The following is a 144,179-nucleotide window of genomic DNA, read 5'->3' as shown; positions in this document are numbered from 1 at the left end:
TTAGTGAATTTGAGATTTGCTGTTCCGAGACATAAACTCTGAATATTTGTGTCAGTAGAGTAAGGGGCCAAACTCATGGTTCTTCCTGTTCAAGTACTGCTCTCAATAAACCCATATTGGGCGGCCCCAGTATTGAATGTTTTTTTCCCATGCATCCATCAGAGAGGGTGTTGGGCAGCCTCATCTGCGTTGGTGCGGCAGCAAGGCCTCAGTGCTTGTCATCAAATTCCGAACGGGCAGGGATGGCCTAACTTCTGTTGTCTGTGTTCTGGTAACCTCTAGGCTAAATTATTGCAACACATTATACATGAGGCTGTTGGAATACACCGGGGGGGTCCATGCAGCTCCCCAGATGAGACAAACCTCTCCAGGCGTCTTCCTGAAGTTGTGTAGCTCCTGGACATCCATAAATCTGCTGCACACATAGCAGAGTTTAGCAGAAACCAAGTGATTGGTGTGCTCATTCTAAGCTTTTATTAAGCAGTATATACAGGACAAGGGACGCGGGTGGCGCTGCGGGTAAAACCTCAGCGCCTAGGGCTTGCCGATCAAAAGGTTGGCGGTTCGAATCCCCGCGGTGGGGTGCACTCCCATTGCTCGGTTCCAGCGCCTGCCAACCTAGCAGTTCGAAAGCACCCCCGGGTGCAAGTAGATAAATAGGGACCGCTTACTAGCGGGAAGGTAAACGGCGTTTCCATGTGCGGCTCTGGCTCGCCAGAGTAGCTTCGTCACGCTGGCCACGTGACCTGGAAGTGTCTGCGGACAGCGCTGGCTCCCGGCCTATAGAGTGAGATGAGCGCACAACCCTAGAGTCTGTCAAGACTGGCCCGTACGGGCAGGGGTACCTTTACCTTTATATACAGGACAAAGTGATCATGGCGTTCTCTCACTTCAGCTCCGAGAGAGAATAGAAACTAAAAAGTACAAAAACACAACACAGCGGAAGAGATAAGGCTAACTTCCATTCTCAGGCTTCCGAAGCCTAGAAAGTAAACACAGACATGGGATGTAACAATCACACATCCTGCAACGGAGGAGTGAAATGCTAACAGAGGCTGCTTCTGAAGATGGTTCAGAAACGTCAGATGGTGCAAAATTCAGCAGCCAGCTCACTCACTGTGGCAAGATTGTTCAAGCAAATAATGCCAATCCAGGCCGGACTGCACTGGCTACCAATTCGTTTCAGAGCCCAGTTCAGAGTGTTGGTTTTGACCTATAAAACCTTAAATGACTCAGGACCACAATACCTCAAGGTCTGCCTCTCCCTGTATGAACAGACCCAGACCCTGCAATAACCATCTGAAGCCCTTCTTTCGGTGCCTCCTCCACGAGAGGTCCAGAGGGTGGCAACACAAGGACAGGCCTTTTATGCAGTTGCTCCTCGCTTGTGGATGCTATCTCCAGAGAGGCTCACCTGGCGCCTTCATTACATATCTGTAGGCACCAGGCAAAAACATTCCTATTTTCTCAGCCCTTTATCTAATTAAACTATCTCTGGCCTTTTAAACTGGGGGGTTGTTGTTTTTGTTTCTTTGTATTTTTGTGTTTTCATTTTGTAAAAAGCCCTGTGATCCTCAGGTGAAGGGTGGTATAGAAATTTAATAAATGATTATGATGATTCTAAAATGGATATCTGTGTGTGGAAAGGGTCTTCCTTGGGGATGGGAAGAAATTTTTTTATTAGGTTCAGATTTTGATGGAAGCCTATCTAATTCACATTTCCCAAAACACTATGTGAACTGAAACACTCCTACCCTTTGAAATTCACATTTCTCTTTATGTTGTGATGCAGTACTTTGACCAAATAATGTGTATATAAGTGGAAAGTGTGAAAATAACATGTACGTGCATTATATATGAATTAATGCATTTTAATATTTTGTTGGAAGCCACCTAGAGTGGCTGGGGAAACCCAGTCAGATGGGCGGGGTATAAATAAATAAATTGTTGTTGTTGTCGTTGTTATTTTAGGGAAATTGTTTGCAACAATGTGTATATCAGTCACAATTGCATAGAAAAACATGTAATTTGGAAAGATTTGCACCAAGTTGTTGATGAATTTTCATGAGGAGATATAGATAGATAGATGATAGATAGATGATTGATTGATTGATTGATTGATTGATAGATGATAGATAGATAGATGATAGATAGATGATAGATAGATAGAGTAGATAGAGTATCAACTGATGTGGAAATGTAGGGAACTGAATTTGGATTGGAAAAATGAAACTGAAAGAAACAGAAATTGACAGATTCTTCCATCTCTAAGTGTGACAGGTTATTTTTTTGAAAGGAAAAGCTTATGGCCAGACAAGGAGTCATGGCCTGTGATCCATGATAACTCATTTCTGTACTTGGCATTTTCTGTAGCTGTTCATGTTCTGTTTTTACACACAAACATACATATCTCCTTGCTTTTCTGGTCCTTTTTCTTACTTCCAGGGCATTTCTGATCATGGCCCTCTGAGATTTACTTCAAGACAAACAACTTCAGTGATCACAGATCACATAAAATAAAAAAATTAAAAAGTAATGAAGCATCTGAGCTGCCTCTAAAGCAAAGCCCACCAGAAAATGAAAGATACTTGAAAGTATTCTAAGGGAAAAAGAAACAGCACATTTTGTTCAGTTGATTTCAAAAACTGCCACAACAAAAGTTTAATTTTTAAAGCTGTTCAATTCTAGTGGGAAAATCATTTGTGCATCTGCTACATTTCAGGTACTCCAGCTGTCATTGGGTGGGGAGGGGAGAAAGTATTTCAAGCCTCCTGCTGAAAATCCAGACAGAACAGATAGTTTTGACTTTTAATGCTTATGAAATAGGTGTTTAGCTTTGTTTTCAAAAAGGAAAGGGAATTAATTCAATGGAAAGTAACATTTTGCAGGAATTAATTGAGCTGAAAGGCAGGGTGCCTTTTTGCCGGCATCTTTGCCAGCATGAAAAGCCTTCAAACACGCATAAACCTGGGCAATTTCCCAAGGTTTTCATCGAAAGGGGGCAGAATTTTTCACACAAGCCAAGGAATAGCAATCAGTAATTTGATTGACTGGGGTCATTCATATGACTAATGCAGAAAGCATTGTCCTCCCTCTCAATTGGCTCTATTTAGACTAAGTGATGTAATTCTGTAGCCAAATCTGATTGGCTGCATAGCATTATGGCATCATCATGATCACTACAGTGTCCTTGTTTTGTTGGAATCACTCAGGGACGTGGGGGAGAGCAAAATACCAGGAAAGAGAAAAGTAACAAGAATGAACACAGCTGGGAAAAGATTACTATAAACGGTTCTGGTTCTATCTTGCTCCATGTAAAAATTGAAATGGGTAGAAATTCAGAAGTATTTTTTGATATATATAAATTTCAAGCCTCCAGCTTTCAAGTTAAAAAGCTATTTCCTCTGGTGATTTGCCTCCAATATATATATAGTGTTATATCCAAAAGATTTTAAGTAGGCATAGATTACTCATTGAGTGCCACAAATCTCCTGCTTGCTTTCAGGATGCTTGTTTTGATGATTTGGGTAAACCCCAAGCCTTCAGCACAATGAACATACCCTATCGTTTATGGCCTCTCTCCGAAACCTGTTATATATCATAGACTACTGGCAGGCAACTGTCCTCCTGGGCTCTTAATCCAGATCTTAGCATAGCCCCAAATTCTTGGGATCCACCCCCATTATGCACCTTAGTTGTGTGAGTTCCTGAATTATGTCCATATTGGAAGGAGATCTGCAGGGTGACTGCAGGTTGGAGTTCACACATCTACATCCATGCTACTTCTTCACTTTTTCCTTTTCACACCAGAGTGGGACTGGCTGACTTCTGTGCTCTATCAGGAGCAGAGCCATTGTTGGGGTGGAGGGGGGAACTCCATGAGTCACAAGATGACTATCCCAGCTCTGCTGCAGTGTGGAGTAGCAGTGCTGTTGCTCATAAACTGCTCATAAATCCTCATGAATCACACCCTGCAAGGGATAGGGCATAGGGAGAGAGCCACAACAGCAAGGAGGGGGATTAGCTGCTGCCTTCTCTCTCCCTTTGTTCCTGTGATGGCCTGGGAATCCGATTCAGAGGCTGAACCGGAGGAACCCCAGCCTGCACAAGAGTCCCCGCCTCCAGGGCCGGCTGAGCTGGGGCGGGGCCTTGGATCTGAAGCGCCTGCACCTGTTCCGGATCCTCAGGAGCAGGCACCAGGTGACTCCACTCTAGCTCCGGAGGTGATTAAGGACACAGTGCCTACAGGTGCGCCTCTCCCGGCCCTGCCAGAGGAAGGTGAGTCCAGTAACTCCCCAGCCTCTCCTGAACTGCAGAGGCTTAGGGCAGAGAGGCGGAGGGAACTGGTTTCTCCCAGGAGGAGTGCTCGCCTTAAGGCCAGGAGAGGCGGGTCTCCTGGGGGCTGGGACCGCCCCTGGCCTCAGAGAAGATAAAGGCCACTCAGCCCGGTCCCAGGTTGTGGGAGCAACATTGTTGAGTACCTGCTCCTGCCCGGACCCAGACCTGCCCTTCCAGTGTTCCTGTCCCTGCCCGGCTTCCTGCTTTGGACCTCGCCTCGCTCCTTGTGAACGGTTTCCAGACTAGTGACCCAGGACCGGACTTTGACTACGCCAACGGTAACCTTCCCCCCGGAACCAGCACAGTTCCTCTTCCTCATTCTTATCACCTGACAGGTCCAGCATTGTTGATATACTTTCAGAGATTCAGATCAGCAGTGGCCACTTGCAATGGTAGCCTCCTATACTGATGTTGGATCTATTCATGAACCAAGGCAAGCAAAAGGATTTTTTAACTCCATCTCCAAAGAGCGTTTTCAGCAACAGAGGATTTGGCAGGGTTTTCAACTTAGGTGCCTCAGCTATTGACTTCTAGATGGAAGCAAGAGACAGTGAGTTGTGTCCAGAGTTTATCTTCCATGGATGGAAGAGCTCCTTCTGTTCGCGAAAGGGACTGAGATCCTGTGGAGGCTCCTGCTGGAAGGAGTGGGGAAGGCCAGCTTTCAATTAATCCCCCTTCATTCCCCTGTGCTATCTTCAACTCTCTTCCTGAGGGTCTCCCAACCTTCTGGAGCAACTTTACAAGAAGAACCGAAGGCTGCAAGATGGGAAGAAGGTGTTGGTGGAAACCACTCCCTTCCTCCAATTGGAGTATGCCATGAACAGAGTTAGGAACTTGGGAAGCTACCTTATACAGAGTGAGACTAATGGCTCATCTAGTTCAAGATTGTCTAACTGACTGGCACTAGCTCCTCACAGGGTTTCAGAAAGGAAATTTTCCCAACCCTATTTGATGGCACCTAATGGCAGGTGTTGAACTTGATATCTTCCATATGCAAATCAGATACTCTACCGCTGAGCTGTAACCCTTCAGTGCACAGGAACTGCTGATCAAATCAAATTAACAGGAATACATAGTTGAGGAGCTGAGAAAGATGGTGACTATGTGGCCCAGCTGGGGCAGTTGTCAGTAGGTGAACTGTTGTCCATTTAGCACAGGAGGGGGGAACCTTTTCAGCCCAAAAGCCACATTCCCATTAGGCAACCTTCTGGAGGCCATGTGCCATGCAGAGGGGGAAGCAGAGGAATAAGCAAAAGTGGGCAGTACAACAGATGTTCATCTTACCCTTGTACAGTAGTCTAGTTTCTACACACACACGCATCTAGCCTCCATGTGGGCAAGCAAGAAGCATTATCATAGTTCATGGACACATTCTAGCCAGGCTAAAACACTCAAGGAAGGTGCAAAGCAAGGCTGATGAGGGGTGTGACCTGGGGAGAAGGGGTGTGGCTGGGAAGTGGGCGTGGTCTTGAGAGAGTCATGAGAACCAGAGAGAGAGAGACCTGGAGGGTCACATGTGGCCCCAGGCCTGAGGTTTGCCACCTCTGCTTTGGCAGTGGTTTGATCCAAAATATGGCTCCCTCTTAAACATATTCAATCAAAATCCAGGACTGAATACCATTTAAAAATGCTGCAAAAATTTTTGAGCAAGTTCAAATGCCAAGCATCTTTTGGGACAACAGTACTGTGAACCAATTAAGAAATGAAACATCAAATAGATAACATTACACTAACCTCGGGAAGTTTTTAAAGGTCAACAGAATCACTTCTAGAGTTAAAACTAATGACAGATTGTTTTTAATGTGAACTGTCCACCACCAAGGCCTAATCATGAAGAAAGTGTTTGGAGATAAAAATCATGTTGGAACCAGCAATTCTTCTTAGTCCAGCGGTGACAAAAGCACTTTACTGTAATCTAAAACAAAGATGAAAGTCTTGAGGGGCTATGCGAACGTCTCCTTTCAAATGTTTGTCAGGAAAAAATGGACAGCGGCAGAGTTAATTGTATATTGTAAGGCATCAACACTGCCTTAAGAAAAAAGGTGAAGGATAGAACCCCTGAGTTTCTAGGGATCTTATATAGCTCAATGTGTTTCAGTTTCTCTTCCCAAGCTTTCGAATAGATGGAATGGTGGCAGCAGTGTTATGAAATGCATTTCCTACTCAAATCATAGAAGCCCCATCTGCATTGGCATTCTGCCGATTATAAAGAGGCACCTGTCTACACATTCCTTTGATCTCTCAGCCTGACTCTTCTGTTTTAATTATTGTGCAGTTTTCATTGAGATTGTTTTACTGAGTATTTTAATTGTATGTTTTAATTATGGGTGTTTATATTTTTTAATCCTTGTATAATTGATCTTTATACTTGTAAACCACTTAGGTGCCTATTCTGTCATCAAATGGCATATAAATAATGAGAATACTAATACTTCATCAGATTGTTGTGATGGAGAAAGAATCAGCATTATGAATCAGTACAAATTCTTTTTTCTTTTCTTTTCTTACAAAAATGAAAGTTAACACTATTTCACATTGTGTTGTAGGGTCTGAAATTTGCAAAATACAGATTTGTGAACAGCCTTGTGGTGTTCAGTTATGAGGGGAAACCAATCCTAAGGTCTGTCTAAGATGGTTGCTGCTTCACTTTCACCAGTGCCATTCACTATAGCAATAACTGCTTGAAAAGATCAAGAACTGCAGCAAACCCTATAAAGTCCTCAGCAAAATGCCTTCCGAGATAACTCTTCTTGGAAGCAAAGAGGTAAAGCACTAATTAATATGCTTTCACATCATGTTTGCTATGGTGACAGTATTCATCCTGTTCCGGATTCTGACTAATGAGGGTTACAAGAATAACAAACAAATCATTATGTATGGTTTCATGATGTTCCTCAGTGGTTTGGAGGCCCATGTTAAGACTCTGAAGACCTGTGCTCACAGCTTGTCCCAAATACATGCCTCTGTTTATCCTCTCAGAGTTGCAAGCAAAATTATCTACATCAGTGAAATAACTCTTCTTTCATTGATAATTTCTGGGTATGTGGATAAGAAAGCACAATCACTCAAGAACATGAAGAGGCATATAGTCTTTGTCCTGATGTCTTGAATGGTGACTCAGACTGCCATTTTAGGGTTTTAGAATCATAGAATTGTAGAGTTGGAGGGGACCCTGAGGGTCATCCAGTCCCTACAATGAAGGAATCTCAACTAAGCTCAACGAAAGCATCCATAATAGATGACCATCTAACCTCTGCTTAAAAACCTCCAAGGAAGGTTTCATCTTATTCAGGGACTGTTGGACTATTAGATGCTTTTCTAAGTGGTGGAGTATATGCTGTTCATGCTTAACCCCAGGTTCAGGCTCCTGTTGAAGGGGACAGAGCTTGGGAGAGACCTCCTCTATGGCCCTTAAATGAGTTAAAGAGTCTACTTATCAAACCCTATGCATATCTCTATTCATAAGAATGCTCTTAGCCCAAGCAAGGGGATGGTTATTAGTCCCAGGCAAACAGGTAGGTGAGGCAAGGTCAAGGTGAGAGGAGGCAAGGTCTGGGTTTCAGGATGATTGTTAATGATCCTGTAGCATACAAGTTGTCTCAGCAGTGTCCTGGTGTAACTGGCAAATATTTATAGCTTGGACAGGCATTCACTGACTGAAGGCTGCACTCCCCGAATGCTGCATCTAATTTGCTTTTTATGCATTCCCTAGTCCTGCTTGTGGATAGCTGCTGTTCTGTTCTTTGGTGATCAGGTTTTATTCTCCAGTTTGGGGATATTTCTGCCATCTATGCCTATGTTTGGGAGGGGGGTTGTTCTGTGTGGTCTTTATCATGCTTTTTACATTGTGTGTGTGACCAAGTACATGTGACCAAGGCCTTTTGTCTTGTGGCATGGCATTTTGACAACACTTCTATTTTCTGCATGTGGCACTGTGAAATCACCGGGTCATGATCCTCATTGACATGATAAGTTGGGAAGACTGAGCATTCTTTCCAACCACTGCTTCCATTTTTCTGACTGCTACCTCTGCTGTGCATAGCAACCACTATATTGCGTCTCCTCAATATAACTATCTTGCACTGGCATAAAATTTGGTGGCCAAGCTACATGATGCAACAAATCCAGGGCAAATCCAGTGTGGTGTAGTGGTTAAGAGTGGTAGTCTTGTAATCTGGGGAACGGGGTTCGTGTCTCCGCTCCTCCACATGTAGCTGCTGGGTGACCTTGGGCTAGTCACACTTCTTTGAAGTCTCTCAGCCCCACTCACCTCACAGGGTGTCTGTTGTGGGGGAGGAAGGGAAAGGAGAATGTTAGCCGCTTTGAGACTCCTTAAAGGGAGTGAAAGGCGGGATATCAAATCCAAACTACTACTCTTCTTCTTCTTCTTCTTCTTCTTCTTCTTCTTCTTCTTCTTCTTCTTCTTTTTTCCTAAAAAAATATTCAGGAGTACAGTACTCTCATTTTCCTACTCATATTGAAATACTGCCCCTCAATGAGGCCAAACTTAGATTCACAAAATGTTTAGGGGTATATGTACCCCTGCATCCCCCCAGAAAAAACACTGAACATACCTCAAGAACATTTACATAAAGTTCTGATCCACATATGGAACTCTTGACAGAAAAAAGGGCCACAACTTTTTAACAAAGCGTATCAGCAATAAATTGCAGGATTCTCATATAATAGTAGGACTTTATGTATGTCCTTTGTGAGTGATAGAAGTAAGTATTTGTTTTCTTCTGAACTAAATTGCTTCACTCTTGCAACTAATTGCATGGGGGTGCTTTCCTAAGTGTTAGATTTATTGTTTGCGGTTATGTGGATAGATCATTTTTCTGCACGCTGAAATGGAGTATAATTGGGCTATTTTTCAAAGCAAATGGAGTGTGCCTATATGGAGAATGTCGGCCACAATAGGGGTGTGCCTCTCCTGTTTAGAGCACTTTGCTGTTGACGTCATGTGAACCTCTCTAGTTTTTGTGCTTCACAGAAATTGTTCTGAAAGATAACATTTAGAGAAATCAAGTATTGTTTCCCAAAAACAAGCATTTCTTTAATTAAAAGGGAAGTATGTGTACCATTTTCAGAAAGTAGTTGTATATAAATTATTAACAAAGGTAGTGTTATTCATGGTTCTTCAGTGGGAGAAAACACATCTGGATATAGCTAGTTATTGACCTTTTCAATTCAATTAATGCTATCAAAAATTTTCAAGTGTTAGACAGGAACAATCAGAGCTAGGAGTAGAGTGCTGCTCTCCAGTTGCCTTGTGCTGGAATTGTTGTTTGAGTAGGCCCTTAGGCCTGGAAAGGCTGCATTCGAAGAGACCAGCTGGAGAAGTAAGGCGATAATTTGCAAAAGTTCCTTAGCTCAGTAAACCCTACAGTTTTGATCGTGATCAGTTATCCTAAAATTTGTCCCACAAAACTGGATGAATAATTGTTGATCTGTCTAGGGCCTATAATGGACTTAGCAACACAGCCAGCCAGCCAGCCTATAAGCAAAGTAAATACAATAAATAAAATTAAAGGGGAAAGGGTAAGAAATCTTGGGACAACCACAAATGGTTCAAGTCTTGGACTACCTGGCCATCCACTAACATTGCCCTAGGAATCAGACAAGGAAAGCCGTTGTTACAGACGGATTTGTCTGAAAAGGTACCTGTCCAATATTCTTTCATAGCTGGAGTTCTTTTACTTTATGTTATGTTCCTAATTCATGTTTTAGGGCTCTTCTGAACTATTGGTTGGGCAACCTGATTGTGGGAAGTGGGGAATGCATTTATAAATTTAAACAAAATGAGTTGCATTATGTAGGCTACCAGCATTTTTTATGATATCGTATTATTTCTGGCTCCAACCTTGCGGGCTATATAACATTCTCTATAGCAATTGATTTCTGTTGTTTGAGAGCAGTCTGGCCTTTATCTAATCTCTGTGTTGCAATTATAATTTTAATTGGCTTGTAATTAATATTGGTACATAGAGAGCTTAATATAAAGATTTTTTTTTTAAAAGAAAAAGGTGCTGGGTGGATAAATCTAAATATAAGTTTAGACTTGGAGTATTTGGAGCTGGAATTGGAATCAACCATGTTCTGTACCACTTTCACGTCTTGGAAAAACAGAGCAGGCTATTTGGGCGCTCCAGAGAACCATAAGATTAAGTGTAGAGGTTAGGAAAGGGCAAGGAATAGATAGAATCTGGTTGTTGTTTTCTATCCAGCTGCTATCTCTGAGTTAGAAACTGCAGGGTTTTGGTAGCCTTTTGGACGTATCAGCATTAAAGGAGATTGTTTTTTCCGTAGAGCAATTGTGTGGGTCTTTCCCATATCATTACCAGCCTTTAAACCAAAGGGTAGTCAGCATGATGATCTCCAGAAGTTGTTGAATTACAGCTCCCAACATCCCTGATCATTGGCCATGCTCAATGAGACTGGTGGGAGTTGTAGTTTAACACCAACTGGAGGGCATCACATTGACTCCCCTTGCTTTAAATATTAAGTCAGTGCCGTAGCACATGAAGGTGCTTTCCTGGCATGCAATAAAGGGCACTTTAAAGATCACGGCCAGTATCAACCCTGGAGGAATCAATAGCTTGAGTTAGAAAAAACAGCTTGGTGGCATCACAAAGTGACAGCTTTGAACAATTGAGCATCCATATAGCCATTTGTACCTATTCTGGTGAAGGTGGGAGCACAGCTTACGGTTCCACTGCTTGAGTGGCTATTCTTTGATTTTCGAATCAATCAATCACTGCCTCCATCCCACTCCAGCAGAACCTATAAAAGTGCATCAAATGCCACAAAGCATCTTCATGGTATGTTATCCAGCTTTTTCTCCTTTTATTTTATGTGTGTGAATTATTTTAGGTTGCATATCCCAGTGTTGACATTCGATGTTGATGCAATGATGGTAGAAAAACAATGTTTATATTGACAACAAAGACAATATTGCAGCCTACCTTGTTAGCAGCAGGATAATCCTAGTCAATAGGCGTTTCACCATTGACCTTGAATTAATTTCTCACGTATTGATACATTTATTTGCTGGTAATAAATAAATGCAGTGTGTAGCAGTAGGTGCAGAATATGACCTTCATATAGCAGTAGCTAGCAATGTGACTTGGCAATTTTATTTTATTTTTTTAAAAAGCTTTTCTCTTTTTCAGTCTCTCCCTTTTCTGTAAGGAAAGGACAGCATGCTGCAAAGATGCATTTGGAGGGCTCAGCTGTTGAACGTTGCTAGGAGCGCTGTGCTGAAATTTATCCTACAATTTCCTGAAAGAGGTTTCTGTTTTCTGCATCATTTTCAGAATGCTTCAAAGTTTCTATAGAATTTCAGTGGGTGCAAGGCTGAACTTTGGCCTAGGTGGCCAACGGTGGTCTATTAAACATTTCTCCAGCTCTCTACAACCTGAAAACCCTGCTTTGGAAAAGTCACATGGGAGGGTTTATCTCGTGACTTCTTCCTCTGGGGTTTAATGGAAGCTCAGGAAGGCTGGCTATTGAGTGCTGGAAATTTATATGCTCACTGGTGTTGTTTTTAAGAGAAAGTCCTTCCCTTTATTAAAATCTACAGTCTTGGGATTCATCTTTCTTTAAAAGCAAAAAGGGATTTCACTTTTAAAAATAGCAAACAGCTATCAGCATAGCTGTCAATGTTTCCCTGTTTTTAAAAGAGAAATTCCCTTTTTCCAAATAGGATTCCTTGCAAGAAAAGGGAAAAGTTGACAGCTATGGCTATCAGACACATGGATGCTTTAGCTGAGATTCCTGCATTGCAGGGGGTTGGACTAGATGATCCCTGGGTACCTTCCAACTCTACAATTCTATGATTCTATGACATGGCAAGCATATGGTAGGCAGTCTCTCTGGACACACATAGGATGCAGAGCACTGGATAGATCATTTGCAGAAGGAATGCACAAACACCATTTGACTACCACCTACCCCCCAGAAGAATTTTTTTGTGTCAGCCAGCATGAGTTGACACACTTTTGCAGTTGCTTTTGATCATCGGTTTGTCCCTTGTAACATCCCAAAGCTAACAACACGTTGGCAGGCCTCCTGTGCTATCATTGGTCCACCCTGGTTCTGCAGCACTGAAGTAGGCTCGGCCATGTGAATAAATTAGTTGTCACTTTCCAAAGTGAAGATGCTGGGAATAACCTCATCTGCAGATATTGTATGGAAATATACTGAAATACTGATGGGTATTCATCCATCAATATGTCTGACTGTCCACAGAACAAGCTTCAAATAACAATGTTCATTCCAGTGTTTGTCTCTTCATTTCATTGTATCCATCTCTGTGACACTCTCTTTTCTTATACCAAAAATACTTTCCCCATCCCTGTGGTTTGCTGTTTGCTGTTAATAAAGGAAACGGCCTTTTCCAGATTCTCTTGTGGGTTTCTGAAATCCCCCAAGGTGGCTGGTGGGGAGAGAGTGTTATTTAAAATCAGTAAGACTAAGTTTTGGTTGGTATTGGGGTGGGGGGAATTGTTTTGATACACTCTTTCAGAAATATCTGTCAGCCTCTCACTTTTTCAGTACTGACACTTCGTATTCTGCCTCCTGAGAAAAGAGTGTCTAAATATAAATATGGAAACACGTATTTTCTAAGACACCAAGATAAAATTGACTAAACCACAAGCCAGATGAATCTTTCAGCTACAGTTATTTTTAAAAGAAAGAAAACAAAATTGTAATGTGTGGCAGTCATTGTTCAGTGCAATAATGACATCTTGAGCCTCCCTGTCATATGTTGTGACTTGCATTGGCTTCAGCTGATCTATGGTTCTGGAAAGTATTGTTCCTTTTTCTTATTTATTCACTTTTTTGGTAACATTTGTATCCCACCTTACCACCAAATGAAAATGTGGCTAAACAACAATAAAATACACAATAGCCAATGAAAACATATACCGTAAACCAGTTAGGAAAAACGTAACAATGAAACAAATTAAAAGGATTTCATTAAATGTGCAATGGCAATAAATCGGTCAGTTTAGGAGGCCAAAGACCTATCTAAATTAAAATGTCTCATTTCTTCCAAAGTGTAGAAGAAATCCTGAAAAGTCTGCATCTTGTAAACCAGCTATCATATACGGTGTTTCCTTTCCCCAGTGTAACAAATTGTGTTCCCAACATGAGGTCCTAACATGTAGCCGTTTCTATAAATCTCATATCGCAATTTTACTCTTCTTGAAGCAGGCAAGAAGACAATGGTAGACACATTTTGCTTTGACTTGATCACAAAGATTGGCAGTGTTTGTTTATTTATAAAAATATTTATATACTAAAAAAAACACACAAACCATTATTAAAAATAGTACAGTGGTACCTTGCTTGTTGAACAGCGTGGCTCCCGAACACATTGACTCCTGGACCCCACAAACCCAGAAGGGAGTGTTCTGGTTTGCAAATGTTTTTCAGAAGCTGAATGTCCGACACAGCTTCTGCGGCTTCTGCTTGAGTGCAGGAAGCTCCTGCAGCCAATTGGAAGCCGCGCCTTGGTTTTCAACCGGTTCCAGGAGTCGAACAGACTCCCGGGATGGATTAAGTTCGACAACCAAGGTACCACTGTAAAAGCATTCCAAATAACAGGGGAAAACATTCTCAACTTGTGATCTCAGAGCTGCTAGGAACAGTGTCTTTCAGCCATCAACTTTCTGAAATGTTTTGGTTTGTTTTGTTAATTTCTGCAAGTCAGTAATAAGGGAGAGAGATGCATCTCAGAGAGGAGGGTATTCCACAAATGGGGAACCACCACTGAAAAGGCCCTATCATGGGGGAACATCAATCAGTCTCCAGGGCCAGCACCACCAAAAAAGCCTCCCCTGCTGAGCATAGGGTCCAAGATGGTTGATATACTGAAAGATTATATATAGTGGAGTATTCTCATTCTATATATAATAATAATAATCAAATTCTAGCATCAAACTTTAATGCGGCTCGATGCCTTAAACCCTTCACACAGGGGATTATTTAATTAGTGTTCAGTCAGCCCTGTCTGAGCAAGGAAGTTGAAGAGAAATATTATACTGTGTTTGAGAGTTGCCAGTTTTGCTTCTTTCCAGCCTTATGCATAATGAACCATCTAAACGTGAAGCAAAAGATTAATGTTTTATTACTTAGTAATTGTGAAAAGATATGAAATAAAAAGACAATTACAAAAGTTATCAACAATTTAAATTCATAAAGGTCATTCGTACCGAAATCCAATCTGCACTTACCTCTGAGTAAGCCTTGTTGCACTCAGCTAGACTTACTTCTGCATAGACATGCCTAGAATTGCACTGCAGAACTCTACTTGTCATCCTTCATCATAATGAAAGCAAGTAAGAAAGGATCACCTTTAATTTAACAGATAAGGCAGGGACTTTGAAGAACTGTTTCCCTAGAAGCCGTGAACATATGGGAGTTTGGAATATGATATTCACTGTGATTTACATCTGTTTAATCTCTACCCTTAAATTTTTTACACTGTGTTGTTTCATCGCATTTCGGTGACAGTTATTTTCCCCTGTTTACTCAAGATAATTTCTGGTGTAGCTGAAATGCTTTAAAATGAGCACTTGTCCACTGATTTTCAGTAGTAAATAAGGAAGTGCAGCACCACACATTATAGTTGTCGTGACGGCAGTGTTACACTGGTGTTTTCTGCAGCAAACACATCCAGACTAGGGGTGATGTATGTGTATACATAGGGACGCGGGTGGCGCTGTGGGTAAAATCCTCAGTGCCTAGGGCTTGCCGATCGAAAGGTCGGCGGTTCGAATCCCCGCGGCGGGGCGCGCTCCCGTTGCTCGGTCCCAGCGCCTTCCAACCTAGCAGTTCGAAAGCACCCCCGGGTGCAAGTAGATAAATAGGGACCGCTTACTAGCGGGAAGGTAAACGGCGTTTCCGTGTGCTGCGCTGGCTCGCCAGATGCAGCTTTGTCACGCTGGCCACGTGACCCGGAAGTGTCTCCGGACAGCGCTGGCCCCCGGCCTCTAGAGGGAGATGGGCGCACAACCCTAGAGTCTGTCAAGACTGGCCCATACGGGCAGGGGTACCTTTACCTTTTTATGTGTATACATACATCCTTGACAACCTATGTATAAATCCACCTTGGAAGCCTGGTTGGACCAGATTTCCCAAGTGCATGTACATACAGGTTTTTATTCTGTACATAGAAACCGGCAAATCAACCAAGACTTCCAGAAAATCACAGCTACGACTTTTTAAACCTAACCTCAAATATATGATATCACTGCCAGGTTATAGACAACAAGGAAGACTCTAAAGAAGAATGACACAAGCTGGAATCAAAGGGAAGGGCACATTGCAGTGGGTGGTAGGTAGGTGCTGAACTTGCAGAACTCTTGGATATATTTAAGATTAAGGTTGTAATCCATATACTCAGTTACCTGGAAGCAAGTCCCATTGAACTCAAGGGGACTTACTTCTGAGTAAACATGGATTGCACTACATATTGTGAAAAAGTAGTGGACATAGATCTAGCAAGAGGGTTATGGTGCATTCATTTGTTGAATGAGAAGCAACTTTAGGATAGGTAAGTTCTATGCAGTCTTCCATTTCCTCTGTGTAAAATAAGATCAACAGTGACAGAAAAGGTGTTTGAAGGTTAAATCTAGACATGCTAATATTACAGCTTGCAAAGTCACAGATAGAGCTTTGGGAACCAGAAACGGGTTCCATGTTTGTTTCCTGGCCCAAACTGAGTTCTGGGACCAATAAAACTTTGCACTTCCATTCTCTTTCCTTCCTAGGAAATAACTTTATATGAGGCACTTTTGAGAATAATTCTATATGAGACAACAGCCCACAATCATATTTGGAGTAAGTGACACATCTGATAGGCCACTGGGACTGAATTGCTGATGTTTAAGTAATAAATGCATCTTGCTTAGTGTGTCTGTTCACATTTAATGACAGTGATGATGTATTCCTCCCATAATTGATTCATAAAAGAATAAACGTCCAGAATGAATAACCATTTGGTCATGTGTATTTAGAGTAGGTAATTAAATCAGAACAAAACTAAGATTTTAGTAATAGGCTCAAAGTGTCTACCGGGCAGGGCTCCAGGCTTGGCGATTTCATTTGACAATAGTGTTTTGACTCCAGCTCAAAGCATTAGGAGTCTGGCAGTAACATTAACATTGATTTACTTACCTAGATAAAGTCCATCACCAAATCTCCATCGCATACCTTTAGAAAGAGTCTCGCCATCTGTGGCCTCCCTTCTGCTTAGCTTCTTGAAAGAATTGCTGGATGTTATTGGGAGTTTCTTCTTTTCAGCAATAGTCTATTGCATATCTACTCAGAAGTAAGCAGCGCTGAATTCAGTGGGCCTTACTCCCACTCAGCCATGAAGCTGGAGATTTGCCCAATATCTTGTTGCAATGCACAATCTTTTTCTTCATCAGCATGCAAGATGATGATGATTACAAGTCTGTCAAGAATTTCCATGCACTGGAGGGAAAACTGTGCATATAGAATAACTGTTGGAAATCTCCACTGCACAACCCTATTTATATTAGAGAGTTACCTTCTTCATCTGAAGCAAATAGGTAAGGAGTTTCTGCACTGTGTTCTTGGCTGTGCTGGTTTGAAGGCACTGTACAGCACAATCCTATGCATTTCTACTTAGAAGTAAGACCCACTAAGTTCAATGGGCTTACTCCCAAGAAAAGTGGGTATAAGACTACAACCAAATACATTTTTGAATTAATTAATTGAAAATGAATGCTGCGCATACGGAGTTCTAAAGTATGAGCAACAGGCACACTACAGAAAATTACCAGAGTCACAAATACTGCTTCTTACTTCTCCAGTAAAGGATGTAAATTGCCAACACTATACTGACTTTCTGACAACTCTTTAATAACCTTTTAAATGCAGAGCATATCAGTGGTGCAAATGAACAGGCTCTGGCTGCCATTTCATCATAAATTCTGCTTAAAATGTTATGTATTCATACTTTGATTACAGTATAGAAATGGATTCTATGCTCACTATAGTTTTGGAGCTACCCCCTCCCAATGTTTTTACTCTCCCACATAAGGGACTTTTTATTCTAATCACCTTGATTTTGCAGAATTCTGCTTCTGTTCAGATTTATGTTGTAGATTTGCATGCATTTCAAATAGGCAATATCACCTATTTTCATTTTCTTCTTCTCTCCAATTAGTTAATTAGTTCTGAGTGGAGGATGGCGAAAATCTGTACATTTCTTTAAAAAAAATAATTTTAATTAATTTTCAATTTAAACATATATAACCACATCATTATTATCCACTTTACTTCTTTGGCTCTTTACAGCCTGTCAACTTCCTTCCCTCCCACCTCTTGGCTTTCAAAACTAACCTTTATATCACAGCATTTTATATATTTTCCAATTCTAATATAACTCATTACAAAATACTTCAGAGTTTAAATAAATATAGAAAGGTAAAAAAAATTCTCATTACAAGTCTTCAGATAACCCTACCAGTGTTGTTAATTGCTTACAATGATCTTTCAAATATTGTATAAATTTACTCCAGTCTTTTTAGAATACTTGATCGTGCTGGTTTCGGATTTTTCCCATCAGCTTCGCCAGTTCTGCAAAGTCCATCATTTTCATCTGCCACTCAAATCTGTACATTTCAAACACATGAACAGAATATTGCAGCCTGATTAATCATTTGCTGTATCAGGGACACCGCTCAAGAAAATATGCTGTTTATGGCAACAAAAACAAAGTTGGACTTTCAGATACAATGTCATAAAGGAGGTAGAACTCCAGGATTGTGGTTCAAAATCCCATGTTTCTGATGCACACAGATTTGGTGCACACCCACTAGCAAAAGAATAACTTTACATAGCTTCTAGGACACAACCTTACAACATTTACTTTGAGATAATAATGCCGCCAGACATTAAGAGATCAAAGATCATTATTTGATCATACTTCCAAATTACATGAAGCTGATGTAAAATATTAGGTGACTGGGAAACAATCATCTGACTGCCATACAGATGCCCAATCTGTGCTTTCATGTTAAAGCATGAGAAATTTGCATTGGGAAACTGTGTGCCACAACAGGACAAAAGCATTGTTAAATCACCAGAGCTGGCCTTACTCATATATATTTTTTTATTGGGAGATAACTTGAACCTGTACTTCAAACACCTTATTGGTCAGTTATTGTTGGCAACTAGGCTAGTACTAGCAAAGTATTGGAAATTTCTGTAAGGAGTTTCAGTTGCCACAGAGTATAAGAAACTATGGCATTAGCTTTGGTAGAAAATTTGAGGCTTAAAACGAAAGGACACCTTTACAACAGATTAGTAGGCCTTTGTTATCTACATAGCTAAAGAAGAACTGGTGGAATTCCCCTCACACTACAAAAATTTTCTAGCTAGTGTAATCTTAAACAGTGATTTGCTTATTCATTTGGATAAGTGACTAGAATTGTATTGTTCTAAGGGCTGCTGGCATCACTGTAATGAGAAGGGTAGTATTTTTTTTCCAATTTACTTTTCTTTGAAGATCTGTAACATGTAAAAACAATAACAATATTATTGGTGGGGGTTTTTTTGCATGTTTTTTTAAAGGAAGAGAACAAATGATACACGGATTCTGTGCCAGCACAGAAAAACTTCACAGACACATTAGTAATCATAGTGTTTATGTACAATCATTTATTTGAGTGCTCAAAGTGCTGCACATTCATTATCATTGAAATCCTGACAGCAGTTCTGCAATTATGCCGATATTATTGTCCACACGTTGCAATGAATAGCTAAGAAGTAGGAGGGTTGCCTAGTGCATTAATGGCAGGGATGATCTATTTGAATCAGGGACTTCATGGTATACAACTTGGTCTCTGAGGCACTATGCAACATTAGCTTTCCACACTAATGCTAACACTTTGCCCCGGCATCCATCACCTGAGGTGATCACCTCATTCTGCCTTACCGTAGGGCTAGCCCTGTTTACCCTGCCTTCCAGTTTACTTTCCCAACCATGGGACAAATGCTTATTCGTGCCCAGCTGCAGAGTCCCCCCCCCCCCTCCGGGCGCACCTAACCACTGAGTGGTAAAATGAATGGACACGACAACTGTCTGGGATTTAAACAGCCGCAAATTCATTGATTTCAGGTGTAGGAAGCTTTGGCATAGGCCTCGGGTGTGTATCCCTCTCAGCCCCCCCCCCCTTGCTGGAAGACTAAAGCATGGCAGGGTCTATTCAGGGGTGGATCCATCACAAAATGCAGGGTTGTTCCCCAAACGCTGAAGGAAACTCTATGGTCCACTAGCCTTACGCACTTGGCTCTTTGGACAGAGACTTCTCTCCAGACCCCTCTAACATGGTACCCTGTTATCGCCACTGCAGGGAACAGGGGGTGGGTGAGTCACCACTTCACCACACCCCAATTTGATGAAAGTCTACAGGTCTAAACCGCCAAAGTTGTGACTAGTGCTTTGGGGAAGATGAAACCTGCAGAGCAGGGGAAATTCCACTCTGGACCTGAATATGGCAACAGTCCAAAGACCACAGCAAAGGTCTCCTAGCTGAAAAGGAAATGGTTAGAGCAGTAATCAACTAATAATGAAGGGAAGGGAATAATCAATTACATTATTTTTTTTCCCCACCATCCCTCCCACCAAGAACTTCCCTCAGCTCCCCTCTCTGATTTCTTTGCACATGTTGTTCTCTGCATGTTATAAAATTGTACATATCTTTGCCTTATCCGTCAAATGTTCAACTAATAAATTTGTGGATGTTTATTCAAATCCTGCCAAGGAGTCCAGATCGTTTTGTTGTCTTTTTAGATAATTTGTAAAGAGTTCCCATTCTTCCTTGAAATCACGATTGTCCTACTCACGCAGTTTGTATGTCAATTTGGTCAATTCCGCATAGCTCATCAATTTTTCTTGCCACTGTTCTTTCGTTGGGATTTGGATTGATAATTTGGTATGTTGAAATTTTTAATAAAAATATAATAAAAATAAAAAAATGAAGGGAAGGGAAGGGAAGGGTGGGTGATGCTCCCAGCTGACTGGGTGCTGTGCAGAGCTGTTGGCCAGGCTAAGTAGTTGGCCCTGCCCCCCCCCCCGGGCCACCACGGATAGGCTTGTTTGAAGGATGGGTTTGGTGAGAACCCATGAGCCTCCATGGTGGCTGGAGGGGATGGGAAAACATCATAAAATGGCGCCATGCATCCAGGTGAAAGAGGAGGTGATGTGTCAGGCCGCAACCACCACTCACCGGCAAGATGGTAAGCGGCCATTTTTAAAAAAGCATTTTGAATGGAAATGGTTAAAGACCCCAGGCCTTCCAGCTGCTATTATCAGATTCCTCTGATCACTCACACCTAGTCTAGTTTTGCTGGCATTAAAGGTACCCTTGCCCGTATGGGCCAGTCTTGACAGACTCTAGGGTTGTGCGCTCATCTCACTCTATAGGCCGGGAGCCAGCACTGTCCGCAGACACTTCCGGGTCACGTGGCCAGTGTGACGAAGCTACTCTGGCGAGCCAGAGCCGCACACGGAAACGCCGTTTACCTTCCCGCTAGTAAGCGGTCCCTATTTATCTACTTGCACTTAAGGGTGCTTTCGAACTGCTAGGTTGGCAGGCACTGGGACCGAACTACGGGAGCGCACCCCGCCGCAGGGATTCGAACCGCCGACCATGTGATCGGCAAGTCCTAGGCGCTGAGGTTTTACCCACAGCGCCACCCGCGTCCCCTTTGCTTGCATTAGAACAGTTTAATTGCCGGTGTTCTTTGCTGCTGTTTTAGTTCTCTGGACTGGGATAGTTTTAATGGTTTGTTTTTAGATCTATTAATATTTTATGAGGTTCTTCTGCCTCATACTTATGTGAGCCACCTCAAACAAGATTTGGCAGAAAATATAATTATGAATGAATAAAAGAATAAATATGCTTCCAGGGAGAGCCCAGGGTGCTGAAGAAGTTGTCCATCTGTTTTATAGTTAGGCTTTCTCTGTGTGAAATAATAATAATTGTTTCAATGTTAATTTCCTCATATATCTTCTTCTACCAACCAAAGGCAATCACTGCATTGATATAAATTCTGCTTGCAAGGCTTTAGTGCTGAAGTCCGTAAGGATGCAACTTATATTTCAGAGCTGTATTCCCTAAAGAGGAGCTCCTTGTACATTTATGGACTAAAATGTTTTCTGTTCTTCCATCTATTGCAGAGCAAGCCCATTTCACACAAACACTTCCCCTATTCCTTTACAAGGTCAGAATTATGGGGAATTTAGTGCCCTGTCCACAACAATGAGGCGATCTGATCCATATTTACTGCTGAGATGTCAGAAGTAATCAGAGTGAAAAAAACAAAGATTTGTTTTTCTCAGTGCTCGAAGAAGTGGCATATGACTTGTCCTTCTTTTTAGAAACAACAACAAGAAAACTTCCACAATGCCAGCACCAAAATAAAATTACTGACATACTTTGATACACACTGGAGGTCATAAAAAAGACTTACTGATCATGATGTTTTTGAGGAGATTTTTTGTGACCTTAAAAGACAAAGTGGGAGAACTAATATAACCTACAAAGGAAGTGGCAATTTATATTTTCACAAATTATTTTATTAAAACTGGACTATCAATATTAGTATACAGTTGTACCTCTACTTATGTATCCCTCCGGATACGTAAACTTCGGCTTGTGAACGCGGCAAACCCGGAAGTGTATACTTCTGGGTTTCACCTCGCGCATGTGCAGAAGTGCTCACACTGCACATGTGCGCAGAAGTGGCACCTCCAGATATGGACTTTTCAGGTTGCGGATGGACCCCCAGAACAAATTAAGTTCATATTTGGAGGGTCCAGTGTATTGTGATGGTGGTTGAAAAACATGGCCCTAATCAAACTGATGGCTAGTTGTGCTAGAATGTTGAAGGAAATAAGCATTGGGATACAGTTCCATATGCACAGGAGTGGCCAGCAAGGCAGGGCAGAGTTGGCTGCATTGCTCTCCTGTCTTTCAGTATCATGTGTTAATGCTGGTTACTGAGAGAGGAGCTGCATTGCTCTCCAGTCTTCCCAATGTCATACATCACTGCTGCTGAGAGGGGCAATGCAATGGTGCACTTTGCATCATGTGGACACAGAGGCACAGCCCATGTGACGCTAATACAGTGATACCTCGGGTTAAGAACTTAATTCATTCTGGAGGTCCGTTCTTAACCTGAAACTGTTCTTAACCTGAGGTACAACTTTAGCTAATGGGGCCTCCCGCTGCCACCGTGCCACCGGCGCATGATTTCTGTTCTCATCCTGAAACCCAAGGTACTATTTCTGGGTTAGCGGAGTCTGTAACCTGAAGCATATGTAACCTAAAGCGTCTGTAACCCGAGGTACCACTATAGTCGTTTCAGTGAAGAAGAAGAAGAAGAAGAAGAAGAGTTTGGATTTGATATCCCGCCTTTCACTCCCTTTAAGGAGTCTCAAAGTGGCTAACATTCTCCTTTCCCTTCTTCCCCCACAACAAACACTCTGTGAGGTGAGTGGGGCTGAGAGACTTCAAAGAAGTGTGACTAGTCCAAGGTCACCCAGCAGCTGCATGTGGAGGAGCGGAGACGCGAACTCGGTTCACCAGATTATGAGACTACCGCTCTTAACTAACACACCACACTGGCTCTCTCAGTGGGAGGGCTTAGAAACATTCCCACAAAATAAGGCTCCCATATAGCTGCTTTGAAGAGAAAATCATACTGTGGTAAATCCTGGCCACTTCTAGCTTATCCCTGAATCCTGATGCCACAGAGGCACTTCCTCAAGTCTCTTTGATGTCGTAGAGTGAACAGTGATTTATTTATTGTATTTATAACTTGCCCTTTACTGAAAGGTTCCAAGGTGGAAACACACAGAACATTAAAACTGTTTTTCACAGGCTAGAACACAGACAACAGGGATGGTGTTGGACTCCCAACTTCCACCAGGCCCAGTTAGCATGGCCAACAGTGAGGGATGATGAGAGTTGTAGTCCAGCAACATTTGGAGGGCCGCAAATTTATCATCACTGATATACAGCATTAAAAACATACATAAAGCATCAATAAAAATCCAGATGGCAGCATCAAGTAATTCTACCAATCAGAATTAAACTTCACCCCTCTCAAAATCCCAAGCAAAGAAGCGTGCCTTCACTTGTTGCTGAAATATCAGTGGTGTTGACACATAATGCATCTCAGAGGGGAGTGTTACAGCTACAAGCTTTTTTTGTTGTTCAGTACAGAGCCAAGAGGCCAAATGGCCAGGCAGGCCTGAAATATATGCAAGCCCTGGACATGGGGCCAAGTGCCGCCATTGGGTGGTTGGTCCCGTGCCCAGGAAATGCCCACAAAGTCCTGCCAGCATTGGCTGATTGGGTGGCAGGCATATGATTAGCCGGTTCACCAGAGAGGCACAGGACACGTCCACAAAACCGCCCGCCAAATAAAGCAAACGAACTTGTGTGACTTTTCCTGGCTCTAACATGGTGTATATATACTCTTATAATAAATAGTACATTCTGGATCACATTCCTTTAATTTGCAGTGGCATATATGGTTCCATTTTGATGTTAACCTACCTTCTGTAAAAACATTTCTAGGTTTTGTGGAAATGTGACTCAAATGCTTCATTATCCGACAGCAGGAAAGAAGCATTGTCCTGACAATGCAAATTTTGACCTCAAGGTGATGTGAGCTTCCCACAGCTTTTGCAAGCTAGCAGGAGCTTGACCCTCACAGATGAACCTGGGTGCAGAACTGTTTCAATGTGCACTATGTGTTAATCAGGAGACAGGGTTTGGCCCTCATGTTTGAGAAAGAAAACATTAGCTCTTCGCTCTCCCCTTTTGATTTACTGCTCGGTTTCGATCACACTGCTATATGAAAGTTTAAGTCTTTTGCCCTTTCATAGAAAATCTTTACCAGGAATATAGACAAAGACTATTTTCTGCACAAAGAAGCATCTATTTATAGATCTAGGCATGGGTACCCAAACATCTGCTCCATCCATCACCCTAGTAAAACCAGAACAATTAAAAGTCTATAAATAAATGAACATTTGAAAAATGAGAAGTGAAATCGCAGCATCTAGCTGTGCTTGAAGCCGAACTCTAAAGTATCACCTGGATTTCCAAAGTCTTCATTTATGCTTCATTTACAAAATGAAAGATGTCAGGCCTCAAAAGTGACTGGAAGGCTGTGTCTGCAGTATGGCTTTCATATGTATGTGGGTCACTGTTTCTGTCTGTGTGTTTATGTGCCTTCATCTGTACATGAGCACTTTCAATTTTATGCCTCCAGAATCATTGTTTCCCAGCCACATAAGGGGGTGCTGCTTGACAGGATGTGCAATGTTGACCCCTTAATTAGTTCTTACCTATAGGGTAGCTTTATAGCACATATATAAATGCCGTATCAGTAGAAGATAGTCTACATTAGCTAGCACCAAACTAATTTTAAAATAATCTGATTAACGTTCTAGAAAATTCTGAAAAGGAGACAGGAATCTATCCCTAGGTGAGCGTTATAAACAACAGTACAGAATATAGTGCACAAAGTCTTCAATCTGGCCTGACCTGCACACACAGTGATGGTCATTTGCTGGCCTGTTTTTTAAAAATATATTATGATATATTATACGAACGTAGTTTAAAATCTAATCTAGGTAAAAATATATCTAACAAAAACACAAACCTTAAATCTCATGGATAAGCCAGCTTTTAAAGATCAGATTTAACTTTACATTAAAATTAATTGATTTAATTTTTATATTAAAGCAGTACTAATGTGCAAAGGTGTTTTTTTTTAGAGCCCCCCAGTACTATTGGCATTTATTGTTGTGAAAATTCCCCTTTAACTGACCAGCAAAGAAATCACATACAAAGGCATATTGTTTTATATACCAACAGTTGCTGTTCCTGTAAATAAAAAGTACCTGAGGGTTTAGACCGTAGACTTCCAAGTGCAAAAAAATGGGCTTTCTTCAGAGAATCATCAAAATGCTTGGACCTATTCATTATGAACCAAACATACAGTATATATGCTTATGGAGTTAAAATGCATGTCTTAAATAGGAATTTTATTAGTGATAGCTACTGCTTAGTCGTATCTATTTCCCATAAGTAGGAACCATGTTGGTTAGATAACAAAGCTGATTAATAATATAAAAAAAGTATTCTCGTGTTGCTGGACAAAAGGAAGACATCTGCATTTCTTCCCCACAGAGTTCTTTAGGACTTAGCTTTTTATTGCTTTTATTTCATGGAGTCTCTTGCAATTTTATGCCTGTAATCCTTGCACCTGGGTTGGCATCTGTGCAGACTAAATTGTAGTTGCAGAAAGTTCATTATTCTTCAACTTCCTTTGCTCCCAGTGTCGCAGGTGGTTTGAGAACTGAATTTCATCCTGAAGACATTGATGAAAAGAGATTAACCACTTTTATTAAATGGATGCCTTTTTAAAAAAAACTAACCAAAGATGGATTTAACTAGATGGATCCACACAGCATGACTTTCTCAAGACTGGTACTATTCACAGGGCTTTCCAGGAAGTGCCTCTTACCCCCAACCTTATCCTCATCCAGCGATCAATCAGTTCAGGTTTTACACATTTTCTCTTAATCACAAAGATTCTTCTTCATCTAGCACAGGACTAGACAGTGCTCTGGACACCCCTTGAGATTCCTCTGCTATAACAGCGGACTCAAGATCCTAGTGGATGCAAATTATTTTATCCTCAAAGTACTTTGCAAGCAAGTCTCAGCAAGCTACAGTTCTGCAACCAAAGGCCAGACTGCACTACCTGGAAAGCTCTGCTGGATGGCACAATAAGGATGTAACAGAGACAGCAAAGTACACATTCTTCACTGGATTCGCTGTCGCTAGGTAGCCCTCACCAGTGTGAGTTTTCCTCAACCTGCGTTCCTGCCATCTCCCACCTTGTTTCCTTGCCCTAAGTTCAGGGAGCCAAGGGGGCTCAATGAAACAAGAGGGTGCTCAACGGCAATTGTGTGAACAGCCCAAGCCATTTGGATGTTCTAGAGTTTGGCCATGGCTTTGACAGAAATGCCAGTCATATCAGCTGGAAAATCCACCAGAGCCATCTGGAAACCCACTGTATCCATCAGCCTCTGAGGGAGGACCATTCTCATAGGTCCCCCACTTCTGCAAAAAGGGGAAGGTGCTGAAAGCCTAAATCAGGCTTCCTCTACCTTGGCCCTCCAAATGTTTTGAGACTACAATTCCCATCATCCCTGACCACTGGTCCTGCTAGCTAGGGATCATGGGAGTTGTAGGTCAAAAACATCTGGAGGGCCGAGATTGAGGAAGTGAGCAGACAATGACATGGCACTGGTGTCAATATCCCTCACTTTCAGATCACCCTATTCCAGCTCAGTTGAGAAAACCAGTGTGGCTTGCCACATGCGTTGGGCCAAGAACATGCTGGGATGTCCCCATAGTTGTCATGGCACCCATGGAGTCCTGAACCACCCCAGAGGCTGGGGTCCTCAACACTGGCTCAAAGACCAGCTCTGTCAGCTCAGGCAGGGAGATTGCTGGGCAGCGAGGCAGGTGGAAAACCAGCCTAATCCCTAATCTTCCCCTATTGCCCAAGGCCAGGAACACACACTCTAGATTCCCCCTGACTGGGCAGAGAGCCTGGAGATAGGGAGAGAATCTCTATAGACCACAGCAACTTCCCATCTGCGATCCTCAACCCTGGCCTGATGCTGCACCGAGTACCCAGGTGGGCATAGCTGGGCGAGACCAACTCCAACCTGCTCACCCATGCACCAGTGATGAAAGGAGACAACAGATTTTGCTAACACACATAGTTGGAAGCCTTGCCTCTGATATGAAAAGAGCACCATTTTGAAAGTGTGCTATCAAAGAAGCAATATTCCCAGGTGAAATCTTAGCTGGTTTCTTTGAATGAGAAGACTACATCACATCAGCTGTCTGTCTGAGTAGAGTCTCAGAGCATGATAATTACAGCACTTGTATAATGCTTTCAAGTATTCAGAGAACTTCAGATGCATTATCTAAGTGTACTATCCAGAAAGCTAATTCAATATTACTATCCTACCTATTGCGGATGGAGGGGCTGAGGCTGAAAGAGAGCGGCTTGCTTAAGACAAGCCAGTAAATTTAGGGCAGGCGAGGGACTTTCTGGTTTATACATCAGTCTTTTTAGCTACTGTGCTGGAAATGGGATCAATGGATCTCTGCACTGTGTCATTTTTGCCGTCTATACTGACATCATGACTTCTGTGTGTCACACAGAGCACCAAAAAACAGAAGCATTACAACTGCCCAATATCCTCCTGTTGTGAGACAAAAATCGACTCCTGATAGAGCCACAGCAGAGGAAGTGGAGGAGACTAGATGTGGCTACTGCTGAGAAACTGTAGAGGAATGTTAGCATTAACCACCCCTGAAACTTCAGATCATTTTGGTCCATGTGAGGACCTAGCAATCCACTGGTTTGGATTAGGTGATCTGAACGAGCAGGAAAAGAAAACAATTTTAGGCCCTTATGTTTTTCTGAGCAACACATCCACTTCTACAAGCCCTGACATTGACCTTAGATCACTCAGTGATTTTACACAGGGATGCTATTCAAGTATTATACCATGGAATCTAGACTATACAGTGGTACCTCGGGTTACATACGCTTCGGGTTACATACGCTTCAGGTTACAGACTCTTTCAGGTTAAGTTCTTTCAAGTACTTAACACAAGGTACCACTGTACTTGAAAGAACTTATTCCATTGTATGATTAACAGATACCCTGGGCAAGAGTATGATAAATACTCTTGGGGGAATAACTAGATGGGAAGGAGAGGATAGGGAATACATTCCATAGGAATACAGTGGTGCCCCGCAAGACGAATGCCTCGCAAGACGAAAAACCCGCTAGACGAAAGGGTTTTCCATTTTGGAGGTGCTTCGCAAAACGAATTTCCTATGGGCTTGCTTCGCAAGACGAAAATGTCTTGCGAGTTCCTGCAGGTTTTTTTTCCTCCCCCCCCCCCTTTTTCCCAAGCCGCTAAGCCGCTTATCAGCTGATCTGCTAAGCCGCTAAGCCGCTTATCAGCTGATCCGCTAAGCCGCTTATCAGCTGGTCCGCTTAGCCCGCTAAGCCGCTAATAGCGCTAATCCGCTAATCCGCTAATGGGCTTGCTTCGCAAGACAAAAAAACCGCAAGACGAAGAGACTCGCGGAACGGATTCTTTTCGTCTTGCGAGGCACCACTGTAACTGCTGTGAGGAAAAACAGTGCCTTCAGATAACACTGTATTGAGTACATTATAAATACAGAGATAAAGAAACTGTACTTCTGAACTCATCATTGTTGTATAAGGAGAAATACACAAGGGCTGTGCCTTTTTGCAAGCGTGTTAAGGCTGACTAGAGTTTGTAGCATCTGACAGCACTGAAGCTCTAGTCTAAACAAATCTTTTCGTATCAATAACTAATTACATCCCAGTTCCAGCTCACTAACACAGATTGATAGTTCCATTATAGTGTTTAATTAGACCAGTTTTTAATTTATCAGAAAGAAATGGTCTAAATGGCAAAGGAACAGATGCTTGTGGGCCACATGGGAGAAGGCCAGTTGTGAGATATAGAATGGCAAAATTGGCTTTCATTACCATGTGGGATTTCTTTCTGAGGATATCAAGGGAGCCTGCAGTTTGTCTACTGACAATGCAGGACTCTCAACTATATCATACATGGCAGATGGCCATCCAACCTTTGCTTTAAAATCTCCAAGGAATGAGGTCCACCACCTCTCAAGGGAGTCTGTTCCATTGTTAAACATCTCCTACTGTCAGAAAGTTCATCTTGAATCTTTATTGTAACTTGAATCCGTTGGTTTGGGTCCCAGCTTCTGGAGCAGGAAAGAACAAGTCCCACTGAATCAAGTGACACTTTTGTCTGAGCAAATATGCATAGATTGAACAGGTCCCAAGAAGAGTATGGAGCATTCTGTCATTATGGGTCATTGGTTATACATTGTGTTCATGTTGGGCATTCCAGCAATCATTCAGCAATTCTGTTCAATGCATCAGCATATGCTTGGATTATGTGTTGAGTTTACACTCCAGCAGTCAGGATGTATCTTTTGCATTATATTCCATCAACCTTTAGAGTTCACCTTTTCATTTGCTTAAACTTTTTACACACTTCAATCCGTTTGTTTGTGTGTGTGTGTGTGTGTGTGTGTTCATGTCCATATTTTATTCTGCTTCATTGCAGTTCATACTGTTGTTGTTTTCTAATGTTTAATCACTGCTGTGTCTGCCATCCTGAGCTCCTTCGGAAAGCAGGGCAGGACATAAATCAAGTGTAATAATGAGAATAATAATCCATAGTCTCTGCAGTGCATCAGTTTTGTATGTTGTTCAGGGAAAAGAACTTCAAGACAAATTCTACGGGCAGGATTCACTTGGCATGCCTCTTCATCTCCCCACTCCCCCACACCCCATGCTCCCTGGTGGGGTTGGGATAACCCGAAAACAGCAGGCAGGGGGAGGGATAGTTTGATTTGGCAAGCTGCAATGCTTGCACAGACAGAACTTTTGCAATAGTGCAACACTGAATTTCACCCAAAGCATTTCTACAGAGTTGTGGTATATGATGCTAGCTCCTTAAGGGGCTACCTTGGGATCTCTGCAAGGACTGGCTGGGGCCAGGTGTCAATTTTCTAGTTCAGACTCTGAGTATAAGCCATTGAGGGAGGAGGAAAGCAGGTCCTGGTTGCATCTTGTAGCGGAAGCATCACACTTCAGAAGGGAGTCTTGGGTGAACTTGGAGCTCCTTTTTTGGAGCTACTACAGGACCCAACCCACCCATGTAGCCCACCCTCAGGAGGCAGAATCCACAGGGGCAGCAGATCTAGCCTCCAAGAAATGCATCGCCTGCTGCTGCCTCTGCCACACTCCTTGGAGACCTGATTTACTGCCTCTTTAGCAGCCCCTCCATGCCTCCTCTACAGCAGCCTCTTGGTGAATAGGAGGCACTGTGAGTCTCCTCCCACTTTTGTTCCCAATGTAGATCTTTATTTTCCCCTTATTTCTGATGTAGATATTCACTCACCCCTTCCTCCTTGGTGGAGGGGGCATTTTTCTGGTGGGGGTGGTTCCCCTCAGGTGCCAAAATGTCTTTGGCAGGCCCTGACCTGAGCCAATATGAAGCTTTTTTGTGTGAAGGGGGGGATCTTAATAGTCTTCTAATACTCAAGGTGTTTCAACAGCAGTACTAATAACTGAAGTGTTGAGAGAAGAGGTGGGTTACTCACAACCCAGGGGCTGGATCTGCACTCCCCAAGAGCCTTGGAATTTCTTGTAGTGGGCCTACATCATTGGATATCGGAGTAACGCAGGCTAGCATCATGCGGTACCTGTTTCTGCCTCCAGTACGTGAAGACTAAGGATAGAATTATAATTTCTTTTTCTCTCATGCTCTATTAACTGAGACGCTGGCTCTTGACAGTGACAAAACAAGTTGGTTTGTGTAGCATTTCTAGCCTATAAATATAATCACTAGGGAGCAGAGGCAGAGTGATTTAAATTAAAGGTGGGCCTTGGATTCAAGTATTCTGCCTGAAGAGCTCCTTGAGCTTTTTAGCATTTAAAACATCACCATCCAAAACCAGACACTGAGGCATGAGACCTTCTCTGATTTGTTCTGAGACAGCTCTATTCTTCTTATCTTTCAAACCAGAAAGATCTAACAATCCACATCTTTTTAAATTCCCAGAATGTCATGTCTGCAGAGAGGGAACGACCACTGGTGTCAGGAGAGCATGGAAGAAATTGTGGCCATTTACTGATAGGTTAGTCTCTTGTGATGTGAAAAAAACTTGCACATAATAAAACAAAACTAAGAGCAATGAAATACTCAAACATAAGCACACTGTTCTGAATAACCTAAAATCCCATGGCATTGGGTTTCAATAATGCCCCCGTGACTCTGGGAATGAAAAGAAAGTAGCCCTCCTGGCTACGTGCAGTGTTCCACATCACAAAACAAAATGCCATCTATCCAGGACGGACTTTTGCGGCTATACAGCAGCATCCCCCAGAAGCGAATAGGAAACTGCAGGGGCCACAGATCTCTGCTTAAAAAATTTGGCAAATAAATAAATAAATAAAATCCTGGGAGTCCTTCTGTTTATGCTACAATCAAGATCAGCCATTCACACAATGCTGGTGACTCTTGCCTTTAGTCACTTCTTAATCCACATCCCTTTGTGGCAGTTGAGGGCAATCTGCTCTCCTGGCATGAAATGTAGAACAAATGCCCTGAGCCTTGACCATCTGTGGCTGTTTGCTCATCAGTCAAGTTAAGGGTTGCCAGGTGCCTTTTTATTCCTTTTAAAGCCCCCTCCATTATTCCAAAGTGAGAGATCTGTAACAGATGCCCCTTAATCTGAAACTTCAGCTTTTTGACCCAGTATTGTGTAGTGAGGAAACCATTGCTTGTTTGTTTGAACTTCCACCAACTCCATTCTTATGTATGTTTTTTTTAAAAGTTATTTTTTCTTAACAATAACATCGGTGAATAAAATAATGTTCTTAACTTTTATTAAAAGCTTAGTTGCATTTACCAACACTGAGCTCCAGTCTGCCCCAAACATTATGTCTACATCACAATTGCTCTTCTGTTTGTTCGATACAGCAGGAGCACATGGGGAAGTTAGGGGGTGCAGAGTGAAGAAAAGAGAGATACAAGGTGTATGGGGAGAAGAGACTGTTCTGAGGTCCATAGAGGAAAAGGGTATGGCTACAGAGAGAGACTTGTGAAGTAGAGAAAATGTAGTCCATGAAAGCTTAAAAGGTAAAGGTACCCTTGCCCGTACGGGCCAGTCTTGACAGACTCTGGGGTTGTGCGCCCATCTCACTCAAGAGGCCGGGGGCCAGCGCTGTCCGGAGACACTTCTGGGTCATGTGGCCAGCGTGACAAAGCTGCATCTGGCGAGCCAGTGCAGCACACGGAACGCCGTTTACCTTCCCGCTGGTAAGCGGTCCCTATTTATCTACTTGCACCCGGGGGTGCTTTCGAACTGCTAGGTTGGCAGGCGCTGGGACTGAGCAGCGGGAGCGCACCCCGCTGCGGGGATTCGAACCACTGACCTTTCGATCGGCAAGCCCTAGGCGCTGAGGCTTTTACCCACAGCGCCACCCGCGTCCCTCTCCATGAAAGCTTATGCCATAATAAATTTGCTTGTCTTTAAGCTGCCGCAAGGCTCCTTCTCGTTTTTTTGTTGCAAGTGTCTAACATGGCTGCCCCTCTGAAAGAATGTAAAAATGACCTTTGGGGTAATTGGAGCTGAATATTCCAAATCTAGGGCTTTGTCTGCAAAAATTAGAACTTTATGTTTGCCTACCTATCTGCCCAATGGAAACTCATTTTGAGCTACCTAGACTCCATGGTGATCCACTGCACATGAATGGCTCATTGTAGCCTGCAAGTGGATAATCATTACATATTCAATGTCCCTTAGGGCTGTATCCCACTTCTGCTTAGAGCTGATCCATTGGAACCAATGGCCCTTCACCAAATTCATTAATTTCAATGGGACTATACGGAGTATGAGTAATTTTGGATAGAGCCAGGGCTTTTTTTTTTCCAGCCTGAACTCACTGGAATTAGTTCTAGCAACTCTCAGTGCCATTATAAGAGAACAAGGGAAGCGTTCATGGTGAGCTCCGACACCTCTTTTTCTAGAAAAATAGCACTGGATACATCTCATAAGATGCTATCCTATTTCCATTTCCCTGAGAGTAAGGTCCATTGGGACTTACTTCTGAGCAGATGTGTATAGGCTTGCACTGTGGAGTTCTAGGATAGTGAACACAGTACAAAGTACAGAAACCTTCATTGTGGGAAGCATAAAACTTTCCTTGCCATCTTGAGCATCACAAAGGTCTACCTGCAGCACTGAAAACAAACAATGGCTGTAAGCCAAGGCTGTTATGAGATACTAACCTTTGCCTCCCACTGGAAGCAGCAGCTGAGAAGACCATCTTTTTACTACAGAGGTATTTTCATATGCTGCTCACAGACTGAGAAGGCACCGAGCTGGTGCAGTAGATAGTAGTGATAGAGAAGTTGAGAATTATCAACCCTTTTCTGAGTTAATTTGCGGTGCAGTCCTTTAAAGCCCATTTGCCATGGTGCAGCATCTTATAAGTTTATGCTGGTGGGTATTACTTAGTACAGCGATTCATGAAGACATTCATCAGACCAAAATATTGCTGCGTGTCTGCTCTTCCGTTATGCAAACTGACTCTTGCCTGTGTCCTGATACAGGGAAATGGTCCAATTCTTATCTCCTTTTGTTGTTGTTTTTTAAGTCCTTTCTGCCACCTTCGGCCTTGGCATTACTTAAGACACAATCCAGGCAAAGTGTGGTTGATTTAACTAGGAGATTTACAAACATGCTTACATCTCCCCCCATTAAAACAGAAGTGTTTAATTTCAACCAGTATGGTAAATGTTGGGAATGGTGGGGACTTGTCTTTTTAAAAATTCTGTATGTTTATTATTTTGGGCACTTCACGAATGAAATTAGTATTAGTATTGACAACGGCAATTCAGGTGGGTGCCAGTTTTTTTTTGTATTCTGGAAGAGCAAGTAGCTCACAGGTTCTTCTAAACAAATTTTAAATGTTATTTTAAAAAATAACACTTCCTTTTGTTTCTTCTTTACAAAAGTCACTTTCTGACTGTCCCTGTTCTGCAGATGGAATTCATTTGCATACCAGAAGATTCAGGTTGCACAATTGTACTCAATTTGGTCTCCTGCCCAAGAAACCTGCTCCCTTCCTTCCAAAAAACCCTCCCTACAATCAAACCAGGATGAATGCTCAGTAAGCAGGTGTTTGAAAGCCATCTAAGTTTAGGGTTCCTCCAGATTATCAGTATTTTGTGGGAGGGATTTAAGCACATAGCAGAAATGTAGATTTGCACATCTAAAGTGGATTAAAGCACTCTGTCACACTTGTGATGGAGAATTGGACTGAAGAGTGTGGGATGTACTGTACAGATGATTAACAGGAAGATGTGTCACCATCCTGCAAGCACATCAGGATGAATGCAGCATGAATGCTCGCTGTTATGTATCAACCCTATAAACAGATCAGAATGGATGCTTAGTAAAGACCAGGCATAGTCTAACCGCCTCGTAAGCTTTGTGCAAGCAAATCAGGATGAATACTTCCATAGGAACATAGGAAGCTGCCTTACACTGAGTCAGACCATCGACCCATATAACCCAGTAATGCCTATCTTGGCTGGCAGCAGCTCTCTGAAGTTTCAGATGTGGGACATTCCCAGCCTTACCTACAGATGCTGGGGACCTGAGACCTTCTGTATGCAAAGCAGCTGCTCTACCACTGAGCATTACGGCCCTTCCCAAGCTTCCACCGAAGCTCTGTTTCACTAGCAGTGAAGGGACACTTCCAGGAAACTGGCTGAGATTCTACCCTTGTCCAAGCTGCCCTGCTTTTCTTATCGTGCAAACTTGTCATGGCACGGTATTTTACTTGATATGTGAAAGCAGCCATACTGCCTACCTGTAACAATTGCCTGAGAGACACGCCAAGCAAAATAAGCCGGGCTCTGTGCATAATTTGGGGTGTGCTGCTCCTGTACCTTAATGGCAATTGATCTCCCAGAAAACAATGCAATCTATTTAATCTCCAGAGTATCAAGCAGGTAGATTGGAGTTTAGTGAATTACACCCAAGGGCTGTCTCTAACCTTCAGTGGTGGTACTATATTATTTCACTTTTTGACAGTTTAATACAGTTCCTGATTGTTAATATGATTTTAATATCTGACAGTGCAAAAGGGTAATAATGTTGTGGAGCTGGGAAAGTAGAAAAGAATAAAATAGCCATCACAGTTGGTGATTCACGGCTGGGTATGTCATCCCTGAAAAATATGTTTTATTGCCCTGGTGTGGCTCCGCAGCTCAGGGAAGGCATCACTCATTCCAGCACGCAGACCTGTAAAAAAGAATGTTAATTCCCCCCACATTGTGCTCGGCTTCCACCTGTGATTAACAGGCTCTACTCACCACAGTGTGCATTTGCAAATGTCCCCTCTGTGCCTACAAATCTTCTCCCGTGGTGGTAAGGGAGCAGGGATGAGGTGAGAGAGAGCATTGCATGCCAGGAGTGCAACATGGCCTGCCTGTAGGTTTTATGCTATGCACTATTTTAGATCTAAGTAGTTGTGTTGGTTGATGTCCAGAGGGCTTACAGTCTACAATAACAGACATACAAAAATAAAAAAAGGGAATAGGGGAGAGGTGGCAGATTGATAGTGAGCAGTTTCTATCAGTAATTGCCTTAGTGGAGGGAGAGGGCAAAGCCAGGCCCTTCTTTGCCATTCCTACTTTGTCCACAGTTGTCACCAGTGGACAAAAGTTAGGCCTAAATTGTCTAACAGATCATTATAACTTGTCATAGTAAAGTTATCTTTATCCTTAATTTCTATTGATCTAAGTGCAACAGCTTTATGCATTTTATTTTACATTATTGCTAGAAGCAAAGACGGGGAGTGATGAAAGATAATCATGACACTGGTGGAATAGGTAATAGATAAAGCAATATGTGAGCCTTGCATGACTCTTAGGATATGGTTTTGTGCTATATTCAGCGTCCAAAGTGTTGCTTGTGAAAACAGGGCTATCCTTAGAAGTCACCAACATTCTAGCCCTCATAGATATGGAGATGATAGCAGTGTGTTCAAAGGATACAGAGCAAGCAAAAGAAAAACAGACATTTTTCCAAATCAGAAATTCTAAGCCATGGGTGTGATTATTCTAGAGTTTGACTCAAAGCTACTCATATCTCACATGAATGTTTTCGGAAACATCATCACATGCTCCTTGTTAAACACTCATGACCAGCATGACAATCATATGAATGACATATTTATCTCAGACTTACACATGACAGTCTCTTCCAAATAATTAGCTGCCTAATGCCTCATACTCTTACCACCTGACTGCCTGTCCTCTCTTTGACCACCATTGCTGCTGTATCCTCTTCAGACCTTATTCAACATCACAGAAGAAAGCAGAGGTGATTGGAAAGGGCAATTCTGAAGCCATGGGGAAGAGGCATTGAGCCCTTTTGTTGCAGAAAGCCGTGAGCCATACACGGATACAGAACGAGAGACCCATGGGTCCCATAGGAGAAAGTGAGCTGTGGTTTGGAGTCTACAGAAGAAGTTTTTTTTATTCCCCCCAAGCCAAATATCTGGGATGAGGAACTTTTTCAGCCCAGGGGTCACCACCCCCCAGCAACTTTACAGCACCAGTCGTGATAGACGGTGGAACAGGGTGCAAAAATGGAGAGAGTGAGTCGTAGTTTTATACATTAGGTTACACTGCAGCCAGGCAAAAGTCAAATGTTTTTCTGTGCGTGCACACACATACACACATCTTCATCCTCCATCCAGACAAATGAGAGGGATTATCACATTTCAAGCACACATCCTAGCCACCCAAAAGCACCCATGGGGCATTATTACAATGCAATTCTTTGTGTATAACACACTGTATCCAACGGGGCGCACTCCCTAGTGTTAGGGTTGCCATATTTCAAAAATTAAAATTCCTGAGACCCACAAAATTGTTAGGAAACCACCAAAACTGTTGTCCTACATCCCATAGCTGTCAACTTTCAGATTTGAAAATAAGGGATCAGCAGCCTCACCTGTCTTGGAGACAGTCAACGGGATATCTAACAATCCGGGATAGCAGCGGGAAGCAGCAGGAAACAGTGCTGAAATAAGGGAATTTCCCACAAAAAAGGGAAGGTTGACAGCTATGCTACATCTGGGTTTTCCTTGACACTTTGCCGATTCGGCAAAATTCCCCACTAACACCATTTTTACTCCCCAAAACAGGTTACTGCTGCTAATTCTGATTTGTTTGTGTTCTGATTCTTTCCCTGTCAAACAGTGCTTCGCTGTTTGGAGGTAATAAATTAGATCATCGTTACTTGCAAAGGGATTATGAAGATAATAATTAACAAATGAGGCAGCTAAAAGATTTATTGGTCTGGCCTGATCCAGGATGAGTTTCCTCTTGGACAGAGCATCATCCTGCTCTCATTTGCCAGTAATTAGCCTCACCTTTATTGCATTGTAAATACTGCTTTAATTACTGTACCACTTAACTCAAGAGATGGGACTTGATAGCTAGAGCTTAATGGGTTTCAAGAGCAGCAACTCCCTCCCCCTTGAACTCTGAACAACAGATGCATGAGAAGAATAAAAACTAGCCGAGAATACAGACATGTTTTAAGTCCTCATTAGTGGGATTTCCCATGCGAGTTCCCTTTATGCTTCTTTCAGCCGAAAGCAATAATGAGTTATTAACATCATGATACCCCATATTCCTTTTCACAACGAAGCATAGGGAAACAAGCACTCAGATGGGTGCAGTCCAGATCTTTGAAGCCTGACAAAGTCCAGCTTATATCAAAAGGCTCTACTACCTTAAAAATGTTGTTCGCACTTCAGCATTGGCACCCAACATTCACTTTAAAGAGCAGGGAGTTAAAAGGTAAAGGTAAAGGTACCCCTGCCCGTACGGGCCAGTCTTGACAGACTCTAGGGTTGTGCACCCATCTCACTCAAGAGGCCAGGGGCCAGCGCTGTCCGGAGACACTTCCGGGTCACATGGTCAGCGTGACATCGCTGCTCTGGCGAGCCAGAGCCGCACACGGAAACGCCGTTTACCTTCCCGCTAGTAAGCGGTCCCTATTTATCTACTTGCACCCGGGAGTGCTTTCGAACTGCTAGGTTGGCAGGCGCTGGGACCGAAGAACGGGAGCGCACCCCACCGTGGGGATTCGAACCGCCGACCTTTCGATCGGCAAGCCCTAGGCGCTGAGGCTTTTACCCACAGCGCCACCCGCGTCCCACAGGGAGTATATGCTGCATGTCATTTTCAAAGCTCTGGGTGGGAAACAAGAAGGGGTTTTTGAAGTACAAATGCACATTTTTAAATTCATGTTAAACAACAAATATCCATGGGTAGTACATTAATGTTTATCCTTGCTTCCTAATGAGGAAGAATGATATTTGATTTTTAAATGTGATCTACTACTGTTATATATTCTCATTGTTCTAATTTGCATTAAAAAAAATACATTAGGAAGAAAATTCTAACTCTGCTAGATTTCCCATATCTCACATTTGTGAAAATGTTTCTTCTCAATCTAGTTTGAACTAGGTATCATATCCAATGTTTGAACAATAATACAAACTCCCCGAGTTTGAAAAGCCTCATCGTACTTCAAGTCAGGGCAGGACACCTTTGAATGAGGGTCTACTTTGAAAAAGGGTTTAATTCCAACTAGGGTTGCCATATTCTAGAAGTAAAATTCAGGACACAAAAGTTGTTGAGATTTTTACCGGGCGTATGGCAACTCTAGCAGCCCACTGCTGTAAGTTTTTCTCCTCTAGTGAAAGAAACCTCTTTATCAAAACACACACAGATTAAGAACAGTAAAGCAGGATGATAAAAACCAATAAAGCAGTATTATAAATGCAAACAAATACAGGAATTCAGTAACAGGTTCCAAGCCTGGAGTAAATTATATTTCTCTACAAGACACCTAAAGTAACTGATCGATGGTGCTTCATGACTGGCAGAGAGGAGGAAACAGAGCAGGCTCATTAGAGACCAAGAAAGAAGGCTAAAAAAAGACCTGCCTTGTCTCTAGTGAGCATCAACACTGCCAGATAGATTCTTTTGCATCAAAAAATATGAGGGTTCTTTTGTTTTGTTTTGCTTTGTTTTGCTTTGAAGGGGTGCTGGAGAAGGAAGTGGTTTTCAATGGCCTCCTAACCATCATCAAATGAGAGAGGAAACACATCGCCGGAAAAAAAGAGGTCAAAATAATGTGCATAAGCTAGTTTAGATGTATATGTACAAATTCAGAAATACCTAATATAATTTTAATAGAAATGCACTGCATTTCTGGATCATGGGGGAAATACAAACAAGTGGCGCCATGTGCCTGCTCAGTTTGCTTCCCAAGGACTAATTGTTGGTGGCAAACTTCAAGCGACCACTCTTCCTTCTTCAGTTTAAAATAAATAAATAAATCTTTAAACTGGATTTTTATGGGACTGCCCTCCAAAGGGAAGACTTTCCTTCTCTAAATCAGGGTACATGCCCATTGTCCACCCTAAAGCAATGGGCCTGTTAGGGTATGAGTGTATTCTTTGCCCATGCGTGTAAAAAACAAATAACAAAAACATTTTCAAGAGAAACTGAAATGAACGGGATGGAAAGGTTTCTCAATCAGATTCTTATTTTAAAGTCAATATTCTTGTTCTAATTCTTGGTTTTTGAACCAACCAATAATTCAGTTATATCTGAATTTAAGTTCAAAGGGAATCTCATATGTGGGTGTCACAATCAGCTTCTAGTTATATGCTGCATGTCATTTTCAAAGCTCTGGGCGGGAATCAAGAAGGGGTTTTTGAAGTACAAATGCATATTTTTTAAATTCATGTTAAACAACAAATATCCATGGGTAGTACATTAATGTTTATCCTTGCTTCCTGATGAGGAAGAATGATATTTGATTTTTAAATGTGATCTACTACTGTTATATATTCTCATTGTTCTAATTTGCATTAAAAAATACATTAGGAAGAAAATTCTAACTCTGCTAGATTTCCCATATCTCACATTTGTGAAAATGTTTCTTCTCAATCTAGTTTGAACTAGGTATCATATCCAATGTTTGAACAATAATAGGCAATATAATGAGATTTTCCACTCATCATTAATGTCTATCATTTTGGAATGGTGAATCCTACCACAGTTCAATATGTGCAGATGTCCATAGAGCATTTCACAACCAATATCATATTGGCCCGAATATAAGCCACACCTTTAAAATTCAAGGGGGGGAAATAAAAAAAGACAATACCCAAATAAAAGCCACTCCCTTAAAATTTCACAGACACTCACACCCTTTCTGTTTTACCATAAGTCTGTTTCAGCAGTGATATCGTAAAAGCCAAATTTTGTAAGGTCACAAATTTAAGCCACACTTTAACTTTTCACGGTCGGAATTTGGGGGGGGGGGGGAGTGAGGCTTATATTCAGGCCAATACGGTATATTCTTTTGTTGGTCAAAACCAGCAGACAGAGCATTGGAATTGGATCAAGGCTTAAATCTCACTGAGCTGTGCAATGTTCAACTTCAAATCCTACCGAATCATGCTATAACCAGCTGGTCAGGGCAAATCACAGCTTTCATGTTCAGTCTTCCACATAAAAATGCAGTACTAACATACCTAATGTGGTTGATTGCAAAATAATGCACATTAAATAGAGACACAACAAGTCACATTCTTGCACAGATGAGCCAGGAATGGATGACATGGATCTGACCGTGGGTGAGATTCATGTATCAACAGTTCAAGCATTGCCTTATTAATGAGCGCAAAGCGCTAGAAGTGATTCGTACATCTGCTGTACCGGATAAATGTGACAACTGAATGTGACAACTGAATTGACCTTGAGACTGTGACTGAGTGGCTCTTTATTGTGGTTAAATAGCTAATGTGCTGTGCTTCCTAGTTGAGGTTTCATTTCTGCAGAGGAATAAACAACCGGTGCTTCTGTAAAACTAGTTCAAGCATTTCACAAGATCTTTGGCAGAAACGAGTTGCATGAAATTCTCTCTATACAATGGCCTTGGGAAGCGGATCTTGGCTGCCACAATATATAACAGGGCAGACAGCTTTGTGCTTCTGGGAGAGGCTTGGGCCACACATTCTCTAAATTACCCCCATTATCCGATCTCTCTTCCATCAGCTGCACTGACTCTTCCAGCAACAGAAGGTTGGAGGTGGATAAAAAATGTGCCTGCACAGCTAGAAGTGCTTTGATACAATTGTAATGTAGGCATAAAATCAAGGAACATATGCAGAGGCATCTGCTCACAGTTGTGAAGACATATAAAAATATGGAGCTGCTGAGAAACTTTGATGGATTTTATGACAGAGAAACTACATCTTTTTATAGTGTAGTATACGAATCCACAAAAAGTGATGCTTGCCCCTTTAGTTATTCATTGCTCATTTACAACCACAATTCCTTCACATGACAAACCGGACAATTTACAGCAGGGTCCCTTTTGGGATTTTAAGTTGTCGGCCACGTTAATTCTGTGTGGCAAAAAGAATCCAAAATGCACCAGCAAACATTGTGGGCATTTGGTAGTGGGGGAAAGCCAAATGATGAAGCAGTTATTACCCTTTATGGGCCATATTCAAATGAGGAGATGTTGTGGGTAGAGCCTTATGAAAGCCTTGGGAAATTTTGGTTGCCTGAAGTGTGTGTATTTATTTATTTATCAAAGGCATTTTTAACTCCATTCTTCAGCCAAAAAAAGGCTTACATAAGACCTATAAAAACAAGATGGTCCCTGCCCACAGGCTTACAAAGACCAAAAGGAGTGGAGCGTAAAATAGAGACCCCTTCAAAAGAAAAATGAGCTGCTAGACAAAGTCCTCAAGGGCAATATTTGTGCCAAAGTGTTTATTTTTAACAGGGGTGGGGGAGGGGACAGTTTAAAGGAATATTTCTCCCGTGTCAGGGAACAGACTAGGCTCTAAAATGGCTTTCTTGTGCCTTGAAAATACCCCCCAAAATATTGTTTTCATCAGCAGAAAGATGAAGAATGAGAAGATGGGATTGACACCAGCTCTCTCCCACACAAGTTGACAGCTTTCCTTCTTAGCAAAAACTGTGAGACTCCTTCAATAAATACTGTCACGACTAGTGGGATAATGAAACATTACAAGGAGTAGATCTCAGACTACACAGGGCTGTTGTTGTTTTTTTCCAAAATAAAATGCCCTAGGCCTTCAGAAGGAGTGCAAAGTGCAAGGCACCCAGTTGCTACTGATAACTTAACAACTGGGACTGGCAACTGAAGTGAACCCAGCACAGGGTTATTTTCCCATCACTGTTAGATGTTTTAGGTAAAAACTGGTGGTCTTCTCTTGTTTACACCCTGAGTAAAGGCTTTCCAGAGCATAAAGAACCTCTTTCAATATTAGGGGTCCTTCAGATAACCTGTTTATTGAGCATTCATCCATATTTGCTTACAGAAAGCTGAGAGGGCAATTAGACTACACCTGGTCTTTATTGAGCATTTGTTCTGAGCATTGTTGCTTGGAGGAAAGTTATACAACAATGAACATTCATCCTGATTTGCTTGTGCAATGTTTATGCATCTTCCCATTGGTCATTCATTCACCCCACACTTTTTCAGTACAATTCCCCATTACTTTCCTAATCACTTTTTTAAAAAGTTGATTTGTTGTTCCCTGGTGACAGAGCATTAATTATCATTTAATTATGCAAACCTAAAGCTGTGGTATGCACTTGAATCCCTCCAGCAAAATACTTACAATCTAGAGGCTACCTAGATCAGCTCTCCAAGACAGAAATGAGATGTAATTATAACAGTGGCAATGGACACAGATGGAGCAGAGGAGAAGACCAGAATACATCAGTAAGAACAGGATTCCTCCTCTTAGTGCTGAACAACATATTATACTCACTGTAAATCTATATATGGTGTTTTATTTATACATATCTACATACATAATATACCCTTGTGAGTTTGGGGCAGGGTCAATCTGTATGATGCCTGAGTCCTTTCTAATTCCTAGGGTTCTGGGTCCAACAAAGGTTAAAATCTAAGGGGGGGGGGCATTGTTCAACTAATTAGGCAAGTTTCTTTGTGAGAGAATGACAATAGTTGCCACCTAAGGACCGCCATCAGTACAGGGGGGGGGGAGTAGTTTCAACTTCCCAGCCCACAAGCAGAGCAAGCTGGAAGAGATTGCTATCACCAGCCTTTTAGCTGAATGCATCATCTGGGTTTTCATTATGATCTCCTTACCACTACCCTCGATTTTCATCTCATTTCTTATTCTCTTTCATTTACATCTTTGGGTTTTCTTACAACAGCTTCAAAATTCATCTGCTCCTTTTAACTGTTTTTAGTATGCCCATTACATATTTTTAAATCCTTTGTAATTGCTAGCGCTCTCATACTCGTTGACTCACACTTTCTCTCTCTGACTATATTCTCTTTCTTTCACCAGCACCAAATATTTCATTGATTTCATTTTTGAAACTTATTAGTTCATCTCTCAATACTTTTATGAATTCAATACCTCTTAGATTGTCTGAGTTTTCATTCTTTGGTTCTTTGCCCTTCTTGCATCCATAGGGTGTCTTAATTTCTTTAAAAAGATTGCAATAAAGCCAAGTGTTTCCTCTCTCCTTTTCTTCTGTAATTTATACTTTCCTCTTTATAGAAAGGTTCCTGCTGTAATTATACTTATCAAATATTACACCTTTCCTTAAATCCTTATTAATTCCCCCAAAATCTATAAAACGCATAGTTCACTTTTTATATATAGCAATTAGTCTCTAGGAAAAAATATTGCACATATACCAGTTTTCATAATAATAATCAATACTGTAGTCAGTTCCTTAAAAGCCAATATTAAGTAGAGCCCATAGATAACACTTCTTTTATAAGTTCATGAGATAGTGTTCATCTGGTTTGAAATGGGTCCCTATGAGTTCAGCTCTTTATTCTATTCTAAGAATGCTGACATAATCTTGTGCCAGCAGAATTCTACTATCTAGGTCAGGGGTCCCCAAACTAAGGCCCGCGGGCCGGATAAGGCCTGAGGGACTCGTTTATCTGGCATGCGGCAACCCCTGCCCCCCACTGCCGCTGCCCACTCTTACCTGCGCTGCACACCTGCCCACTTCCAGGTCTGAGGAGCACCGGAAATAGCTTGTGTGCATGCGCAAGCATTATTTCCGGTGCACATCCAGGTTGGGGGAGGCCCATGCACATGCGCACAATCTATTTTCAGTGCTCCTCCGACTCGGACGTGCGCTGGAAATAGCGTATGCACACGCGGTCCCCCACCCTCCAACCCGCTGTGCAATTGGCACTGGAGACACCGGCCTGAGGTGCAGTAAGTTTGCTGACCCCTGGTCTAGGTTAGTGGTTACTTTGGTCATTTCACTTATGCCCACAAACCAAAAAGGAGGGAGTTGGATCTTATCAGAGCTTTACTCCTTTTTCTTCACATAGGTAAATTTATTGCTTCTCTGCTGAGAACATTTAAGAACAATTAGCACTAATTTTGATACTCAATAAGCTTCAATATAGTGTTTTGATAAGTTTCTTCACCTTTAGGCAGGAGACTGGGGAGGCAGTTGCAGGTATTGAATGAAAAGCCTGCAGAGGTGGGGTCACAACACCTCCCAAATACTCTGCTTTGGGATAACAGACCAACACACATAGAGCAGGAGCTTGACAACGTGACCTATATCATCACCCAGTTTTCTTATATTTTGGACACCTGGGGCCACTGAAGGAAATTCACCCCACCATCTTTTGCTATTCCCCTTCCATTATTAAACAGGGTTGGGGAGCAGGAGGGAGAGAGGTTTTACTTGGCAGAAGCCTAGGAAATGTCTCTGCTATCTCTGCAGAGTGGAACCCCACATTCTGAAGAGCAAGCAAAAGGTCATAGGATACCCTTTCTGTGGCACAAACCTATCTTTGAGGGATATTGTAAGGTCCTGGCACATGCCCTGTAATGGCAGCAGGTTTTAATTTTGAATTGTTTTATGTAAATCACAAGGAGGTATCATTTTTTGAGCTAAAGGATGGGTAATAAGAGCTCTCTTTTGGACTAAAATATCAGGTCCTCTTGGCAATTCCATTGTCCTCAGACATTCAGGGATGGTGGCGGCCCAGGAGGTGGAATTCTTTGTGGTAGCCAAAAAGTTGTGGAAGTCCCTCCCAACAGAGGTGCATCCGACATCTTTATTATATAGCTTTCATCATATGCTGAAAGCATACCATGTTGCCCTGACCTTTGACATCAGAGAGACCAACAGATAGATACCAACCCTGTTGTCATGACTGTAAAATGTTTTACCTGTTTTTAGTATTTTTACATTGTGTAATCCACCTTGGAACTTTATGGTGCAAGGCAGGATTTGAAATCATTGTTGTCGTCATCATAACTGCATTCATTCATACATCTCATTCCAATCTCTGGAACTTATTATTAGTTTCTGACCTCAAGTGTTTCAAGTGTCCCTACATTTAACTGTGCACAATGGAGCAAACCAAAGCACATATGTTATGCTTTATATCCAGCTTTTGAGAGAAGAGTATAGAGAGAGAAGATCAGAATGCATTAGTGAAACTGATGTACCGCCCTCTCCCATTCAGTACGGGAGTTGGCAGAGAAATAACTCGGAGGGAAAAATAAATTTTACAATGATTGATAAGAAACCTGAGTTCCTCAGGTTAGTTATAGATCTGAATGAAGAAGGACAGAAGGAGAATGAGTGTTATTTCCTTGCATATTAGTCAGACTTACAATAGCATGTGGAAAAAAGGCATCAAGTGAAGTATGGCCCTTATATAAGATACATATGGGTTGCCAAGCATTTTAGGCCTGTGATCATGTTTCCATATTGGACACTCTGTCATGAGCACCATATATGAAGGACAACTCTCCCGTCCCCAACTATAACCCTTCTCAAAATTGCCTCCCCCTATTTTTATTTTCAATTTGGGTTTTTTAAAAGCCTCTTATTGGATAAAGAAAACTTCTTTCAAGCCTTTTTTCAACTCATGATGCTGGTGTCAGTGAGGGCCACTGAGGGCACATGTATACCTAAGAGGACCATGTTAGTGACCCACAATGCACCAGAATTATACATAACTTTCTTTAAAATGAAAGCTCCATTTCTGCAGGTTCACCCCTGCAAAAGTGTGCAGGGTGGATATTTTATTTAGAGAGCAGGAAAAATTGAAGAATTTCTTTAATAATAATAATAATAATTTATTTATACCCTGCCCATCTGACGGAGTTTCCCCAGCCACTCTGGGTGGCTCCCAATCAAGTGTTAAAAACAATACAGCATTAAATATTAAAAACTTCCCTAAACAGGGCTGCCTTCAGATGTTTTTTAAAGATAGGATAGCTGCTTATTTCCTTCACATTTGAAGGGAGGGTGTTCCACAGGGTGGGCGCCACTACCGAGAAGGCCCTCTGTCTGGTTCCCTGTAGCCTCACTTCTCGCAATGAGGGAACCGCCAGAAGGCCCTCGGCGCTGGATCTCAGTGTCCGGGCTGAATGCTGGGGGTGGAGACGCTCCTTCAGGTATACAGGACCGAGGCCGTTTAGGGCTTTAAAGGTCAGCACCAACACTTTGAATTGTGCTCAGAAATGTACTGGGAGCCAATGCAGATCTCTCAGGACCGGTGTTATATGGTCCCGGCAGCCACTCCCAGTCACCAGTCCAGCTGCTGCATTCTGGATTAACTGCAGTTTCTGCGTCACCTTCAAAGGTAGCCCCACATGGAGCGCATTGCAGTAGTCCAAGCAGGAGATAACTAGAGCATGCACCACTTTGGCGAGAGAATCTACGGGCAGGTAGGGTCTTAGCCTGCGTACCAGGTGGAGCTGGTAGACAGCTGCCCTGGACACAGAATTAACCTGTGCCTCCATGAACAGCTGTGAGTCCAAAATGACTCCCAGGCTGTGCACCTGGTCCTTCAGGGGCACGGTTACCCCATTCAGGACCAGGGAATCCCCCACCCCCTGTCCCCCCAAAACAGTACTTCTGTCTTGTCAGGATTCAACCTCAATCTGTTAGCCGCCATCCATCCTCAAACCGCCTCCAGACACTCACACAGGACCTTCACCGCCTTCACTGGTTCTGATTTAAAAGAGAGGTATAGCTGGGTGTCATCTGCATATTTATGAACACCCAGCCCAAACCCCCTGATGATCTCTCCCAGCGGCTTCGTATAGATATTAAAAAGCATGGGGGAGAGGACGGAACCCTGAGGCACCCCACAAGTGAGAGCCCAGGGGCCTGACCACTCATCCCCCACCACCACTTTCTGGACACGGCCCAGGAGGAAGGAGCGGAACCACTGTATGACAGTGCCCCCAGCTCCCAGCCCCTCTAGACGGTCCAGAAGGATGTTATGGTCCATTGTATCAAAGACCGCTGAGAGATCCAGCAGAACTAGGAAACAGCTCTCACCTCTGTCCCTAGCCCGCTGGATATCATCAACCAGCGTGACCAAGGCAGTTTCAGTCCCATGGTGAGGCCTGAATCCTGATTGGAAGGGATCCAAATGGTCCCCATGCTTCAGGCGTGCTTGGAGTTGTTCAGCAACCACCCACTCAATCACCTTGCCCAAGAATGGTAGATTTGAGACTGGGCAATAGTTCGCCATATTAGCCGGGTCTAAAGATGTTTTTTTAAGAAGCGGTTTAATGACCGCCTCTTTCAGCGGGTCTGGGAAGGCTCCCTCACAGAGGGAAGCATTCACTACCCCGCAGAGCCCATCACCCAGCCCTTCCCGGCTCGCTTTTATCAGCCAGGATGGGCAAGGATCAAGAAGACAGGTGGTCGGTTTCACTTGTCCAAGCAGCCTGTCCACATCCTCGGAGGTAACAGATTGGAATTGATCCCATGTAACAAGACTAGACAGGCCTCTAGCACTATCCCACCCTAAATCTTTAATATGAGGTGGCTGATTTAAAAAATCATTCCTTCCTTTTTTTAACTCTCACCCACCCCACGAAAAAAGTTTCAACCAGTTTTCTGGCTGCTCTCAGGAGCCCAGCCATATTCCTGGGACAAATGCATCTGGAAATGATGCTACACCCTTAAAGCTGATGTGTGACAACTCCTCTTTGGTGTTGTCCTAGAATTCCCAAGGTTTAAAATGTTACTGGATGTGTTACATAATCAACCGTGTGGGGAAACAGTAAAGGGAGATGTGAAATGTCAAATCGAAGCAATGTGTGAGATATTTAAAAGAATGAAAGGAGTGATAAAAGAATGAAAGGAGCCCAGGCAACTGAGATCCAAGGTAAAGTAATGGCTGGTAAAGGCTCCTATAATAATCTTACCCTTACAAATAGATGAATGATACAATGGATGAATAGAATACCATCACATAGAGTCATGCTGCTTCAGGAAACAATAGTCCACAATGATGGTTTCAGCTTGCAAGATCTAAGTGCCTGAGCCAACGCTTAAAGGAAATTATGATGAGTGTGTTATTGTGTTTAGTCTGAATTGCAAACAGAGAACCCTCAGCACAAAATGTTGATTTTCCACCTTCTGTCAGGACGTTCCCTAAGTAGCTTGTCTGGCATGCAGTAATACTGAACAAGGTTCCAATCAATATTACGGTGAAGGATGGGCTTTCAGTGAAATGCCTGAACTACAACTTGACTTTGAGGCAGTAGGAAGGCTGATAGCAGCATGCAGAACACATCATTCAATACAGGGCTGTAAATGAGAATCAAATCCATCTATGTCAAGGAGCAGATATAGAATTTTGCAGGCAAGATTTTGGCTCCTATGGTTTGAAATATCTGCATTCATTAAGCAATTTCCTCGTAGCTAATGGCTGACTATTTTGTCTGCCTACTACGGTTGCCATATTTTGAAGAGCAAAAAAGAGGACACCTTTATTTACCATCTTCTACTTTAATTATCTAGGCGCTGTGGGTAAAACCTCAGTGCCTAGGACTTGCCGATTGTATGGTCGGAGGTTCGAATCCCTGCGGCGGGGTGAGATCCCGTCTACGGTCCCAGTTCCTGCCCACCTAGCAGTTCGAAAGCACCCCTAAGTGAAAGTAGATAAATAGGTACCGCTTTATAGCGGGAAGGTAAATGGCGTTTCCGTGTGCTGCGCTGGTGCTGGCTCGCCAGAGCAGCTTTGTCACGCTGGCCACGTGACCCGGAAGTGTCTCTGGACAGCGCTGGCCCCCAGCCTCTTAAGTGAGATGGGCGCACAACCCTAGAGTCGGACATGACTGGCCCGTACGGGCAGGGGTACCTTTACCTTTACCTTTACTTTAATTATGGATCGCTATGACAACTCTACCCATGAAAAAGAGGACGTGTCCCGGAAAAAGTGGACACATGGCAATCCTACAAACCTGTCAATATATGGCAGGAAGAATGGTATACTCGGTATTATCTTTTTATACCACAGTTTTAAACATTTATACTTTTTCTCTTTCTAAAATAAAAGCAAAAACTATTCCTTTTCAATACAAAGACCACTCACTTGTGCAGTCTGCTGCAGTTTTCCACATCCATCTCTCTCCCCTGCTTCCTTTCTCCCTTTCTTACAGGTTTGCAATGTGCAACTGTACATATGCACATTGATTCACGAGCAGCGGAAAAAGAAATCAATGTGATTGTGTGATAATGGAACTATGATGTCATGAAATTCACTCATCCATAAAAGGGGCATGAAATTTCAAAATAAATTATGTATCTATGGTGATTAGTGTTTATTACTATCATGTAAAAACAGTGTTTATGTGTGTAATTGTGCACAACTCAGTCAAATTGAATTGTATGTAGAATATTATTTACATCTGCACATGATCCAATAAAACGAAGTAGGCTTCCTCATGCTTCCTCAGGAATTATGTAGGGAATCATGTCTGAATCATGTATGGAATCATTTCTGGATCAGGAATCATGAACAGAAACCAGATGCTCAACAGAATGTGGATATTATTCAGAAAGGCATGAATATGAATATGTATACATTTTTAATAAGATAAGGAACAAATGATGGAGTGGGGAAGAACTGGAAATATAGCAGACCTGCACCAGGAGCATGTCCAGAATTCTGTTTCCTCAGCCTGCCCTTTCAGTGTGTCACATAGTATAAAATAACTCTAATGTTTGCTGGAATATACCTAGTATAGTTAATTTCTAGCCTCCTGTTACATTTTGTGCTATCAAATTACAGCCGTGTACTTAACTGTAAAGGCCCAGCACAACTGTTTAAGAAGGGGAAACCTTGGAAATAAGTAGCATTCATATTTAAATTGTTTGGAAAGCTTTAATCAATTTTTAATTAGCTTGGGATGTGTTTTTACCCTCAATTTAACTTCATTCTGAAGAGTAGCTTGGGAGAGCATTACACTGCTGCAAATAGGACGCTTCCTTGCTGTTTAAATCCAGTTAAATGTTACTTAAAAGCATTATCGGTGCTGTAAGAATCACCAGAGCTCACCAAGGAGTAAGGACAGGTTAAGTGTACCTTCATTTTCTTTCCATAGGAAAAAGCACTGGAGACAGAACAGCACCATTACACAGTATCTGATGTGTGGAAGCTTATGTGGGATGAGATTATTATTTTTCTATAGAGGAAAAAGGGAAATTGTTTACCATTTTCATGGATTTGTTTAGAGAAATATTGATAATCTTGGGTCCTTTCCAACTTCAGTTAGTAAGGGGGAAAGAGGGGTTTACGTTCAGCCTCCCCAACAGCTAATATCAGTGATCACCATGTAAACCAACACACACAGCTATGCATATGCAGCCCTGGAACCAACACATACAGTACAGGATTATAATAATAATTTTATCATTTATACCCCACTTATCTGGCTGGGCCTCCCCAGGCACTCTGGACGGTCCATATCACATCCAAAAACATAATAAAAACATCAAGCATTAAGAACCTCCCAAAACAGGGCTGCCTTCAGATGTCTCCTAAAAGTTGTGTAATTCTTCATGTCATTGAAGAAGAAGAAGAGTTTGGATTTGATATCCCGCCTTTCACTCCCTTTAAGGAGTCTCAAAGCGGCTAACATTCTCCTTTCCCTTCCTCCCCCACAACAAACACTCTGTGAGGTGAGTGGGGCTGAGAGACTTCAAAGAAGCGTGACTGGCCCAAGGTCACCCAGCAGCTGCAAGCGGAGGAGCGGAGACGCGAACCCGGTTCCCCAGATTAGGAGACTACCGCTCTTAACCACTACACCACACTGGCTCTCTAAAGTGACATCTAAAGTGAAGGCATTCCACAGATAGGGCACCACTACAGAGAAGATCCTCTGCCTGTTTCCCTGTAACTTCACTTCTCGCAGTGAGGGAACCATCAGAAGACCCTTGGAGGAAGACCTCAGTGTCTTGGCTAAGTGATGTGGGTGAAGAAGCTCCTTCAGGTATACTGGGCTGAAGCCGTTTAGGGATTCAGATGATTTGACATTCAAATAGCCCATAGTTGGACTGGAAGTGTAGGAGGGTATGTGTGTATGTGTGAATGCTGGGGGGGGGGGGGAGATCTGTATAAATTGTACATTATAAAAGCTAAATTCATCATTTTCCTATTTTCGATCTAGTCAATTTCCCTGCATCTGAATGCACAGCTCAACATCACCGCTGAGGAATTCTTTCTAATAGCCCCGAATTACTGTCCTTTTGAAGAAGAGAAGGGTAATGCTATCCCAAAGGTATTCTGAAAAGAAATAAGTAGCGGCCTTCATATCAGATGAAACCAACGAGACAATTATTCACATTCTTCAAAATCACCATCCGCCACACCAAGAAATGCTCTTAGTGACATTTGATATTCATGCTAAAGCAAAAAGGAGCAAGTTGCTTAAATATATTGCTTTAGCATTGCTTTTTATTTTAATGGTCTTTTCCCAAGTATATTCCAGTATGCTAAAGCAGAGGAACATTTCTCTACTGTTTGTTTTATGATATTTTCTGCTTGTAACAGAACATAAACTAGTGTACTAAAGAACTAACTATATTTTTTTCTTTAAAAGGAAACCCCATAGTGATGAATGTCTAATGCACATAATCTAAGGAAAAATTGCAGATGTATGAAAGATGTGTTTTTTTCTTATTGAAATTCTAAATGAGGAAGGAAGAAAAGAAACTGTGGTTGCAATCCTGCACATACCTACTGCATATTGGAGCAAGGCTGACTCAACTTACTACTGAATATGTATAAGATTGTATATTATATGTGCAAATTGAGAATATAGTAGGAGGCTTTTTAAAATTCTGGAAGATACATCATAATAAGTTGGAGCCAATATATGATTAAATAAACTACATGGGTACGAACAAGAAAATCATTAGCAGGCTGTAGTCCTTGTGTTGGTGGACTTGTAAAAAGATTCAAGCTTTGTAGTAATGAGTAATTGATATGATAAAATATATAACTGGATGATTTGTATAGAACCTCAGTACTACTAAAGGATTATTAAAACATTTGGTACAACTAAGTCCATTCACTATCTACAGTGGGCAGTGTTGTGGCTGGACCACGGGGGTGATCCAGTCAATGGCTGGGTTGCATGGCCTGCCAGGGGGTGGGCCATACTCTCCATGAACACCCAGAACAGATTAAAGGAGTTCACAGGAGGAGGAGAGTCCTTGTGCTTGAGAAGTCCTTGTGCTTGAGAAAACACTTTGTTGGGTATCATCTAATATAAGCAACAGGCCCACTTATCTGTGTTGTTACATTATCAGATTGTGCAATTCTGCATCCCACATCACTGGCGGCTGGCGGTAGGTACATGATGGTGTTACAACATGGGCTAGCATTCCTGAAAATTAAAGAGGGAGAGGAACAAACCCTTTGTAGTACCACCGGCTTCAAATGTAATGTCTAGTTCTGCCTTCAGCGACTTAAGGCGTTCTCACATAGAAAGCATGACCAGGCCTAGTCACACAAACCCATCAAAAGGCACCCTTTCTTAAGCTCAGGAGATCACATTTGCCATGCTGATGGCTATATTTTGTGGTGATAATGTTTCAGATATATCTGAGCACACACAAGGAGTTTCAGAAGGTACAAGTAGGATCCTTGAAAACTTTGTATTTTCATCCGATGTGATGATCCACCAGGATACACACTGAAGAAATTGCTGGGCTGGGTTGTTACTTTAGGTTCTAGTGCAACTCTGTCCAACCAGGGAGTTCTCCCCATGATCTGGAATATAAAAAGTTCATAGGTTCTCCCTTGTGCCTTTTTGTGTCTTTACAGATGATGATATCTGACTAGCCTAGTGAATTTTCATTGCCTTCTAGATCACCGTGTAGCTTTTGGATCACTCGTTACAACAGGGTTGTATGGTTACATCATTAACATGCACAACATCATAAAATCTAGCTCTCCAGGTTCATTGTCTCTGTCCATGAAATAATGCTAACTCTCAAGATAGCACAATAACATTAATGTTCTTACCCAGTTTCTTCATTCCATTTGCTTTCAGGATGATCTCCCACTTGGTCCTAAGTGTGCCCTGTTGCAACAGAGCCCAAGAATTAGGAGGAAATGAATCTCAATCTTCAATGTGGGGTGCAGTTGCCATTGCTCCCTTTCTCACACTACACAGAGCCTGTTCTTGTGGTTCTGCATAGGCCTAGGAGCAAGGCATTGTAGGTAGGCCAACTATTCTTTGCAGTGGTGATGTTTGAATCCACTTTAAATTGATTTTCCTATCAATGATAATTCATAGCATTATAATAACCTTGTAACCCTAAGTACACACCCATCTCATCCTGTACACCTACTGCGAAGTATGAATACAAAATACAAGTTTTAGTAAAATGATGATGCATCATGTGAAACCATACTCTGCCAGAAGCTTCAAGCTGCAACTGAACAGCCTCTCTACAAAGACTACTGACTTACGAAACAGGAGTAGCTGGCAATCAAAGCAGGCTTGTGGACAGGAATTGATTCTGATGTCAGCTGTCAAGGCAGAGGGTATTTAGTTCCCTCCTGCTGGTATTTGTTAGTTATTGTAATTTAAAAGGCTCAACGGATCACAAGGATCACTGAGGTTAAGTACCTGAAAGCAATAAAAGAAGAGACTCTTCAATATTTCACACTCATTAATTCATTTAATAAACAAAATCAGTGAAATAGCAATTTTGCTGATCGGAACTGCAAAGCTTAGAGGACAAATAAAAGAGACATCAATGCTTCAAATGGGATTTGTGAAAAGCCAATGTGGAATTATCTACATATAAGGAGAAATGCTTCTGCTAACTATAAGAAGCCTGTAGCTAAGGTTTGTGGGATTTCTTAGTGGTGTGTGTGTGTGTGTGTGTGTGTGTGTGTGTGTGTGTATCAGAATAGGCTAATATTTTATGAGTTCATCTACATATCAAAGGGGAAGGCAGGGGGGGGGGTGATGCCAAGATCCACCACTGATCTACACTGACTGGCAGCATCTCTGTAGGGTTTCAGCTATGTAATATTCCCAGCCATACAAGGAATTGAACCTCCAACCTTCTGTATGCAAAGCAGTCGCTTGATCACTCAACTATGGCCCTTCACTGAATGTCTATTGGCATCTGTACTCTGTCCTATATAGACGTACTGCTGTCCACCAGGAATTCCGGGGTCTAAAATGGTTAGCATATGGTCTGACACTGGGACCTAAATGATGAGCTAGCTAAAACCTAGCTGGGCTGCAGAGTGCTCTTCATGTGTGGAAAGGAAAAGGGGCATGCATTATCAGCCCCTGCTATTGGTGAATATGTCGTATGACGATCAGGACTGGCCAACCATTGTATAAACACTGGGAGCCTGGCATTCCGGCTTTCCATAGTCAGTGAAACAGTACTTTTACCCCGATTTAGTTGGCCTTCAGTGTTGTCGGCTCCAGTTGTTGACCTCTGAGACCCTGAGCAGGAAAACAAGACACTTGGATGTATATTCAGGTACGGCCAAACACAGCCCTAGCCTGGCCATTTTGGGCACAAAGTTCCAGTTCATGCCACCTCCCCATATTGTCATGTGACCCTAGATGTAGCAGTCATGCACAAGTGGTCTTAAGGACTTCGTGCACAATCTGGATTCTCCTACATTCATTGGGTCCTCTATAGACATTCTATGAAAGTATTATCTCTTCTTGTGTGTGCAAGGCACTCTAAATTCCAGATCAATCTAGTGTTAGAATTGAATGAAGGCATTGAGTGTTAAAACTGTGCTAGACCCATGGGGTCACGAAGAGTCGGACACGACTAAATGACTAAACAACAACAGACCCATGTGTGTATTTGAGCTGTGTACTAGACAGTCTGCAATCAACATGTATCAACAGCTAATTAAATCAGGACTAGCCTCCTGCATGAGCTGATAGCCTGGGAGGAATAGGTGATTAGGATGACAAAGGATCAAGGACAAATCCCTCCCTCTGTCCCTTAACTGAGAATCAATTCTAAAAAATAATGCCAGTGTTTTAAGTTAGAGTTGAAGATTGCAGTTGGGAGTCATGCATCTGAGTTAGTAAGCAGCAGGCTGGAGAGACAGCCAGAGAGCAATGTTTGAGAGCAATGGTTGTGTAGCCTTATTGGAGTTCACCAATTGGGTCTGCGTTGCTCCGGGACAGGAGGAAGGAAGTCAAATGACACCGAGGTTGATTCCAAGAAAGAGTTTATTCTGCTCTCCGGATAGCAGAAGGCACTTGCGTGGTGAGTCCACAGCAAGTCCAAAGAAATGAGAAGTTTCATGCAGTATATATATCCTCCAGGCACCCTCTCCCTCCTTCCCCAGCCACATCAGCCTATGTACACAGGTTGACATCACATATGTTCTTGCTCTGGTATTCTTAACCATAAAAGGGTATTCCTTCCTGTACTTCTGACCATAAAAGGATCTTCCTCTTCCTACTCTTATCTTGGAGGAAGAGGTCATCATCTCCGAGAACACACTCTGGCTTTGTTCCCGGACTTAGGTCTGTGCGTCAGGGTTGTGGTAAGATAAGACCTAGAGTGTCATCTCTAGGTGTGAGGAGGTCGATGGAAATAAGCGAATGAAAGATGGGATGTTGAAAATGTTTGAGGTGATTTTAAATTGTTTTTGTTTGTTTTTGTTTTGCTTTGTATGTGGTGTTTTTGTATTGTATTTGTATTGTTCTTTTTTTCCCTTTTTCTTCTTACTTTTTTGTGTAATGTTGTGTTGAAATTGTTTGAAAAGTAATAAATATCATTTAAAAAAAAAGAGTGTCATCCCTGTTCCACTTTAGAGTGGACAAGGCCATCCTTATCGTCACAGACTGATAAAGGAGAGAACCTTGTTTATGCAGCTGTGTTCTTGTTATGCATTTGCTCAACAGCTCAAGTTAAAGCATTTTAGAAATGCTAAGAAGAAAAGGGGGGAGTTGAGTCAGTTTTAAACTGACTGCACAGAAACCTATTCCTTCAGTTGGTGTCTGCTTATGTCCAAGACTGCTGTGGCTATGGGAGAAGCCAGAATCTCTTGGGGGGTTAATACTGTTAACTCCTCCATATAGGCTCAGGTTGTATTTATGTGTAAATAAACCATATATCATAATGATTCCACTGTCTCAGCTGTGCCTCATTTTCCAAAAGGAAAAACAAGCCCTGGGTGCCTGGAAGCCCTGGCCTCTTGCCCTGCTCAGAGATGGGGGTGGTGTGCAAAAATACATTTTATTTTTAACTAAAAAATATTGTCACTTCCCCATGTGCTTCAATGTCTTCACAATGGGGAAGAATAAATATTAGGGGCTGTATTCTTTGCTTTCCATGGTGTAGGCTTTATTTGCCTAATTTGCAAGCAAAGGGTTTCTAACTTTGCCTGAATAATGAAGTGGCATAATCCTCAAATTGCTGCCCTGGTGCATGCCCCTGTGTTTTCCTCTGAGGGTCACAGCAGTCCAGACATTTCAGGATTGGGCAGCTGGTTTGGGAATTTGCATCAATGCCAAGATCATACTGCAAATATTCTTGGCTATCCGCTGGGCACTTATTCTGCCTACCACAGTTCACTGGTTAAGTTCATCAAATGACATGCATATCAAGAGCTAAATAGTATGAAAGCCAGCTCCGCTTCTATCCTCAAACTATAAAGTCAGCTTGGAGACTTAGGCTGTTGCATAAAAGAAGCAAAGAAGAAACTTAACACAGCAGTGTAAACGAGCCACAGGAGAAACACACCATAGTGCCACTTGATTGCCATCTCTCGTATATGTCAATCACCAAGGCAGTGGAAGGTGCTCACTGATTCTGTAGCGCTCATTTTGGAGGGATACATTTGGGTGAGGTGAGGTCCTATAACATGTTTGCATTTGTCATCCCTGAATCGTAACTGGAAACGTAATCTCCCAAGGCAATAAAATGACTCACATTCTGCAACATTTGTCTGGATAGCTGATTTCATTATGCTGAATTTCTTGATTGAATAAATAAATAAAGATACTTCCTAGGCCACTGCAACTACTTCCTGTATAGCAGGGAACTTGTGGCCCTCCTGATGTTGTTGGACTCCAACTCCCATCATCCCAAGCCAAGATGGTCAATGGTCAGGCGTGATGGGAGTTGCAGTCCAGCAACACCTGAAGGACTACAAATTCTCCTTTCCTGCTGCATAGTGACCCATTTAATCAGTATGGTCAATATCATATATTCGGTCTAGTGATGACAAAAAACAACAACCCTGCAACCTATTTGGGATGGGTTCTGTTAAACTTAGAATAATAATTTGAAGTCATCTGTTGGATGCCCCAAACTGATCCATTTTAAAGTGTGACAATATTGCGTAAATGGAGTTTTTCGATCCTATTATGCACCTGATGCATTAGGAAAGGGAGCGTAGAATCCTTCTGAAGTCTAGAACCACTTTCAGCAAGGACAGGGTCATCCCTACCCTCCTCCACAAACACACACACACGCTTTACACAAATTACTGGAAACAGAGGACTGGCAGTGAGAACAACCTATTCCGGAACAACACCCAGTCTATGACTGTCTCAGTTGTTATTGCACATGTGTGCCCCATTCAGGGTGTCTGGGCACCATGGCAGCTACACTGGGATTTGTTTTCTCCTTACCTGAGGAGTATTCTTCTCTGTTCAAGCTATGTGGATTTGTAATGGCTTTAGTCTTCCTGTTCCAGAAAACCAGTTACTGCTGGATGGTGTTTGGCAGCTGTTGAAACCACATCCCCGATCATATTTGCTGGCCATTTCAATTTATGTTTAGTCCAAGAGTAAGGTTCATAATGGAATAAATAGTTATTATTGTTTACCTTGGGTAAACAATAATAACTATTCCACATTAAACCTTAGTCTTTGACTAAATCCGCAACATAAATTGAAATGATCAACAAATAGGAAGCGTACTTGTGATTTCTCTAATGGTTACATGCTTTAAAACCAATAAAAGCCTTGGGAAGTAATTACATACAGTACACACTTGACAGCCTTTTACTTTCACGTGCTATAAATAAGCCGCAATCAATGGGAAGTCATAATAAAAAAGGCAGTTGTATTACTTTTACATTGTGTAATGATGCCGAGGGATGCTTCATATGAAAACAAATGCCATCTATCTCGGGGGTGGGGGGGATAAACCATTAAACAAAGAATACATAAGCTGCAGGGTATGCTATGAGAAAATAACTCCAATTAGGTTGAACAAGAAACATATTGGCTCACATTCACAGATCGCCACATGCAACAGTGGGTGCATGTATCCGCCAGACAGGAAGCTGGTACAGTTACTTAACAACAGTTCAGAAGGGAAGCTTCATTCAGACACCAAAACAACCTAAACAAAATCCAGCAAGATCTATTGTAATTACCATAATCTAGAGACACTTTAAAAGGTTTGGAGGGACACAGAGATCCCTGGAGGAGGGGAAAGAAACCATGAACAGGAGATCCAACAGAAGCTGTTCAGTAGCTGCAGCTGTTTATATCCACTGCTACTGTTAAATCAGAGTGGCTTGACAATCCATGTCTCTTCCCACTGGGATCTCTGGGAATTGTAGCTCTGGGGGAGGGAGAGGGTCTCCTAACAATTCTCAGGACCCTTAACAAACTATAAATCTCATGATGCTTTGGGGATAGTCATGACTGTTATGTTTTCAGCGTAGGGTACAGATGTGACTGGAGAGTCTAATAGGACCATGGAGGTAATTTAGTTTGAACTCCTGAAAATCCACCACTACACAATCCTTCTGCTTAAAACCCTGCAATGTAAAAGAAATCATTCCAGCTATTATCTCCGCTTCAATTTTTGTTCGCATCTGTCTGTCTCAGGAGGGGATGGAATGTGCCTCCGGGGATGAAGTCAAACTGCTGGAGAATCACAGCGCCTGCTGTGGCTGCAGAGGCTGGTAACTCATAACCGCTGCCTCCCAAGTTGTTTTGCTGCATTAGCAGCAACAAAGTGTCCTCTCCAGGACAGTGTGTATTGGAGGTCCTGGGCTGCCCCTCTCAGCCTCGCTAACATGGTCCAAAGGAAAGCAGAGCAATATGTTTGGCACCAGCTTGGCTGCAGGAGTTGCTGGAAGGAGGCGTACAAGGTGCCATCCAACCATCTTAGGGACTCCACTCTGGATTTGTGTAGGGTATACTCCTTAGCCTTTTCTTCTCTTGAAGATGTCCCACAAGTCAGCAAGTTTCAATAGATAGCTACCCTTTATTTCTTTATTTATTTTCTATGTTCTTTTTTAGCTGAAATAGATGTCAGGGTCAGTCACCTGAGCTTGCAAATCAAGGCGTGCCCATGCTAAGACCCATGATATGCAACCCAAAATTGGTAGGGTATTTACTGCTAATAACTATTAGACGGTGCACATTATTAAAGGAATTTGTTTACTCTCCATCTCCTTCACAAGACTCCACAAAATCAGTTTTGTAAATAAGGATTATTTTACTTTACAAAATAATATAAAAACACACAAGGAAGGTCATCTTTTTGAACTCAGATTAAAAATAAAATAAAATAAACAATAATTAAAAAGAGAATTTCTCATCCTTTAATGTTCCTAAGATTTGCTGCCTGAGGTAGTCCCTCATTTGACCTCCGGACAGATTCATCCTTGATGTTGAACCATTCACTTTTCATTGATCTTTGCTAATCAGGAAACCCTTATTGGTTTATTTTCTAATTCTGAACACTAAGCTATTTCTCCATGCACTGCAGATATTTATGTCAAAGGTTTTTCCTCTTTTGTCCAATTTTACTCACCCCAGCAAAGCTGGCAAGGTGCAAATAATATTGCATTTGGTACCATTTCAACAGAGCCAGCAATCAGGAATGAGTGCATATGTGCTGTCATCAAGGCTCAACACAGCCCAGAAACACACTAGAGGGTAATAACAAACAACAAAACAGTAGAAAAGCAATACATTAATAACTAAGCAGACATAGACAGTGTTGCATTCAGCATGCCAGTGTAAAAATTATGTCAAGAGAATCTGGTTTCCATAATTTTCACATATAATACGATAGTTGTTCCATACAGCTCTATGGATTCACCAAAAACTAATGAGAGTTTCTTAATATTTCTCAAATTATTTTTTAAAATGTTTACAAATGTTTCTGGACAACTACTGAGAAATATTTGTGGTTTGATCTTTAAACAGTTCTAATGGATTACTCAGTGGAGATGAGGGAGAGAGATTATTGAGTAGTTTCTAAATTTTGCATTGCTGTCCAGTGGAAGATATCACAAATTCCACATCTTCCCGAATGCATTTTTTTAACAGTACGTTGCTTTATTAACAACTGATGTGGAGATGTGGAGAACTGAAATAAGATCAAAAGAAAATAGGAAAGTGGAACAAAACAGTTGTTGACAGATTTGTCCATCCCTACCTGCAGCTCCCTTCGTTTTGTGAGATATCTGGTGGTCTCATGCTCTACCAGTTGATATTGTCTGAGATTGCTGGTGGCAATCTTACCAGTTATCACACAAGGGTGGAAGAAAATTGGATGTCAGAGAGTCCCTTGTTCCTCAGAATGCTCCATGCATGTTTTGTAACAGAAGCTGGAGAGCACCACAAGATCTGTATGCCTCCATGATACAGGTAATGCATCCAGGTAAAGTTCCTGTTACTACTACAGTAGAAATTCTTAAGTATTATTTATTATTTAACAAGTATAAGGCATATAACATTTTCTAAACGTGTAAAAAGAAAAGACAGCCCATGCCTGCCAACTCCTAATCCAATAGACAGGATACAAAAGGGATAAAGAATGAGGAGGGAAGGTGGAGAGCTGTCCCATGACATTTTGCTGCCTGATCCCACCCCCACCCCCGTACAGAAGCTGAACGGACTGGCAGCTGAATCTTACTTCGCTGGCCCTGGTACTACATCATCAACCGCACAAGAGGTTAGCAGGCTAGTTTGGGGAACGTTGGATGCATAGCATACACAACTCTGTCCTTTCACAGAGGGGAATGTCCAGAAGGATCAGAAGGGATGGCCAGGGGGTTGCTGCCACTGTTGCCACTCCTGCACCTGCCACCTGAGGCAGCTACATCCCTCTGTTGAATGGTAGGGCCAACTTTGGGAAGAGGAAAGCAAGCATTGAAGCAACTGCTCCTTCACTGGCCAATGGGGTGGGGGGAACAGGCTGGTCTCCTTTTGCCATGATATTTTTTTCCTGAAAGGCAGAGAGGAGAGGCAGCCTCCTAGTGGCATTTGTTCTCCTGGATATTCTCAGCCATAATTTTGTCCTGGCTGCAGTTCTTACCCCACACCTCCCATGTCCTCGAAAGAGCATAGCATAATAATAATTCTGTGTCCATACATAGGATGGAGAATTTCAAGAAGCCATTTGCACATATTTCATATATTTGGGGTAAACAAATATTTTTTTTCAATCCTGCCCTCTGTACCATTTTCATTCTTTTTCTTTGCCTTCACAGTCAACGGCTTTGTTTGCCCACACTGCCATGTCAGTGCTATTGGTTGAAGCAATCCAAATAATGATCTACTCTTACATCAACAAGCCTGCATGGTAGTTTGTGAGGATCTACACATTTCATGTAGTAATAATTTATTCTCCAAGGACAGACTTATCAGCAGTGCCATCTTTCTTCCGCCAGTGTGGTGTAGTCGTTAAGAGCGGTAGTCTCGTAATCTGGGGAACCGGGTTCGCGTCTCTGCTCCTCCACAAGCAGCTGCTGGGTGACCTTGGGCTAGTCACACTTCTTTGAAGTCTCTCAGCCCCACTCACCTCACAGAGTGTTTGTTGTGGGGGAGGAAGGGAAAGGAGATTGTTAGCCGCTTTGAGACTCCTTAAAGGGAGTGAAAGGTGGTATATCAAATCCAAACTCCATTTTGTGCATGCATATTTCTAGCAATCAGATATAAAGTTATGGAATTGTTGCTTTAAAATAAATAAGAATGAAAGAAAGCTGGTGGGAATATCCAAATGTTGCACAGCCTGATAATGAAGTTCCTGATCACGCCTTTGGGACAAGAAAGACAGTGCAAGTCTGCACAGTCCCTGCCTTCCCACTGAGTTGCGCTCACAGAGTGTGTAATTAATTGTTACTGTTCATTTATTTGTACAAATGAATGCATTTGCAACTGAGAGCCACCTGGTGACAATCTAACAACCAACAGAAGGCAGGAAAGCCAAAGTGCAAATAGCAAAAGCAACCCAAGCCTTCCTTCCTGCATTTTCCACCCTGATGGAAAGCAATACCTGCAACCACCTTAGATGGATCTGCCAATTTGTAAATCTGCGGAAGGGCCCGAAATGTGTACACACACAAAACAGAGGAATCAACATAATAATAATAATAATAATAATAATAATAATAATAATAATAATAATAATTTTTTTATTTATATCCCGCCCTCCCCAGCCGAAGCCGGGCTCAGGGCGGCTAACAACAATAAAACCGTACAAAAGTACAGCATAAACAACATTCTAAAATCATTCATTATAAAAATTAATTAATTCAAGCCACTGGCAACCAGTGGGCCAGAGCTCCGCGAAGATTGCCGAGGGAGGGAGTCAGGCTGTGCCCTGGCCAAAGGCCTGGTGGAACAGCTCTGTCTTGCAGGCCCTGCAGAAAGATGTCAAGTCCCGCAGGGCCCTGGTCTCTTGTGACAGAGTGTTCCACCAGATCGGAGCCACAGCCGAAAAAGCCCTGGCTCTCGTTGAGGCCAGCCTAACTTCTCTGTGGCCTGGGACCTTCAAGATGTTTTTATTTGAAGACCGTAAGTTTCTCTGTGGGGCATACCAGGAGAGGCGGTCCCATAGGTACGAGGGTCCTAGGCCATATAGGGCTTTAAAGGTTAAAACCAGCACCTTAAACCTGATCCTGTACTCCACCGGGAGCCAGTGCAGCTGGTATAGCACCGGGTGAATGTGATCTCGCAGCGAAGACCTCGTAAGGAGTCTCGCTGCAGCATTCTGCACCCGCTGGAGTTTCTGGGTCAGTCTCAAGGGCAGCCCCACGTAGAGCGAGTTACAATAATCCAGTCTGGAGGTGACCGTCACGTGGATCACAGTGGCTAGGTCATTTAACTTGGCTTTCTTTAAACAAATTCATTAGCTTATTGCTTCCCGAACTAGAACCACAACAGATGCAATGTGTATTTCCTATTGTGACAAAAAATTGTCTTACACTAATTAATGTGTGTGGTTCTCTGGAAACAAATGGACAGCCATTTTAAGAAGTCACATCCATTTTAGGCAAGGATAAACTGTGCCAGCCCAAAGGCAAATTGATAGCAGTAATCACTTCAGTGTCTGTGAAAGGTTCCCTTTAATCACTAGATTTGCCAATTCTATTATGTTCCCTTTCCAAGCCAGGTGATCATACATTCACTTTTTGGCAACACCCATTCATTTGCCCTTCCAGACAAATCTACAGTGGTTTTTGCCTTTCCATTCTTGGTTCTCATGAGAGTTCAGATCTGCATTATGCTTTCTTCTGAAATGAGCCACCATGATTAGGTTGCTAAACACACCTGCCTTGCTTGCTTTTTAAAAATTCTTTACCTATTTAGTAAATAGGGAATGTTGCAAGACTTTATGTAATTTATTAATGTCAATCAATCATTCACTGATTGATATTTATTATGTTTCTCCGCTGACTCTTGCCAGACTTAGTTTTAAAATTGGCTGCAGCTGGGGTCTAAGCTGGATGAGGATCTGAAGGGCAACAGACATTTGTCACAAACATGCTAGAGTCGGGTACCGGGTAAGACAGAGACAAGGAGCAAAAAGGCCAAAGGCAAGTGTGCAAAAAGTTTAGTTCCAAGGTAGCAACACAGGCCTGGAGGGACCAGAAGTAAATGTGAGGTCAAAGGCAGATGAGCAAGAGGTTGTCCTCAAAGCTGGAAAAAAGGAGGAGCAAAGTAAACAGTGTCCCAAGGCAAGGTGCAAAATTTCAACACCCGAAAGCTTAAATTTCTGCAGGAAGTCAACTGACGATGACAAGGGGCCAATGTCAATATCACCTTTTTCCACCCAGTTGAGAAAACAAGGCCCAGTGTGTGTGTTGGGTCAGTGATCTGTGGCTCATGGTTATCATGGCAGCCATGAAGTCCTAACCCACCTTAGATATTTTTTTATGGACAGAATATAAACTTGATAATACATACATACTCTACCCAAAATATTTGGTTCTCTGATACTCTGCTGTACTATCTTTTCCATATAGCTGGTAAACAAAAAAGGCAGTACCTGAAACTCAAATGTACTTACTGTAATGACAACTGTTTAGAGACTTCTCCTCTTTGGCTGACAGAGCTTCATTCTTCCCAGATAAATTGCTTTATAGTCATTTCATTTCTCTTTTCCCCTTCATGCCACTTACTGGTGTTGTTTGCTGTGCTTAAGGCATAGACAATGTGTTCGTGAGAATATCTGGCAATAACTTGGTACAGTCAATAGAGGTATTTCTTTCCTGTCGCCTTTCACGGTGTTAGCATTTCATTACTCACCAAGCAAGGAAACAACAAAGGTAAATACAGAGTCATTTTATTCACATATATAAATATAAAAATGAAGAACATTTTTACAGAGGAAATAAGGTAATCACAGGAACATCAACAAATGCTGTTGCTTTTACAAATTGAGTGCTCTGAAGATGAAATATTAGCAGTTGAGCAATAATCCGGAATGTCACCTTGTTCTTGAAGTCTTAGGATTTACATTTGTCCTTTCATTCAGTTTTTATTTAAACTTAGTATCTCTCCAATGTCATTTGTACATTTGTAGTGGCAGCTCTAGTATTATGGAATAAATGGCAGAGCCCCACTTTATCAAAGGAGAAGGACAGATATACATTTAAAAGGAACTACATCACCTAATTTGTTGCTGTTAGGTCTTCAAACCAATCTCAGCTAAAACAAGTGGGCCATCAGGAAGAAGAAGAAGAAGAAGAAGAAGAAGAAGAAGAAGAAGAAGAAGAAGAAGAAGAAGAAGGGAAGAGTTTGGATTTGATATCCCACTTTATCACTACCCTAAGGAGTCTCAAAGCGGCTAACAATCTCCTTTCCCTTCCTCCCCCACAACAAACACTCTGTGAGGTGAGTGAGGCTGAGAGACTTCAGAGAAGTGTGACTAGCCCAAGGGCACCCAGCAGCTGCATGTGGAGGAGCGGGGAAGCGAACCCGGTTCACCAGATTACAAGTCTACTGCTCTTACCCACTACACCACACTGGCGCTCTCTCTCTCTCTCTCTCTCTCTCTCTCTCTCTTGCAGGTAGTAGGTAGAGAAGCCTGTAGAGTAAGACACAAAACAATTCACCTGCTTTGTCTATCTTCAGAATATAGCCAGCAAAGTCCTATTTGGACATTTTTCTTCTCCTGTATTCATTGAGGAAGAGCAGCAGTAGGGAAGTGCCGAAGTGCCACATCCCCTATTTTTCACATGAAGACAGTGACCATCTGTAGCAACAGAGCATTTTCACTAAAAACAGTGTGTACTAAGGTTCTCTTCCAATTAGAACACCAGTTATATCTTACATGTGCTCCATCACTGCAGATATGCATATTCCTCACACAAAGACTAGGGGTGGGGCTATTTGATCTGTTCCTGCTCCCTATTTCACACTGAATGGGGCTATAGTGGGTCTGTGGGACGTGGGTGGTGCTGTGGTCTAAACCACCAAGCCTCTTGGGCTTGCTGATCATAAGGTCATCAGTTTGAATCCCATTGCTTTGGCCAGCTCCTGCCAACCTAGCAGTTTGAAAGCATACTAGCGCGAGTAGATAAATAAGTACCGCTGCGGCAGGAAGCTAAATGGCATTTCCGTGCACTCTGGTTTCTGTCACCGTGTCCTGTTGTGCCAGAAGTGGTTTGGTCATGCTGGCCACATGATCTAGAAAAGCTGTCTGCAGACAAACGCTGGCTCCCTTGCCTTGATGAGCGCCACAACCCCATAGTCTAGACAAACCCGTCCAGGGGTCCTTTACCTTTACTTTTACCTTAGTAGGTCTGTTTTGTCCAAGTCGAAAGAGAAAGTCCTGCTTCTCTGCCTTGTGCTGTAAACCTGAGCAGTCAGATCAGCATTCCAGTTTGGTTCATTTATTGTGATTTAAATGGATGCCCAAGGGAGAAGAATCCGTTTTCCATGATTTTCACTTATTTATGGTGGGGCAAAACATTTTGTTAGCTTACGCATTAATTTTAGGGGGGTGGGAATGTGTGTGAGGCAATGCATCATGTAAATGTATCTTCATTGACACCTCTAGAAGTGGGAGCAGTTCCCTCCCCTGCCCAAGTAGTTCACCTTCCCAAATTCATTCCATGCTGGATCCTTGTGAAAGGCATTCTGAACATACTTTTGCCTGCCCCGCCCCACCGGGGTTTGCTTCTTCTATTCCCGCTTCCCATATTTAATTCTGGTGTTTCCACTGCAACCCTTTTGAGGTGATTTTCCTATGATGTTTTCTTGCTCCTCACTTGGGAGCAAGCTTGGACTTTATGTTACTGCAGAATTTATCACGTGTAGAAAAAAACTTTTGGATTCCTGTTGTTCTGATGCACTAGAAAGAGCTTAAAGTGCCTATTGCAGTGTGCTTTAAACATTCTACTTACCACAAGCACCACCAGATTGCTTTCCATCAAGTGGTGCACCGTGCACTAAATCCTCTGTGAGTTAATTAACACAAGCTGAAGTTAATTAACATAAACTAAATAACATTTGCAAACTTAGTGGCACTGAGCACAGATATTTCTCTCTATTTTTCTCCAAGCTTCATAAAAGTTCTGAGGAAAAGGTAAGGGCAGTCTTGATCAATGATATGTGAGAATTTCAGGAAGGAATTTCTTGGGTTCGAGCTATGCCTTTTTGCAATTTGATTCTCACAGCTATGAAAGGCTTTGGGGAATGTGACGGCCTTCTGAAACAAAGGCAAGTAAAGGTAAAGGTAAAGGTACCCCTGCCCGTACGGGCCAGTCTTGACAGACTCTGGGGTTGTGCGCCCATCTCACTCAAGAGGCCGGGGGCCAGCGCTGTCCGAAGACACTTCCGGGTCACGTGGCCAGCGTGACATCCCTGCTCTGGCGAGCCAGAGCCGCACACGGAAACGCCGTTTACCTTTCCGCTAGAAAGCGGTCCCTATTTATCTACTTGCACCCGGGGGTGCTTTCGAACTGCTAGGTTGGCAGGCGCTGGGACTGAGCAGCGGGAGCGCACCCCACCGCGGGGATTCGAACCGCCGACCTTTCGATTGGCAAGCCCTAGGCGCTGAGGCTTTTACCCACAGCGCCACCCGCGTCCCTTGAAACAGAGGCAAACACATTTATAAATTAGAGAGAGAAGGGTGAACTGGAGGCCTCTTCTCTTTCCTCGCAGCTCAATATACAACCCACTGAACAGCATGATCCTAACACACATACTGATCTATCTGTCTGCCATGGCAGATTAACATCCCCACAACCCTAACTTAACCTCAGCTGCTTTATAACTGCAGCTCTGTATGTCCCATGATGCAGCAGTTTTAAGACTGAGGCATTGACATTCTTTGATGTAAGCCAATTTTGATCACTGAAAGTCCATGAAGTTAAAAGTGACTTAGAGCCAGGTGTTCTTATTTCACAACATTGTGAACTGCACTAACCAGCTTCTAAGGTATCTAGTGGAAGAACTTCACTTTGAGGCAAAAGATAGAAAGTGAGAGAGGATGGCCTATTTTCCGCTTTTGATCAGTCTGGCAGGAAACATGGGTGACGATGCCTTTCTAACAAGCTCTGAAAACTGTTTTCACTTGCAGCCTGGAGTTTGTTCTCCGGACCTTCTTTTTTATTTTTTAAAAAAACTGTCATAAACTTGGCTGCACAGAGGAGTGAAAATAGTTGAAATTGACATCTGTCTGTTAGTGGTAATTAAATCAAAATGTGCAAAGTTCCGAGCTCTATCTGCTCCTGTTAAAATGTTCATGAGCAGTAAAACCTCTGATTAAATGTTAAGCAGGGAAATGGGCCAGCTTCCTGATACAGAGAGGCTAATGAAGTGCAGTGTGCAATTATGTATGCAGTGTGACTACGCTACAAGGGAAACAATTGGGCCTAGCACCAACTGTACAGCCAGCCTGTACAGCAAACACTTAGCCAGTGCCGACTTGCATTCTCTTGCCAGCCAAAAGTGGATTCCTGGAACCAGCTCCAAGCTTACCTCCAGCCACAGAGAATCTCTGCCAGTCACAACAGAATGGGAACATGTGGCTTAGATTTAGGGCTGGAACGTGGAAGAACCATCATTCTTCATGAGAACAGTTCCTTTCATAATTCGAAGACATATGTAGCACTTCTGCTGCCTATAAGAGATATATATATGAGGAGAGAGAGTTCAGCAATTCAATGCTCTGCTTTTTTTCTCTCTCAGTGAACTTTTTACCTTCAGTTTTTTCCCCAAACACAGTCCCCATTTTTCCTCCTTTATATACTGCAAAATAACGAGAATAATCATCTTATCTACTTGTAATAGTTTGTCAGGGGTGGGTTTTTTTGTTTGTTTTGTTTTTTAAGTATACTTTCTATGATAAAAAGGTTTAAGACAATAGCTAAGATGCTTATACAAATTCACTCATGTGCCAGAAAGCATGGAAATTCTGCCTTAATGTCTGTAAGACAGAAGCTGTAAACACATGACGCAGTGTCACCTCTTGTGCTAGCTGACAATGTGAACTTTTTGCACCAACACTTTCTCTTCGCTTTTCAACTCCAATTCTCCTACAAATGAGTAGCAACTGGAAATGAGGAGTTTCAAATCCTGTAAAACAGAGACTGGCAGGCCAAAGACTTTCAAGGAGCTTTTGATATTATCTAAACTAGAGCTGAGAAGAAACTTTTATCTACAGCTGTTTTGTCCAGGAAATGGTATGGGCAAAAGGAAATGAAACAAAGACACACAGACCAACAGACCTGGGGAAGGATTACCATGACAAGTGGTGATGGCAGCGACAATGGTGTTTTGTTCTTATTTTGCTTCTTCTTGGTGTCCCAGTGGACCACCATATTCCTCCACAATGCTTTTGGCATGATGTAGCATTGCTTCACAGAAAAAGACCCTCAATCACCAGTTGAGGAAGGTGTTGTGAGGCAGTGCCACTCACTTGACCTTTAGTCGGTCATGCCGCTGCTACTTACTGGGAGGTAGGAGGAGGGAGGCAAGATGGTGGCGAGATCAGCGTGCTGCAAATACAAGTTACAAGAAAGGAGATTCTGACTAAACATCAAGAACAACTTTCTGACAACAAGAACTGTTCAACAGTGGAACAGAGACTCCCACGAGAGGTGGTGGACTCTCCTTCCTTGGAGGTTTTTAAGCAGAGTTGGGTTGTCATCTGCCATTGATGCTTTAGTTGAGATTTCTGCATTGCATGAGGTTAGATTTGATGACCCTTTTGGCCCCTTGCAACTCTACAGTTCTATGATTCTACGTATTGTGAGAAAGGATGAGCAAATGGTTCTTTTTTCATTTGTAGTGGCTGAATTTCATTTCCACAATATTGTTACCTAACTTTGGATGACAGGATGGAATTAAAATCAAGCCAAATGAAGAAATTGTACTAATTAGCATCATCTTCCCAATCTCCTTTCTTTTTCATAGAATGGGAACTCTTCCTCTGTAATGGGCCACTATCTCAGACTCCTTTTTCATTTTTGCTATTTGGCAGGTCACCCGCACAAGTGACCTTAAAGCATTGTTCCTGGCCCTTTGCCCTGTCATAGCGCTCCATGAGTAATGAATGAGCCCATTACTGCATTACAGTACGAAAGACATGTCAAATCCTCGCGTACGCTACCCTCCTTCCTTGTTCCAATTACTCAAAATTTGATGGCACTTTTTCCTGTACAGTTTTCTAGGCAGCCAGCGCTACATATGTAGGAGAAGGAAAGAAGCCGAGACATTCTGCATAGGGCTTCAGATGCTGTCACTGCAGAATGAAACACAATGGCGACTAATGCTCTGAACTTGCTTGAAACCAACTATCTTAAAACAAAAATGACAACAGAGGGAAAGATAGAAAACACTTCTTCTTTCAAGCTTCGAAGGAACTTTTGAAGAAAAACATGGCCCTTCTGTGCATGTCTGCCTTGCTGTTTCATGATGAGACAGAACTTTGTAGTGAAAGGAAATGACACTTGTTATCACATATTTCAACCCCAAAATTCTCAGAACACTTTCTACTGGGTCTCAAGAGGAGAGGTAATCTCTGTGGGATGGTACACGCCAACCCTTTTAATGCAGACAATATAACCCCACTACAATTTAAAGTGAAACAGCAGTGAAGAAAATTGGTTCTTAATGAAATCTCTACAATAATTTTGCTCTGCAAAATTCTCTTCTTTCTTTTTCTTTTTTTTTTTGTTCACAAATCTGAGCACTGGCTTTAGAAGATATGGGGGAAAGTGAGAGAAAGGTCTTCAAGAAAGAGAGAGAGAGAGAGAAAGAGAGAGAGAGAGAGAGAGAGAGAGAGAGAGAGAGAGAGAGACTCTCTAGTCCGGCCCACTCTTTTGTGTGTTGGCTGTTGTCATTCTACGTTAGAGAATCATTAAAAAAATGTAATTTCTATTCCTGAAGCCTGCAGTAATTTAGTGCATCCTACCACTGCAGGGCTCTACCAGTCATTCTAATCCAATTTTGCTGCATCACCCTTTATGTCCCGTGAGCATATGGGGGAGCACTGTTAGTGCCCCCCCCACGCACCAGAAGCATGACTTTTGTCAACAGGGAGAAGTGCCTTCAGCATAATGAACCCAATTCTTTCTAACTCCTAGTTGTTTTAAATTTAAATAAAAAAACATTTTAAATTTTGTATAACTCTTTTGTTTATCTCTTACTATAACCCACTTTCAAACATGTACAGTGGTACCTCTGGTTACAGATGCTTCAGGTTACAGACTCCGCTAACCCAGGAATAGTACCTTGGGTTAAGAATTTTGCTTCAGGATGAGAACAGAAATCGTGTAGCAGCGGCGCGGCGGCAGCGGGAGGCCCCATTAGCTAAAGTGGTGCTTCAGCTTAAGAAAGTTTCAGGTTAAGAACAGATCTCCAGAACGAATTAAGTTCTTAACCCGAGGTACCACTGTATTGGAAATGGGGTATAAATTTTTAAAAATAATTAATGAATAAATTTGTGTTGACTAGGATCTTGGTCACCAGTCTGCAGTGCCAGAAGATTGCCATTTTCTATTGTCCAGTCAAATGGTGAGGCTAAAGTTGGAGGTGCCATATGGCAACACTGTCATTTGCCTTGGTCTCTTCTCTCATCAGGTTTAGAAAGATATGCCATGGTACCAAGTGACTTCATGAACATCTAAGTCTAACCCAGCTGCCTAGTCCCAGATTGATTATAAACAAGAGCCCAAAGCAATGGAAGAGCCATTCTCGTGTAGTTTACCATCTGCTATCATTTAGCAGGCAAAAAAGCCAGAAGTTTTTGCCTCACTTGTGGCTGCCATCTTGGCCCTCTGCTTTGGTTGGACAATGGGATAGAGAGATCTTGGGTTGTGAAAACCCAGTGCAAATGCTCATTGATTATCTGTTCAACTGCCAATGTTGTCATTTGGATGACTTTATTTTTGTTGGCAGTGGCACACTGCACCTGTTCTCTGTTGCTATTGGATGGAGCCCACTGCCTGGTACTCCTAGGCACTGAGCATCTGCAGCCACCACCTTACTGCAGCTGGGGCTCCAAATGGCACCTCATTTGCTTATAGTAGTTCACTGTCTAAACAGATGAGCACATCAAAAGTTTGGAAAACAGCCCCTGGCTTCCCTCTTTGTTTCCCTGGACAGATTTTGGTTCAAATATCTGCCAACTGGGGCTCTGAAATTTAAACTACTGGATTTGTTATTAGATACTATGGGCATGATAGCTGAGTATATGAAATAAATATTTAGTGTCAAATTTCCAGGGACAGTGATCCAGCCCTCTTAATGAATGCAACTTCTAAAAACCACCAGGAAGTGAGGATATACCATTGTGCCACTGAAGATATCACTTCACTTGCCCAACTGTAGCATTTTTTGTCATTTAAATTAAGGCCATTTTAAACTCCACAAAGGCATCCAGCACAATTTGTGACCCACCAAGCCAAATTCAACACAACATGCTAATGACATTGGGTAGCTCACCAGGACCTTGATAACACATCTATATGCTTCTCCTTCTAATCCTCTTTAAGGAGCACATTTCCTGTCTGGGGAATCACTGCTGGAAAAGCCTGTTCCCTTGTAACTAAGTAAGGTAAAGGTAAAGGGACCCCTGACCATTAGGTCCAGTCGTGGCCGACTCTGAGGTTGCAGCACTCATCTCAGTTTATTGGCTGAGGGAGCCGGCGTACAGCTTCCGGGTCATGTGGCCAGCATGACTAAGCCACTTCGGGAGAACCATAGCAGTGCACTGAAACGCCGTTTACCTTCCCGCCGGAGCAGTACCTATTTATCTACTTGTACTTTGATGTGCTTTCGAACTGCTAGGTTGGCAGTAGTGCACCTCTAATATAGGAGCTTGCCTGACAATTGTGTATAAGGTTGATGGGAAATATAAGCTGGGAAGTTCTCTGTTAGTAAGATCTCTTGATATGATCAACATAGAACAGTGGTGGGGAACTTCAGGGCCAAGGATTAAATATGGCCCTTCAGACCACTCTGTTTGGCGCTTGCAACTCTTCCCAGGCCACACCCCTCACTGGCCCTGCTTCACAGCCTTAGTGTTTTTGCCTGGGTGGAATGTGTCCTTGAACCCTGATAATGTCTCTTGCTTATGGGATAATCAGCCTCATAAAACCAGCATGCTTAACTCTATTTAATGCATGAAAGGGGTTAAGATGAGTAAGCTGTTCTGCCAGGCTTAGCTAGCTTCCTTCCCTTTACCTTGGGAGGAAGAGTTACCAAACTCTTTGTTCCACCATGTGATCCCTACCAAAAAGGAGGTCTAAGCTGGATGCTCTAAGCTTAGGCCGCATGGCTTAAGCAAGCCATCTTTGTTTCTATACGATATACAATATACGGTATACGATATCTTTATTGTCATTGTCTCATACAGAACAATGAATTTAGACAAATTATTTATACAAATAATTTAGACATTTACCGTTTGTGGACCAAAGTTATATTGCCTGTCATTTCTGAATTCTGTATGGGAAAGCACATTTGACCTTTGAAGAGTTTGGAAGTAAATCATTTTTAACTTACCAAACATATGGACTTTTCCAATGCAAGGGTAGTGGGAAACTTTGAAAGCAACTTAGACCTTTAAAATATCCCTTTTAACATCCTGTATTTCCACTTTACTTTGCTGCAGATTTTATTATTTTAATTCTCTGCTGAGCCTCTCTCACCCTAAAGCACTTGCCCCAAATCTGGATCTTAGTCATCCAGGAAATTCTCCTTTTTATTTCCCAATATCTATTTTTCCTCAAACCAAATTAACCAGCATTGCTTGTCTGGATGGAGGATAGAGAGGAGTGTGTGAGTTTGTGCTGAAAACAGCCAATGGTACCAAGAAGAAATATGATGCTCCACCAACTTTTGCCTCTAGCCCCAATCACCACTGCTATGTGGTACCCAGAAGGTTGCCCATTCCTGATATGGCAAGTTGAAATGAGCCAATGAACTGACATATTTATTTTGGTTAACAAGAAACGAAACTCTAGCTCTTTGGCTTTGCTACAAAGAGAAGAACTTAAAAATGGACCAAATGGGACTGGGAGAAGTACTGGGCATGAGGCAGCATGAGATGATCCCATTAACAGCCCCTTTCTGGATAGATTTTATTAGAAGAATTATCTCGACTTCAATATGTATTTAGCTTTTGTAGAGGAATATTAGCCTCTCTCGGTCTCTGAATAAATGAGAAGTGTCCCTCAAGGGGCAAAAGAGTGGTTACAGAATTAATTCTCAGGAGCTAGAAATGCAAATCAGCTCTTTGTTCAGAGGCCTGGATCAATGCTCTGCTGGATATTGCCAAATGTAGAAGTTTCTTTTCATAAGCATCCAGGGGAGGGGGAGAGAGGGAAAGCACTAGGATTTTGTGAGGGGTTTGATAGAGAATTAGTCACTTGTGTAGGTCTCCTGCCCGCCTGCTGCATTATGCCTCTAGCTACTGGGGAAGTTGAGGAAGAAAGAGAGTATGCTTTAAGATTCATACATTAGGGGCTCTCCCATGAACATGGAGTGTGTAATGTCTGGCTGGTGGCATTTTATTCAAATACTCCTGTTTGCAGTTTTACATATCCGTTTATCTCCATCTTTGGAAATTTGAAACAGATTTTCTCCTTTACTAAAATACTGTTGACCATTTTTGTAGATTGTACAGTGGTACCTTGGGTTAAGAACTTAATTCGTTCCGGAGGTCCGTTCTTAACCTGAAACTGTTCTTAACCTGAAGCACCACTTTAGCTAATGGGGCCTCCTGCTGCCGCTGCACTGCCACTGCACGATTTCTGTTCTCATCCTGAAGCAAAGTTCTTAACCCAAGGTACTATTTCTGGGTTAGCGGAGTCTGTAACCTGAAGCATACGTAACCTGAAGCGTATGTAACCTTAGGTACCACTGTATTCATAACTGATTGTTGGATTTGTACTTTGTAAGGCACTTTGGGTGTAACTTGTTACAGAAAAGTGGAGTATTAATAAATAAATAAATGATATCTGTTGGGTGAATATCTTGATACCACCAAGGTTACAGGACAGCTGCATACTCCTGCATTGCAGGCGGTTGGACTAGATAATCCTTGGGGTTCCTTCTAATGCTACAATTCTATTATTCTAATGCATGTATTCTAACCCTGGAGGAAAAGTATTATAATTATTAACCATCTTAGCTAATGAAGAGTTTGGTGTGCAACCCCAAGCCTATCTAGTTGACTAGGCCTAGGCATAAGGTAAAGGTAAAGGTACCCCTGCCCGTACGGGCCAGTCTTGCCAGACTCTAGGGTTGTGCGCTCATCTCACTCTATAGGCCGGGAGCCAGCGCTGTCCGCAGACACTTCCGGGTCACGTGGCCAGCGTGACAAGCTGCATCTGGCGAGCCAGCACAGCACACGGAACACCTTTTACCTTCCCGCTGGTAAGCGGTCCCTATTTATCTACTTGCACCCAGGGGTGCTTTCGAACTGCTAGGCGCTGGGACCGAACGACGGGAGCGCACCCCGCCACAGGGATTCGAACCACCAACCATACGATCAGCAAGTCCTAGGCACTGAGGTTTTACCCACAGCGCCACCCGCGTCCCAGGCCTAGGCATACAGAGCACTAAACAAGCTGGATGCCTTGTATTGATGAAAATATGTCGTTGATGGTTCTAGATTGCATATTTTCAAATGATATGGAACAAGAAGGCTGTGCTATGAAAATGGAATCTCCCTCCCCTATCAGTACCTAGTGCTACCCTTAAAACACCAGCACTGGATTCAAGGTGTGTGAAATGTAGCTTCTCTTCATGAACTCGTTGCTATTCTGACTGGATATTTTTACTTAAAAAAACACAAAAAACAATTCAAACCACAATATAACATGATTTTGCCGTGTCCGATTGGACATCCAATGCACATCTCAGAGAAAGGATCTATAAAAGTGCCAGCAATTACTATAAATTACTCAGTGCTTTGACAAAAGAGTCTCTATTTCCTGACAATTCCGTAATAAACATGCACATATGCACATAAATACAGGGCAGTGGTTCAAAGGAAATTGAAATGAACTTCATCAAAAGTAAATAGAAATGGATTCAGTAAAACATCATTTACAGTGAGAAAGGTTTCAATTCTTCTTCTTTCAGATGGATAAAATTCAATTATTATTTGCCAAATGGCTAAGTGTTTGAGGGGAAATTGCTTAGAGATGCTGCTTCAGTTTAAACATCTGTATTAATTTTCGTCAACTTTGCATATGCTTTGCTAGTCACAACTATAGTTTTCACCAGATAGGATGCACATCAAGAATTGTGAACATTTCCCACTTCCATGACAATGTGTACATAATTTCCTCTCTGATTCTGAGTATGATCCGTGAATGCGCAGATGGCTCACAGAGCTGTGTAGGAAGGGACACCCGTAAGCAAAAGAGAGGCCTTTAATTCCTTCTGTCCCTCCGTGACAATTCTTGGCAGGGTGCCCATAGTGCTGGCTCACTGCAATGCCCCAAGCTGTTTTGGGCTTTTAAAGGTTAATACCAGCACTTTGAATTGAGCTCAGAAATGGACTAGGAACCAGTGCAGATGGCAAAGCACTGGCATAATGTCATCATAATGGCCAGTCCCAGTAAACAGCTTTGCTGCCCTATTTTGGACTAATTGAAGTTTCCAGACCATTTGCAAAGCCAACCCAAGATAGAATTGTATTGCCAGAATTTAAATGGGTGGTTACCAAAGTGTAGTTAACTGCAGCAAGACTGTCTCTGCCCAGATAAAGCTGCAGTTGGGATATCAGCAAAAGCCACTGAGGCCATCTGTATCTCAAGGCACAGTGCTAGATCCAGCCCCGAAACCATGAAGCTGATCCAGAAAAGGTTGAACACTGCATGCCTTCGACTGCATCTCTGTTTATTCACCCTCCAATCCATTACCAAGTCAAGCACCATATCAGAACATCCCTTGCCTCTCCGGGACTTCATTAAAAGGAGAGGTAGGGCTGGGTGTCAGTCGCATATTCATTCACACTCCTCAGTCCATAACTCTGGGTGTCCTCACCTATCAGTTTCAAGTTTATGTTGAGCAGCATCGGGGATAAAACCTCACAACTTAACTGCAAGAAGCAGAGCAATAATCCCCATGCACCATTTTCTGGAATTAACCATCGAAACAGGAGTGGATCCACTGTGGTACAACCCTCAACTCTGATAGCCTGTCCAGAAGACTACAGAGGTTGACAGGATCAAACTTGCGGAAAAAGTTAATGTGACCACACGCCTGTCTGTCTGTCTCTTGGCAAAAGTTGTCCCACAGGTCAACTAAGAGTTTCCATTCCAAAACTAGACCCAAAATCCAATTGCAATGAATCTAGGAAAGCAGTTCCATACAAGAGAATCTGGAGCTGACTTGCAACCACCAGGAAAGAGATGCTAGCAATTAGCCTTTATTTGTTTATATCTTCCAAGTCCAAGTTAGGTTTCTTCAGGAGCAGGACAGTTACTGCCTCTGTTAAAGTGGTTGATACCACAACCTTGTGCAACCTCCTGGACCCAGCTGGAACATACACACCTTTAGAACTTTGCACACAGACATTATAATGTGGAAGTTGGGTTGTTGGCACTTGTCTTGAGAGACAATGAAATGTGACTCCAGGGGTGAAGTCAAACTCCTGCATTAGCAGCACTGAAGTGACCTCCAGAGGGTGCAAGCCTACGCAGCATGTATGGAGGTCCTGTACTGCCCAGATGACAAGACACACACCCCCATTCAGCTTCACTGATGTGGTGGTCCAAAAGCAAAGCAATACATTTGCCACCAGCTTGGCTGCAGGAGTTGCTGAAAGAAGGTGTAGAAGGTGCCATGCAACCACCTTAGGGACTCCACTCCAGATTTGTGCAGGGTTGACTCCTTAGTCTTTTCTCCTGAAGATATCCCCCAAAGGCAGCAGAGGTTTAGGATCAGAGTTTTCCTTCTCCTAGACAGGCTACCTTTCCAGGTCGGTGTGACTCACTTGCCCCTTACTTCCCTCTACAGCACAGGCAGAAACCACCTTCTTGACTGTTGGACCCACTCTTGGTCTCATCCATTGAATCCACCGGAACCTGACTTCACATGCAAGGGAAGTCCCTAAATCACTAAACCCTCTCCTGGTTTAGCTGGCCTGTCGAAGCTGTTCTTGGGGTGTGGCTGCTGTTGCCTGCTGAGCAGGTGAGAGCTGAGTGGGGGACCAAAGGTGGGCAAATTATCACAGAAGGAGCATGAGAGGTGTCCCCCACCAGAGGTACTACCCCTCCTATACTTTCAAATAAATGAGCTCCCACATGTACTGTATGTGGCTACATTTTGGGGTGGGAGGAAACAGATGTACGGCAGAATCCTAATAAATTCAAAAGTTGGTTGTTCCTATTGGGTAGTCAGCAAGAATAAAAACCTCACTTCAAATAAGTACTGTATTTAATTAATCTATTTAAGCCAGGGATGAAACATGGACACAGGAGGACTAAATAATAATAATAATTATAAATTATTATTATTACTATTACTACTACTACTACCACCAACATTACAAAATTCCAGCTATTTTCTACTCAGTCTTCACCAATACTTTATCGAGCCCTGACCAAGCCTTCACCTATGTCTTGAAGGTACAAGATGCCTCAGTTAGCAGAACCATATGCTGCAAAGTTTTATAAGTTGTACCATCTCAGATTCAGAGCGATGGAGACAGGTTTTTCCTACTGTCTGTGGATAGGCAATCTGTGGTAATATCACAAATTTTATTATCTGTCTTTTTAGTATACCTAAAATCATTTGCTTATTAGGGGTCACCCCACATTTTCTTCAAAAAAAAATTGCTTTACACATGTAACTACCATAGAGTTATCAAAATTTTAGATAGAGTAAAGGGGGGGTTGTGGCTTGGCTTTTGAAAAATAAGGGGTCCTCAGTAATTATCTATTTGGAAAGCACTGGTCTACATCGCATTACCTAATCCAGGAGTAGCTAACATGATCCCTCCAAATGCTATGAAATATAACTTCCATCATCCCTGGTTATTGATAATACTGGTTGAAGCTGATGGGAGTTGAAGGGCCCTACATTGTCTAGCTCTGCTCTAATCATTTGTCCTTAAACGTTTGGGTATATTGCCTGCAATCAGCTTCCCTTGTCACAAACATCAAAATAATTATATTTTTACAAATCCACTAGGATATACTCATGCAAGTTTATAATGATGGCATGATTGCCTCTTTGGAGATACAGGCTCACAGATCTGAAACTTATGTGCCATTTACATTTGGATATTGTCATTAATGAACACATTATAGCCTACGCTCTGTCATGTTTTATTGCTTACACATTGCTTCTTGTAAAATTAATCATGATTCACTCATTTGTTACAGATGCAAAGTGGCAAAGGCAAAAATGTGGCTGCATGAACTTTAATGAGGAGGTAACATGAGGGGAAGCTGTACTTCTATACTTGAAAGCCATTTACAAAAGAGGAACATGCACTATCAGTCCGCCTTTTGTAGAGAAATTGAAGTAAAATTTCTGTTATATGATGTGCCTTGAACTGGGGGAGGAAGGGTGAACAATAGAAGCTTGTTGACTTCATTTCAGTCCTTCCTGGAATTATTCACGAGTGCTTCTTAATACCATATGTAGCCAATGTATTCTGAATTTCTGATGCACTTAACCTCCTAAGTAAGTGACTAGATGAACAACATGAATCTGCATCCAATCTGGTGGATTTTCTTGGTCTTCTTATCTATCATATGTACTCCAAGGACAAATTGGATATCATTTGTAAGTTATTTGAATCCTTTGTGTTTAGGGGAAGGTGGTATTAGATTGAGATCCTAACAGCCATTCAAAATTATATTGGTTATCTCATGAAAACCAATTAACATCTAGCATTTGGATCAAATATTTGTCTGTACAGCCTGATTTATAATTTGTCACTACAGGTAGTTGGAATGGACCCTACTTGAAAATTATATACTACAGGACAGATGGTGGAGACAACCCAGATAAGAAAGTCTTATTTCTTTAGATAGCATCTTGGGAAACTTTTATTGAAAACAGCAGGATCAAACTGGTTTAGGTTACTCTAGTTAAGGGAAAACAAAGATTTGATCTGGTGGTTGACTCAGGTTTCCTTGTGTTGTGCTAAACTGCTGCAACTGTGAAAAAGGCAAATTTTATGCTTGGAATAATTAGGGAAGGAATTGAAAATGAAACTTGATATCATCATGCAGTTATATAGATTGATGGTGCAACCTCACTTGCAATACCGTGTATAGTTCTGGTCACCTCACCTGAAAAAGAATATTGTAGAGATGGAAAAGGTTCAGAAAAGGTCGACCAAAATGTTCAGGCAGATGAAGCAACTCCCCTCTGAGGAAAGGTTACAGCATTTGCGGCTTTTTAGTTTAGTGAAAAGGTGAGTGAGAGGTCACAGAATATAAGTGTTTCAAATTATGATGGTGTGGAGAAAGAAAAGTTTTTCTCCCTCTCTCATAATACTAGAATTTGGGGGCATCCAATGAAGCTGAATTTTGGAAGATTCAGGACTGACTTCACACAGCACACAGTCCAACTTTGGAATTTGCTCGCACAATATGTGGTGGTTTCTGAATACCAGCTGCTGAAAACTGCCAGAGGGGTGAGTGCTGTTGCACCCAGGTCCACAGAGTGCTGAACCAATAGCACTGGCCCAATCCAACAGGCTCTTCTTATGTCCTTCTTAAAGCCAGACCAAGTCTTTATTTTCTGGAACCAGCCAGAATTTGAAACAAAAAGTCGAAGCCACATTGGAATTGTCTGCCTTCCGAGTAGAAGCCATGATGGCAGCCTATATCTGTCACGGCCTTTTCCTTACAGTTTAAACTAAGAATGCTTTGCCTCAGCTCTGTGTTGGCTGTCAGGCAAAGATTTCTGATAAACTGTTGCTAAGCCAACGCTGGCAACTACCTCCATCAGCTGCTGAAGCAACTGAATGGGATCAGATTGTTCTGCAATTATGCATTAGGTACTATCATATCTGATTGATGAACTGGGTGGGAATTACCAATGAAGAGTTTGTAAATATACTAATCTGAATTATACTGCAAAGAAAAACACAGAATGGCTTTCAAATAAATCTTTAACAACTAAATGTATAGCATGTCATTACTGAAATGTCATTACTGAGCAGAAACAGAAATTTTGCAAGTTTACTTTGGATATTACATATAAGAATGGAACATGACCTATTCAGGGTAGTGTTGTCAATGTAGCATGGCAGGTTATCGGCTTGCGAACAATCCTAACCCCGTGACCTGCTCAGGCTGGTTAGGATTGTGCAGAACTGCTCCTCCAGCAGCCAAAAAAAGCTCAGCATTCAAGACAGAGAGGGGGAAAGTTCCCACTATCCTCACAAAAGCACCACTGGCATAGATCTACCACTGATGGTGTTTCCATTGGCATCCTAGAGGCATAAGAGCATAGGATAGAGAAACTCACTCAAAGAACTACTAGATCCAAGCATCTTCATTTGATGGGGAGGCTCACAGCTCCAACCACCACCACCCATGCTAACCTAAAGCTGGTTTAACCAATACCCCTCTTCATTGGGAAGGATAGATTGGGTCAAGGACAACTGCATTGGGAGGTGAAGGGTGTTAGTTAGCAAGGTTCAGAGAAAACTGGTGATTGACATCACCCAGATAAAAGTGAGAAGACTCAGCGGGTCACCTAAGTTTGTGGAAATGCATATATATATGAACCAGGGCTGGGGGGGGGGGCTTGTTAAGCTGCTCTGCTGAGGAAGACCCTCAGTCAGCAGTGCTGGGTCAAGCAAAGATGAAGCTGGAGTCTCCGCCTAGAGAAGGCAGCTGGGCAGCACTGAGTCCCCACCAATGGCACACTCACTTGCTCCACAGGAGGAGACCATGCTGGTGGTTTTCCTACTAATGCCTTAGTGGGTGTGAAACAGTAGGTTTTCCTCACCCTCTTTCCTACCCCAACTCCTTTAGTGAGATCACCAGAGTGAACAGAGACCTGGTGGAGTCCCACTTATGTAGGTGCAGGTTGAGCTTGGCAAGAACTTCTCTTCCCCCCAGGCCACTTTGGCTCCTTTGTTCTCCTATCTCAGTGACTCACATACACACCCGCTCAAGTTTTCCCCTCCCTCCCTGACCAAGTTGTGTGTGCATGCAGGGAGAATGTTCTATTAGAGTTGGCTGCGCTCATGCACATTGTTAGCAAAGAGTGTGATGACATTCTTACATTTTTATTATATAGGAAAATACAAACACACAGATATAGTGCAGAGGGGACCTCAGTGGGCAAAAAAAGCCCCAAAACAGCCTGCTAAGGATTAAGCTTGTTCAGTGGGCATGGAATATTGAAGGAGACAGAAAAGGGGAAAGGACATGGAGTATCCTGGAAGAAGGTATGGCTTGGCTAGCTTGAACACTGAGCAGGTGCACTCCACATTGTAACATTTTGTTGAAGGTCCCATTTGTTGTTGCTATTAGTAACAGAAGAGCACAAGGGTTGTCCAAATGCTGGGTAAATATGGGCTGTGTAGGTGGCTGAAATGAGACATAGTGATCTCAGTTTCATTATGCAATGTTTACCAGCTAAAACATAACATAGGCATTGCCATTTCAAAGCAGATTATTAGGGACAGTAGAACATAGAACTGATCATATTAGCTCATTGCATTCATATAGTTTATTTTTTCTGAGCCTAATGTATTGGTGTTTAAACGCAAGATTCAGTAACCTGTGCTCCATATGGGGAAAACAGCAAAGAGAGCAAAGCGAATTTTTTTTAAAAAAAATTCTCTTTATTAAGTTTCATATACATAAAACAGAAAAAAAGAAAACAAATAAACATACACAAAAAAGGGAAACAAAAAAAAAAAGAAAATATACTTGCATCTAAAATTGATCATTGCATGTACAAAGTTCCAAAGATAAAAAGAGAGAAACTAATATCAGTAATAAACAATTTCCATTTCAATTATTAGTCCTCTCCTTTGTTTTCTATGTCTTTCATGATCTAAATTTCCTTTCACCCCCCTACCGACCTCCATCCCTCCTGCTTTCAGGCTTCTTAATCTTTATTATTTAGTTCTCCTGCAGCTTACATTTTCAATTAGTTTATACATCATGAGATTTACATCAAACCCGCTATAGTCCTTAAATTTCTGTAGTTTTCTTCTATGTAGGTCATGAATTTGTTCCAATCATTAATAAACTTTGCATTTTTTTTGTTTCTAATTTTTTGTGTCAATTTTGCTAAGTTAACAAATTCAAATAGTTTCGTTTGCCACTCTTCTATTGACGGTATATTTTGACTCTTCCAATTTTGGGCAATTAACAGTCTGGCCGCGGCCGTAGCATATTGGAATAAAACTTTATCCTCTTTCTTGATCTCATCTCCTATAATTCCTAATAAGAATGCTTCCGGACGTTTAGGAAATGTATACTTAAATATTTTTTTTAACTCATTATATATGAGTTCCCAATATTTCTTCATTTCTTCACACATCCACCACATGTGAAAGAAATTGCCCTCCTTTGTCCTACATTTCCAACAGTTCTTATCTCCTGTTTTGTACATTTTCCCCAGCTTTGCTGGGGTGATGTACCACCTATACATCATTTTTTCTAAGTTCTCCCTGAGCGTTACACATGCTGTAAATTTCATTCCGCTGACCCATAATTTTGACCATTTGTCATACTCAATATTGTGGCCCTGATCCATTGCCCACCTTGTCATTACCCCTTTTATTTCCTCGTCTTTCGTATCCCACTCTAGTAGTATATCATACATTTTGGATAGTAATTTATGTTTACTTTCAATTATCTCTATCTGGAACTTCGATTTTTTTTCATTCATACCTAATTTTTTATCCATTGTCCATATAGCATTTATTTGATGATATTGTAACCAGCCAGATAACTTGTCTTTTAAGTCCTCATATTTTTTCATATTCCATCCACTTTCTGAGCTTGTCAATATATCCTCATAAGTCAGCCTTTCTCCCTCCATATTTTTTTTTTTTATTATTAATATATCCATTGGGGATAACCACCATGGTGTTTTCCATTCCAAAAGTTTTTTATTTCTTTCCCACACTTCCAAAAGGGGTCCCCTAATAATATGGTTTGAAAAGCCCTTATGTATTTTTCCTTTATTATGCCATAAATAGGAATGCCAGCCAAACCTGTTATCCGTCCCTTCCAAATCTAATAAGTCAGTGTTTTCTAGTGTGATCCAATCTTTAATCCAACAGAGACTGGCAGCTTCATAATAGAGTTTCAAATTAGGTACTGCAAAGCCCCCTCTTTCCTTTCTATCCGTAAGAATTTTGTAACTGATTCTAGGTCTTTTGCCCTGCCATATAAATTTGGAGAGGGTTCTTTGCCATTCTTTGAATAATTTAATACCTCTAATTACAGGGATGTTTTGGAATAAAAATAGCATCCTCGGAAGTAAGTTCATTTTTATCGCTGCCATTCTTCCTCTCCACGATAATTTCACTCTGTTCCACACTTCTAGATCTTTCTTAATTTCTTTCCATGTTGTAATATAGTTATTTTCAATCAGGTTTATATTTTTAGTAGACAGCCAGATTCCCAAATATCTATTTTTTTTTTGTCACTTTAATTCCATGCAACCTCTCTAATTTATCATTTTCTTCCTTTTTCATATTTTTAGTCAACATTTTTGTCTTTAGCTTGTTCAATTTAAACCCAGAAACTTTGCCAAATTCCTCCAACATTTCCAAAGCAGCCCCTACATTTATATGCGGATTTTCCAACGAAAGCATTATGTCGTCGGCGTATGCTTTTAATTTAAATTCTTTTGCTCCTATTCTAATCCCTCGTATTTTTGGTGCTGCTCTGATTTTATTTAGGATTATCTCTAATGCCATAATAAACAAGAGTGGTGACAGGGGGCACCCCTGTCTCGTTCCCTTTTCAATCCTAAAGGAGTTTGTTAAATTACTGTTTATAATCAGTTTCGCAGACTGATTTGAATATATTGCTTTTATTCCATCCAAGAACTCTCCCTCTATGCCCACCTTCTCCATACTCCTCAGCAGGAATTCCCAGGATACATTGTCAAATGCCTTCTCGGCGTCTATAAAAATTAGAGCCGCGGGTATATCACACCTACTTTCTAAATATTCAATAATGTTAATTGTATGTCTTATATTATCCTTCAGAAACCTGTCTGGAAGAAATCCTGCCTGGTCTTTATGTATTATCTTTATTAAACATTTTTTAAGCCTGTTTGCCATTACCTCTGCAAAGATTTTATAATCATTATTTAATAATGATATAGGCCTATAGTTTTTAATATCTAATTTATCTGTATCTGGCTTAGGGATCATTGTAATGTGGGCTTCTTTCCAGGTTTCTGGAACCTTTCCTCCTCTTAAAATATTATTCATTATGTCCACTAAGACTGGTGTTAGTTGGGTTTCTAGTGTTTTATAATATTTAGCCGACAGCCCATCTGGCCCTGGGGCTTTTCCTATTTTCATTTTCCTTATTGCATTTTGGATCTCCTCTATTCTTATAGGGTTGTTTAGTTGTGTTCTATCCTCCTCTGTTATGTTCTTTCCCTTATAGTTTTCTAGATATTTTTCTATTTGGGTTATATTTTCCTTTTCTTTTTTATATAACTTCTCATAGAACTTAAGGAAGTTTTCCTTTATTTCTTTGGGATCTTCTATCAGTTGCTCCTTTATCTTTATTTTATTTATCACATTTTGTTTTTGCCTTCTACGTAATTGCCAAGCTAATAATTTACCCGTCTTATTAGCTGACTCAAAATATTTTTGTTTCATTAATTTAATTTGCCATTCTACTTCTTGATTTGTTAATGCTGAATACTGAGATTGTAACATTTTTATTGTTTGTGTAGTTTGTTCATCTTTTGGGTTTTTTAGTAATTTTTTTTTTTCGAGCTCTCCTATCTGTATTAGAATTTCTTCTTTCTTTTGTTCTCTCATCCTTCTCCTGTAGCTATTTTGTTGGATAAAGAACCCTCTTAGCACCGCCTTGCTGGCATCCCACACCATATCTATTCCTGTCTCAGTGTTAAGGTTCCGATCAAAGTAGTCTTTTAATGTAGCTTTGGCTTTTTCTATCACTTCTTCATTTTCCAATAGGTATTCATTCAACCTCCACCTAAATCCACCTTGTGTTTTTCCTTTTATTACCAAAATTATCGAATTATGGTCTGAAAGTGTTCTTAGTTGAATTTCACATTTTATGGTTCTCACTGAAAGTTCTCTTGATATCCAAATTTGGTCAATTCTGCCCCAGCTCTTATGTGGCTCGGAGAAAAAAGTAAATTGTTTCTCTATGGCATGTTTATGTCTGCAGATGTCTATTAGATCCAGACTCTCTTCCAATTTATTAAATGATTTTGGTAATTTCCCTTGGGTTTTTTTCTTCCTTTCTGATTGTCTGTCTAGTTCTGGTTTCCTTACTCCGTTAAAGTCTCCTAGCAATATCGTCTTATTGCATTCTAACTCTAATAATATTTGTTCTAATTTTTTTTAAAAATCCAATTTATTTGAGTTCGGAGCATACACATTTATCACATTAAATTTTTCTCCCTGAAAATTAATTTGTACTCCCAGGATCCTTCCTTCCTCGTCTTTACAAATCAATTTGGGTTCCCACTTTTCTTTCACATACGTCACTACCCCCTTTTTCTTTTCATTAATACAATTCGTGAATTCGACCCCCAACTTGTTTTGTGTTAGAATATGTTTATATTTTTTGGTTACATGTGTCTCCTGTAAACAGATTAAATCTATATCTTTTCTCTTCAACACATTTATTATTTTATTTCTTTTGGTTTTTTCGTTCAGACCATTCACATTCCACGATAAAACTTTTAAGTTCATTATGTCAGTTTAACAACAGTTATTAGTTTAAATTTAGTTGGTTTTGTTTTCTTCGTGTCCTTCCCCTTCTTCTTCCTCCTCTTCCTCTACTATCTCCTCCTCTTCTTCTTCCTCTACCTCTCCTTCTCTAGCCTTATCCTCTTGCTTTTTCCTTAAATCATTTTTCTTTCGCAAAGCGAAATTAAATGAACTTCCAAGATCACAGGATAATCTAGAGATAGGATTGGAAAATAAATGAAGCCATGACTGGAGTCATTATTATCAGTTCCTTACTCTAAACTACCTTGAATGTTTTTACATACAGGAGGGTTGCATTGTGTACAAATAAACACATTATTTTATCCCAGCTTTCTGTTAAAAAAAGCATTCTTTTAGGTGGTCATCTGAAGTTGCAATTCCAAATGAGTAAGCCCCATTAAAGTCAATTGGGTTTAATTCTGAGTAGGTATGGATAGAGTGCACTGTAAATCTTTCTGATAGAGATCAAAGGGACTAACAAATGCTAAACACTAAATAGATTGTGCTCAAAGTTTTAGACAGTAGTTTATTGTGGACTTAGTGTTGCTTATACATGCATTTATTTATTTTTGTGTCGCATCCATATGCTGTAGTCCCCATCACAATGCATTCCATACACCCCTACACCATTTGTTTACATGGGATTTCTTACTTACTTGATTTTCTGATAAAGGGTAAATCTGGATTAAATGACAAAATAATATGTGTGGCTGCTGTGAAAAGCTTGCATGCTTGAGTGGTACTGAGTCCAAAATAAACTGCCATGTGGAAGTAGAGATGACAGAGAATTCTGATGAAAAAAGAAATAGGAGCAAGAATTGCCAATATTCACTTATTTGTCCCAGATCCAGAGGCAAAATCAATCTAGCAAATATGATTGGTATTCACTCTTTCTGTTACTTTTAGTCCACAAATGTTATGTGGTTGATTACTTCCCTCCCTCACATCTGCATTGAAATGAATGGGGTGCAATAACAAAATGAAAATATAATTAGATAATTTAATAATTTACTACCCAATGATTACATATGTATGTAAATTATGCAGATTAGGTACATTTGATGCATCAGGCAGCAAGATGAATAACATTATTTTTGGCAGAAGATAGACTTGAGCAGAATGGAAACAGTGCTGCATGTAAAAAAAATGCAGGGCAGAAAGGATGCCTTCTTATATCCTTATGTAGAAGAAATCAAGCATTAAACATTTTAATGGAATCTGTGTAGCATATTTACCTGCAGTACTATTTTTCTAGAAAAAGCGGTGCCAGAACTCACCATGAATGTCTCCCTCGTTCTCTTAGAATGGTAATGGCACCCAACTGAAAGGTGCCGCAATTGAGCTCCTATGAGTTCCAGCTGAAAAATGCCCTGTTTACCTGGTGTTTTAAAAGCAGATATGAGAAACAAAGGAAGGTGGTATTTAGGATCTATTGCATCCTTATTTTCATATCAGCTCAAATCTTCAGTTTATTGATTTTATATGTACTTGCCTGTTGTAGGTGTCTGGCCCAATTCCTGCTATGCAAACATCATTTTAGCCATGGGAGCATAGCCAATTTAAAAGGGGGGGAAAGCCCTCTGGTTTGTTCTGCACACACCCCTCAGCAGGGTCCAATATATGCAAGGAGGACAGACACAGAGGGCATACCACACAATTAATTGGGGCTCTGATAGAATTGGGGCGGTCCCTCTTCATGCAGCCCCCTCAACCTGCAGGAAATCAGCAGCCAGAATCTGTCTGACTAAAGGCTTTGTAGAGCACAGTCATGCACACATTTCACTGTTAGCCTACACAGGTAGTATTAGCCCCTGTGCTTATGTGATGCTAGATTTCACTCCCTGATAGGAAGGAGCTCCTTGCCTCTTCCCCCATGGTTCATGTGTGTGCATGTCACTGTTGCAGCTTGTAATGTTTTTCTCCTAAGGACATGGTGCCAGAATGATCAGGCCCATCCAATGTAATATCTTGGACTGAAATTTGAAGGTAATGACTTTCAGTCACAATTCATAAGAGGTTGATCTGAAATGATGGTCTCGAGGTGAAAAGGTTCTCCTCTGTAATGCCCCTTATCAATCATTCGAGCTCCCCTGCCACCTTCTCTTTTTGTTAATAAAGGGAAAATGCTTGCAGTCAATAGAAAGGTGGGATTCCCCAAGGAGAGGAGAATTAGCTAATAGTGAGCAAGAAACATTTTCAAAAATGAAAAGTTAGCATCTAAACCGGAATTTGGAAAATGAAAAGAAACTATTTTTTAACGCATCTAGAACTGAAAGGCTTTTATATGCCTGAATTATTATTGAAGTCTGGCTTGATGTGATTACAAGGAGCTGTTGTTTCATGAGTGATTTTTAATCCTTTTGGCAGAGTCAGACAGAGTATAAATTTGTGAGCCAATTGGTATGCAGATCATCCAACTGCCTGGGTATTGATTTGAAAGATTCAGAATGAATGTGCCCTGTTTTATAAGGAAAGCATTTGAAGAAGGAAAGAGAATGCTCTGCGTTCTGAGAAGCTTTGCTAAAACATTGTCAAACTGAAGCAGCAGCGTGTATGTAAGAACCCTGGTGCTACTCTGAAAGCAGAGATCCCCCAATAATACACTAGTCACATGGTTTAATTTTATTATTTCTATGCACTCTTTCTTACACTTAAGGCACCTAGCAAACATATTTCCAGCAACAACAAAACTTTTTTTTAAAAAAAAAAGTAGAGAATAAAATATAGCACAAGCTTTGAGGTGTATGTGAAAGGTGCAATAAATTCCTAAAACAACAACTTAAAAGCAATTAGCAGCAACACTATATATGGTGGTGCCATGTTTGAAAACTCCTTCTAAAATGATGAGTCTTGCTACTGGGGTGTAATTGTCTGAAAATCTCAATGACAAGCTTATCTAGATGGATCTATTCTGATTCCCATCCTGCTTTTCAATCTGAACTAAAAGTGAGCTGTAGTACCCTGGTTCCATTACAAATATGAACAATTTTCACATATTATAAGCATTATTATACAAAGTATTCTACATATACCATTATACCATTTATATGTGAATGTACTTCAGATTTCCTAAAGTAACCAGAATGTAAACAAATACAATGCATAAAACAATACATATAACTGTATAAAAAGATGTTGTAATTTTTTCTTGAGTTTCTTTTTTTATCTTTTGTAAACCACGCTGGGGGTGGGTTTCTTTGTTTGTTTTACAATCAAGTGGTATATAAATTTTATGAAATAAATAAATACAACCATTCACAGATTTAGCACCTCAGTGAGAAACAGGTCTATAGTCAACAGAAACCCGTGAGAGACTAAGGATGCTTCACCCATCCTATAAATCTTCACCCATATAAATCTCCATCCTCTTTCGGTACCAATACTACTTTTGTGCAGGGAGTTTTCCCTGACCATAGAGATTTATGTCACTCACTGAAATATGGAGAAAACTGAACCAGGGGTGGGAATTTAAACCATTTAAATATTATATTTTGCAAAAACTCCTGGGGGCTCAAAATACACCTGAATCTTTCATCCTCAGATTGTCAGTTGTGGAACTTGTTTGGAATATTTAACAATGACAAAGAAACCTTATGGCAGCTGATTAGCCTCTAGTAAAGCTTCCATCAAGTTCCCAAACTCTGTTGCTGCCTCTCATGAATTCTGGCTGCCATAATTGGGAACAACTTACCAAATCAATTGATGTAGCCTCTGTAACCACATTAACACTCCAGTTATCACCAGAGCTAACAAGTCACCTTTAGCAATACAATTTGCACTAAACTCTTTAAGCTTTCTCCCCTCATTTTTTCTTTGAGTAAATGTCACTCAGCGCTTTCAACAGACATTATCCCTCAGATCACCGAAACTGTCAGTGACAGTCGCTTTCTCTCACACGCGCTCCCTCTCTCTCTCTCTCTCTCTCTTTCTCTTTCTCTTTCTCTTTCTCTGTCTTTCTCTCTGTTGTCTGTGCAAATTATATTACACAAAAAGCATGGAAGGAAAGCACGGAAAGATAGATGGGTAGGCAGACAAAAGGCTACAGAGGGCAGCGGTCATTCATGAGAGAGAAATGAAAAGCAATGTTCTCTGAATATATTTTTTCAAGTTTGTTTTCAAATGATAATCATATGTTTAAAGGTGGTTATCAGGTACAAAACATGAAAGCCTCTGTTGCTTACAAAATAAGGGGGGGGGACAGAACTTATATAAAGCATCACAATGGTTATGTATTATTATTGCAATTAGTAGACAAATTTATAGTGGGGGGAATGTAAAGCCATATATTTTGGTTTGCTTTTGTTAATGTTGCCATATTTTTTAAAAAAAGGCAGGGACAACTGCATTACAATTTGAGATTTTGCCATCTCTGAAGCTCCATATTAAGAAAAGATTCAGCGGCTAACTTCTCCCAGTGTTAAACAGAAAGGCTTTGCCAAACTAATAATAATGAAGTTGGCAACTCTTTTCTTTCTCTCCTTCACTCGCGCAATCCTGAGCAGAAAATTAGTACCTTTTGCTTCTATTTTTAAACAACCATTGAATCTGAGCCCTAAGTTATGGGTATTTATTTAAGAAGGCATTGTTTTCCATTCTGCACTGTATTCATTGAGTGAACAGTGTTTCCATTCCACTGCAGTTCATGTTCCACAAAAGAAACTATGCAAATAAAACAATAAGAATGAAATCTGTTTTAATGATGAGAAAAAAATTGTGTCCTGCATGGCAGATGACTATGACATTCCACTTTCCGCCATTATTCTAGTCAACACAGCGAAGGAAGAATCCCCTTTATCCTAGTAACAGAAGATTTTGATTGAATGCTATGGAACTGTGATACCCTAACAGTGGAAAAGCTTTCTCAAGGGAAGACATCTGCATCCTGCATTAAAGTGAGTCACAGCTGCACATTTATTATGTGCAGAAACAATAATGCTTTGGGGACTTTTTTATTTATTTAATCCATTCCTATGTTACTCTTCTGTTTCAAAGGTCCCAGAACAGCTCACAATAGTTATAAAACACGGGATAAAGAAAACAAATATTTCACACACACACCCAGAGTGAATACTCTCAACACATATATTTGGTGTAACGTTCATAACAGTGGGCAAATAAAGGCTATGCAACACCACCTCAGCTCAAACCCAATCACCTGAGGTGAGGCTCTCATTGCCAACTCACCATGAACATGTGCTGGGGGAAAGGGTTGTTTTCCTCCTCAGTTCCTGTTGTCCAGAGTTCAGCAGTTCCTGTTGTCCAGAGTTCAGCAGAGCAATTCCTTCAGGTCAAAAGAACATCAGACCAAGCAACCCATTGGGGTAGACAACAATGTGAGATGGTTGGTCAGACACCCTTCACCCAAGGGGCCTCAGGATGCTTATCTTATATCCAAGTTAGTTCACTGCCTGTCCTAAATGTCTATATCAGTAAGATGCAAGAAGCTAAATCACCCACACACAGTCCAAATCAGAAAAAAGCGGTCACAGAGAGATGGAGACAGAAAACAGGAGAATCAAAAAGAGTACCATAGATAAAGATCTGTGTTGAGGGAGATGGGCATACCCATGCCAGTTAAGGCATCATTGAGGGCTGGAAAAGGTGGTTTCACCACTAAGGTCGACTTTAGGCAGAGGAAAGAGGAACCCACAAGTATTTTTTATCTACTCCTAATTTCTGATTTAATGACACCTCTACCAGGATTGCATTAGCAGCACAAGCAATAATGTTATCATAATCCATCAATTCTGCTACAGCTTTATGATAGGCTGAACACAGACACTTAATTGGTCTAATAAATGTCACCCTTTAAACATGAATCACTTGTTATATAGTGATCCGGGTCAATGGCATCTCAATGATGAGACATAAAACCAAATTCTAAACCACTTATGCGTATTGGAGATTCCATGATTCCTGTCACAAGAAAGAGCCATGTGCACAACCACAAATACTAAAACACTAAAAATGTTGGGGAATTTTCAATATTAGTGGTACACAAAGAAATGACTAGGGCAATCTTTCCACTTCCGCCTTCAACAACAAGAAATGCAATGTTGTTTGCATTTGTTTCTACCACTGGAACTTCGCAGATTTCAAGAAGCCATGTTCATTGGTTTCACTTATTCATGCACTAAAGGTAAAGGGACCCCTGACCATTAGGTCCAGTCGTGACCAACTCTGGGGTTGCGGCGCTCATCTCGCTTTATTGGCCGAGGCATGACTAAGCCACTTCTGGCGAACCAGAGCAGCGCACGGAAATGCCGTTTACCTTCCCACCGGAGTGGTACCTATTTATCTACTTGCACTTTGATGTGCTTTCGAACTGCTAGGTTGGCAGGAGCAGGGACCGAGCAACTGGAGCTCACCCTGTCACGGGGATTCGAACCGCCGACCTTCTGATCGGCAAGTCCTAGGCTCTGTGGTTTAACCCACAGCGCCACCCGCGTCCCTTTATTCATGCACTACTGCAGTTCTTATCATTCCCAGGAACTGCTGTAGTGGTGCTTTGTTTAAACTACACTCGCACACCTTGTGGCCCACCAAGCTGAATGTGACCCATCAGCCATGACATGGTGCACAAGGATCTCAGTGAAGCCACCTGTGTTCCAAATCACATCTGTTCTGTGCAAATGTCCACACACACATTCACTAAATGTGCAGAGGGGAGCAGGATGGTGCCACTGGTATTGTCATGCCCACTGGTTGGGGAATCTACCATGCATTTAGCATCAGTGTGAAAGGGGTCTGTGAGTGTAGAGCTCCCCCAGGCAACCTTGGAGCATAAGGATTCCTGAGTGCATAGAAAAGATGTACATGCACATGTTCCTTTTACACCAATCCTGATTCTCTGGATATGAACTGTTGGCCAAATAGGCATGATTCTGATCTCCTGCCAGGTGTTGGGTGGGTGAATGTCTGCATACTCTATGCACAGTTCTAGATTCACAGTCTCTTTTCAGACCTTCCACTGAATGTACATAGAAAAGAAAAAAAATTACCCCCATGATCAGTTTGACTTCACCCCTGGAGGTACACTCCATTGTGTTTCAAGACAGACAGATGCCAACAACATCATACACCCATGCCAATGGAAAGAATGGGGGTGGGGCAACAGGATGAGACCTCTGTCCAGAATAATAACATAAAGCAAGGGAAAAGCCAGGAAGTGGAAGAGAGCTAACTTCAGAGAACTGTTGCATAAAGCGGTGGAGCATTTCTAGCTTGCTGAACTTTCTGAAATGCATTCTCCCAAAATTCAACATGTTCCACCATGCCTTTTGTACATATGATGCACCAGCTCATCAAACAGACAAATATACAATCACTCTCAGTGAAGTCTCGGCTTGTATTCCTGATTGTTCCTATTTAACTAAAAGAAAATGGCTATCGACCTGCATTAGCTTGATTGCAATTGTCAGGTCCTGCATTCGCTTTGAAATATTAGGAAACGGCTCGGGAAAATCAATTGTATTTAAAAGATCCTGTGAAAAGTTTTACAGCTACACATTAGGAAACTGTGTTAAGCAAATAAGAACTAATTGTTCTCAGTTTCCACAGTAATTGTCCAGTCTGCCTCACCTTTCCTACACACACTCATTCAACGTGAATAGAAAATTTAAACAAAAGTTGCTCGAGGCAAGGGGACAATGAGCGTTGGCATCTGAGACATGAATGTGTTTTACAGCACATCCTGCTATATCTCTCGGTGCTATTGAAAAGTACAAATCAAGACAGCCTTGAGCACCTCAAACTTCCATATGTCATAATAGAATTTCTCCCAGAAGTATGTATGCCCTTACACCAGGAGTGGAGAACCTTCAGATGTTGCTGGACTACAACTCCCAGAATCCCTGACCATTTGCCATGGTGGCTGGGACTAATGGGAGCTGGAGTTGAACAACATCTGGAGCTACAACTCCCAGCATCCCTGACCATTTGCCATGCTGGCTAGGACTAATGGGAGATGGGGTTGAACAGCATCTGGAGCTGCCCCTGCCACAGTGGCGCAGCATGGGTTGCCGGTGCACAGGGCCACGTGGAGAGGGGTGGGAGGGAAACTAATGGAGAACACATGTTCGTTCAGCTGCATGACAGCATCCATGTCACCTAGGAGATTGCAGCCACAGAGATAAGAAAATAAGTCATTTGTTGTCTACCACTACATCTCTCATAGAAAGGCTTTTGCCTTTTTCTGTCTCTCTTCTCAATCTGTACATCTGTCAATTTGTTTTATACTATTTTTATATTCTGCCTTCTAACAGAGGTCCTCTGGACAGCTTACAACAAGAAGAAAGAGCAAGGTAAAAAAAAATCACAATTTCAATTAAAACAGGAAAATGCAATGCACAACTTCAGGGTCAAAACAAGAGCAGAATTTCACAACTCAGCAGCATTAGAAACACAATATAAGAGGGGGAAATCCATGGAGCTAAAACAGTACTGTACTAAATCACCACATAAATTGAATTCTACCATTTAGAAGATTTGTAAACCCACTATTTTTAAAAAAGAAAAGAAAAAGAAAACCAACCAGTTATTTTTGGTTCATTTTTTCACTGATGTGCGGTTGCGCTAATAGAAGTAAAATTAAAAATAAATAAGAAAATAATGTGATTGCTCTGACTGCAAAGAGGAAAGATTAATTAGGGATTAATTTGCCAGGAAAGAAGAAGAAATGGCTACTTAAAGTTCCATTTCATTGAAGCAGGGAAATACAGGACTCACTTTAAAACACACCAAATGCAGAGACCTTTGCTGATTGAAGGTTGCAATCATGAGTACACTTTTTAGAACTTGATGCGACTTCTACAGAAAGACTTTCCCTCCTGGTAAATGTTGTGTGGAACCAGAGCTTTAATTTCTGCCTCCCGCTGATTACAAAACAGCAATGCCTCAACAAGGCCAAAGGGCCTTAGTGTGGAAAGGATCCAAGTTGTATTAGAAATGAGAGCCTTATGGGAGCTAGGATTTAAATGATCTCTTGATGTAGCTCAAATGCAAGGTGCTTTGACAGAGCTATAGAGAGAGAGGGTTTGCATAGTACTTAATGCCAGCTACCACTGTCAAATGTATCACTCCAGGGGGAAAGAAGCTATAGTGGTTCCATTACTGTAAATAAGTGTGAATTTAGCAGGGCTTATAGCTGGCATAATTAAAGGATTTCTGATTTACCTGTGTTCCAGGGATGAACATATTCTGAGAAAGCTGCCTTTATTTCCTTGAGACACTTCCTAATATTTAACAGCTGTTACAAGTGGCATGTGAACAGACTTTTCCTTTGTTTAGTGATGAGTTAAACAACTCCATTAGCACATTGAAATTATCCATTCAAAATACAAGAGTTTTCAAATTTCTAGTGAAATTTCTAATGACCAAGTTCAAAAAGACCAAGGAATATGAGTTCTGAATTCTGATATCCCAGCATTAGTTGAACTTTTCATTCAAGAGCATGTTTAGGTCTGATCAACAGCATGAATCACAGCTAGGCCTGTTTTATACACATAGGACTATTGTTATTTATTTCATTTTATAAAATTAAATGGATTTAAATGGATTAGTATGGCTCAGTATCAAGCAATTGTTATTAAGTATATTAATAGTGACATACACCGATGTTCCCATTCTGTCCTGCAGATTAGCATTAAATCATAAAATATGGAAGCTGGTCTATGTTTGCAATGCTAAAAATACTGAAAGCACTTGCTGATCGATGGCCATTAGTGAATGGCAACATTTATGTGGGAACAATGGAAACAAGGACTTGCTGAAGATGACCATGCTGGCTGGGGTGATTAAAGCTAGAGGCTAGCAACATCTAAAGAGCCACAGGTTCTTCAACTTATCCCGGTCTAACAACAAAACTATCTCCATCATCATCAAAAGTAACAGTAAGTAATAGTAGCAAGGGGGTCTAATGTGCTTTTAGCTTTATGATGTCTTATATCATTAAGTTTTTATTCTGGAATTTTGTACACTACATTGACAAGGCATTTGTGTCCTGAAAAGCAGTACGGAACTATTTTATTCCATAGAAGACGACACCCATAGGCAGTGCCAGTAGAAATGGGCAGGGCTATAGTGTTTCTGAATGTGCTAGTTTCATTCTTCACTGTCATGACTAAGGTAGTTCTATTTCCCATGGATTTGTCTATTAACTTTTAAAGCCATCAATGCTAGCAGTGATTGCCACCGTGTTTCTCATGTTCACCAGTGTATCCTGCCACTAGCCATAAGAGACAAATGAAGGTAGTTTAAAACAGCATTACGCTGTTCTTTCCAATTGAGCAAAATATGCCATGGATAATTAGCAAATCTTTATCTTATATTATACCTCTATGTATATCTCAATCTGGAAAAAGGCCCTGTATCTGCTAAAGCGTATTAGTATTACACAACAGTACAAAGTTATGATCACCGGTTCCTTGAATTTACCAGGAGGCACCGTGTCAAATAAATAATTTAGAGTGGCTGAGGCACCACAAGAAAACAAAGCAATCAATCATCTTAGCTACATTATTGATCACCAATAACAAGATACTTGCTAAGACAAATGGTCCTGTTATTATGCCACTGAGTTTTTAGCCTATCCTGACTAAATAAATCATATTGAAGTGTTTGTTGTTTTAAGATGTGCAAACATATCTATAACAACCCCTCCCTTTTCTTTTGCCTCTGACTCTATGTATAGGATTTATATTATACAGTACACATGCTATTTGTCAGTCTTCAGTCTCTCACCAGGCATGATCATCTTTCTGTCTTATCCATCATTCATCTGTTGGTTCAGAATGTCATCTGTGTATATCTTTTTTACCTACAAGGTACATATATTCATTTGATCACATATGCAGGGCAAAGTGAAATGCAAGTCTCTAGGAATCAAATTCCATGGGTTATCAAGACAGAAGTAGTTCTGCCAAGTCGCCCTAAGGTAGCACGACACATTCATGCTTTAAAAAAATTATATTCACAGTTTATTACTATTTTAATGCTTTTAGAGATAGTATGTTATGGTTTCTTTCTATTACACACACAGAAAGAGAATGCAAGAAAAGCCAGATCTCCAATAAAAACTACCCATGTTCATATTAATCCAGAGGACTAGAACTCAAATTGTTGGAGAGCTATAGGACTGACCCTTTCTCCCCACTGTTATTCCTAAGCTTAGGAATGGTTTGCTAAAGGAGGTGCACAAATGTGTGTTGTTTTACTACTGGGATATTAGTAGCATTCCTCAGCATTCCCCCAATGTGGAGCCCGCCAGGTTGTTGGACTCCAGCAGTCATCAACCCCAGCCAGCAGGTCCAATGGTCAAGGATGAAGGGAGCTGTAGTCCAACAACTTTTGAAGGGCACCATGTTGGGGAAGGCTGGGGTAGAGAATCAGCACAAATAAAACTAACTTTGCATTGACTGCATGTGGAAGTAACACAGATGAGAAAGTGACTGATCCATCCATCCCTACTTCCCCCTCCTCCAATAACAAATTGACCCTGAGCTCTGACAAATAGATAAAGATATAGATATATATAGACCCACTCTAGCCTTCTTATTGTGATTTTCTATCAGTGTAACCTTCTCTTGGATATTATGGTGAAGAGCAATATGAAATGCATCAAAGATCAACAGTGGCAACTTCATTTTTCCCCTCCCCTGCACTGATCCCGCCCCCAATTCACCCCAAAGCCTTCAGAATAAAAGCATGCACACATATGCTAGATAGTCAGATAAATATATAATCTTTGAGACAAAATGGCTTAAAACTGACTAGAAATATATGTGTTGCACTTTTGTGGTTGCAATCCAAATTTAATATATATATATTTTTAAACAAAATGGCAGTGGACTCAGAGGATTGTGGTCTGTTATGGCTTTGGTTAAGGTTGTAAGGATTAAACAGATATGAGTATATCTGCTTAAAGTTTCCACATACATCAATCGTTAATTTGTACATTTTGTAGGCTATTCCCCAATCCTGGACAATAAAAAGAGTTCTGACTAAGCAATGTTTCATACAAAGAGTCAATCTAGAGAGGTAAGAAGGGAAATCTGTTTTCCAAATGCAGCAACTGGCCTATTAACCACAAAGAATGCCTGCTTGGTGGCAATTCATTGTCCTTATTTTTCACCTTTTGGAGATGCCTTGTCCAAATTTAGAGTGTGGTGCCAGTGCTGTCATTCTTCAGGGTTCACCTTCCTTCTCCAGTTTCTCTGGACGCTAAATCTATGAGCGGGAGGATGAATCCACTTTGCCTCTAGAACACATGTAACCAAACAAATGTGCATGGACACGAAGAAACAATACTGTGCCCAGCTTGCCATTCCATTCAGTGCAGTTGCTGAGTTGTTTCCTGCCTGTTTTGTGTATTTTTCTACACAAAATGTAACCAAATGTAATGTAACCAAAAAAATCAAAAACAAAAACCCATCACCAACTACAGTGGAAGACCAGCAATTGCAGAGTAAACAAATATAGTATGCAGAATGTCAAGTATACCATGGTGTGGGGAAGGAGGACCTTTTTGTAAGAACTGTACTCCTTAACACCCTCAGGATCCTCACAACCTGAAGTTGTCTCTTCTTATTAGACACCAGACAGTGGGGCCTTCACAAGATGGGTGAGGTGGTGCGTGTGGGTCACTGTTGCTTTCCCAACAAAGCAAGTCATTGGTGCTTACTGAGACACAGAGGGGAGGTGTGGAGGTAGTGGAGCCAATTGGAGTCTCTCACCACCACATGCCGAGCCAGCCCAAGCTCCCCACATCTTGCACCTCCCCTTTCGGTAAGCAACCTGCTGTGTTGGGAAGCCAGGAGAACAATGGTGCCCCATCCCCACCATCTTACTAGGCTTAGGTACGCTGTTCATGACAAGATCTGTAAACTAGTCCATATTCTGTAAAGCAGCCATTTCTACTTTAGGGTTTTCTATCACAGACTGTTTTCCTCCTCCCTGCACTTTCCCGTTTCTCTCTCCAAGGTCAGTACTGGCCTTACTAACCCTGTTCCTTAACCCTTCCCTTCCCTTCTCCACATAATCCAACTCTTTCTCTCCTCGATTCTCTGCTTCACTTTCCTTGCTTTGTAGCTGTCTGAGGTCTTTAAATCCTTGAAATATCTGGCCATTTATCCCCTCCCTGGTGCTATAGCTATATCATCTATATCCATACCTATAGATATATCCATACCTATCTCAGGGACCTCTTCCTGATGTTCCAGCATCCTGCCTTTTCTGCAGTTGCTGGGAGCATCTGGGTAATGCTCCACAGCGACTGTCATTTCCTCATGTTATCTCCGGCTCACTTTTGTCTTTGAGTTAGCAGGGAGAGCAGCAGCATTAAAGGTCACAGCAACTCCTGCATCCTCCTGACATGTGCCTTTTTATTCCTTTGTCTAGTGCTGGACAGCAGGGGTTTTCTGGCAGGTGTATGGCTCCTATGTGTGGCTTGATTGCTTTTTGAAGGGATACCTTTAAGAACTATGTAGCTGTTTCCTTTCCCTTCCTCTGCATGTCTATATCTTTTTCTACAAAGTTTCACCACAGCTTTCCACAGGGCCTCTTTCAGCTGACATTTTCCCACTAAGGCTGCAATTACAGTGGTACCTCATGTTAAGTACTTAATTCGTTCTGGAGGTCTGTTCTTAACCTGAAACTGTTCTTAACCTGAAGCACCACTTTAGCTAATGGGGCCTCCCACTGCTGCCGCACCACCAGAGCACAATTTCTGTTCTCATCCTGAAGCAAAGTTCTTAACCCGAGGTACTATTGCTGGGTTAGCAGAGTCTATCACCTGAAGCATATGTAACCTGAAGTGTATGTAACCTGAGGTACCACTGTATACTCACACCTCTGATAAAGCACCATTGAAATCAATGAGTTATTTATAACTGCATTTATTGTACATCCATGTGCTGGGATTTTCTTTTGTATTTATGGTGCCTGATTGTGGCTACAGTGACACAACACAGAACAAATCTGAATATCAGTTGAGGAAATTGCCCTGCATTGTCCTTTGGCACATCAACCTTGAGGGGTGATCAGACACTCCTTTCAAGTTGCATCAAGGAAATATCAACACAGAATTGTGTCTTAGCTTACTACCCTGGAAGGCAGAGTATTCAGAGCATTACACTTCCAGCATTGCTCTGAAACATGACAATGTAATCAACAGAAAGGGAGACCTCTCCGACTATTTTCTGTGCTTGAGGTTGTCCTAGGGGCCATGTGCTTCATCACTGCCATATTTATATTTGCTAATACCTTTGCAACGTGATGAATGGATTGTCTCAGCAATCACCGCCTTATTCTTCAGTCAGAGCTTCAGTCAGAGTTGTCAGATGGAATGATTTAGGTTTTGTAGCAGCTGAAAGACATCTCCCCACCCCCAGCCACCCCAAAACACCACTGCCGTGCACTTTCTTCCAGGGGATAGCAGACCTTGTCATAAGTCATTACTTTCTTTAGCATTTTTTTATTTGTAAATAACTGCTTCTCACTCATCCCTTTTCTTGGCACAAACATAAACTAACATTTACAGGTCACATGTATCTTGGAGGGCAATCTGCCCAGGACACACAATGACAATCTTAAACATACACACACAAAAATTAAACCAGCTTATCTAGAGCCTGTCCCCGGAGAGATGAACAATGATGGTATCACGTGGAAAGAGTTTATCTCTTTTTAACCTCAAAAGCATTGAGTGACCCTTCCTTTGAAATAGTTTACAGACAGGTAGCTGTCTTAGCTCTTTTTTCCCTTGGTGATAGGTTGCTTCTCACCCTCCTCTACAAGGTTAAAAAGATCAGTACATTCTCTATGAAAAGAGTCAGGTTTTCTATTCAGATTAAGGGGGCCGTGTATTTATTTATTTAGTCATTCATCCACCTTTGAGTGAATTATGAGGGTGGTTTAAGAACATAGAAAGAGGCCTGCTGGACCAGACAAAAGGAGTATCACCTCCAGCATTCTGGTCTCACAGTGGACAACCAGTTGTCAATGGGAAGCCCACAAGCAGGACACGAGTGCAATAATACTTTCCCTATTTGTGACATACTGCCTTTGACAATGGAGGTAGAACATAGCCATCATGGCCGGTGGGTGTCATAGAATCATAGAGTTGGAAGAGACCACAAGGGCCATCGAGTCCAACCCCCTGCCAAGCAGGAAACACCATCAGAGCACTCCTGACATATGGTTGTCAAGCCTCTGCTTAAAGACCTCCAAAGACGGAGACTCCACCACACTCCTTGGCAGCAAATTCCACTGTCGAACAGCTCTTACTGTCAGGAAGTTCCTCCTAATGTTTAGGTGTCACCTCTCCCCCTACATCCTAACTCAGACACTTAGATCTGTGGATGGTGCCACGTGCCTTAGCTATGATTCAAGCTGTCGATGAGTTCCTGAATTGTTAAAGACATACTTTTGTGTTACTGGCACTATAATGTGACCTTGATAACTACCACCACTCGTCCTAACGTATAAGAGTGCCCTTCATATTTACAAACAGAATTCCCCCCCATGTTCTTTGCTTCAAGCAGAGAACACTCATGCTCTCATATGCCAGAATTAGACCACTAATGATCCTTGGCATTCTAAACAAATTAGCTATTGATCAGGTGCCACTACATATGGCGTTGGACTATCTGACAAGCTCCCGAAAAAGAGGAGAAATAACAAATTGGTTTTGCTGCTGAGAGATGATTTACAGAGCATCGTACTGATTATGGTTACACAACTGGAATTTAGCCGAAGAGGAAGTCTAAGAGTGTGCCATAAGGTAAAAAAAGAAAGAAGGGGGAGAAGTAAATCAGCCAATTTAAGAGGAGAGAAAGAAGTGTAAAAGATATCACTGCTCTCATTTAAGTAGCATGAGGAAAGGGATACACTTACAAATAAATCTAGACGGATGAACTAATTGGAATCTGCTACCCCAATATAGATAAGGATAATCTACATGCAGAAGCAGACTTCTGATGTGATTGCAGATGTGCATCTCTTCAGCCGTGATGCTGCTCCAGGCTTCATTTAACTGTCTGGATGCATCTATTGATGCCTATGAGGAAGTGCACCACAACCTGGAGCCCTAATGCTTACATAAAGAGAAGTTGTCTTTCCCTAGAAGTGGATTGGAGCCTATATATGCCATAACCAATTTTGCTTGAGTCACATGACCATTTCATAATCATTTCTCTAAGTGATGTAGAATAAAATTTTAGAAGTTATAATAAAGAAAATATAGTTAAAATCAAGGACCGTGCTGAGGAGGGCTGCACTGAGGAGGAATGGCGGTAGCCTCCATCTCTCCCTGCTCCTGATCAGGATCCTGAATCTTCCCAGGAGCAGGAGGACGGTATAGATTTGGAACAGTGGTTTGCAGAGAGACACAGTTCAGAAGGCAGAAGCTGGGAAATACTGGATGGGAAACAACTAGGAGAAGAAGCACTGAGAAGGAAAGAGTTAACAGATTCACTGTCTCTGGAAAACACAGCCTAAGGTCAAGAAGAGCTGATAAGGTGGCAGCACAGAAAGCACAATGGCTATGAGCTCAGGTTACAAGATGCAGTAGTGATGTGGGTGACTAGGGAGAAAGTGGATGGAACACTTAAATGGGAGCACCGTCATTCCTAGGAGGTGGGTTCTTTGTTCTCTCACTGTGATCATTAAAGTTTCTAACTGGTAAGAAAACTCCTTTTCCTTTGTTGTGCTTATCAACTGCCAAGGGGAGGAGGAAGCCAAGCCGATTCCCTGAAGCCTGACACTGCTGAAAAGTCTTCAGGATGGAGTTCCATAAAATTGGGTCTGCAATACTGAACATACAGCTCCTGCTGCATTTGAGTTGTGTATCTGAGCCATGGGGGGATCATTAACAGTACTGGTATATTTAAAAATCCCAGGCATTTCCAGGTTGGGCTGGGAGAGAGTCCTTGTCTGAAGCCCTGGAGACTGCTGCCAGTCTGTGTAGACAGTACTGAGCTCAATGGACAAATGATCAGACTCAGTATAAGGTAGCTTCCAGTGTTCCTGGAAAGTATATATATTCAAAAAATCCAAAATAAAGATAAAACACAGAAGAGTAGCTGGTGGCTAGTGACTCTCCGTTTCATTTCAAGCAAAGTGGTGATTATCCCCATGAAGTCTTTCAAACTGTTATGATGCTGACTCCAGGTAAGAACAAAATAGAAGCTATGAAAAATAAGAAGTACCATACAGGTGGCAAATTAGCTTTGCCAGTCAACAATGTGGAGGAACAATACACAGCCCACAGAGTTCATATTACTGCATGGATTCAAAAGAAAATGATGAGTGGACTGACTCGTGACTCATGGATGCAGTTGTTGAAAGCTAGAGAAAATGATGTTGAGCATTTGACCTTGTTGAGGAGATGTGTCTCTGCATCGAGAGCACACGTATTTCTCCATAGGGTACAAGTCCCAATATTGGGTGCTAAAAAAAAAGATGTGTTGGATTAAAGAGCAAGGCATGTTTCCCAAGCATGTTCCCTCTAACATAGTCCAGGGGACCATTCACAAAATACATGAATGAGATATTATTTCCAGAAAAGTCTTTCTCCATGAGTGTCATAAAATTATATATCTCCCTTCTCAAGTCAATTCTAGAAGCGTTCCTAATGAGCCACTACAGTGGTGCCTCGCAAGACGAAATTAATTCGTTCCGCGAGTTTTGTCGTCTTGCGATTTTTTTCGTCTTGTGAAGCACGGTGTCGGGAAAGTTTTGGAAAAGCTTCAAAAATGACCAAAGTCTTTAAAAACCTCAAAAAAGGCTACCACACCGCATTCTATGAGTTGCTCCTCGAAGTCAAGTCGCAACTGTATTAACGGTGTTAAGAAAAAGGAAACAAACTTGCAAGACGTTTCCGTCTTGCGAAGCAAGCCCATAGGGAAAATCATCTTGCGAAGCAGCTCAAACAACAAAAAACCCTTTCTTCTAGCAAGTTTTTTGTCTTGCGAGGCATTCGTCTTGCGAGGTACCACTGTATTTTTAAGTTGCCAACCTGCTGGTCTTTTCTGTTCTGACCACTATGTTCTTCCTGGTCTAAGAAGTCAGTGAACTCAAATTTCTCCCATGTTCTGTAACAAATGAACTGCCTGTTTCTGCCAAATTGAAGTTCCATTCCTAACCTGCTCTTATCCCACCCCTGAAACACCAGACTGTCCCACCTCCAGCTCTAACCAACCAGACTTTCTGCAGGCTCCATCCTTAACTCACCAGGTTGTTCTCTGTCTGCCTTACCGAGGTCCAAGTTGGTTGGGAATCCGAAGCTGCAGCCCCACCCACCAGCAACTTTAATTAACTGTTTCAAAGTGAGAGCTATATTCTATTCTGAAGACTATGATTATATAAGTTGCATTTCTAAAAGGCATATCCATGTAAACACCTTCTGAGGTTCGAAAACATCAGATTCAGCCACAAGACCTCCCCCCCCCCAAAAAAAGACATGCAGAGTATCCATACAAATAACAAAATGAAAGTGCAATGGAAACAACAGCAGCTATTCAAAAGAAGCAAAATTATGCTTGACAACAACAAGGGGGGGGGGGAGTCCAAACAAGGACTGTTGCAAAGATATTTGCATGCTCTTAAGAAATGTGCAACCTTTAACATAATGGAGGGCATATTTACAGTGCAGCTCAAATTGATTGCTCTGAGCTTGGTTACAAGACTAAAATATTTATAAATAGGTTTTAATTCTACTTCACCTCTATGAAGAAACACAAAGGAAATTCTAATTACCATTTCCCTAAACGTAGGAAAGGCAATCATGAGGAGAGATTGATATTCAGCTAACTCGGTTCGTGTTTATGTGTTTCTGCCAAATCATTTAAGCAAGGGCAAATTCTTGTTTTGAAAACAGCACTGGACTGAATTCAGATTAATACTGAATCAGATCAATTTGAATTCAGCAGTTTGATTACAGAAAAGCGACCACATGTTATTTTGCATGTACTTAGGCCCAGCAGGAGTTTGAACCTTACAATTTGCTGGCTTGCTGCAGATCATCCATGTAAGGAATGGCTTGGGGTCATAGTAGATGGAAACGTCAACCCAGTGCATGACTGTTCTGAAAAAGGCGACTCCCATGTGAGGCATCATTAGGGAAAAGACTAAAAATAAAACTGCCTCTGAAGCTGAACTGTGCAGGATTGGATTCTCTCAATTAACAACTATTAAGCTTCTTGACTGTGTTTTAAAATAGGGGTTTAAAGGCTTAAAAAACCCCTTAGACCCACACTCAGTTTGCTTCATGGTGGGACAGGTTTGCCTCTGAAACTGTACAAGAGCCTAATCCAGGACCCACAGATCAGAGCCATGGGGTGGGTCAGGTTGTGCATTCACAGCCCTACTGTTTAGTTGAAATATGACTCCTTGCATTTTCCACCTATTCATGCCAATTCTACCCTCTGAGCCATCTTCTCAGCATGACAGCCCTTCAGATATTTGAAGACAGCTACCATATACCTCGCGGGATGCGGCTGGCGCTGTGGGTAAAACTGCAGTGCCTAGGACTTGCCGATCGTATGGTCGGCGGTTCGAATCCCCGCGGCGGGGTGAGCTCCCGTCATTTGGTCCCAGCTCCTGCCCACCTAGCAGTTCGAAAGCACCCTTAAGTGCAAGTAGATAAATAGGTACCGCTTTATAGCGGGAAGGTAAACGGCGTTTCCGTGTGCTGCGCTGGTGCTGGCTCGCCAGAGCAGCTTCGTCACGCTGGCCACGTGACCCGGAAGTGTCCTCGGACAGCGCTGGCCCCTGGCCTCTTGAGTGAGATGAGCGCACAACCATAGAGTCGGACACGACTGGCCTTCGGGCAGGGGTACCTTTACCTTTACCATATACCCAGGGGAGGTGGGTGGCACTGTGGTGTAAACCACAGAGCCTAGGACTTGCCGATCAGAAGGTCAGCGGTTCGAATCCCCACAACGGGGTGAGCTCCCGTTGCTCGGACCCTGCTCCTGCCAACCTAGCAGTTCAAAAGCATGTCAAAGTGCAAGTAGATAAATAGGTACCCCTCCGGTGGGAAGGTAAACAGCGTTTCCGTGCGCTGCTCTGGTTTCACCAGAAGCGGCTTAGTCATGCTGGCCACATGATCCAGAAAAATTGCCTGCGGACAAACGCTGGCTCCCTTGGCCTGAAAGCGAGATGAGCACCGCAACCCCAGAGTCGTTTGTGACTGGGCTTAACTGTCAGGGGTCCTTTACCTTTACCTTTTTACCATATACCCACTTAATTTTCTTCAAGGTAAGCATATCAAGCCACTTTTTCCTCAATGATCCATTTCCAGATTCCTCACCTCTCTGCTTGCATTTCTCTGAGCATGTTCTAGTTTAGTGTGGGCTGCTCCGAGCCCCGGTGGCCAGAATGAGCCCCCGAAGCACATTTACCTAGCTTCCCATGATCCTACTGATTTTAGCAACAGCAGCAAAAAAAGGGGGGGGGGGACAGAATTAAAGTAGATACCAAACTGGGGCTAGTAGAGAGGTTTAAACCTCTCCATCCATTCAAGCACCTGACGGGGATGCAGTTTGCCTCTCCCTAGCTATTAGATTGGTCATTTGATCAACAGGAAGGGGAGAATAACTCCCTTTCCTCTGAGGTCTGTGCCCTAGGTGGCTGCCTAGTAGCCTAATGATAGCACCAGCCCTGCAGACCCAGTACTCCTGATGTGGTTTGACCTGCACAAAATAGAACAATTGATTCTCGCGAAGTGACCACTATTAAAAGCTCTCCTCTTTGACAAAAGTGGCTCTTGATACCAGACATATAGTTTGGACAGCACCTTCCCACAGAGGTGGGGATTAGAATCTGCTTGTCCTGGATTCTCATTAGTCAACTTCCCTGGCAAAGGAAATGCTGTTGATGCGGATAGACTCCTCCACTGCATTAGCGCAGTCAAAGGGGAAACAAGGGAAGAGGGATGGATCTGCCTTACAAATGCCATAGTATATGTCATCCTCCCACTTTATGCATCGTTTGGTATTTGATGCTTAGCATCAAGGTATGTATAACTAATTGGATTCCAAGTACGAATCTCTCTGTTGGCACATTAGAGTCCTGGAAGAAAACTTGTTATTTAAAAACAGCAACAAAAGAAAAGAAAAACACAGTGATTGGGCTCATCCTAACCACCAAACTGAACACACACTGAACAAATGAAGAGGCTTGATGAGATTTAGCATTATGCCAGCAGTGAGCAGAACTGTAAATTATTTTTGCAACCTGCTCTCAGAGTCCCAAATTACCTTTTTACTGTCTGCATTCCTAATGATGGTTAATACATCTCCAGAAGAAGAAAAAATATGGATCTCTTTTATCTTGATTTAGCTACTGGGTGGAGGGTGCATTTTTTAAAGATATATTCAGCAGCAAAAGGGAGAGAAATGCCTGTTTTTTAATAAAGTCATAAAGTAAATATATTCCGAGAAAAGTAGAAATCAGAGTTCATGAGCAGAATTCTTTTATAGTGGTAATTTAACTCAGCTGTTATTTACACTATAAAACAGTTCCTGTGTCTGAAGTTATGTTTACTGAAAAGATCAGACAGGTTTGCTTGCCATTTAGTTAGCTTTATGGAGAAAGAACAACTGACAAAGTTGCAAAGTGTGTTGTATGCCAAAGAGACAGTAGCAGTTTCCTTTGCTTGTAAAAATTAAGCGAACGTATGCCTCTCAAGTTGGGAGCTTGAGAAGGGGAGCAACGAATGGCTCTGTCAAACACGTCTTCCTTTCCTGTTACCTACACGTTCAGTTGGAAAGGCATCAGTGAAAAGGAATGACAAGGGAAAGATATTCCTTGGGTTGGACGCAATAGCATTGCCAACAACTCTTGGGAGTTTTCAGTAGGGTGAATGGAACAGTGCCCCACCAATCTTAATCGGATATCAACCAGCCCCCACCAGCCTGCCCTCTTCCTTACAACCAGTCCAAGGGGCGGCACTGACTGTCTGCTTCTTCCTCTTTAGTGTTGCCTCTGTTGAATGGAAGGAGAATTGGGACTAAAGAATGAGTTGGGCCCACTTGTCATGGGTCTGACTCAAAGGAAGGACAGAGCATCTTCTTTGCAAGCAGAAGATCCCAGGTTCAACCCCTGCTGGCATCCCCAAGTAGGTCTGGAAAATGAGTCCTCACTTGAACCCCCCGAAAGCTGTTGCTACTGAGTGAAGAAAGTATTAAGCTAGGTAGACCAATGGTCTGAGTCTATATAGGGCAGCTTCCTCTATTCCTATGCTTCACCTGCTGCTGGCCTGCCTGCCTTCTGCCCAGTGGGCAGCAGTCACTACTGAGGAAATACAAGGATCCACATTACCGCTTGCAAGTATCTTTTTTTAAAACAGAAAACCAGATTTGTCTTTCCTAGGCCAACGCCAACATACACGCATGGTTTACCGCTTGCAAGTATCATGGCATCGGTACTGTATTGCCTCAGTAGGTTCGACTCCACAACCCTAAAAGGTCTGCACACTTTCCATCCATTTTACTTTTTGCAAAATCTTTTGTAGATGGATGCATGCAATAGGATTATTTAGATATTAACTAGCAGGGGGAATGAGGTTTTGGTGAAAATCATAGAGGGGAGTAATGTTTCTGAGTAGGCCCTTACATATAAATTAAGGAAAAATCTGGCACATGAAAAGGAACCCAAGTTCCTAGACAGCCCCTGCAGTGCCAATCTTCATGTGCATTAGTGGATGGAGATGTCTAAACCTGTTCTACATGTAAGTTGTCTTTCTGCAAATAGCACAAAATGAATCCCAATTAGTTTTCTCTCACTCTGCAACTCCCGAGCTGTAAATAGCAAACAATGTGTATGTCCCCTGAATGATATTTGCCAGTGGGACCCAGGTCCCTTGATATATCTGTGGTAAGCATCTTCCCGTTGTTTGCTTGATCTTGTTGCTTTGACCTGTGTCACTCTAATGCTTTTCTGAAATTCAACACTGCAAAACAATATTCAGGGTCCTCCTGCTGACAGGTGTCAGGAGGGTTGTCTTGAGTTTTTTGTTGGATTGGCAGCCAATAATAAGCATAATACTACTCACATCTGTCTCTAGATTGTGATATGCAGTTACATAAGAGCAAATGTTAGCCAGTGATAGGCAGCATTAGTCATAAGAATGTGGGTTTGCAGAGAGGGTGAAAATACATGAGTGTTTTTATAAACGTGGAAAAATTCCATAGTAGGAACATGTCAATACACTGATCATCTTTGCATAGAAAAAGTATATCCTCCATTCCCTTACAACTTCTGTGTCTTGATTACACACATATATAGATACATGTGTGTGTGTCTATATTATTATTATTATTATTATTATTATTATTATTATTATTATTATTATTACATTTGTATCCTGCACTTCCTCCAATGAACACAGCATAATGTGACATGCATTTTGGCTGCATAACACCACTGGAAGATGTATTATATCCACCTTCCCCAATCTGGTGCTGATTGTTTTGGTCTACAAATCCCATCATGTCTAACCATTGGCCATTCTGGCTGGTGCAGACGTGTGTTGCAGTCAAAACTATCTGGAGGGCATGAGGTTGGAGCAAACTGGGTTAGATTGATACAACGTGGTACAAGGTAATCCCATAAATTCAGGGATTTGACCCTCGGCTCCTCTGAATCAAATGGAACACTTTACCAGCTTCATTAATGTGTAACCCCAAAATACTGGATTCCCCCTCCAAACCGATGCCAAAGTTCTGCACTCATTTTGTGCTGCAAAGTGGCACAAAATGTGGGGTGCGCAGCACAAAATGGCATAAAATGAGCACAAAACTTTGGTATCAGTTTGGAGCAGATCCAAGATTTGGGGGTTACATGTTAATAAAGCTCACTTTATCCATTACAACAAGTCAATGCTCACTTCCTTCTTCTCCCCTCTGTCCCCTGAAAAGTAGCAATGTACTTAATTCACTTCCAGAGGACCTGCTCATTGAGCATTCCTCCTTATTTGTTTGCATAACGTTGGTGGGGAGACTGGTCAATGGCTATTTGTTGAGTGTTCATCTTCATTTTTTTATTGGGATGTAAGAACACATTGCTTCACTTAACCATTATCTAACACTTTCCAGTGCATCTTCACATCACTTTCCTTATAGGAAATAATTATTGCAGGGTGGAAGCAGGTTTGTTGTGCAGGACCTCCAATTAACTTTAAGTACGCAGCTTACATTTGTCAGTATGTGACTTAACCCCATCTGCACCATGCATTTAAAGTCTTCATAGAATCATAGAATCATAGAGTTGGAATAGACCACAAGGGGCATCGAGTCCAACCCCCTGCCAAGCAGGAAACACCATCAGAGCACTCCTGACATATGGTTGTCAAGCCTCTGCTTAAAGACCTCCAAAGAAGGAGACTCCACTACACTCCTTGGCAGCAAATTCCACTGTCGAACAGCTCTTACTCTCAGGAAGTTCTTCCTAATGTTTAGGTGGAATCTTCTTTCTTGTAGTTTGGATCCATTGCTCCGTGTCCGCTTCTCTGGAGCAGCAGAAAACAACCTTTCTCCCTCCTCTATATGACATCCTTTTATATATTTGAACATGGCTATCATATCACCGGGACGCGGGTGGCGCTGTGGGTTAAAGCCTCAGCGCCTAGGACTTGCCGATCGAAAGGTCGGCGGTTCGAATCCCCGGGGCGGGGTGTGCTCCCGCTGCTCGGTCCCAGCGCCTGCCAACCTAGCAGTTCGAAAGCACCCCCGGGTGCAAGTAGATAAATAGGGACCGCTTACCAGCGGGAAGGTAAACGGCGTTCCGTGTGCTGCGCTGGCTCGCCAGATGCAGCTTTGTCACGCTGGCCACGTGACCCGGAAGTGTCTCCGGACAGCGCTGGCCCCCGGCCTCTTGAGTGAGATGGGCGCACAACCCCAGAGTCTGTCAAGACTGGCCCGTACGGGCAGGGGTACCTTTACCTTTACCTTTTTATCATATCACCCCTTAACCTCCTCTTCTCTGGGCTAAACATGCCCAGCTCCCTTAGCCGTTCCTCATAAGTCTTGGCTTCCTCCACAGAATCTGGGAACTGTAGTTTGTTAAGGGTGCTGAGAGTTGTTATGAGACTACTATTGCCCTCACAGAGCTGCCATTCCCAGGGTTCTCTCGGAAGGGGGATTGACTGTTAAACCACTCTGAGAATTGTTGGTCTGTAAGGGGAATAAATGTCTCCTAACAAGACTTATCACCCTCAGCAAACTATGTTTCCCAGGATTCTTTGGAGGAATCCATAACTGAATGTATGGTACAGGTGGGACCCAAAGACAATCTAGAAATAGTTTGGAAGTAGTTTGGAAGCATATTTAGGTAATACCTTTTACCTTCCCATGACAAGGTAGGAAGAACTGATACCATGGTCAGCTTCAAAACATTGTGAAGCTCAAATGTTAAAAAGCCTTTTGGCACCAACCAGACCTCAATTATTGCCTTTATCTCCACCCCCTCACACCATGTTGCCAGCTGAACCAGGTTGTGCCTCCCTATCACATGGCAGGGTTGACCTTGGCTTCTGCTCACTAGCAAATCATTCCTTGTTACTCATTTCTATATAGAACAATGAGTTACTCAAATAATATTAAAAACAGAGAAAACCCTGAATGTGATCCAATCAGCGTCTTGTACACAAGATATTCCTGTGATGTGCTGGCAGTGTACCTTGCTCAATTAGGTATTCTTGTTATGGGGGATGTGGAAGCACTGCATGCTATAGCTGAATATAATTATGATTCATATAATAAGAATTCTTCGTCTCATCTGAGAAATAAGAAATAAGATAGGCTGTGCATATTCAATCAATGCTGCTCAACCTAACGTTCTTGGAAAGAAAGAAAGAAAGAAAGAAAAAACATTCCCAGTCCCAACTCACCAATCACTATTTGGCACCTGCTTTTCTTAATTATTGTAAATGACAATCATAGGGTGGTTCGATAAGTTCTGCTTAGAAATGTTATAAATCTAAGAAAAACCATTATTTTGTGGAGAATTAAAGAGCTGGCAGGGGAATAAGTTCAATTTATAAAATATAGAATCTGACAGTAACTATTCATTAAGTGAAGACTCAAGACAAACGTCTGGGGACTACTCCAAGGCCGCAGTCCTAACTAAGCATAAAGATCTATTGAAAACTATGGGATTTACTCCCAACTTCCAATCAAATTTAAGATTAGGGTGTCACATTCCAGTTTGGGAAGGTTAAGGCTAAAGACTCTTAGATCCCTACCATGTTATCAGGTTACAGACCTGATATGACTATCTAAAACAACACAAAACCATTCAGTAAGTACAAGCTGGACATGAACTGATGGAATTCTGATGTTCACGCCTTTTCCTCTCTCCCTGCCTCCCAGGCTCCTTTGCCAAGAACCATTCAGCATTCTCCAGTCACAGAGTATCCTCAGTTCTCATTGGACTGTGCTTGGGGATAACCCTGTCACTTAGTGACACCCCCCCCCCCAATGATTTCATACACTTTTGCAAACTCTGGGGTTCACCCAAGCCTGCTGATACTCCCTCTTGTGAATGAATGGTGCCTTTTGACACTCACAGCCTGGACCTCAGAAATAGAAGGAATTATTCAAATGACCAATGTGGCATTTGCCCACTCATTATGGAGATGTCGTACTGGGGGAGAGAGAGAAAGGGTTAATAAGCTGACCAATAAGAAAGCCCAGGGGCAGAGCCTAACTGTACTTAAGGCTCAACACAGGGGTTTTGGTAGTTAGTTTGGTTGGTTTCTTGTGGGTGTGAGGCATAGGAGTCAGAGTGAGTTAGAGACAGAGAGGAGACAGAGAAAGTGAATCGGATTACAGTGTTCCAAATATTTAAAACTTGTTTGCGTTCACAATAAATTGGAATCTTTGTTAATGCATTACAAACTGACTGAGTCTGAATATATTACCGGGGAAACCTGGTTGGTGGCAGTAGAAGAGACAAACCTTGGTGGTGCAGGGTCAATAGTCCATGGAACAACCGGGGGCCCTGTGCAATCGCCACAACCAATGCAGTTGCATAAGATGAAAATGTTAACCTATTGAAATACTTCTTATGTTAATTAAACTGGTTTAAAACTTTGCCTTTTGTAGGGTTCTCAACTGCATGCTGAGAGTCTATTGGAATACAAACTGTACTCACAAGGTTGAATCTATTTCAATTTTGAGATAAGCATATGGAGTGGGTACAGAGTGGGTGAAATCCTGATTTGCCCTTCCATGTCTTTCCTGAATTTGTGAGAGGGTTCCTATTATGCCTGTTTGTAAATCAACAGAGAATGGGTTTGGGGATCCAAATGCCAGTGGCCCCAAAGCTATATCTATTAAAGATTTTTATTTTCCACATGTTGAGCTAGGGAGGTCTATAACCATCAGCTCGAAGGCTAGTGTCAGAATTTGACATAATGATGGTTCTTCACAAGGTCAGCTAGGAGGCCTCTCTATGTCTCCCCTGCTGCACATAATATAATGCAAATTATGATAATGACCATAATTGAGAAATACAGCAATGACATTTTGGCTTCTGTGGAACAGAACTGGGAATATCAGCAGACAGAGAGAGAGAAGGAGAAATTTACCGATAGGGGAATTGTTGCTGGCAGGGAAGTTTTTACAACTGTTGTTACTGGCAGTCACTAAATTTTTCTCATACCTGACAGCCCAGATCACAACGATCGTACATTGTCATCTACCTTTCAGTTTTTCTAAGAAGTTATGAAGCCATTTGTGTGTGTTCCATAAATCACCTGGCAGTTTTGTTTATTGCTATTGTTGTTCCGGATAGTATCAAAATGAGTTGTGCAGAAAATGGCCAAGGCAGTGCAGCGAATTTCTTGACTTTAGGGGTTCCCCCGCCCTCCATCCTGGCCATCATTCTCTCATTGATTGGCTTTCAGCATTCCCTTTGATAACACCTTCTAATGCTGATCAGAGACTCTGAAGCATCTAAGTGACAAATCATGCACCAAGGATGGCAAAATCCACGCCAGGAGCAAGAAAAGAGAATAAGCAGGTGGAATAGGAGGAGGCATTTAGGCAATTTTAAATGTCATGGTTTCCCCCAAAGAATACTGGGTGTTGTATTTTAACAAAGGTTCTGATCATTCTCTGTTAGAAATTACCCCATTGGTTGATGAATGGTAGAGGTTTGTTGTTGTTTTTTAAACAAACTCATTTCTTTCCTTCCAAACTGGAAACAAATCAGCTCATTTCCCAAACCTATTTGAAGACCTGAAAACTCCGTTCCTCACAAGCCAGGACCATTTCACCAAACCAGTCAAGCTTGAGCTTGGATGTGAGCTGTTGATTTGGGGCCTTCCTTACTTAGTCAGGCCCTGATCCAAGCCAATGTTTCCAGGCACTTTCTCGTCCCCCCAAGTAGCCTCTTGTGCAGCTACTCAGGTGCTGCGGTAGTGGCTTTGGTGACCCTGAGAAAGATGGGGAGACCAAGCAGCTGGTGTGGGGACCTCCTGTTCTTAGGCAGGGAAGTCTAACTCCAGTGGCTCCTCAGGGTCACTGAAGGGTCTTGTTCTCCTTCTTATTGGAGCAGACCTCAGGTTCAGCATCTGGACAGGGCTTAAATCTGACACCACCACTGCTCCAAGCACCCTCTTCTTCCTTCCTTAGAAGAGATAGGCAGCTGGGAGATTTATTTCCCACCTCTTCCCACCTCCTATCACTCCCCAGCACATTAAAGTGGTGCACACTGATGTTTCCTCAGGAAGACTACAAGTCCACAGCTCTTTAAGTCCTGATGTACTGAAGGAGGCATGGAGGGAAGGAAATAAAAACATTTATTCAGTCTCCACATGCTCCTGCTACTACCACTGTTAGCAAATAAAGGGAAGGGTGAGGTGTGGGCATGGAGGGTGGGTTAGGGCAAAAACTTTCAGAGATGTGTGAAGGCTAGTGAGCATGGGGGGCAAATCTTGGATTCCGACTCTGGTTTTAATTTGTGTTATGTGAAATAATTTTGTCATCTACTCTGTGGCTGATAAATAAATAATAATGTCAGGGGTTCAGGAGCAGAGGGACAGGATAGGGAGGAATTAGAGACCGAGGGAGAGGAATCCGAGGGAGAGGTCAGCGATGATAGCCATCCGAGGTCTCTAAGTCTCTCCAGCGAATCAGAGGATTCACAGAAAGGGGCTCCCGTGGTCAGAGCTAGGGGGTTGCCAGAGGGAACACCCCAGGAAGGAGGGGCCAGAGGGGACTCAGAGAGCAGCAGCTGGAAATCGGGACCAGCTTCCCCACCGGAGAGCAGTAAGGGGGAGGAGTCCCAAACATCGGCAGCAGGCAGCTTTCCGTCAGCGGAAGGACATGAGTCAGGGTTAGCCACGCCTGCATCAGAGAGCGAGGAAACGGTCAAAAGGAAGGTCGGGGGCAGCGCGCGCGCGCCAAGTTCAAATGTACAAGAGGGAGGCGCAATGAGCAGCCCGGAGAGGGAGCCGGGTCCCAAAGCACGCCGAAGAGAGGGGGAGGAGTCCGAAGGGTCCGCTTCCGAGGCGTCCAGGAAGGAAGGCACCCAGGGGGGTAGTAGGACCCAGAGGAGGAAGGAGAAACGTAGGAGGTGGAGTAAGGCTAGAGTCTTAAACTGGTGTACAGGGGGCGGAGACTCAGACGAGGCTTCGCTGGTCTAGGGTCTAGACGTAGAGACGCACGCTAGGGTTTGAAAATGGGAACTAAACTTCAATAAAGACTTTGTACAGTTCTGCTGGCTAGCGTTGGTCTTCTGTGAGCTGGGACCTGGAGGCCGTCTCTGACAAATAATAATAATTTATTATTTATACCCCACCCATCTGACTGGGTTTCCACAGCCACTCTGGGCAGCTCCCAGCAGAATAGTACAAACACGATCAAACATTAAAAACTTCCCTAAACAGGGAATAATGTGTGAATAATGAAGTGAATTGGGGTGTTTGGGCATGATTTAACTCTCCTCAAGCCACAATGTCTGTGGTTCTTCTGTACTCTCTACTTTTCTGTGCACTATATCTCTCTGTCTTTCTCTACTCTAGGTCCATAGGCATTGCAAGAAGTGAGTCTGAAGAGCTCTGGGTGTTTTAGCCTTTTAAAAAAGTTACATGTTTCATTTAAGTTTAAAAATATCATCTGCTTCACTAAAAAAAAAAAAAAAACCAGCAGTTCCCAGATGACTTTAAGGAGAGCCTGATCATGGAATGCCTGAGGACACCCCCTCCCAACAAAAACAAGCACTGGAAAAGGCTGGTGCCAAGCTGCTCATCTTTTCTCTGCCCCTTATTGCAAGCAGGAATACATACTGCTACTTCCTTTAAGGCAAGAGAGAGCAAGAGATCAACCCCACCCCTCAAACAATATGAAACTAATATGGATGCTGAAGGTATTGCTCTAATATGTATTATGGAGGAAACTGAATCTCTTTTATTTCCCCACAAAAGCCCCTGGACCTATTTGTCTGCAATTTGGCAGGCTTAATCCAATTTGGCAGTCTTCTGTGCTTCTGGATTTAAATGGCTTCTGGCAAGAGGGGGAAAGTTATAGGCCTTTTTTGAATTTCCCATAAGAGCGAATGGGTACACAGAGCTTCATTTTGCACAGAGCGGCTTGGAACCCAAATTAAAGATGGAAGCATAGAGAGCATGAAAGGACTGAGCATACATACAGACCAGCATATATATATATATATATATATATATATATATATATATATATATATGCTTTCGTAGATTTTCACGGGTACAGGAATGCAGGTTTTGGTGTCCTCGGGTGTCTTCCCGTGTAAAAGTTGGGGTGTCTAGGCGACGTTTCGACGAGGTCTCACTCGTCATCTTCAGGCTGGTGCTTTCGGCTTCTTGTTACTGGAACAGAGCAGGATCTCAGTGTTTGAGTTCCTATAAATACTGTTGAGGTGTGGTGTATAGCTGCCCATAACATTGGAGGCTATACACCACACCTCAACAGTATTTATAGGAACTCAAACACTGAGATCCTGCTCTGTTCCAGTAACAAGAAGCCGAAAGCACCAGCCTGAAGATGACGAGTGAGACCTCGTCGAAACGTCGCCTAGACACCCCAACTTTTACACGGGAAGACACCCGAGGACACCAAAACCTGCATATATATATATATATATATATATATATATATATATATATATATATATCTTATGTATATATAGCACAGATACAGATGCAAGGCAAATATTGGGGCCCATGCACAGCCCCCCCCAATGGCTGACACTGTATTGTCAGCTATCAAATATATTCCCATATGACCTCCAGCCAGACTAAAGTTTGCAGAATTATTCCTAGTATATTTACAGGTACAGTGGTGCCCCGCAAGACGAATGCCTCGCAAGACGAAAAACACGCCAGACGAAAGAGTTTTCCGTTTTTTGAGTCGTTCCGCAAGACGAATTTCCCTATGGGCTTGCTTTGCAAGTCTTGCGAGTTCTTGCGAGTTTGTTTCCTTTTTCTTAAAGCCACTAAGCTGCTAAGCCGTTAATAGCCGCTAAGCCGCTAATAGCCGTGCTTCGCAAGACGAAAAAACCGCAAGACAAAGAGACTCGTGGAACGGATTAATTTCGTCTTGCGAGGCACCACTGTAACTCGCATCTTATGCTTATTAAACTAATGCAATCACATTGCATTAGTGGGGGAGAAAATAAATAAATGGGGAGCAGAGAAAACCCTACCTTTGGGAAGGAGGCATAAGGGCTCTGGCAGAGTCTTACAGCCCTCACCCCTCTTGCCCAAAGCGAGGCAAGTGCTTACCAGGCTTTGGGAAGGAGCTGAAGGTCTCTAGGTCACAGCCAGAGAAGAATAGTTTGGATTTGATATCCCGCTTTATCACTACCCAAAGGAGTCTCAAAGCGGCTGACATTCTCCTTTCCCTTCCTCCCCCACAACAAACACTCTGTGAGGTGAGTGAGGCTGAGAGACTTCAAAGAAGTGTGACTGGCCCAAGGTCACCCAGCAGCTGCATGTGGAGGAGCGGAGATGCGAACCCGGTTCCCCAGATTACGAGTCCACTGCTCTTAACCACTACACCACACTGGCTCTCAGAGGCTTCCTGCCAAGCCTTTGCAGAGCTTGTCTGAGACCCAGGGCAGGAGTCTTGTTCTTGCAATGACAGTGTAAGTCAGGCAGGCTCCTGCTGCGGGCACACACTGGCTTAACCCCCCCCCCAAGGCCCGCGGCAATTGTAGCCAGCTACCCACCGCTCCCGGCTGCATGGCCTTGACTTCCACCTCCTTCCCGAAGCTGGGTGAGTGCTTACGAGGTTTTGTGGAGGTGGCTGGAGGGCTCTGGGACAGCATCAGTGACCTCTTGCCACCTTCCCCAAGTCAGCTAGGTAGCCATTCAGCTTGCAGGAGGGCTGGTTCTGGGGGTTCCTGGCTTTACATGTTTTTGTGTATATGTGTGAACCCCGGAACTGAACCCTCACGTAAGTTGCTAATGCTTCTGCAGAGAGCATCATTTTATGAGTTGTTTTTAAATATTTAAAATATGTTTAGACTACTCTTCATAAACTTCCATGGTGGTTTCCAAAATAAAACGCTTAAAATAACATCCAGAGAAACAGACAAATGGAACCAATAAAACAATTCCAATAAACAGCAGCCGACTCAGCACCACAAACAGAACAAGGGCATTCAGACCACCAATGTCATAGCAGCCACAAAAGATGGTTTATTATTTAGTTGCATCTGTGACGAATTATGGATATGCTTTCTCCAAACTGAGAGCGAGGGCACAGTTAACTTGTGGTTTATAATCTTCTCGTGCAGGAGGCATAAAAATCCATTTGGGTGCATATCTCACCTCGGAAGGCACCAGGCCAAACCCATAAACTTCCCTAGTTGGGCTTTTTTTTTTTTCCTAAATAGAAACTCACTGTATAGCTACATCCCCATTATATATGATATTAATAAATGTGCCACTAGAACAGTCTGCTCTTTTAAGTAACTCGGCTAATCTGGCACATTATGCTAGATTTATATGGTGGCATAAAATCTTTGGGCAAAGCAATCACACATCCTGATAAAGATAATCCAGATTTACTGTCATTTCAGAATGTGTGGAACAGGGGAGGGGAAAGAAAATGGAAAGGTTCGATTCCAATTGACTGCAATAGTCTTGATACAGACTAATTCCTCTTTGGATTCTCCTGCTAACTCCATTATGAGGAAATATCTCCCTGGGAAATGGTTCATTCCCCCCCCTTTTCGGGATTACAGGAAAGGAGAAGTTGGAAACTGATGCCTACAATATTGGGCAGGTTATTTCCCAGCTCTCTTCTGAAGAGAGGCTAAGAGGACTTCATCTCCCACCCCCACCCACCCCCCACTTGTCCCTAAATCTTTCCAAGTTTCCAAATTTAGTTTTGCAGCATCCCTCAGATCCTATCAGTGTGTCCCCAACACTGATGATACCACTGACATCCTCTTCATAGATCAACAAATGGATCAATATCCAAGCATACTGATACCTTAGGTAGAGATCACACAGAGAAGAGTACTTCTTGCGAAGTGGCACTAATAGTACAGAATATGATTGTTATATTTCCCAAGTCTTAAGCAGAGTTCTTTTGAATTCCTAACAACCTGCTGTTACACTTTCATTAAAGAAGAATGTCCTTCAACTGTTCTTATATTTCCCTCAGTTTCAAGTGTTCAGACTGTAGGAGACAGAAAACAAGAGTGGGGGTGGAGTAGCTGGGATCCTGAACACCAGCACTTCATGCTGCAACATTTTGTTGCAAGTCCAACTTGAATAGAAATTAAAAAAAATACACATCAATTGACAATGTGGTAACTTATTTCTCACACTGCATTAATAAGAAGTCAGTCCATATTCTCCTAACTATTATGGTTGTGGTAAGATCACAGTGAATTTTACCTACCGAAAATTTTGCAGAAGATCAGATGTTTTTGTGATAGTTAAGATACATCATGACAGTGACTGGAAATCATGACAACCTGACATTCAAGCCTAATTTAGAAAAACAAAACCCATCTCAATGTATTGTGATTGTTCTTGACATCACAGTCCTAAGAGCATCATTAAAATAAGAGAATTTGGATTTAAATCTCTGAAATTTAAATGCCAGCATTCATGCAGTGAAATTATAGCATTCAAACTGTGGGCTGATTGTCAATATACCTATTTTTATTGTGACAAGAAAATAGTTGGTCAGACAGCATGCACTCTCAACAATTTTTAACCATGGATTTAAGAACAAAACCCCCCACAGATGATATGATATAACAGGAAAAGACAATCTTGGGACCACCCCATATAGAACATTGGGCAACACATGCCCAAGCTTGTCCTAGTGAGTCATCTGAAATGACTCATAGATTTCTAAAGTTTTCAAGAAAGTACTTAACTCCTTAGAGCAGTGCTTTCCAGTTAGCTAGGTACTTCAGACACCCTGTTTTTCAAAAGCCAAGCTATGGACCCCATATTTTTTAAAATGTTGATGGATGGATGGATGGATGGATGGATGGATCTCTACACCAGTATGGTGTAGTGGTTAAGAGTGGTAGACTCGTAATCTGGTGAACCGGGTTCGCGTCCCTGCTCCTCCACATGCAGCTGCTGAGACTCCTTAGGGTAGTGATAAAGAGGGATATCAAATCCAAACTACTCCTCCTCCTCCTCCTCCTCTTCTTCTTCTTCTTCTATGGTAGTTTTTGTTTTGTGAATGGTGCCATGAACCCCCTGGATGGATTACGTAGACCCTCTGAGGTACATGGATCACCAATTGGGAGCCACAGCATTAAAGCACAGAGTCTCTCTCTTTCACTCACACACACACACACTCACACACACACACACACACACACACACACGTTGATTGCTGAGAGGTTAGGGTGACACATAGCTGCTACTCTGCTGGCCTCCATAAGTGGAGAGAAACACCACTGGTTGGAGGGGTTCCACTGCAATGGAAGACCCAGCTCCATCCAATGGCAGGAGCCAATTTTATTTTATTTTAATCATGGAGTGTTGGCATGAGACTCCTGCAACAAGTCCACTGGTGAGCTATTGAGATCATGCAGAGGTAGCCCTGATTCAGTATCCTCCAGAAATTGGGCTCCAAAACCAGTTTCCTTTCTGGTGATAGCCAGTGAAAAGAGTGTGGTGCTGAGAACACAATAGTCACAGGTTATTTGTTTTCAGTTTTTTTACATTTCAAAATGAATAGTTTACAAATTTTAAAATATCCAGTGACCTCCTTTCTCCTTCTATGGTTCATACAGTGGTACCTCTGGTTACAAACTTAATTCATTCCAGAGGTCCATTCTTAACCTGAAACCATTCTTAACCTGAGGTACCACTTTAGCTAATGGGGCCTCCTGCTGCCGCCACCGCGCGATTTCTGTTCTCATTCTGGGGCAAAGTTCTTAACTCAAGGTACTACTTCCGGGTTAGCAGAGTCTGTAACCTGAAGTGTTTGTAACCCGAGGTGTTTGTAACCCAAGGTACCACTGTATTACATATCATACATTCCTGCATATTTTACTATAACCATTCAATTCAATTTTCCACTTTTACATCAATCAAATATTGTTTACTCTGTTGAATTTATCTTAATGCTGCCAGCGTTTTCAGCTGTGTACAATTATTTTCCATATATTCAATAAATATTCTCCACTTTTCTTTAAATATATGTTCTTCTTGCTCTCTTATTCTGTGTGTTAAGCCTGCAAGTTCTGCATATTCTAACATCTTAAGTTAGCAATCCTCTTTTCATGGGATCTCGCTCACTTTCCATTTTTGAGCTAACAGAACATGGGCCGCTGTTGTTGCATACATAAATAAACTTATCTGTTACCTGGGAATTTCTGTTATCCCCAGCAAAAAGGACTCTGGTTTTTGGGGGAAGGTAAATTTAAACATTTTTTCCCCAATTCATTATAAATCATTTCCCAATATTATTTAACCTTTCTACATGTTCACCACATATGAAAAAAAAATTCCTCACATTTCTTTACATTTCCAACATGTATCTGATTCAGCTTTATACATCTTAGTCAACCTTCTCAGAGTTAAATACCATCTATGAATCATTTTCAAATAGTTCTCTTTCAGAGAATAACACGCGGTAAATTCCAAATCTCTTTTCCAGAGCTTCTCCCAGAGTTTTAGATCTATATTGTGTCCTATATCTATTGCCCAGTGTGTCATTAATGCTTTAACTAGATTGTCTTTTGTTTCCCATTCTAATAAAAAAAATACACATTTTAGACAAGGGTTTTTTTTCAAATTGTGAACTTTGATCCAAAAACCCATTTTTTTGTCTACCTTAAACATACAATATATCTGGTGGTATTGTAACCAATCCGTGACTTGGCTCCTTAAGTTCTCCATAGGTTTCAGTCTGGGTTCGCTCCTGCACAGTCCAGCAATTCCCTGTAAGTCGCCCATTGTCTGTCCATATTAACTCTCTTAATTGTAATTGCTTCAATGGGGGATAGCCATAAAGGTGTTTTTCTTTCTAGCAAATTTTTATATTTCTCTATACAAATTCTTCCTGAGAATGTGGTTCATAACTCTTATAAATGTTTGCTTTCCCACACCAAAGACATGCATGCCAGCCTAATTTTAAGTCAGTTCCAAATCTAAAATGTCTGCATTGTCCAAATAATCCATTCCTTTAACCAACACAAGCAAGCTACCTCATAGTACAATTGTAGGTCTACAATTGTATCTATCAAAATTTATATTTAATTCTTGGCTTTCCCCCCTGCCAGATGAATTCAGAAATATTTTTTTCCCATTCTTTGAAGCAGCTTGCATTATTTACAATTGGAATTAAATGGAATAAAAACAGCATCCTAGGAAGTACATTCATTTTAACGGCTGAAATTCTACCTAGCAGGGAAAGTTTCATCCTCCCCCATGTCTCCAAATCTTTCTTAACTTCTTTCCACAATTTAATATAATTGTTTTCAAATAAGCTGAGGTTCCTTGTTGTCAGCCAAATTCCCAAATATTTGACTTTTTAACCTATTTTAAACCAGACAACCTTTGTAAAGCTTTTTTCGACTGCTCAACCATGTTTTTGACCAACATCTTGGTTTTGTCAGATTTTATTTTAAAACCTTTTATTTTATAGTCAGAGGTTCAATCCCTGTATGGGACAACTGTATATTCCTGCATTGCAGGGTGTTGGACTAGATGATTTTCAGGGTCCCTTCAAGCTCTACAATTCTATGATTCTATGAAAAGTCCTAAACTGGGACCTTATGACCCAGGGTACTGGATAGCTGAAATGTAAAAAATACCTTTCAAATTCCTCCTTCACGCTTCCCCACAACCACCTGTTCTTGATGGCAAGAGCCAGCAGGGCTTGGGATGCAGAAGACAATTAGCCACTCTGGTCCACTGCTCTCTGGCTGGAGATAGGATTGCTCTTTCAGTAACGGAAGCCCTACATGCAGCCAAAAGTATAAGCAGAGCACTGTTTCACTGGCAGCATCACAGCTTCAAGAGAGCTAACCTCTGCGTTCCCTTCCAAGTGTTTATTTCTGTCTCTGCCCTGGACTCTCTCACAAATGGAGGATTTTATTTTTACATGCGGATGTTAAAAGTAGAAATTCCATTTCTCTCTTATTATCTCTTAAATGAAAACTGACAAATCCAAGGGTTGCTTTTCATCAGTCCTTTACAGCATGGAACATTATCTACATATCATATTCCTTTCTCACCATTTTCACCTGGCTGCTTTCCCCCCTTCTTCTTCGAAAGCAGACTGTGACTACTGTTATCTTTCCTCCTGCATATCACAGAGGAAGCGTTAGAACACCTGTGGAAGTCGTCAAATGGAAAAATCAATAAATCACAAACTCATGGCATGTAAGGCTATGAGTGGCTACTAGCCATGATGGCTATGCTCTGCCTCCACAGTCAGAGACAGCAATGCTTCTAAGCATCAGTTCCTGGAAACCACGGATCAGGGAATACTCTTCTGCTCTTAGGTCCTGCTTGCAGATTTCTTACAGACATCTGATTGACTTGTGAGAACAGGATGCTTTGCCATTGGCCTGATGCAGCAGGCTCTTCTTATATTCTTTATGACTTAAGAGTACAGCCCAGTTAGACATTCTCCTCCTTCCACTCCCCCTACCCCTTTTGCTCTCAGACATTCTCTGTTTTCCCTCCCCAGTTTCCTCCTCCCTCTGACATCTGAAGGACATTTGTCTTCACTTATTTTTCAATTCCATCCTTGTCTATGTACGGAGACTCTTCACAGGGTTCTGTACAAAGAATAACCTGATTCACCCTTCAAACTATTTAACACAGAGTGCCTGCGTTTCTGGCTTGCTTTTGTTTGATTTATTTTCCCCACTCAGACTTCAGGCTCGTCTGTCTTCCTTTCAAGTGATCTTCCCTGTTTTCTGAGTCATCCCGTGCTCTTACCCACTGAGAAGGCACAAAAAAAGTATTTCCTGCAGTTCCATCAATATGGCCATGGCCTGTGAAAAAGCAACCCGAAACCCCTTCTGTGAGGTAAGTTTGACTTCATGCAAATTCAGTACTTTTATACTGACAAAGTCTTACTGCGACAATGCCAGAGAAGTTCAATATTGCAAATTTTGTTCAAAGTCCCCCCAACCTCCCACTCTACTTTCAATTTATGGTGTTTCTGTTAACTATCTTCTTTGTGAAACTTTTCACTCTATTCCCTTGTTGCTAACTGCAGTGGAAGCAAAGTCTCAGTACATGATCTGCATTTGCTCACACTGATCCTTTGTTACCCATGCCATTCCTCCTTATCTCTTCCCTCCATCCTCTTTTTTTTATTCCTCTAGCAAAATATGAATAATGGGTGCTTTGGGGCAGGGACCCACCCTTCTTGTTAATCCCTATGTGCATTAATGACATGAAATACATACATAAATATCTACATACATTCAACAGCTGATTTTTCATGCAATGCATTAGTTTATCATGTGCTAAAGCATAGTTTCGCATTGCATGTGTGAGTCTCAGATTCTGTGCTCTTCCTCCCTCTCTCTACCTCAGGCATGACTGTGAGCCGAAAATTGCTTCAGTTTTCGAATGACCATTATGTCAGAACCCAAACAAACTGTAATCAGTGTTAACTAAGATTTATTGAAACAAGCCAACATCAAACAATGGTTTCTTCATTTCAAAAGCTGTAGTTAACACTAACCACAGTTCCTTGTTCAAACACATAAACAAACCACAGTTCATAGAAAACAGAAGTGAATATTTTTGATATGCTCCTTGCATCTGCACTGGAGTGGAAGGAAAGGGGGTGAGCTTGTGCATGCAATACTAAATTGTGGTTTACTTTCGCACATGAACCAGATCAGTGTAAAAGTGTGTTGTTCTTCTTGTTGGCATCTGTCTGTATCAGAAGACAATGGAAGAATGCACCTTTGGGGTGAAGTCAAACTGTTGGAAGATTGCAGCGCCTGCTGGCGCTGCAGAGGTAGATACAGGAGAGACATGTTTTGTTGCAGCTGGGGCAGATGAAGACATCCAGTTGTGCTGATGCAGATGCACCATGGCGTTTCTTCTCTCTGTGCTTCTCCACAGAATACAAAATGGTGAAAGAGAGATTTGGGGAAGAAAAGGTGTGAACTAATTTCACATCCTGTCTTGCTCTACAACAGGAATGGGGAACCTGTTAGACTCCATCTGCCCAAACCAGCATGTCCAATGATTGGTGTGATGGGAGTCATAGTCCAACAACATATAAAGGGCCATATACCTGAACAAGAGCAGCAAGACTGATGGAAGCATATATAGGTCAAGGCTACAAGAAGCAGACTAAGTGAGGTCAGGCACACAATTGTATTTCTGCTCTGTGGTGATGGGTAAACTCCCTGCACATTTGCTAGAGTTGTCCTAGGGAAAGTGAAGTATGGTAATTGGGAGACATGCTGTGCATATCTTATATGGATTTTGTGGGCAATATTTTCACAGCTACTATATCTCTCATTCAAATAACATTGATTGTGCTAAGTTAGGGGTGAGCGAGGATGGAATACTAACTAGCTTAAAGCTTCTGTCAGTGCCATTGGTTCAGACTCCTATACATGCTTACTCAGAAGTACTGCTCCTGTTGACCCAGTCTGGACGTACAAGTGAGGATTTTCACACAAGACGTTGTTGTTGTTGTTCCTGCTGCTGCTGCTGCTGCTGCTCCTCTGCCCATCTGGATTAACCCCAGCCACTCAGGGCAGCTTCCAACAGATTAAAACAGTAAGACATCAGACATTAAAAACTTCCCTATACAAGGAAGTGTATACAGTGTGATGGGACCAGGGGTGTACAAAGTGGGGGGCAGAGGGGGCGGTTCGCCCCGGGTGCCACTCAGGGGGGATTGACAAGAGGGCCCCTGCCTCCCCCAGCTGCAGAGCGGCCGAGGGCACGTGCAGTCAGTATGGGCCCTACTCTCGTGCAGCAACTGTATGGGCTGCCACACTCACACGCCCTCCGTATGGAATGCTGCACATGCACAGTCTGTATGGGATGCCACGCATGTGCAGTCTATACAGGATGCCACGCATGCACAGTCCATGTGTACATCACCAGGTGGTTTGCCCTGCCCCTTGGCGTCCTGCCCCGGATGCCGGAGAGGGTTCCTCTGCCACTGGGTGGCGCAGTCACACTCACCCTCTGGTTGGTCCTGTCACTGCTTACCAGAAGGCAGAGGGGAAGGGACAAGATGACAGTAGGGTCAACACACTGCAAACACACCAGCAGAGCCAACTTGGTGCTCTCGGTGCTGCATTTTTGCCAAGCTTGCAACCACCTTGCCCTGCTCTACATTTCAGGAAACAGCAGCAGCACATCTGACCAGAGGCCTCCTTTACCACACGCAAACATCCTTTATGTATTGGGGGGGGGGACAAGGTCAGCCACATCCCCTCCACTGCCATATGTGCAGGCCAAATGCTTGGTACATGTGTGAAAAGGTACTGGAGTGTGTGCACAGAGGGCTCCTCCACACAAGGAGCAATCCTGGGCCATACAGTACCCTTGTGTGGAGGAGCTCTATGCACATACAGTGACATGAGTGTAGAGGCCCTTTCATGTGTACCTAACACAGTGATGCTAGACTTTGTGTGAAAGATGAGGGAGAAGCCAGCACTAAGACAGCTGTATGTTGGGATGGGGAACATATTTGATTCCAGTATCATTTGAAGCTGGTACTATCAAATTTTGCTCTTTCCAAAACATTACGTGAACCAAAGCACAGTGTCTATCAAAATTTGCATGGATCTGCATTCTGCTACGCAGTTTGCCAATTGACCAACATTTGCAAAACAAAAACAAAAAGATGTTTTTTGGGGGTAGTGTGCATAAAAATCAACATTTTGGAGCAAATAACACACAAACTGAATTGTATTGGGAGAACTTGCTTGCAAGAAGTGTACATGAGTCAAAACTGCATATAAAATGTGATCAATAGGATCAATTCGCATGAAAATGCTGATGAATTTTCATGCAGTTGTTTTTTTAAAAAAAAATCTGAATTGCAGCAAAATGTGAATTAAAGATGGGAAAAACTGAGAAACTGGCAGGTCCTTCCATCTCTAGTTATATGTGACTCCTTGTGGAGATCTGCCTTGTGCTTTGAGAAAATCTATCCTAACAAATTCCCCAGTGAAATTAATAAAAGCTTTTGTCTTTCTGAGCATAGCAGAAAAGACAAAATAAGCAGCTAGACAGTAAAGACAGAGATGGAAGTGCAGTCCCTTTTCCTCCCATACGCTTCAGGTAAGAAATATCACTTGTAAAGTGGGTAGGGGGAAAAACCTTTTCTGTGATATAGATTTACATTTCAGGCTTGCTAATAAATGGACCAGTGAAATAGCTGACTGCTCCCCTATTGCAGGTGTGGGAGTTATTTACTTTCTAATCCTTTCCCTTTTAGCCCTGGCTGGACAAGAATGAAAATCCTTGGCTCTAAGTATTAGGAGAGATGGCAACAGTGCAGGAACCAATTTATAGGGTTTCACTTGGGTAGTTTTCTTCATTTGACTCCTATTAGCTTTGATAATGTATGCTCACCATTAATCAGCCAGAAAGAGTAAAAGGCAAAGCTTTTGTAATATGTGCAAGGTTGTGCATGTATGTGCATGCATGAATGTGTCCCAAGCGTAAAAATCAGATTAGTGCCCCAGAGCATCTCTTTTGTCTTCTATTGTGCAGGAAGCTGTGGAATCTCCGATAGAATTCTGCACTTTCCAAGTAACAGGACAGAATCAATGTAGTAACTTGTCTGAATTCAGGTAGCTCAGAGTATAGATCAGTGATGGTGAACCTTTTAGAGTCTGAGTGCCCAAACTGTGAGCCAAAACCCACTTATTTATCGCAAAGTGCCACCCACAGCAGAGGCTCACCAAGGGAAAATGTGCACCCTGGGGGTTGTAGCTCCATTTTGCACACACACCTGACGCCCCATCCGAGGTGCTTCTACTCGGACACAAGTCCCAGGATCCATGCCCAGCCTCTGAAAACAACATGAGCGCCCGCTTGGGGATAGCATCACATCTCTGAATGGGACCAATGCCCCACCTGGCCTTTCCCTTTGCACCTCCCTGGCCACGGGGGCGCATGCTCGGTCTGGACATCCTGCGTGGAGCGGCTGAGCAAAAGGAGCCCTAAAGGCGTTGCTGCAGACGGGCCAGTTTGGGGATTTCGGCTTTTTACTGTCCTGCTCACACAGCATCCGAAACATCAGCACAATTGGGTGCAATGAACTTGGGCGAAAGAATAGCTGCACCCCCTATTTTGGAGAGAGTTGGCGCCCTGATGGGCATCGCATCCCACTGCTTCCACAGTTTCCTGTGCCGACCCACCACATACATGGCCCAAGTTGAGCTGAGGGTTTGACGTGCCGCCCTCACCTTCTGCCAGCTCTGTGCTTTCTGGCATGTGTGCCATCGCTCCACCACTGGTATAGATACTCCCAGCGCCTTGACACTTTTGTATTCTTAAGCTTAGCAAACTGTTAAATTGGCATGAAACGAATAAATATTGTAGTATAGATAAGAGTATGAGTGAAAATTCCTATTGTTCATAAGAGGAGAAAGCAGAGAATCAAAGAACCATCGATTCAAGGACAAGAAAGCTTTTTTTCAGCCTGCAGACTACATTCCCTCATGGGAAGCTTTCTGTGGGTCAGCAGTGGGTGGGGTGCAAAAAGCAATGGCTAGAATGCATCACATCTGGTTGGACTAGATGACACTTGGGAGGGGGTCTCTTCCAACTAACTTTAAACAGCAGGCTACATTCCAGCCATGTTTAAGTGCGAGATTTCTACACACAAACCCAGGCCTCTTCATCCAGGAAAGCAAGTGCTGTTATCGCAGTTCGAGAACCATTTCAAGCCAAACCAAAGAACTCAGGGAGAGCTGGCAGCAAGGCCACTAAGGGGTGTGTCATCAGGATGAAGTGTGCCCTAGGGAGGGGCCTGAAGTTCCCAACCCCTGAATTCAATCTACATTTCTTTCAGAGACAAAGAAGGGCAAGGCTCCTTTCCCTTTAACAGTTATATAGAAAAGAAAAAATCAGTAAAAAAAAAATCTAGTCTCACCCCTGTATTGCTATGACCTGAGTAGCTGCTCCTGCCAAAACAACAGCTTCTGTGCAATTGTTAAAGTTACATGGGAGCCCCCTCTATCCTTTGCCACAGGTCACTGTACTTCCACATAGTCCTCTGTCAATTTCTACCACAGAGACAATTATGCGCTCAGGTTGTATGACGTTGACACTTTCCCTTTAAAACTAGCTTTCAAACTGTCTCTGGGTGAGAAAAGCCTGTCACATGACTTAAACATCTTTGGCTCGGGTAAGGTTTAATGGCATCCCGCAGAGACCTCTGTTGCATTGCTGTTTCCCATTTCATCACTTTGGTTTGGACTTTATCTTGGCTTTTGTCTTAAGTTGCTTACTAACTTTGCCAAACCTTTATCAGGCATTGTATGCATTTTACATATCTCTTAAGTTGCCAGTGCTGAAGAAATATTACTTTGGAGGATGGAGTAACACTTTCAGGAAGCTGTCCTGTTTTCGGAGAAGCTGCGTTTTGTACAAAATTGCAACTTCTCCACCAACCCCTGAAGCTGTGCCTTTAACAGCAGCTTTCTACGCAGGCACAACCACAATTAAGTCTCATGAGGCACAGTGCTGTTAAAAAGGTTGTGTTTGTTCATATCACAAATGGGAGATATGCAAGCGAAACTGACCAAATTCAGAAAGTATAGGCAGATGAGAATATATTTATTTTGACTCCACAGCCAAAGGTTAGGACACACATGCACACACACCAGGATTCACTACACAAAAGGCAAATGCAAGTGTCTCCAGGGTGCCCTTAATACAATAATCTCTCAGTGTACCTAACAGTGTGCCCTTGTTTTTAACATCCTCACTTACCTGCACTCAATGCAAAACAAACATACAATCCATGGCACGATCAGAAAGCCAATCTGAATTTCGCAACAGTGTGCATTAGAGGAAATAGAGGGATCCTAAATGCTAGTCAAGGAATCTCCCTACTCAAAATAATTCATACTTGGCACCTGGAACAGGCAGCTAAACAAAGCCCACACTAGATTTGGAAGCAAGAGGTGAAGAAGGGAGATTTGGGGTCAGATCTGGCTTATAAAGCCAAAATCTATCACCTTTTGTCTTATGGAGACCCATAGGGCTCCCCACTCCAAAACCTTCCCTTCAGGAGTAGCTCTTGTAATTCTTCCTTGTAATAAGGGGGCGGAGTTGAGAGAAAGGTGCTCTTGCTCTAGAGTGGGAATGACATTAGCTGGCAAGAATAAATCACTCACTCATCAAATGGTCAATTAGCTTCCTCATTTCCTTCCACCCCCTGCTGTACTCATGTACTAATGTTACTCAGCTACTGATGTACCCATGTGAATCTCCTCTATGCATGGGGAGATTCTGGACCAATTGGCTCTATGTGTCTTCGTCAATATGTGTGTAAGACCTTTTCACATAAACAGTAAATGACAGGGGACATCAGCAAGGGGGAGTCTGCTTGGGCTGACAGTTCCCTCACACCATTCTTCAAATGCATGAGGAGGCTTCATCTGAACCCCCTCTAATATTTATTTCTGTTCTATGAAAGGTTGGATGTGCTGATTTCTACGTCTGAGGAGCTGTCCAAAGGCACAAGAGCAAGCCAGGGGTTGTGAGCAGTCCTAGTCGCAATCAGGGTAGATCCCTTAAAACTAAGTTAAAAGGTAAAGGGACCAGGACCCTGACCATTAGGCCCAGTCGTGGCCGACTCTGTGGTTGCGACGATCATCTCACTTTATTGGCCGAGGGAGCTGGCATACAGTTTCCGGGTTATGTGGCCAGCATGACTAAGCCGCTTCTGGCGAACCAAAGCAGTGCATGGAAACGCCGTTTACCTTCCTGCCAGAGCAGTACTTATTTATCTACTTGCACTTTGACGTGCTTTCAAACTGCTAGGTTGGCAGGAGCAGGGACCGAGCAACGGGAACTCACCCCATCGCGGGGATTCGAACCGCCAACCTTCTGATCAGCAAGTCCTAGGCTCAGTGGTTTAACCCACAGCGCCACCCGCGTTACCAGTGTCCATTAATTTAAATGGGTCTACTCTAGTATAACTAGCATTGAATACAAACCAATGGGGGGGGGTCAACATTGCACTATAATGACTGTTGCGTATGTGCAAGCATTTCAGCTTGACAGGTGGAACAATTCCCCACAATCCATGCTGTTATTTCTGGGGTTTCTCCCAACCCAACCCACGTCAGGGGATGGCCTGGGGAGGAGAGCCTTCTTGAGCAAGTCGAAGTTCTTCTGCCGGTCTTCCACCGATAGGGCTTGTTAGGTGAATCCCACTCCAAGTTTTTACTAGCATGCTGGCAAAATTCACTTCCAAATGAAAAATAAACTATATCATCTCTTTTTATTTCAAAATATACTAGTTTCAGAACTAGTAAGCCGACTTTCTCTATATGCATCACAGCTTACTTTCTTCAGCTCCAGGGATACCAGATTTAAAAAATATGAATGAAGGCAAAACAGCTACTTCTCCCACCCATTCCTCTCAAGGCCGTTTCATCTGCCCACCTCCCCCGCCTACTCTCCAGCAAGCACAACCTCAAGTATGTGATTCTCAGAGGGGCAGACTAAAGGACCAAGGGCAGAATAGAAGGTGAAAGTCACAGGGACTTTGTTGTAAAGAGCTAATCACCGAGTAACAACTTGGCAACCCCATTCAGATCAGCCACGTATCGTTTTCAACCTGAATGCTCTGTTTGTTCTTCTGAGGTTAATCTCCCATGTGCTGTTCTTGCCATACACTGCACAGCACGTTCTGCTCTGCTGCACATTTGGCCCAAAGGTAGCAAAAGTAAATACAGAATCTCTCTTTAATTAAAGCCCATTTGCATTAGGCAAATATCATAGGATCCCTTGTGGAGCTTCTGGACATCTGGCAGACTTATGCTGGCTTCTGGTTCCAGCTATCCCTTCAGAATAGCATGGAACTAACAGACCAAACGCACATACCCACAAAGCTCTCAGGTAATCTAACAGCTCAGAAAATTCCGCACGTTCCCCTTCCGAGCAAGAGAGAGGCACATAATAATGTTGATCCTGTGTTGCATGCCTTGAATGAACTAAACATTCTATTAAAAAGCAGGCCTGTAAACTGCTACCCTGATTGGGATTGAGTGTTGTAGTCCTGTGCTGCCAGCCCCAGCAGAACTCAATGGAGGAAGAAGTCAGCCAACCAGCCAAGTTTCAGGGGGGTACTTTCCTGGAGGCAGAGTATGTATACAGGGTTCAGTCCAATCCCAAGGTCAAGAGTATCTCAGTTCATGTAGTTGGATGATCCAGGGGTCAAGAAAGCCAAGGGCCCAAGTTCACAAGAAGCAGCAAGGTTTGGTCAGGAATGACAAATGTTGTTTCCAGCAACTGACTGAGGCTGGAGACCCTGCTTAAGAAAGCTGGAGCCAGCTGGTTCTCATCAGGAGAAAGAAGGCTGATCAGCAGCAGGTGGAGTCACTTTGCCTTCTGCTCCTTCAGGCTGCTGCTCAGCAGGTGAAGCCGACTTCTGGCCCATGACACTGAGTGAAGAATCAACCCAAATCTCACAAGCCCTATTCAGGCTTCTGCATGAGACAGGGAGCACACATGAATAGAGCATGCTCCCAACTGCAGCCAGTCACTCTCTGATTTGTGAAGGGCAATGGGGACAGGAAGACAGAGCTAGTGGAGCTGTCCCCATTCTTCTCCTCCACATGCTGAAGTAACCCAAAAGACAAATATCGGAATGAGACTATAGGACACTGTTCCAATGACTCATTTACCTGTGGTCTGGTTGGTTGGTTGGTTGGTTAGTTAGTTAGCTAGTAGTTAGTTAGCTAGCTAGCTAGCTAGAAATACTTGTGTCCTGCCTACTAGACAAAGTTCAGGGTCTAATCTTCTTGTCAAGCCATCTCAGGTAGGTTCCAATCATTTATTATTGTAATACCATATTCTGCAGCTTCACTATGTGGTATTTGGAGAAGTACAGGTGAAATGGAGGATCGTGGGAAATTGCAGTAGCTATTTCTGTAAGTTAAAATTGCATATTGATATATTGTGCAAATTCACTTGAGCAAAAATTTTATTGAGGGTAACAACACATTGAGAGCATGGAAGAGCTCTAAGAAGCACCTTTATTACAGTTGGTGGATTGGACACCTTTTTATTTCAATTGGGTATAAATGTGCCAATGCATAACAGCTTCTGTGTTGGATTGTACTCCAGATTGGCTTCTTCTGTGCTCCCACCGCTTACTAAATGTGAAAGTACTCTGTGTAATGGAATCTCATCATCATCATCATCATCATCATCATCACGAACCAATTCTTATTGTATGAATCCTCTTTTGCCAAAATGGAACCAACTACACAGGAGGGGCATATCGGCAGATTCAAAGGAATGCTGGGTTTTGCAGAAATACAACAAAATCAAATATTTAGCCGGGAAATAGGGGGCCAGGAACACCCAAAATGGCTGATTGAGCATGCTCAGCGGCCACAGAATAGAGATTGGATTTATTTATTTATTTGCCAGGGATGGGCAACAGAAAACTAGATAGGGGAATGGAATGTAGTATTCTGGCTGGCTGGAATCAGGCTTCACTCCACACTACAACACTTTGATGCAGATCCACCTTGTTCATGTCTACTATGAAATAAGTCCCCTTGAGTTCTATCAGACTTTCTCCCTGGTAGATCTGCACAGGCCTGCAATCTAAATGTTGCTAGTAATGTAATAAAGAAGGCGAAATATATTTTTTTCCACCCTTCAACTTTTCATAACTCTGTCCTTTTGAAGATTTCAGATTTATTTCAGCCTTTCAAGGTCATGGTAACAAGAAAGAACCAGTCCCAGGTGGAAAAGATTGTTAGATTCATTTCCCTTGGCAATGGTTGTTTATAACCCAACACCTAAAGACAAGTGCTAGGCTCACTTGTGGAGGGGTTTTTGATGTCTTTAGAGATCAAAGGCCAAAACCTGCTTCAAAAAAAAAAAAAATGCATTGTGAAGTTCAAGCTTGAAAGGGTTATGAACAGGAAAAGCAGAGAACGTTCACAGCTTTGGTCTCTGTCTCCCAGTGAGTAATCAGTAATAGTATCATGCTGCTTTTATGATGCAGTAAAGGGCACTTTAAGGTCTAGTGGAAAGTGCTTTGAATATTTTATTGATTTTTTATTTCTTTTCCACGAATATGAAATTACCACCTTGGAGCACTTGAGCCAATTGCAAGTGGTGTCTGGTCTTAAATATTTATTTCCCTTTGTATCTTTCCAGCCTTACATCACCTTTAAAACTATTTCAAGCAGGCAGCTATTAAAACAGAGCAGGGCAACAGAAGATGAACTATGAAATTTGCAAATGTGCCATGCAGCTGGTGTTGCATTCAGCATTCTATATTTACAAGACTTCCCAGCTTCCTATTTCCACCTAACTTTCTTTTTTAAAAAAATGCTGCTGCTGCTGCTGTCTCTCTAGCTAATTGCAATTTTAAAAATGGCTGCTGAATTATTTCTTCTCAAACTGACAGCTCTATTGGCAGCTCATAGGACATTTTGCCACACAAAAACTTAAAAGTGTCTTTGATCTTCTCTTGTGCTACAAGTGCCCTGGATGAGAATAGTGGCAAAGACACTGACTGTGAATCCGAAAGTCCCTGGTACAACTTTTTCAGACAGCCATGACCTTCCTAGGCAGCCTTAGGGAAGCTGCTCTTCATCACACTCTGACCCACCTGACAGGCTTGTTGTAAGGACTACAACTTAATCTGCAGAGGCCTTTTGAGTGTGCGCTATATAATTGCTCATATCATTCACTCTAATATCAAACTTCTGTTGTCCTGTCATGCTGACCAGTTTTGAAGCAAACCACCCACAATAAAGGCAGGGGTTTCCTGTCTGTACTGTTCCCAGGCTTAGCTGAGAGCTCTCTCCTCGTCTACAGACATAAATGCACTATTTCTGAAGTCTAAAACAGGCTTTCTCAGCCTGATGTCCTCTAGGTGTTGTGGACCACAACTCCCACCAACTCCAGCCTTGAAATCCAAAACACCATCAGATGGGGAAGAGTACTTTTTAGCCACCCATGGCTTCATAGTTCCCAGTGATGGCACACCTTAGGTAAAGGTACCCCTGACCATTAGGTCCAGTTGTGGCCGACTCTGGGGTTGCGGCGCTCATCTCGCTTTATTGGCTGAGGGAGCCGGCGTACAGCTTCCAGGTCATGTGGCCAGCATGACCAAGCCGCTTCTGACGAACCAGAGCAGCGCACAGAAATGCCATTTACCTTCCCGCCGGAGTGATACCTATTTATCTACTTGCACTTTGACATGCTTTTGAACTGCTAGGTTGGCAGGAGCAGGGACCGAGCAATGGGAGCTCACCCCGTCACGGGGATTCGAACCGCCAGCCTTCTGATCGGCAAGCCCTAGGCTCTGTGGTTTAACCCACAGCGCCACCCGCGTCCCTTGATGGCACACCTTAGTCATCCATAATTGGTCCTTCCTCTGTAAGGAAAGGCCTACCTACCTGCAACAATGATAATCATTTTAAACTGCCTACCATCCTTCGTGGCCCCTGTTATATATGGATTCTCTGCTAAGGCAACCAAAATGTGGCTTGCAGAAAGGTTGTTGGTTTCAGTGATGATAAAAGTATTAAGGCCACCAAATGCATTTCACTCCAGCAGAGATAACTAGTAAGGGTTCTCTGCTCTATGTGGAAATACAAAGCAAAGTTGTTAGAAGAGCCTCAGGATGTAACGTTCAAAATGAGGATGCAATAAGCACTCTTGTGTCCTTCTCAGATACAAGGCCTTCATCGTATTGTAGTTCTGCCTGAGTAATATACTAGACAATAGACCACATTATTACTTTTAATAGAGACTGTGTTTAATTGTATTAAACACAATTATATTGTAGTTCTGCCTGAGCAGCACAGACAATGGAATTCATTATTACATTTAACAGAAAATGTATTTAATTTTCTAGTAAGTAATCTCATTGACATTGAAATGGGCTCCTGACTTTTTACCCCTCCCCCAAACAAATTATCTTTGGCTGCAATTTATTTTAATTTTATTTTTCAGAATAGAGCTGTCTCTATTCACTTAAGCCCATTTCCTTTTAAAAGAAGACTGGTGGGAGAAATTCACGGGATTTTAAGTTGAGGGAGGGAATAGTTTCTCTTATTATATTTCTTAAGACTTAGGCTAGCTGGTAACATATACTGTACACGTATTATAGAATACAGTTACATGCACATACTTGCAGAATACTTGCAGTCAATGGCTGCTTCCATTCTAGAGCAGTTTAGCTTTGTTGTATGATTTTTTCATAATTATTTATTTCATTTCATTTCATTTCTCTCTCTCTCTCTCTCTCTCTCTCTCTCTCTGTGTGTGTGTGTGTGTGTGTGTGTGTGTGTGTGTATATATATATATAATGCCACTACTATTTCCACATTCCAGTGGAAAATTTTAGACTACTTAATATCAAATCCCTCTAGCCAGCCAACCCAGTTGTTTACTTCCATTTATCTGCAGTATGGTTTCTGCCAAGATGTTTTCTTATGTGAATTTTTTTCTCTTTTAACCTCATTGCTTTTTATACCTTTGTTGAACCTACATAGTAACCTTTACAGTTCCAAAATTAATTATTGGTTTGTCACACCATACAAAATTTATTACCCAGACAATGTTAGTTTCAAAATTGATCTTTATTTTAATTGTATTTTTTAAATGCACACCTCAGCATGCAACTTCCTGCCAAGTCTAGTGCACACTCAGAGTCTAGTTTAGGGACATTTTTAATGTCTGATGTTTTATTGTGTTTTTAATTGTGCTGGGAGCCGCCCAGAGTGGCTGGGAAAACCCAGTCAGAGAGGTGGGGTATAAATAAATAAATAATAATAATAATAATAATAATAATTATCAAACACCACATGAAGCAGCAAAGTACTTGATGGGGTTTCTTTAATATGGGAGAAATTTAGGTGCCCATAATGGTATCTTATATATAGTTTTTGCTTTTGTTTTTTGGTAGTACGTATCACTGAAGTACAAGGCATAACTATGAGTCCATGTGGTTCTATGTGATGCCAGATTATTTATGGGGAAAGCTGAATACATCATCCTTAAATACCCAACTTGTGAACCACTCAGATGGTGGTGATATATTAATGGCATCTTTGCCATCTGATCCAGTGGCAAACAAAGTTTGGGGAACTATATTAGCAACCCTACCTATCCAACAATCAAATCCATATCAATAGCATTATGAAAAAGATTTACATCTCTTAGTCTTCTCACCTTTGGGCAAAACAAGATGGTCATAGGTCTGCACAGGGAAATCACTGATACTCACATTTATTAAATTAGGATTTCTACCATCAAATTTAGAGGTGAGCTGAAAGATATTTGAATAATGTTTGGACTTAAATCAGGGCTTTGAGGGAGAGGGTTTCGTGAAATAGCACTGGCTCTTGTTGCTTGCTGTTACGTGCATGCTAAAAGTCCATGCATGCAATCCCTAGTGATGGAGCAGAGTTTTGTTTGGGTATCTGTAACCCATTTATTTTATTTTTAAAAATAATGTATAGAATAACAATAATGTATAGAACCAGTAAGCCAGAGATTGTGGTGCTTTCAAGGAATAATCATGTAGTTCCTACGATAAATAACAACTTTAGAGCTTCTCCCAAACCCAAAGGGGAATATCTTTCCTATGCAGCATTTGCAAAGAATCTGCAATGCATATTTAGTTTTGCTCTGCTGGAAATTCCTTGAGGCAAACACCTGTTAAAACAACTGAAACCAGCGCATGATAAAGAGGCCCAGAGCAGGCCTTTTAAGTTTTGAAAACAGCCACTTTGCCCAATGTCCTTGTCCAGGACATTTCTCGGCTCAACGCTAACCTGTTTGTTCTGCTACTGACGCATTTCTGCTGGCGCTGCAATTATATTAGCATAGTTTGTGAAGCGCTTCGAAATCTTTCAGGATGAAAGGCTCTATATAAATGTAAAATATTATTAGATAAGTAAGTTAAACAGTAAACACTTTATTGATTCAATGCCTCACAAAATCTTAGAACAATTACGGCAAATAGGTTTGGATCTGAGCCCCATCGCAGGAATTGAGATCTGGCTGGAGGCTTGTAAACAAAGGATAATGATAAATGGCAGGTTATATGGATATTCAAACAGGCCTGCCACCAAAGAATCTAGATGTGGAAGCAGGACTTTTCAGGCTTGTATCCTGCTGGCCAACGTGAGAGCCAACATTGTCATGGTGGGTAGGGCTGCTGTCGCTTGAAAGGTTGCTTAAAAGAAGCATCTTTGGTAGGTGCAGCATGCCATTAAAAGGTAAGAGAATTTACACCATCAAAATGCCTTTTGCTATAAAGTTATTCTGAGGAAGAACCGTAGCTCAGTGGTAGAGCATCTGCCTTGCAGGCAGAATGTCCTGGGTTCAATCCCCAGCATCTCCAAGTTGGCCTGGGGGAGACTCATGTCTGAATCCACAGAGAACTGCTAGACTGGTGACTGGGAGTGGCCGCCGAGACCATATAACACCGGTCCTGAAAGACCTACATTGGCTCCCAGTACGTTTCCAAGCACAATTCAAAGTGTTGGTGCTGACCTTTAAAGCCCTATACGGTCTTGGCCCAGTATACCTGAAGGAGCGTCTCCACCCCTATCATTTAACCCGGACACTGAGGTCCAGCGCTGAGGGCCTTCTGGTGGTTCCCTCACTGTGAGAAGTGAAGCTACAGGGAACCAGGCAGAGGGCCTTCTTGGTAGTGGCACCCGCCCTGTGGAACACCCTCCCATCAGATGTCAAGGAAATAAACTACAATCTGAGTTTTAGAAGACATCTGAATGCAGCCCTAACTCCTTGTAGAGACTAAGAGTGCAATCCTAACTCTTCTTACCTGGGAGTGAGTTCCACTGAGTTCTTCTTACCTGGGAGTGAGTTCCACTGAATTCAGTAGAAGTTACTTCTGAGTAGGGATGGTTAGGATTGCACCATAGCTTGAGAAGAAAAGCACAGGATTTCTTTGTAAGCATGAGAACTCTTGAGTGCGTAGGTTCATTAGAACCTTAACCTCTTGAAAGCTTCTTGCATCCAGAAAATGATGTAGCAGGAAGTTGGCAATTTGACTTCACTCATGTGTACTGTACATGTTTTATTTTTTAAGAAACAGTAACAGCACAGACATTTAAAATGAAATGTCAGAGAGTTCTCATGAAACCTTTTGTCCACATCCATTTGAGAAAATACAGCCATTGTCTCTTTCATTTCTGGTAAACAAAGGCTAGCCTGGTGAACATCCACTTACATAAAATACTTTGAGTACTTTATTACAGTCGATCAGGTATATGAAGACGAGGAGCAAAGGCAGTCCTCTGGGAATGTCCAGGCGACCTTGGAACCGACAGCTCACAGAAGAACCCCGACCAGACCTAAGAGGAGGCGTGTAGTGGTGATAGGGGATTCCCTACTGAGGGGAACAGAAGCAGTGATCTGTGGGCCTGACAAGATGTCTCGGGAAGTGTGCTGTCTCCCCGGGGCTAAGATCCAAGATGTAACTGAACGACTGCAAGGAATCATAAAACCCACTGACAAATACCCCTTCCTCTTGGTTCATGTGGGAACCAATGACACTGCAAGCAATAGCCTCCAGAAGATCAAAAGAGATTACGAGGCTCTGGGCAGGAAATTGAAGCAATTAAATGCACAAATTGTCATCTCATCTGTCCTCCCAGTTGAACGACGTGGCCCAGGGAGAGAGGGAAAAATAGTGGAAGTGAACAACTGGCTTCGCAAATGGTGCAAACAGGAACGGTTTGGATTCTTAGATCACGGAATGCAGTTTCTTGAAGATGGACTTCTGGCAAGCGATGGGCTGCACCTCACAACGGTTGGGAGGAATGTTTTTGCAAAAAATCTCAGAAACCTCATCAGGAGGGCTTTAAACTGACTAATGTGGGGGAGGGAGACAGTGCTCCTGAAGGTAGGAGTCTATCAATTGATGAAGATGATCATCCAAATGTCATAGACCGAATGGAGCAAAGAGCATGCAGACCTAGTGGTGGGAGGAGAAAATCCTTAAATAAGAGACACGGGGGAATGATTAATGGACTTCAATGTCTGTACACTAATGCGCAAAGCATGGGAAATAAACAAGATGAGCTTGAGCTCCTGGTACAGCAAACTAAATATGACATAATAGGAATCACTGAAACCTGGTGGGATAAATCCCACGATTGGAATGTAATAATGGAGGGATACAATCTATTTCAAAGAAACAGACCAGACAAGAAAGGAGGAGGAGTGGCGTTATATGTCAGGGATGTGTATACCTGTGAAGAGATCCAAGATTTAGAACCTCAAAGCCAAAGTGAGAGCATTTGGGTCAAAATTAAGGGAGAGAAGAATAACAGTGACCTCATTGTGGGAGTTTACTATAGATCCCCAAGCCAAACGGAGGACATAGATGATGCCTTCCTGGAACAGATGGCCAAGCATGCAAAAGGAAGGGAGATAGTAGTAATGGGGGACTTCAATTACCCAGATATTTGTTGGATGTCAAACTCAGCCAAGAGCATAAGGTCAAACAGATTCCTCACTGCCCTTGCAGACAACTTCATTGTCCAGAAAGTGGGAGAAGCAACAAGAGGAACAGCCATTTTAGATCTGGTCCTAACCAATGTTGATGACCTGGTTAGTGGGGTAGAAGTGGAAGGATCATTAGGCGCGAGTGATCATGCTCTTCTGAAGTTTACTATACAGCGGAAAGGAGCAGCCAAGCATACTAGGACTCAATTTCTCGACTTTAAGAAAGCCGACTTCATAAAGCTTAGGGAAGTGCTGGGTGAGATCCCATGGACAGTAATACTAAAAGGAAAGGGAGTTCAAGATGGCTGGGAGTTTGTTAAGAGGGAGATAGTAAAGGCACAACTTCAGGCAATACCAATGAGACGGAAACATGGAAGGTGCCTAAAGAAGCCAGGGTGGCTATCTAAAGAACTTTTAACTGAGTTAAGATTAAAAAAGGATGTGTACAAAAAATGGAAAAGGGGGGAAACCACCAAAGAGGAATTCAAACAAATAGCCAGCACGTGTAGACACAAAGTCAGAAAAGCTAAAGCACAAAATGAACTCAGGCTTGCTAGAGAGGTTAAAAGCAACAAAAAAGGCTTTTATGGGTATGTTCGTAGCAAAAGGAAGAACAAAGAAACTGTGGGGTCACTCAGAGGAGAAGATGGTGAAATGCAAACAGGGGACACAGAAAGGGCTGAACTCCTCAATGCCTTCTTTGCCTCAGTCTTCTCCGATAAAGAAAACAATGCCCGACCTGAAGAATTTGGAGCAAATGATTCAGCAGAGGAAACACAGCCCAGAATAACTAAGGAGATAGTACAAGAATACTTGGCTAGTCTAGATGTATTCAAGTCTCCAGGGCCAGATGAACTGCATCCAAGAGTATTAAATGAACTGGCAGATGTGATTTCAGAACCACTGGCAGTCATCTTTGAGAATTCCTGGAGAACAGGCGAAGTCCCGGCAGACTGGAGGAGGGCAAATGTTGTCCCTATTTTCAAAAAGGGGAAAAGAGAGGACCCAAATAATTACCGCCCAGTCAGTCTGACATCAATACCAGGGAAGATTCTGGAGCAGATCATTAAGCAAACAGTCTGTGAGCACCTAGAAAGGAATGCTGTGATCACCAATAGTCAGCATGGATTTCTGAAAAATAAGTCATGTCAGACTAACCTGATCTCGTTTTTTGACAGAATTACAAGCCTGGTAGATGAAGGGAACGCAGTGGATGTAGTCTACCTTGATTTCAGCAAGGCATTTGACAAGGTGCCCCATGATATTCTTGTAAAGAAGCTGGTAAAATGCGGTCTTGACTATGCTACCACTCAGTGGATTTGTAACTGGCTGACTGACCGAACCCAAAGGGTGCTCATCAATGGTTCCTCTTCATCCTGGAGAAGAGTGACTAGTGGGGTGCCACAGGGTTCTGTCTTGGGCCCGGTCTTATTCAACATCTTTATCAACGACTTGGATGATGGACTCAAGGGCATCCTGATCAAATTTGCAGATGACACCAAACTGGGAGGGGTGGCTAACACCCCAGAGGACAGGATCACACTTCAAAACGACCTTGACAGATTAGAGAACTGGGCCAAAACAAACAAGATGAATTTTAACAGGGAGAAATGTAAAGTATTGCACTTGGGCAAAAAAAATGAGAGGCACAAATACAAGATGGGTGACACCTGGCTTGAGAGCAGTACATGTGAAAAGGATCTAGGAGTCTTGGTTGACCACAAACTTGACATGAGCCAACAGTGTGACGCGGCAGCTAAAAAAGCCAATGCAATTCTGGGCCTCATCAATAGGAGTATAGCATCTAGATCAAGGGAAGTAATAGTGCCACTGTATTCTGCTCTGGTCAGACCTCACCTGGAGTACTGTGTCCAGTTCTG

At 42.2% G+C, this 144,179-nt stretch overlaps 1 non-coding gene across 1 annotated transcript; it reads left to right on the top strand.

The window, feature by feature from the left end:
• The first annotated feature begins 140,092 nt into the window (after positions 1–140,092).
• Positions 140,093–140,167, top strand: TRNAA-UGC (transfer RNA alanine (anticodon UGC)). The gene has a single exon. It is a non-coding gene; the product is annotated as a tRNA-Ala (tRNA).
• Positions 140,168–144,179: the final 4,012 nt, after the last annotated feature.

Source organism: Podarcis muralis, chromosome 1 (assembly GCF_964188315.1).
Source record: "Podarcis muralis chromosome 1, rPodMur119.hap1.1, whole genome shotgun sequence".
Taxonomy (NCBI): domain Eukaryota; kingdom Metazoa; phylum Chordata; class Lepidosauria; order Squamata; family Lacertidae; genus Podarcis; species Podarcis muralis.
This window is presented reverse-complemented; position numbering and strand designations above follow the sequence as displayed.